This window comes from Pomacea canaliculata, linkage group LG4 (assembly GCF_003073045.1).
Source record: "Pomacea canaliculata isolate SZHN2017 linkage group LG4, ASM307304v1, whole genome shotgun sequence".
Taxonomy (NCBI): Eukaryota; Metazoa; Mollusca; class Gastropoda; order Architaenioglossa; family Ampullariidae; genus Pomacea; species Pomacea canaliculata.
In genome coordinates this window covers 33,477,588-33,621,766 of record NC_037593.1, presented here as the reverse complement: position 1 = coordinate 33,621,766, position 144,179 = coordinate 33,477,588, and the positions used below count along the sequence as shown (strand labels likewise).

The 144,179-nt window shown below is 40.8% G+C and overlaps 4 protein-coding genes across 10 annotated transcripts; 3 read left to right on the top strand and 1 right to left on the bottom strand.

The window, feature by feature from the left end:
- The first annotated feature begins 10,826 nt into the window (after window positions 1-10,826).
- Window positions 10,827-45,803, top strand: LOC112561690 (myotubularin-related protein 4-like). Of its 2 annotated transcripts, none has more exons than XM_025234307.1 (15): window positions 10,827-11,013; window positions 12,296-12,340; window positions 13,253-13,542; window positions 13,739-13,932; window positions 14,166-14,385; window positions 17,045-17,196; window positions 17,522-17,626; window positions 18,214-18,325; window positions 22,025-22,220; window positions 23,230-23,415; window positions 24,905-25,078; window positions 26,365-27,789; window positions 34,194-34,403; window positions 37,366-37,562; window positions 42,163-45,803. In XM_025234307.1, exons 2-15 carry the CDS (start codon window positions 12,332-12,334, stop codon window positions 42,335-42,337), a joined length of 3,645 nt encoding a protein of 1,214 aa, XP_025090092.1. In that variant the 5' UTR covers window positions 10,827-11,013; window positions 12,296-12,331; the 3' UTR covers window positions 42,338-45,803. The 2 variants fall into 2 exon arrangements, with proteins under 2 accessions (XP_025090092.1, XP_025090091.1); XM_025234306.1 differs by having other exon boundaries at window positions 34,173-34,403.
- A 9,017-nt stretch (window positions 45,804-54,820) lies between these two features.
- LOC112561994 (serine/threonine-protein kinase TAO1-like) lies at window positions 54,821-104,555 on the top strand. 5 transcript variants are annotated; one of them, XM_025234900.1, is made up of 21 exons: window positions 54,821-55,167; window positions 57,749-57,837; window positions 58,760-58,968; window positions 65,370-65,441; window positions 65,802-65,903; window positions 66,295-66,340; window positions 71,130-71,279; window positions 73,444-73,596; window positions 75,417-75,592; window positions 77,281-77,479; window positions 78,785-78,975; window positions 82,596-82,631; window positions 85,596-85,655; window positions 89,771-89,941; window positions 90,834-90,968; window positions 91,228-91,356; window positions 91,682-91,879; window positions 93,163-93,402; window positions 94,585-94,797; window positions 96,480-96,662; window positions 98,396-104,555. In XM_025234900.1, exons 3-21 carry the CDS (start codon window positions 58,837-58,839, stop codon window positions 98,642-98,644), a joined length of 2,835 nt encoding a protein of 944 aa, XP_025090685.1. In that variant the 5' UTR covers window positions 54,821-55,167; window positions 57,749-57,837; window positions 58,760-58,836; the 3' UTR covers window positions 98,645-104,555. The 5 variants fall into 5 exon arrangements, with proteins under 5 accessions (XP_025090685.1, XP_025090684.1, XP_025090686.1 ...); XM_025234899.1 differs by lacking the exon at window positions 57,749-57,837; XM_025234901.1 differs by lacking the exons at window positions 57,749-57,837; window positions 82,596-82,631.
- A 705-nt stretch (window positions 104,556-105,260) lies between these two features.
- On the bottom strand, window positions 105,261-132,184 carry LOC112561995 (serine/threonine-protein kinase NLK-like). 2 transcript variants are annotated; one of them, XM_025234904.1, is made up of 10 exons: window positions 131,762-132,184; window positions 124,317-124,446; window positions 122,370-122,425; window positions 122,135-122,241; window positions 121,113-121,198; window positions 119,871-120,080; window positions 118,414-118,602; window positions 117,701-117,905; window positions 115,122-115,218; window positions 105,261-112,626 (listed from the first exon to the last, which is right to left on the bottom strand). In XM_025234904.1, exons 1-10 carry the CDS (start codon window positions 131,950-131,952, stop codon window positions 112,536-112,538), a joined length of 1,362 nt encoding a protein of 453 aa, XP_025090689.1. In that variant the 5' UTR covers window positions 131,953-132,184; the 3' UTR covers window positions 105,261-112,535. The 2 variants fall into 2 exon arrangements, with proteins under 2 accessions (XP_025090689.1, XP_025090691.1); XM_025234906.1 differs by having other exon boundaries at window positions 105,261-112,454.
- A 6,002-nt stretch (window positions 132,185-138,186) lies between these two features.
- Window positions 138,187-140,800, top strand: LOC112562655. The gene is made up of 2 exons (XM_025236035.1): window positions 138,187-138,527; window positions 140,245-140,800. The coding sequence occupies exons 1-2, from the start codon at window positions 138,375-138,377 to the stop codon at window positions 140,554-140,556; spliced, it is 465 nt and encodes a 154-aa protein (XP_025091820.1). The 5' UTR covers window positions 138,187-138,374; the 3' UTR covers window positions 140,557-140,800.
- Window positions 140,801-144,179: the final 3,379 nt, after the last annotated feature.

The window sequence follows — 144,179 nt, the reverse complement described above, 5'->3', positions numbered from 1 at the left end:
AAGTACTAGATGATGAGAGAAGACACCAACAAGTACTAAGATGATGAGAAAGAAGAACAACACTAACAAGTACTAGATGATGAGAAAGAAAAACACAACAAGTACAGATGATGAGAAGAAAACACTAACAAGTACTAGATAATGAGAAAGAAAACACTAACAAGTACCAGATGATGAGAAAGAAAACACTAACAAGTACCAGATGATGAGAAGGAAAACACTAACAAGTACCAGATAATGAGAAAGAAAACACTAACAAGTACCAGATGATGAGAAAGAAAACACTAACAAGTACCAGATGATGAGAAAGAAAACACTAACAAGTACTAGATAATGAGAAAGAAAACACTAACAAGTACTAGATAATGAGAAAGAAAACACTAACAAGTACTAGATAATGAGAAAGAAAACACTAACAAGTACCAGATGATGAGAAGGAAAACACTAACAAGTACCAGATGATGAGAAGGAAGACAGCAACAAGTACCAGATGATGAGAAAGAAGACACCAACAAGTACTAGATGATGAGAAAGAAGACACCAACAAGTACTAGATGATGAGAAGGAAGACACCAACAAGTACTAGATGATGAGAAAGAAAACACTAACAAGTACTAGATAATGAGAAAGAAAACACTAACAAGTACCAGATGATGAGAAGGAAAACACTAACAAGTACTAGATAATGAGAAAGAAAACACTAACAAGTACCAGATGATGAGAAAGAAAACACTAACAAGTACCAGATGATGAGAAGGAAAACACTAACAAGTACCAGATAATGAGAAAGAAAACACTAACAAGTACCAGATGATGAGAAAGAAAACACTAACAAGTACCAGATGATGAGAAAGAAAACACTAACAAGTACTAGATAATGAGAAAGAAAACACTAACAAGTACTAGATAATGAGAAAGAAAACACTAACAAGTACTAGATAATGAGAAAGAAAACACTAACAAGTACCAGATGATGAGAAGGAAAACACTAACAAGTACCAGATGATGAGAAGGAAGACAGCAACAAGTACCAGATGATGAGAAGGAAAACACCAACAAGTACTAGATGATGAGAAGGAAGACACCAACAAGTACTAGATGATGAGAAGGAAGACACCAACAAGTACTAGATGATGACACCAACAAGTACTAGATGATGAGAAAGAAGACACCAACAAGTACTAGATGATGAGAAAGAAAACACTAACAAGTACTAGATGATGAGAAAGAAGACACCAACAAGTACTAGATGATGAAAAGGAAGACACCACCAAGTACTAGATGATGAGAAAGAAAACACCAACAAGTACTAGATGATGACACCAACCAAATACTAGATGATGAGAAAGAAAGACACCACAAGTACTAGATGAGACACAACAAGATACTAGATGATACCAAGTACTAGATGATGAGAAAGAAAGACACCAACAAGTACTAGATGATGACACCAACAAGTACTAGATGATGAGAAAGGAAGACACCAACAAGTACTAGATGATGACACCAACAAGTACTAGATGATGAGAAAGAAGACACCAACAAGTACTAGATGATGACACCACCAAGTACTAGATGATGAGAAAGAAAACACCAACAAGTACTAGATGATGACACCAACAAGTACTAGATGATGAGAAAGAAAACACCAACAAGTACTAGATGATGACACCACCAAGTACTAGATGATGAGAAAGAAAACACCAACAAGTACTAGATGATGACACCAACAAGTACTAGATGATGACACCAACAAGTACTAGATGATGAGAAAGAAAACACCAACAAGTACTAGATGATGACACCAACAAATACTAGATGATGAGAAGGAAGACACCACCAAGTACTAGATGATGAGAAGGAAGAAAACACCAACAAGTACTAGATGATGACACCAACAAGTACTAGATGATGAGAAGGAAGACACCAACAAGTACTAGATGATGAGAAGGAAGACACCAACAAGTACTAGATGATGAGAAGGAAGACACCAACAAGTACTAGATGATGACACAACAAGTACTAGATGATGAGAAAGGAAGACACCAAACAAGTACTAGATGATGAGAAGGAAGACACCAACAAGTACTAGATGATGAGAGGAAGACACCAACAAGTACTAGATGATGAGAAGGAAGACACCAACAATACTAGATGATGAGAAGGAAGACACCAACAAGTACTAGATGATGAGAAAAGACACCAACAAGTACTAGATGATGAGAAGGAAGACACCAACAAGTACTAGATGATGAGAAGAGAAGACACCAACAAAGTACTAGATGATGAGAAGAAAGAAGACACCACAAGTACTAGATGATGAGAAGGAAGACACAACAAAGTACTAGATGATGACACCACCAAGTACTAGATGATGAGAAAGAAAACACCAACAAGTACTAGATGATGACACCAACAAGTACTAGATGATGAGAAAGGAAGACACCAACAAGTACTAGATGATGAGAAGACACCAAACAAGTACTAGATGATGAGAAAGAAGACACCAACAAGTACTAGATGATGACACCACCAAGTATAGATGATGAGAAAGAAAGACACCAACAAGTACTAGATGATGAGAAGACACCAACAAGTACTAGATGATGAGAAAGAAGACACCAACAAGTACTAGATGATGACCAAGTACTAGATGATGAGAAGGAAGACACCAACAATACTAGATGATGACACCACCAAGTACTAGATGATGAGAAGAAGACACCAACAAGTACTAGATGATGAGAAGGAAGACACCAACAAGTACTAGATGATGACACCACCAAGTACTAGATGATGAGAAGGAAAACACCAACAAGTACTAGATGATGACACCACCAAGTACTAGATGATGAGAAGGAAGACACCAACAAGTACTAGATGAGAAAGAAGACACCAACAAGTACTAGATGATGAGAAGGAAGACACCAACAAGTACTAGATGAAGACACCACCAAGTACTAGATGATGAGAAGGAAGACACCAACAAGTACTAGATGATGAGAAGGAAGACACCAACAAGTACTAGATGATGAGAAGGAAGACACCAACAAGTACTAGATGATGAGAAGGAAGACACCAACAAGTACTAGATGATGAGAAGGAAGACACCAACAAGTACTAGATGATGAGAAGGAAGACACCAACAAGTACTAGATGATGACACCACCAAGTACTAGATGATGAGAAGGAAGACACCACCAAGTACTAGATGATGAGAAAGAAAACACCAACAAATACTAGATGATGAGAAAGAAAACACCAACAAGTACTAGATGATGAGAAGGAAGACACCAACAAGTACTAGATGATGACACCACCAAGTACTAGATGATGAGAAGGAAGACACCACCAAGTACTAGATGATGAGAAAGAAAACACCAACAAATACTAGATGATGAGAAAGAAAACACTAACAAGTACCAGATGATGAGAAGGAAGACACCAACAAATACTAGATGATGAGAAAGAAAACACCACCAAGTACTAGATGATGAGAAGGAAGACACCAACAACAAGAACGAGTGTGTAAATGTGAGTCGGAAAATAAAACAACAATTCTAACTTGAATAACAATAGTAAGGTTAACTTGCGTCGATCCATATCTGGGCCTTCTACGCAAGCTCATAGTGTTTTGCCCAAAAAAATCACACACACACCACACATACACACACACCACACATACACATACACCACACACACCACACACGCACCACACACATCACACACACACCACATACACACACACTACACATACACACACGCCACATACACCACACATACACACACACACACACACACACACCACACACATACACACACACACACACACACACCACACACATACACACACACCACACACACACACCACACACATACACACACACACACACATACACACACACCACACATACACACACACACACACACACCACACACACACACGCACCACACACACACACACCCACATACACACACGCCACACACACACACACACACACGCACCACACACACACACACCACACATACACACACGCCACACTCACACACCACACACACACACACCACACACACACACACACACACAACACACACACACACACACACACACACACACCACACACACACCACACACACCACACGCACACCACACGCCACACACACCACACACACACCACACACACACACCACACGCCACACACACACACCACATGCGCGCGCGCAACATAACATGCAAACATGTTGTCTACAGAATGTCCCATGGGAGGAAATATTTGTAGTCAGAAGGTGCCCCCACCTTGCACAACTCATTTGAAAAAATGTAGACGGTTATAATGCTGTCTCTGTCTCTCTCTCTCTCACGTTCTCCGTCTCTCGTTCTCTTACAAGGGGCTTGCACCGAATTTTCCCCATTTTTGCGCCAAGGCAGCGACTTGCCCCCAGTTGATGACTACTGCCCTTGATGTTGACCTGGAGGGATGTGAGTGGCTGGTCATCAGGGGACAGAAAGCAGGCTGGCCTTCACAGTCTCGCTAATGACTGACAGCAATAAAGGCCCAGCACTCGTACATCTTCATTAAACCCTTCTCTCGTTCACAAGAGCTGATCTTTCTGCTCCACAGTCTGTTGTGTGGGCGTCTGCTGAGATCATTCATTCCCTTGACAACTTTGTCACAGGACTTGCCTGACATTCTCCACACTCACATTCAGCATTAACCAAGTGCTAGCCTGTCTCCACATTTACTATACACCAAGTGCTAGCCTGTCTCCACATTTACTATACACCAAGTGCTAGCCTGTCTCCACATTTACTATACACCAAGTGCTGGCCTTACTGTCTCCACATTTAGCACACACCAAGTGCTGGCCTTACTGTCTCCACATTTACTATGCACCAAGTGCTGGCCTTACTGTCTCCACATTTAGCACACACCAAGTGCTGGCCTTACTGTCTCCACATTTAGCATACAGGAACTGAATGTATTAATGTCTCCGCCTCTGTATGTTTTAAAGTGAAACTCGGTGGAAACAGAGCATAAAGTACCTCATAAGCATATTCCCGGTGTATTTTATGATGAAGAGTCACGAGCAATATTCTATTAAATGTTTGTCGCTGAATCACACCTGCTTTGCCGAGAAGACAGCTGTGAGGAGAAATAGCCTCGGCTGCATGAGCTGAATTCCAAGAGCGAAGATACAATCCTCGGTAAAAGAAAAAATGCAAAACACAATGTTCTGTTGCTGAATGTTTTCTTCAACACTCAGGAGGTAGTTTGTAGTTATTTAGGAAATCCTAGAGATGATGGCTACACATGTCAGTGGAGGATCTTTGTTCACAGATGTGTGTCTACAGATCACATCTCTGCTTTGTTCAAATGTGTCACGTGAACTTTGCTCTACACAGTACTCAACAGTTTGCTCAAAACATTTCCCAATTGATTGTTATCCTGTACAACAGCACGAGCTGTTCAAGCCAACGACTGATGCTGAAAGGCTTAAACAAACATCAGACACCAGATGTGAACAACACGGCTTTTATCGCCAACATCTAGATGTACCACTCAAATTTTTACCAGTTGACCAGAGAACCCAAAAGTCACACTCTAAACTGTTTTGTTTAACGGTGTTCAGGCTTGTTAACTACCTGTATTATTGATGTAAACATCACAAGGAATCTCTTGTATGTACCTACAATAGCTGCATCTCATGACTGTTCGCCGTCTAAGCAGAATATGAGACAAGAGATGGAAATATTTAACCAACAGCAGTAAAGCCACCATGTGTTATAGTATACCTGACTATATAGTCTCTATATTTAACTAACTAATAGTAAGGCCACCATGTGTTATAGTATACCTGACTATATAGTCTCTATATTTAACTAACTAATAGTAAGGCCACCATGTGTTATAGTATACCTGACTATATAGTCTCTATATTTAACTAACTAATAGTAAGGCCACCATGATGGTGCTGTACAATGTGTTATAGTATACCTGACTATATAGTCTCTATATTTAACTAATAGTAAGGCCACCATGTCTTATAGTATACCTGACTATATAGTCTCTATATTTAACTAACTAATAGTAAGGCCACCATGACTTATAGTATACCTGACTATATAGTCTCTATATTTAACTAACTAATAGTAAGGCCACCATGTCTTATAGTATACCTGACTATATAGTCTCTATATTTAACTAACCAGTAGTAAAGCCACCATGTGTTATAGTATGCCTGACTATATAGTCTCTATATTTAACTGAACAGTAGTAGAGTTGTAAACGTAGTCATTGCTAATCTCTTGTACAGTTGGGACTGTAGTCATTGTTTGTAGAGTTATGACAGGACAACTATGAGTAGATGACGGGGGAGACATGAACGCTTGTTGTCAGCTGCAAGGCCTATGTGGAGGATTTGGAAGAAGTATGCATGATGTGACCTTCACCCCAAGCTGAGGGTAGACGACTTCCTGCTGGATGTCAGCTGTTGATACACGTAGCGTTCTTCTACCATATCGGCTCATACAAATAAAAAAAAATGTGACTGTCGACATTGCTGTGAACCTTAGTGTACACTTCAGACCCTTAAGAGTCCAACATTATCTTTTCATGGATTTCCAAAGGATGAGCAAATAAAAAAGCTTTGTCTGGTATAATTGGTCAAATGGAGCGTGGGTTTATCATCATGAGTTTCTTGTTCAAGCATGTGTGTGTGTTCTTTAGGACAACCACCAAAAGAAAATTGTACATAATAAAAAACCATTTTGTTACTGTGTACTGTCTCCTCTAGGAACTCTTTAGTTATACACATATATTTTACAAACTCCACACAGATGTTTTGCTATAATTGCATAGTGGCAGAGCATAGTTTTCCAGCAAAACTGCAGGTTGACCAAATACAGAAAGCTTATTTGTCAGTAGATAATTTTGTACGGTCCACGAATGATTTTAGTAATATTAACAAAGTTCCCCACCCTTATCTACACAGCCTCAGGTAAACAATCCTTGACTCGGGCATGGAGCTCGATATCGTCATTACAAATAACTATAAATAGTTCTGCGGTCACGTGATTGTATTGTGCAGTAGATGTATGTGTGATGATTGTATTGTGCAGTAGATGTATGTGTGATGATTGTACTGTGCAGTAGATGTATGTGTGATGATTGTACTGTGCAGTAGATGTATGTGTGATGATTGTACTGTGCAGTAGATGTATGTGTGATGATTGTATTGTGCAGTAGATGTATGTGTAGCCTTGGATTGTAATGAGCTGATGTTCTGTTTGCCATGTTATACTGTGCTGTGTGTTGAGGTGATGCTACACATTGTGATATGTGTTGCTGTGTTTGTTTGCTCGATGCATGTCACGTGATCAGCTTGGTTTGCGTGTCCACCATGACAGTCGATAACAGCCACATCCCCCTACCCAGGGCCGCCGAGAGCCAGCTCGGGCCCCGGGACAGACGACATCTCCGGTCCCCTTGTACTTGTTATCGTAAATTATTTTCCCAGTATATAATGTATGTTTACAATTCGAATCACAATATCTACACTTCATTCAGTAACGAAATATAGACTGCAAACAGTAGGACAAGTGCACTAGGATCTACATCACTACTTGAACATAAAGTTGTTTACATGCGAGTGGTTAGTAAATGAGGAAAAAAGATGTTAAAGGATCAGACTTTCGTAGTTAATTGTTACGAAATTGTATTCTACAGACTTGAAACTCAACTTCTGCATGTGTAATGCTTGGGTGTTCTGTCCTTAGACCTTTCTTTAAAAGAAAAAGAAAAGGAGAAGAAGAAAAAAATTCCACTGACCAATCCCTTGACAGCCGCGGGCCCGGGTACACCAGACCCCCTGTCCCCCCCCCCCCCTCTGGTCAGGCCTGATCCTCATTATTTCCTCCTACTGTTTGCTAGTGAGAGCAGTCCAGACACAAGGGAGGCTACAAGCACACGCGTGCTCTCCTGTCTTTACGAGTACTAGGGTTTTCTCCCCTGCATTACCCATGGCATCGGAGACCGAAGAAAAGCAGAACTTGCTGCGTCCGGAGTTTGGCTGCCTTTATTTAGTTGTATATATTGGCTGAGGTGATAAAACTGCCGTTTATGAAGGAATCAGTATCGGAGTAAATAAGTGATGTCTTTAAAGTCATTTAATCGTTAGCACGGCAGCACCCGACACCCAGACACCATGTCACCCTGACACCCTGACAGCTGAGAGTGGACTGGACGGACTGTGCAGGACTGTTAACTATCGCCTTTTGTCATTATTTACTCTGACCACAAGGACCTGGACCTCGATCACACCCAGGGAGTAGCACTGCTGACAACAGAGGCACCAAAGGCACTGATGGCCTGGGAACCAGTCTCACCACGGCTCGTGTCAGCAAGATTCAACGCCAAAGGAAGGAAGATCATCATCCAGTGCTATGCATCAACAAATGCAGCAGATGAAGAGGACAAAGAAGACTTCTACAGTTCCCTGCAGTCTCTGCTTGACCACACACCAAGAAGAGTTCTGAAGATCATTATGGGAGACCAAAATGCCAAAGTGGGAGATGATAACACCAACAGGGAACTCACCATGGGAAGACATGGCGTCGGCACCTGCAATGAAAACGGGGAGCTCTTCACAGACTTCTGCGCTTTGAATGACTATTTCATAGGTGGCACTGTGCTCCCACACAAGAATATACACAAGACAACTTGGACTTCCCCTGATGGCCACACGGAAAACCAGATCGACCATATAACAGTTGGTCGAAAGTAGAGAAGGAGTCTTCAAGATGTCCGAGGGAGGAGAGGTGCAGATGTTGCTTCAGAGCACCAGCTCCTAGTGGAGGTCTTCAAGATGAACTGAAGTCCTTCACTGATCCAGCAGGCAGACCACACCACAAGTTCAATACTCAATACATCAAGAACAAGGAAAGAAGGGAAATTTATAAATGTCAAGTCAAGAATAAGTATGAAGCCCTTTCAGGGCTGACAGAAGAATCAGTGGAAGAACACTGGCCAACAATCAAGAACATTTGCAGATATTTTAGGAAAGAGGGAAAGAAAACACAAGGAATGAATGACACCAGAGACCTGGGCAAAGATTGAATCAAGATCTTTCGTGGTAACGACACATCTGCCATTGACTGTATATAAAGCCTTGTTTACCACACATCTGCCATTGACTGTATATAAAGCCTTGTTTACCACACACACCTGCCATTGACTGTATATAAAGCCTTGTTTACCACACACCTGCCATTGACTGTATAAAGCCTTAATTGTTTCCACTTAGTGCTTTTGAGTCGTAAACGTCGTAACGCGAATTTCGTATTTGGTGTGCACGGCGGAAGAATTAAAAGTATTTTATATGTGTTTTTATAATTAGTGTTTTAGGATAGGTGTTGGGATAGGTGTTAGGATAGGATAAGTGCTTACAGTATGTTATTTACGTACACTATGTACGTACGTTCCGAATTACAGCGAAATTCGGTTTACGACGCAGCGTACGTAGGAACGGAACAATGTCGTAAGTCGAGGACTGCCTGTATTTACACACATACATCAGTACAGCTGGCCACGTTGTGTGAGTAGCCCCTGTATTCTCTGTATAAATATATACACACACATACATTCATCACTACAGCTGGCTCCGTATTGTAGTCCCTGTATTCTCTATATATATATACACACATACGTCACTACAGCTGGTTCTGCATTAATTGTAGCCCCTGTATAATTCTCTATATAGATATGCACACACATACATTACTACAACATGCTCCGTATTGTAGCCCCTGTATAACTCTATATATGCGCACACACACACACACGCGTACATCACCACAGCTGACCACGTTGTGTGTGTCCCTGTACTTTCTCTATAATAGCCTATATATTAATATATATATACAGCGGCGGCGTTTGGGGGTGGCAAGTGGGGCGGCCGCCCCAGGCCCCGCTCTCGAAGGGGCCCCGCGCTTCAGCCCCGAGGTCATCTGTATGACTTATTGCTAGCTGTGTTAAACAAGTTGTGACAAAAAAAATTGACTTTCAGAAAAAAACTTCTAAGTTCTAATTAAGCAAATTATTGAACCCATATCTTCACGTTAAACCTGACAATAATAACAAGCAGTTTATTAAGCTATCGTCATCATATCATTTCGCTTTAAGAAAAAACCGCTACTGTCACAAACGGTGGGAAAGGTTACCAACAATTAAAACACTAAATTCGTTATTTCGTTATTTCGCGAAATATATCCAGCCTATCTAACTGTATATAAATCAGTGCTTCCGGCATCATATCAATAGGGATGTTGATACACGTACTCCATTACCCAGGCCCCGCGTGGATGGTCAGCCCCAGGCCCCGTGTGTTCCTAACGCCGCCTCTGTATATAGTATATACACACACACGTACATCACATCAAATCAATCAAATCAAATCAGACTTTATTGTCTGTCGAGGAGACCCAAGACAGAAATTTTTCTTTTGCTCACACGGGCAGGCATACATACTCATACAGACATTTAACGCACACGTAATAACTACCATCTGTTCTTCACCTGCAGGCAAACATTACATATTGTCATCTCTCTGTCATCTATTTGGCCAGCAATCCTGTTACATCACTACAGCTGACCACGTTGTCTGTGTCCCTGTATTTTCTCTATACACACAATATATATATGTGTGTGTATTGTGGTATACGAAGTAGTGTTGTGGCGCTAACTTTCAACCTGAACATGATATTATCATTATCACGACACGTGCTGACAGTTGACCTGACATGACCTCGACCTCAGTCATCTGACACACGCCCTCCCATGACGTCACAGTCACTGTTGACATTCTGTTCGCCGCCATTTTGTGTCTGAACCGGAAAAGACGACAAGTTGCAGAATGGACACCGCGTCTGTCCTCACGGCTCAGTCTTGTCCGCATCTGTAAGCGCCACACAAATAGCCTTTACATTTAGGACTCCTGCGGTACACGTAGCCAGAGGTAAAAGGCGTTTTATGGCTCGTTGTGTGTGACATCCGGCATGACGCTAGTTCTTACGGTCGTCCATGTTGCCATGCCATGTGGGCTTGTACACTCTCAGTCCTCTCCATACCTCTCATCTTTTACACCCATCTTCCTCGTCTTCTGTAGCTGCTTGCTTGATGACAGGTTACATCAACCACGTCTGTCTCACCTGATATTAATAAATCCAGAAGAGTGGTGACCAAACGTGCCGACACAATAAGCCGGGTTGTTGCCCACCCTTGTTGATAACACTTCGATTTTATGATTAGTCAGCGTGTCAGCATTGGCACAGGCAGCCACATAGCATTTCATTTACTTCGCAGGAATGTGCACGGTCAGTGTTCAGAATAAGCCATCATTAACTCATTCGTACACCGTTTCATTTGGTAATCGCATCAAGGGGAAGGGATGCAGTCGTTTACTTGTTACCTGCGTTTTATTTGTCAGAAGTAGTGCGCGGAATACAAATAAATGTATGTCAAAAAACACAGGCGTTCAGTCACGTTAGTAGTTTTATTCATCTTGATAGTAATTACACATGTTATTACTTATGAAAGAGATTACAATAACTGTTCAGTATAATACTAGTGATATAAGGTTGCTAAATAGAATTGTTAAATCTCGGATGGCCCACCTTATTTACTATAAGTACACTGAATGTCACAAACTACGTGTCATCTTCTTGGTATAGATTGCTGGGTAAAGGGATAGGTGCTGTTTCTATGAACAGCATGCTGGCTTTGCTATAAAATGGTCAGTTTTCCATAAAATGCTGGAACAGAGCAATAACTGCAAAAGCCAGAAAAAGTATAATCATTTAAAAAGCTTGAGAAATGCTCACCTAAACCTTTTTTGTATAATTTCAGTGAATACTTATATGATTGTGTGTATGTGTATAACAAGATGTTTCAAGGTGAGAATGTATAAGTTTTTTGTGGGCATAGAACCTTAATATATTGGCTCCTCACATCATTGTGAGAAATGGCTGTCCTAGATTGTTATAACGTCTTATTATCTTTATTACAGGCATCAAATTAGAAACTTAAGGATATTGAGATAAGTAAAACTGGAAGAAAATTTCTGGATGATTAGAAATTCTGTTTATTGTGCTTGTTGCCAAAAGAAACTTCACTAGATGTAATATGTGATATATACCCTTTGTATAAACTATAATGTGTGTTTTGTATTTAGTGACAGATTTCCTGGAAAAGTAGCTGTTGGTAGATAGCTCATGCTGTAAATTTTCATTTTTCTCCAGATCTGGTATTGTGACAGAAAGTATTCTATCTACTTGATGGCCATGGTGAGTTGTTATTTTGAAAATGTTTCTTTTGTCACAAATACTATTTGTAGTTAGTAATTGTAATGCGTAATTATTGTGGCATGTTAATTTAGAAATTGTTTTAGGATCAGACATCAGATATGGTATGTAATGCACATTTTTAATTTTCATAATTAAATATTTGTTTTCTAATTGTGTCTTTATTATATGAGCTTTCAACTAGTACTTATACTGTTTGAATTTCAAGTTGAAAGAATAAGTTACATAATTATTGTCAAGATCCCAAGACATTTGACATTACAAATAATTATTTTGTTGTGTAATTAAGTTTTCCATTAATACACTGAACCTGGGGATTTCACAGTATAATACTGACCATTGTTGCATTAAAGAGCAATGACTAAAAGCAGCATGTTGAACATAGGTGAGTGACAAAATACTGCATGTCAAGATCTTATCTGGATGATAGCCAGAGCCAGCATGTCAAGGCTATGTTCTGATTATAGTTGATAGCTGACGTAATCAAGTTAAGCTGGCCTTATAGCCAATAATAGTCACTTGCAAGAAGCTTTATGTCATCACACAGAAGGGTTGACAGCACCCCCTTTTCTCTGTTTAAAACATTATCACCACAAACTGGTTTCTTTTGTCACATAAGAATATAGCTTGCTTTAACTCTTGGCACAAAATTTCAACACTTGTAATTTGTAAGACAACACTTGTAAGACATTTTCTGAACTTCCCCATGCTGCTCCAGGCAACAACTTAGCCTTACAGCCCAGGGTGGTTGAGCAAGAACCCATTAAGTATAACCGGTTAATATGCTCAGCTAGTATGACCTTCCTGAATGTGCAGGTTACTTCACTTTCTGGTCTACTTACCTGGTTGGAACAGTTGTGTGATAGCATTTAGAGCCTTTATTATGTTGCACAGGGCTCAGAAGAACCATTGAGCATAGATGTTGTGAGGAGGTCAGATCTCTTTCCTCCAGTTATCCTGGTGTCAGATGACCCAAATCTTCAAGTGCCATTTCCATGTCTGGTTGGAGAGCAGCCACGCTACATTGGCCGTTCAGCAGAAGGAGTGATAACCATCACCAACTTCCGTATAAATGTGTGCCAGCGCAAGTCTTTTGTCAACATTCCCCTAAGATTGGTGGAGTCAGTGGAGATCCGAGACATCTTTTATTTGGTGCTCTTTTGTAAAGATGCTACAACAGTCAGGTCAGTGTTGCTGGTAACAAATATACCAATAATATAATGCAGTGTCAAGCACATTGTGACATTGCCTAATGAGAGTGTTTGTCTTTGACTTTTATTCTCTTAATGTTTAACTGTTATGTTGTGTAGGTGACACTCATGTCTTCAAATGCATCTGTATGCTTGGGTTTACTTTTCTGATGTGGATTCCTCTGTTAAGGTGCTTATTCTCCACCAATGAAGACTGCCAACAGTGGTATAAACGAGTTATAGAGACGACAGCAACCCCTAAAGACCTTGGTGCTATCTTTGCTTTTGTCTTCTATGCCAAGAGCTGTGAGCACCCTGCATTAGTGTCTCCCACACAAGAAAGCAGCAGTGCCTCAGAGAGTGCAGCCCAGCTATGTGCACCATGTAAGTTGTCACTGAGCATGGCCTTTTTGGGGTCCTTACTTAGGTCCTCCCTTTCAGTTCTCCTGGGACTAGCCAGGCCTTCTTTGGGTTTTTACCCCTAGGAACCTCATAACTTGTTTCTATATTAAAAAATTTATTTTGATTGATACTATTATACTATTGATGGCCATTCAGATCTAGTATTATTTTAAAACTGTCTTTCTTCTAATGTACCATTTCCTGACTCTTTTCAGTGGATGAATCACAAGCGTATTCCTTTGGTAAAGATGTGGAGCGAATGAAATTTGACATAAGCAACAAGAAAGCATGGCGAATATTACAGATCAATGACAACTATAGTGTCTGTCGATCATATCCACGACTGCACATTGTTCCTCAGTGCATCTCAGATGAAACAATGAAAAATGTAGCCAGCTTTCGTTCCAGCAATCGCTTTCCTTCCATCGTTTGGAGGTAGGTAATGGGTGCATGTTTGTTAGATAAATCTCAAGCCATGCTGTTTAGCGTTATTTACAAACTTTCAATGTTGAGTGATGTTATCTTTATGATGTTAAAAGTGACAGTAATGGTAGTTTTGTTTTTACATCTTCATGCTGGGGTGCATTGCTTTAAGATAAATATGATTTCTTGCAATGGCAGTTACATAGTTACAGAAAATTCATTTCTTTTTTCTTAATGCAAGAATATTTATGAATATATATCAGATTTTCATCAGTAGACACTTTAATTACAACCAGTATTGATGGTACTTACAAAGGTGTTGTTAGAGTTAGACTTCTCCCATGACTGTTTAGAACTGATGCTTAGAATTTAATATTGCTACCCAGTTGTAATTTGTAGACTGTGATGCATGGCTGTAAGAAAGCATGTCTCCCTATCACTACTGCTTCCAGGTAGCACATCAGGAGTTTTCACTGAGCTTTTCATGCTTTAGAGTTGTGTTAGTTGCAGGCAGAGGCAGACAGAATGTTTCGGGGATGACTGGGGCCAATAGGAAGGAAAAGCTAATGTATGATAGATAAAAGAGATAGTGTGTCAAATGACTATATGCTTTCAATGTTGATCTGTGCATCAAGATAGCTATTTGTGACCCTCCACGACGAAATGAGTCGCGCGGAACAGTTTTGTGCTAGAGGCCTCGAAAGGTGATAGGTTAGTTTTGCATGGCAGTTGACTTTTCTTTAAAATGGATTCCTTTTTATTAACTATCAGGAAATACACTGTTATATTAAAATAGAAAGTAGAAGTGACTTTAATACCTTTTAATCGGAGAGTACCCTAACTGCGATCCGTTTCGATTTCTGCCTGAACAAAACAAATTCAAACGCTTTTCCATACTGTTTCCCATGTCATAACACCTCGTGTTATAGCCTGGCAGAAAGCCCGGAGTTCAACTTCTTTAAAGAACATTCACTCTTAAATATTACGAATCAAGCTTTTACCATTATGTATTGTCAGAGCAAAAGTTTAGGAGTAAACAAATCTGGTCAGCCATCTTGACGCTAATCTTTGAACCCGCTTTTGTCAATATGGCCGCCACCGTACATTCACACTTCAAACATTTATAACTCGCTCAATGTTAGCACTTACGAAGAGAACTTTGCTGTCACAGAAAGTTCAGAGCCTGTACTTTTTAAAAATATGCAATTCGGCAAATCTCAAATTTCCAACTTAAGACTTATTTCGTCGTGGAGGGTAACATTTTGACATTCCAACAGCTTCTTCCAAATAACAGCTGCCTATTATAGAATTCTCACGTCCAAAGACCTTTCTCTAACCCCCCGCCGCCACCACCACCACCACTTTTTTTAAAGTTCAGTTTCTTTTTTTATTTACCTTATTGCTACCTTAAAGATTTTGTTTGTACATTGAGAGTCAGGCCCTTTGAATTCCATACTGACCATGTGTAGAGGGCCGGTAGACCAGCGCTTGTTAGGCAGGAAGTTCTGATGCATGCGAGAAAAGTTACGATTGTGAAAGATCATGAAAATAAATCTGCTGATGCATGCGAGAATAGTGCTGATGCATGGGAAAGATCGCGAAAAGTTACCCACCCGAGAGGTATATAAGGGCAGAGCTGAGACGAAAGGACAGGGGAGAAAACAGAAGAGAAGGCGCAGAGACAAGCAACGGAGCCATTGCACTAGCCTGTGCAATAAAGAGTTGTGCACCTGCTGACGGTTCCTGCCTTTCTGAGTGTTGGACTGTTGTGGTCACTGTTCAACCACCCCCCACCCCCCCACCACATATAAAGAAGAACCACTCCTTACCAACTTGTGCTGTTGCCACCCTCTTCTCAAAATCCACAGCCTTGACCCTAATGATTGAAAAAGTTTGTCCTGTTTTCTGTCCAAAGCGCTTGAAAAAGTTATGATGACTCCCGAACTATTTTGTCAGCTAGAATCTACTTGTAGTCTGCTTGTCATGAGAATTATTTGACCTAGACAGAAATGCTATGAGTGGTGAATAACACACAACCTGACAAGGATCTTATCTGATTACTGTCAGTGCTGGATCTGTAAACTGTATTTGATATACTCAGTTATGACATCCTTCTCCAGTGCCTTGTCAACTTCAGTGGAACTCACTGCCCCTTTCTATTCAAACTGTGTCAGCCTTGAAAGCTTGCAAGTCCCACCTCTTTAAGAAATGCCTTTGATTATCCAGCTCACTCCTCAGTTCCTCATCTTTGTCCATGTACTTTATTCACATTGCTATAAGGGCATCGTTTTCTATGTAATTCATTCATGTTTGCCATGAAGTCATCTGTTTGTCAGTGTACTTCATTCACGTTTGCCACAATGTCATGTCTGTCAGTGTACTTCATTCAAATTGGCCATGATGTCATCTTTTTGCTATTGCTTGTATTTCTGTCTTATATCGTTAATGGCTGGTTGGTTTTGTAATCTTTTGTGCTCATTTAATACAGATAAGCATGCTCTACAACTTCAAATCTTGTTATTATTAACACGAAAAAAAGAAAAGAGATACAAATTTGTGTTCTAAGAAAACAGTGATTTATATGATTAATTTTTAGTTTCAAATTAGCAGTGATAGAGAAGTGGGTTATTGGTCTGTAAATCCTGTGACAAAATGAAGTTGTATGTTGCAGAGACCAGCGTAATGGAGCAGTTATTGTGCGCTGCAGCCAACCAGAGCTTGGGTGGCTGGGATGGAGAAATTATGAAGATGAAGCTCTGTGCCGTAGCATTCCAGAGACTTGTGCCAGAGACCCAGGTACCCTGGGATTGGAAGAAAAGCGAGGTAAAATAATCTACATTCTTTCTTTGTGATCATAGCAGGAAGAATGGAGCAGGGTCATACTTCTAAGCTCACACACATTGTATGCTTTCTTAGAATAAGCACCCAGGTCAAAAGTGGGCACCTTCTGAGAGTTTTTGGTTTTTGGGGGTTTTGGTTTGATTGTGCAATTATTGAAACCCTCATATTTGTCGACAAAAAGGTCCACCAACTACTAAATGCCCTCACTATGATAGCTCCACACAGGACTTAACAAAGACAGCAAAGATCACCTCACAGAAAGCAAACTGCTATTCACACTCAAAGTACCAGTATCTTTTTTCTACAGATAATAACAGGCCTGTGGGCGTGCCGAAGATGTTGCTGATAGACTGTCGGTCATACAGTGCTGCCATTGCCAATAGAGCAAAAGGAGGGGGCTGTGAGAGCAGTGGTGAGTCTGCCACTTGGCTAGTTATATGGCAGTAGATTAGAGATGAAGACTGAAGCATGGGGGTGTGTGTGGGTGTTGCTATACAAAAGTTTTTGGGAAGGGGTTGGGCTTCAAAATGAGGGTGGGTTTTTTTTGTAGCATATAGTTAAAATAGGTGGTATAGTTCTTCAGTTTGCCAATATGGCATTATGTGTGGGTGAGGTATGTATGTATTGTCAGAGTTGTTTGTGTTGTACTTGAGTATCTGTGTCAGAGTTGTGTGTGTGACATCTCTGTCAATTCACTGCCACTGACATATCCTCCTGTTCTAATATATGTGATGGTTGATGCTGACCACAGACTGATTTAGAAATAGTTTTATGTAGAGTACACAAATATGCAAATGCATTGCCTGATTTGTTAAAACAACCACTGCAGCAGGCACAACAGATGCTTTGGTCTTGACAGCATGCATACTATAGAAGATGATGCACAGGAGTTAATAATCTCACGTTTTATGAGAGATTTGCACAAACATGCTGATAGAAAAACATCTACTATATGGTGATGTTTAGATGATCTTGATATTCCTTTGATCTTTTGTGCAGACTACTACACCAATTGTGACATTCAGTTTATGAATCTGCCAAATATACACACCATTCGCAAGAGCTTCCAGTCCCTAAGGATTTTGTGCAGCACATACCCTGACCACGCTAAGTGAGTAGCATCACATGCTGACTATGATAAGTAAGAACAGATACCCTGACCATGCTGCACAGGACAACCAGTCCACTCTTTCACATTTGTAAGCCAGTTTTTTTTTTTTCTCTGGCCACCAGTCCACCACTCTCCAAGTTACCTTTAAGGACAGTCCTCAACATAGTCTCATGCCAGGTCACATGACTAAACCAGACTATACTAATATCTGATACTTGCAATAAATACCCTTGACATTGTATGTGGATGGTGTATTTGTAACAAGCATAAAGATTTTACAGATTTGGGGATTTCCAGTCAAGTTGAGTAATCAAGAAAGTCAAGTATTTTGCGTTGAAAAAAAAGGACATACCAGCTGGTCAGGCATCACCAGCTCCTCCACTAGGTCCACAACTTATATACAAATTCAGATTGCTGCATTTTGCAAAGAGAAGACAATATCAAGCCTGGAATTCCCTTGTCTGCAAGAATAAAAGTTTATCTTGACAGGAGTTTTGAGATCCAAATAAACAATCCACCTATGACATACTTCTGCAAGCAGTGGGAACAAACAAACAAACAAACAAACAAACAAAAAAATGCAGCAATGAAACCAGGAGGTTTCAGGAAAGTATCTTTGAAGAACGTCTCGGAGATAGCACTCATCAAATCTAAGGATCCAGCTTTTGAGAATGTACTGTTGCAGCAAGTGTGCAAGAGTGTCATAATTGCAGCCCACTCCTGTGTCATTGAAGTTGTTCCTTACCTAGAAGACACAGTTCTTAGAAGAAAGGAAAAATATTGTTCAATGGCAAGAAAAAAACAACTAGAAGAAATTAGGCAAGGGAAGATGCTGAGGTTATAGCATTATCTTTATGTTGGAATGTTATTAGCCATCAATCCATTTTTGTGTGTAGAGAAATTGGGGCACACAAAAAGCTTCAGTTGAATACTTTGTATATGGAGGGCTTATTTATGCAAGTTTTGTGTATCAACCAACAATTTTTCAGCAAAAACACATTGGCCTAGCTTCTAGGAGAGCAGAAATGTGCATTTAAGTCTTTTAGTTGAAACATTTAAAGCCACAGTTTTACCAGTTCTTTTCTCTCACCATAATGTATAATGTGTTTGTCTCTCTTGATCTGGCATTGGTTGTTTGTCAGGTGGTGTTATAATGTTAGTAAGGAAAGGTATTATGCAGCATGCCTGCCAAATTCAAGTTGAATATGACAGTATGGCTGCAGTGTCTGTTTCAAAAGAGCTTATGCAAACTGATTCTGACATAATTTTCCTGGATCCAGTTGATTCTCCCTACTACAGATTATTACAGCTAATGGTACATCTATTTTAAAAGATTGTATTCTTGACTTTGTTAGAATTATGACAATCACTCATTTAAATTACTTGATGACTTTTAATTCAAGAAATGCCAGTGAGAATATTTATGCAAATGATTGTTTTTCCAGCACCTAGTTTTAGTGCTGTTATTGAATCTGATAGCATTCTTAATGCATCTGCTGTTTCCACTATTAACACGTTTGTAATTGTTTGCTCCAGATGTATAAGGAGTTGATTGGTATATGTGATGGGAATTTTTCAGATGTTAGCACCTACAGACATACCACAGCCTTTAGTGTTTTGGGGTAAAATGAAGTAGTCAGTAAACTGAAACATTTGTTATCACTAATAGACCCAGAATTGAGTGTAAGCATATGCCTGTGGAACTGTTGCTTGGGTTGGGTAGTGATGTTTTTGATTATCGGTAAAATCCAGGTATGATGTATCTGGTGTCTGGAATGATGAACAAATTAATAACTTTACAATCTGGCCAAGTGAAGAAATGTTTTGATGATGCAGAGGAGAAGCAGTTGCTGCAATTTGAAATACTTTAAGCAAAATTATAAATAAAATTGTTATGATGATCTTAATGTAATAATGTCCTACGTAAAATTAATTCTGTGCTACTGCTTCAGTGTCTGTTTTAATTTCTTTGCTGGCACCTGCCCTGATTATTTCTCAGAACTGCTCTTCCTTTACGTCCCAGTTAGACAGCTTCGCTCCTCGTCTGATGATCGTCTCCTTACTCTTCCTGTCACCACAACAACAACATATGGCCACAGGATGTTTAGTTATTGTGCAGCCAAACAATGAAACTCTCTCCCTTTCCATACCCGCCACCTACCTACTCTTGAATCCTTTACACGTGTACTGAAAACACACCTCTTCTGTAAACATTATATACTCCTAACAACCTTTCCCATAATGCTCGTCCTTTGTCACACCATTCCTTTTGTAATATCATGTTACTCTCAGCTCTTGTTCTTGTTGTTTGGTTCCTCTTTGTGTTTTCTGTATTTGATTTTATTCTTCATTAATACTGTTATTTATTCCTTTCTAGTTAATATGTTCTTTGTTTTCCTGTCCCTCATATGCTGTCCATGTTTCATTCTTGTTCTTAGCTGCTAAGAGCATATTCCTTAGGAGTGTGAGTATGCGCTTTGCAAATTTTTTCATTTGTTATCATGTCTGTTCCCCCAATCTTCTTAATTCCACCCTCCAATCCCCCAAGAACACAGATCCTGTCACATTCTCTTGCCCATTTTAGAACTTGCAGTTTTGGTTTGATGTCTCAGTCCAGATCATATTGGTTTTTGTGGGATTGAAAGACATCTTTATGACAATGATCAACTTTGTTTGTCCCAGCAGGCAATTTGAACATGGGAAGGTCATCTAGTTACAAAGTAAAAGTTAGAAATAAAAGTAAGAATAAAGTTTGTTGCAAGGTGCAGCGTTAAAAGATGTCAACATGAAAAATATTAGCACATGAAAAAAGAAGGCAAGTGACAATTATATATAATATAAACAAACATCAAGAATAATCATGTGTGCACCTACAACATCTCACACACACACACCACTGACACTTCATCTGAGGTTGAGCAGCTGGACTGCAGATGGCACAAAGGATTTCAGGTGTCTGTTACTTTTACATGTTGGCATGGCATAGTGTTTACCTGAGCTTAATAATACAAATTCTTTCATCAGTACATGCTCAGGTATTGACAAAATGTGTGAAGCTTTCCTTAATAATTGTTGATCACAAAAAGATGCTGTATCATCAGAGAACTTAATGAGGTAGCTATTCTTCTCTGTACTTTATGATCTTAGCAGAGTTTGTTCTGTACCGCAAGGCTCCCCCTCCCCATTACCTGCATGGCGGCATCCATGAAAGGGTTATTGGGCATGATTGGGATCTCTTCTGCCTTAATCTCCATACCCTACAATGTTGAAGCTTTCTCAGAGATGACTTAATGCAATGTCTATTGTTGCTGCGTGTTTTGTGTGTCCATTTACTGTATTTACTGTTGTCAACATATTTTTATATGCTTTCCACTACACATTGTTAGCACGTAAACACCTGTAATTGCCCTTGCAGATTAATAAATCTGGAAAGGGTGGGGGTGTTCATGAGTGTGTAAGAGTGAGAATATACCTTCTGAAGTTTGTATATTTGTACTTGTTTGTTACTGCACACAAGAACATTGCACGGTCTACTTTAAATGGCAAAGGTAAAATCTGGAAGTGCACATGATGATGATTTTTATTATTAATCACCATCCTGACATAACTGAGCAAGCTGTGTGGTCAGTATGTTACGTTTGTTTGCAGACAGCCAGTTTTCTTGACAGTGATTTACTAAGCTGAGATTTCTCTCCATAGCTGGCTGTCCGGTTTAGAAGCCTGCAAGTGGCTGCAGTATGTTGGCGCCATTATTCGTGTCACACTGACTGTGGTCACAGCTATAGATGTGGAAGCAAAACCAGTTCTGATTCATTGCTCAGATGGCTGGGACCGAACCCCACAAGTCTCTGCTCTGGCACAATTGCTCCTAGACCCATTCTATCGCACCATACAGGTGAGGATTGCCCTGCCTTATGATTACAGTAACCAACTTATTACTCATCACACCACATTTGTTTTATACCATTTTTAAGAAGATCAGATCATAGGAACAGTTTCTCCCAATCTCCAGTAATTCACCTTAGTCCTTTCTGCCCAGGTATGGTGCAGGATGAAGTGCATACTTCATGTATGCATTCTGTTTTTTAAAAATCAGATAGAAAAATACCTCAAGATACTGAAGGAAGGATCTCATCTTCTCAGTCATTTATACAGTAGCACCAGTGAGTCAATAATTAGGCCGTTTGTATACAGTATATATATATATGTGTGTAGCCAGGTTCCTGCACCCATGCTGTAGCCAATGTGCTTAAAGTTGTGGAAGATATGTCAAATCATTCTCTCTCTATTACTGATATTCCAAATTATTCTTAAAGAAGTTTATCATAGAGAAATGTCTCCTTTGGCTTAACACAATAGATTTAATTTTTTATTAGTTTAATGCCGCCAGCATCTTAGAAAATAAGTAATAAAAATAAACATGCTCTGGAACAACACACACCGATCAAACGTGACCTGCCCAGAGGCAAAAATATATTCCTGAAGGATCAGATAAATGTAACTTTTGACCTGCTGTCGAATACATACATTATTGCTATGATCAGTGAGTACAGCAGTCAGTAATCTAATTTCTACACATTTCTGTCTAATACAATAAAACCTCCCAGTTAAGACTCGCTTAAAAAAAAAAGTCTTTGTAAATTTTCTATTGGCCTTGCACTGGCATGGTATCTTTATGTGCTGTACTTGTTAGAGAGAAAGAGAGTTTCTGCTGTTTGAAAGGTTCCTTCATTATTGCTATGCTATTCTCATGGCTCAATTTTTTCAAAAAAGCCTGTTTATTCTGCGGGCTTAACAAGCTGTTCAACAGTTCTTTGTTTATTATATTTGTGATAACAGTTCCTATTGCCAGAGAAGTCAGAGTTAAAACATGGCATTGTTGATGTCTTCTGTGTGCCTCACAGGGGTTCCAGTGGCTTGTAGAAAGGGAGTGGCTGGCCTTTGGTCACAAATTTGCAGATCGCTGTGGCCATACAGTTGCAGCAGATGATCCCAATGAGAGGGCACCAGTGTTCCTGCAGTGGCTTGACTGCGTTTTCCAAGTGACACAGCAGTTTCCATGTGCATTCCAGTTCAATGAAGCATTTCTGGTAAGTGAGCTATATGCTTTCAGTTTCCAAGATTGTGTGTGTGGACTGCTGTTACTTGACGTTCTAGATTTTTTTTTTTTTCATTTCCTTTATTTCCTGTATTGATTTCTTGTAGGTTATCCTTTATTTTCATATCAGTGTTTTGTAGTTTTCCTTGTTCTTTTGTATTTTTATCAGCTTCTTATAGATAGATTTTGTTATTTTAAAGATTTAATCATTTTTTTCTAATCACATTAATGGATAAGCTTTCTGTAAGCCCAATAAGTTTTCAAGTTTTAATTTTAACTTTTATTTGGCTAGTTTGAGAGGCCATGAGGTTGCCGTTACTGCCATTTTTGCATCGCCTTAAGGTAGGAACATGGTCCTACTTGTCAATCCTGTGAAAGATGAAGGTTAAAGGAGTAAACCCCTACAGACAACCCATGATGCTAACATAGCATCAGCTGGTGAAGACTTTCCACAACCAAAGTACAAGCCAGGGCTTACATGTTCGCAGCCAGGTTGTCACCCTCTCCAAGGATAGCAGTTCCAGAACAGATATTCACATCATGATTGCAATAGCAACAACAGTAATGGCTAGACTAGACATCACATGGTGCAGCCATGACATCAGGTTTACTATAAAGTACATTCTGTACATTCTGTACAAGTCCTTTGTAGTGCTGATCTTGATATGAACTTTAGACTCTGCTTGCCGATATGGAAAGGAGAATCCAGACGTACAAGAACAAGTGCCTGAGGAGGCCTCTGCGTGTCTTGTACAAAGGAAATAAAACCTAAAACTTTATGCAAAGCACAGTTGCCAAACTTGTAGGACACCAGAAACCCCTACTTTCAACAGTCAAATGACCTAGTCTGGTTTGGCCATATGACTCAGCATGACACTTTGTCAAAAACTGTCCTTCAAGGCACCTTGGAGGGTGATTGACACTGCAGTGGCCAGAATAAAAACTGGCTGACGAATGTCAAAGACTGGACTGGTTGTCCTTTACAGGACCTGATCACTACCACCCAAAAGAGGTGTGAGAGGCAAGCCTTGTCAACAGCTGTATCTATCCATGTGCTCCCTCCAATGACAGGTACCAGTCAAGGGATGAATGACTAACCCCATCAAGCAAGCCCGCATCTTCATGCTTACACTGTTTGCCATCTTGCTCAGACTTACACTAGGTGTGAGAGAAGGCAAAGGTGATGTCAGAGGACATCTTTGTCAGATTTTAAAGCAGATGGTAGTGTCCTTTTCACCGTCTCCTGACACTAAGGCAATCGAAAAGCTGATCCTCTCCTCGCTTACTGAGAAGAAGCACTGCAGTCAGCCATTAATCACTCTTTGCCTTCCTATAAGCTGGAGGAAATCATGTACCAGATAGCATCATTAGGCACTAACAGTGCCATGTTTTGGCAGTTTGATAGTTGTGGGTTCACATTTATTTCTACTTTATACAAACTTTGTAACATCCTTTTTCAAATTTTATAATTGTTTGTGCAGGTAAAACTGGTACAGCACAGCCACTCCTGTCTCTTTGGCACTTTCTTGTTCAACACTATTTGTGAGCAAGAATGTGAGACATCAACCAACCCTACTGCTTCTGTGTGGTCCTTGCTGCATCCCAGGAACCCCAAGTTTCTCAACCCATTGTATTGTCCTACCCAGGACAAACATGTGAGTGTGGAGTTTAATTAACTTCCTTCCAAAACAAAGAAAGCCCTTCAAATGTTGAAATATAGTTTAAAGTTCTCAGTCCTGTGTTTATTATGAGGCTGTGCTGGGTGGTTGTGAATGTTCATGAGATTGTGTTGGGTGGTAGTAAGTGTTCATGAGGTTGTGTTGGGCAGTGGTGAATGTTCATCAACTTGTGAAGGTGAATGTTCATGAGTTTTGTTGGGTGGTAGTGAATGTTCGAGAAGTTGTGTTCACATTAATTTTTCTGTATCAATCAGTTGTTGATAGTCTTGGGACGTTTTTTTTTTTTTTTTTTTTAATTTACATTTTCGACATTAACATTTAATTATTTCAGATCTGTGCACAACAGTAATTGACAATATGAAAGTAATAAAGCTTAGTTTAAACCATGTTTGTCATAGTTGTAAGCTCTTAAATATATGTTTCTGAAATCAGATATTTCATCAGCTAAGCAGCACTGAGCATTGATTTTAACACATACATAAATCCAGCATATCTGATGTCAGATTTTACTCTTTACTATCTTTGCAGATGTACTTGACCTTGTTACCGGGTGTACATTTTTTTTTCAAAGCCTGCAAATCATCGGGTTGTTATGTTACAAGATTCTTGGCACCTTTTTAACAAAATTTGTTTTTTAAGTATAGACATCCATTAATTATTGCAGCACGTTGTCTTGTTTTTACTTTATTTTGGGATTGGGTGGGGTATGAACCTACAAAGGATTTATTTGTTGTGCTTTTAGAGAAATTAGTATTTGAAGTATAGAGCTTGGAGAGTTTTCTGGTTGGCACTTTTCTAAGTTGATGTTCACTTTCAAAATGAGATTTTTGCAGTTCCTTGTAGTTTTTAATATCATTTTTAAAACATTTTTTCACAAAGGTGTAGACAGCCATGTTAACAGTTCTGGTCTTCTGTCCTACTTGTAGTTGCATATTATGTAGCTGATATTATGGCTTTGCCATCATTTTGTCTTTTTGTTATGATGGAGAATAGCTTTGGGGTCATGCTTTGTCACAATCCAGTCTTTTGCACAGCAAATAAAAACTTCATTCCCTCTCTTTGCGCTTGGAGAAAATATAGGTATGGCAGGTTTGTTGGCTTTTGTACATGACCATTTTTTTAAACCTACTTAGTCTTAATCCTTCTTTCTGTTTGAGAAAATGTCCTTGGGACATTCCACTCATGAGTTCTTGTAGTGCAGGTGATTATTGTCAACATTTGACAGGGCATAGATTCCACTAATATTTTATTGTTGCTCTTAGGTGCTGTATCCAGAGTATGGGATGCATCGCTTGCAGTTGTGGTCTTCAGTTTACCTGTCTAGCAACTCTCTTCAGACATCAACTGCAGATGACTTTGGTGCTACCCTGGAACAGGTGCAGACACCAGATAAAGAAACTACTCTTCCCAGGACAAGGTCATGTGAGATCCTGAATCTAGCTGCTTGTGCGTCGGACCCTACCTCTGCTCTTGGTCGGCGACTTAGTGACCCCAACGTAGCTTGTGGAGAGCACCTGGCCCTTCTCAACAAGGAAGTTGACTCTAGTGAGACTAAGTACCTAGATGACATCAGTCCTCTCAGCAATGATTTAGACAACACCAAGAAGACAGACAACTCTGAGCAAGGTTATACTGTTGACTGTAGTACTGCTAGTGCTGATAACACTGAACTGTCCAGATCCTCCAGTACAGCAGATGTCAGTGATGTCATAAGTGCCCCACTTCCAGAAGTATTGGATGTGGCCCAGAAAATGAATGGCCTAGCATGGGGTTTTCCGCTGCTAGCAGAAAGGGAAGTCAGCAGGGAAGACATGATAGCTGACCATGATGCAGAGTGTGACAGCAGTATGTGTAAAGATGAGAAACTCCATAAGCTGTACTTTGGCAGTTGTGTTTTCAATGGTGATCCAGAAAAACTTAGTCATTTAGCATGCCAAGGTGAGGCTTGTGGCAACGTACAAGAGACACTGGATCCGCTAGCAGAACAAGATAACATTTATAACAGTGTGCCTGGACTGAGTGCTGAAGCCAGTAGCGAGAACATAGCCATAGAGGGACCAGAGCTGCATGAAAATGTAGCAGACACAGCTGATGTTGCAGAGATTTTACCTGCAGCAATCACTGACTGCTTAGCGGATGGTTTACCAGCAGCTACCTCCAACCGCTCAGTGGAGAGTTCCACAGATACACTGACAGGAGAGGTTATGGAGGATGTCATTGTTTTGAAGACAAGACTGTGCCATAAGGATAATCTGTTCTGCATGAATCAGAATGGCCTTTTGTTGCTGAAAGAAGCTGATTCTGAGAAGGAGCAGGGTTTAAGGGAGGCTAGGAGAGGGGTGCAAGGAAAAGTAGACTTCAGCCTACCATCTCTACCACTGCAGGAGCAGAAGGTAGAAATGGGCTTGCAGGCACTTCACTTGCTGCAACAGAAGAGCAGTAGCATGAGCACAAGCACAACGGACATCAGTGACTCATCCATCAGCTCTGCTGTCTGTCCAGCTTCTGGTTTGGGCCTTCACGTACGTCTCAGCTGTAGTGGAGGAGTTTGCGGAATGGGTGTGGCTGGGAAACACACTCCAACCTCCTCAGAGGTTTCTCTCTCCGGGAGTTCTTTAGGACCCACACCTGTCAACTCATGCACACCCACATCTACATCCTCCCCCATGGCAGTTACTGACAGTAAGGTATGTGCATGTGCAGATAATCATAACATTTGCTTGCATTCTTCATGATGGTAAGGATTTTGAAAGCTTCAGTATAGTTCGTTGACAAAGAAATGCATACAAAGCAGTTAATATCTCACACCAACAATGTCCTTTGTGGACTGTAGAACTTTTATCATCACCATAGCCATCAGACTTTATTTAGTACTGATGTTATTCATCACCATTTATATTTGATTCTTAAACAAGCAAGACTTGCATTTAGGGATGTTGGCAATTAACCCAGTTTTTTTTTTTTTTTTTTTTTTTTGGTAGGGGAGAGAATGACATGGCGCATTTCTGTTTCCTAGATTTTCCTAGATTTTGCTTTTATTTCTCTTTATGATCTTTACTATATAAAAAAGTTTTACAGACACCCCCTCCTCTTTTTTTTGATTGGTTAGTTTAAGAAGCCACATAGTCATCTTGTCATTTTTGCTCACGCCTTTTGCGCCCAGTTTTTTTGTTACCATTTAGTAGGGAAGAGAATGACAGACTACCATTCCCCAATCTACTACACCCATAGCCAAGGGAAAATGGTCCCACTGCCTTGTGGGCAGTATTGGGAAAAATAAAGTCTAAGAAAATAAACTCCTACAGAAAATCATGGAATAGGTTGTGATTCACTTGCAGAGGAAATTGATGCCACCATGTATATGAGGACCTTGGATATTTGCCACAAAAGAAATATCATGCCAAATCGGTTGAGGCCCTGATCAACAGTGGCTGTGCACCCAACTGGCAGGATCCAGGGGATAATAGAACTGTGCAATTGGAACAAAAACAGATACCAAGTTAAGGGAAGGAGGATCCACATGTTACATCAGGGCTGCGAAATTAAACAACTTGCCCATAAGCTAGAATGGTACCGGTGAGACATTGGGGAACAGGAAGAAGTTAGATGGTCAATATTCGAGGGGACAGCATAGGACAAGGGCCATAAACTCTGGTACATTCAGGAGGACAGTAAACACAAACATGGCATGGGCTTTCTCATGCATCGGGATGTGGTCGAAGCCATCATCAGCTGTACACCAGTGTCCAGCCGGTCGATCTCCATATCTCTGCTAGGCTTCACAATGTCACCATTGTCCAAGTATATGCTTCTACTTACATGAATAAAGCCAGTGAAGTGGATGAGATTTACTAGAGAAGGTTACAAAGTACCAAAAAAAAGGACATCCTTCTTGTACCTGCAGGCTGGCATACCAAGGACAGCCCATATGTCTGCCAACAATGGACAGGAACAATAGATAAATTTGGCCTGGGTGACCAGAGCATTAAACTCCTAGAGTTTGTGCAAAAGCATCAACTCACCTTAGTCAATACCCTACTTCCCCACACAAAATCAAGGGTGGCAACTTGGCAGTCGCCAGATGGATTGGTCCACAACTAAATCAACTTCATCCTGCTGTCTAGGTGCTTCAAATCCACATGGCCGAAACAAGTAGGTATCCAGATCTTGACACAGCGACCATGTCATGGCATGAATGGTTCAACCAACATATTCACACCTAACAATTGCACGTTCTTTCAACAACAAAACAAAACGATTTCCTGAGGCTGCCAAAGCATGTTATTTTTCGATTGCCATGGGTAACAAATTGTAACATAGTCACTTCGGCAGTGGGTTCTGACACGAACATAAATCCCAACATATCCAATAGCTTTTAACTAAGTACTAAAATCAGTCTTTAATAAATTGTAGCTCTTAAATTACATAAATCAACCTCCAAATGTGAGTCCTCTATTATTATAAATATTATCCATACGCACAGTCATTCTTTAAGAATGCTCACGGTCTCTCCTCAAAATATCACTATTATATGACGATACTCACAGTTTAGCCTCAAATCACCTGAGAGTTGTCGTCCTTCCCCTGGCCATCAGACTTAATTCCAAATAACACCACGAACACTTATAATCCAGGTTTGAATCCGAGAATCCTTCCCCTGTAGGGAACACTCTTGATCACTCCGATAAACACAGCAACTGACTACGCACAGAATACCATAGGGAGATGGGGTGGAGTCACAGTCAAGGTACAGACGCCATGACATCGTGGGGCCAATGATGCTTCACTTACCTTTTAACAAACTCTTGAAAGGCAGGTTGGTCTAATTTTTCGTGGTGTTTATCCAACCGCTGCTTTGTGCTGGATCACAAAGCAATTGTAGAATGCAGTCCTGGGAGGCTATTCGTCTGTATCCAGAAGGGCTCCAATTAGCCCAGCCCAAACAAAATAACATGTAACTCGATTTTGCACTGTACAAATATTCTTAACCATATTTCTCTATTTATACAGCTTTCTCTCATACACTAGTGTTAGAAAATTTTGAGATATACCTGAGAAAATGACATGATAAGCAATAACAGAAAATGATATCATACCTTATGGAAGTGAGATTAATCCAAAGGGGTCAGTACCATGCTGCATTAAGCATCAGTCAATACTGCCATGGTAAGATCATCAATCTCATCAGCTAAGGTGAGATATAGATGCTGTGGCTCAGATGTATCTTTCTCCATCATTATTCTGGGTCTGAGTGAATTTTCTGCACAGTTCCTGCAAAAAGTGTCTGATCAAGATTCAACACATTATCCACTTTCAATTAACCCTTTCCATCCTACAGCGCTTAAAGGTTCTCCCACTCATTCTCCCTATGTATCCAACCTAGATATCATGAAGAGGTTAAAATACCAAGAAAAACATGGTGAGACGAACGGGTCCATGACAGACAATGGCTTTGTCTTAACAAGCCTTAAGTTGAAGCTGAGGATGAAGTACTGATATACTTCCTCCAAATTTGCTTTGATTTGGAGAAGCTGCAACACCCAGTTGTTGCAGAAGTCTTTAAGGCCACAGTTGGAGGAAAATTCACCATGTAGAACTTAGTGGACTGTGACGTAGACATCCTTGCTGGAAACATCAAAGATTTGCTACTGTCAACAGCTCAGGAAATGCTAGGGTGTAGATAAGAAACAACCCTAGGTGATGAACAACATTCTAGATCTTTGTGACCAAAGGAAGGCCTTGAAGAGAGAAAGGAAAAGCAAACTTAAAGCAGCTTCCAGTTACAAAGAAGTGAATGGTACCATTAGGAGTATTATGAAGGCAGCAAGGGAGGATGGAATTGAGGGCCAATGCTGGATCATAGAAGAGGAAAGTCACCGGGGATTGACCGGTGCTGAGCTGAGCCTAATCAACCACAATGTAAAACCTCCCTATTAAGACTTGCTAAAAAGGCACCAAAAACAGTCGGTCACACTAATTATTTTTAAAATAAGCGCATAAGGTAGTTGATGAAAAACAATCAACTAATGAGTGTTCGTGAACAGAAACAATGAACGAGGGTCTACTCATTTTTACCCACACACCATAACAGTATGTCTAGACATATTCACCTCGCGCCTGAGTCAAATCAACCCTACCATGATCAGATGATCCTACGTAAGACTAAATTGTCCCAATAGCGAAAATTGACGTAGGCCCAGGCTAAAGGAATGACTGAACATCTGCATATACATTTAATACAAACCTCCAAACTAAAGAATAAATGATGACAAATGCTTTTAAAATAATTAAAGAGAAAATTGTGTTTAAATGCCATTGTGAAATTTGTTCTCTAAATGTGTATTGACAAGCTTCCATTTTGTTTAGTAAGATGTTGGCTGAATTTGTTCAAACAATGCTTGGCTCTTCTGGTCATATTTAACATTAATAACTACTTATGTCATTGGTGATAGATTCTTCTTTTGGCCTGAGTCAAATTATACTTTCAGTGTAAATTCAGCTGAAGGCATTTGAGAGCCTAAACCCTGGTCGATATCATTTTGGGTGAAAATGACCGGTGACCCAATGAACAAGCAATCTTTTTCAAAATGTAGTTAATTTAATTTGTTATATCTACAGCAATGTTGGGTAAACTGGTTAGCCAGAAGCAGCCTATCTTAAAATGTGCATAATTTTTTTCAACATGTAACTTCTGCAAAAAATTGTAATAGAGCACAAACTGTAGGCCATAAGTCGCATTTGGGAGGTAGTTGTAATAGAGATGATGTTTATATAGTAAAATACCTCAATCAAAAGGGACAGATGACGAAATGAATGACCTAACTGAGGTAAGAAACTGGCTGGTTAAGTGAACCCAACAGACAAACTAAGTCCTGATTCATGAGCCAAGAAATAGGTGAAGTTACCAGACAATTTCAAAGGAAAGGATGCCATCCTTCCTTTCATAGAGGGTAAGGTGGGAAACTTTTAACCAGAACCAGAATTTTTTTTTTTAATTGGGAAAAAAATTTTTAAAAGTTTATTTCAACTGAACAATGTTCCTCAGGCAACTATTAGATGACAGTAACATTCATTTAGTTCAATCAAAAACAAAATTTCTGGAAAAGTTGTGGGGCATGAAAGGGGGGAACCAAAGGGCACCATGTCTGTCACAGTTTTCAGTTTCATTTGTAATGGTATCTGCTAATTTTACTTTAAGCATTCAATAAATGCAACTAAACAGTTGTCTACCATTAGAATGATATAGTTTACTTCTGTTCAGTTGTTTTTAGGTCTAGAGAAATTCTGTGTTTGATTCAGTTGAACTAAATAACTGAACAATATTTACTCTAGATGAGAGAAAGTTGTCTGAAGAGTTGGGGGGGGGGGGGGGGGTTGTGTAAATTGGTAAAATAATACACTGATCCAGCAAGTAAGGCTATAACTGGCAAGGCAGGGCAGCCAGCCCTGTAAACTGATGTCACATGCAGAGAAAGAACAGCATGCCTGAGATGAGAGCTTGTCTGAAGAGGACACCTTTTGATAAAATATCAGATGATACAACATTTTGTGTGTGTGCCTAAGCTTTTAGCCAAAGTTTTGGGGTAGCCAGCTTGTTCAGGAGGGCAACAGGTTGGTTAAATGTGCTGCATGAACAAGTTAAAGCTAGAACTAGCTAGAACTAAACCAAACTTCTTGCAACTTGCACCTTTCTGTAATGGTACTTGGTAGCCCAGATTAATCCTGTAGATATAACTTCATACTTACAAAGCATAAAACATTCACTTATAGATCTGTTTAAATTGTTGCTTCCAGAACTACATGTTTTGACTCTGAATGTAATTACATTGTGTTTGAACAGTCCATTGATTCTCTCTCTCACACACACACTGTGACTGCTCTTTTGGCTGATTGTAAGTCTGCAAGGCTGTAAGGCTAGGTCAAGGGAAAGTGCCTAACTAGCTGAGCACACCAGGATATCATTTGTAGTTTCTTCCGCTATGCTGTGGTCAGTTTCAGTGCTTGCCACCTTATTACTTCATGGATACCTTCCAACAGTGCGGGTTTATTTTTACTTGTAGTAGTCATCTGCCATGCGATAAAATATTTTGTTCTTACCTACATAGTATATGATTGTGTGGCCACAGAGATTAATTCAAGGATTAGTTTGCACCAACTTCATTTGTATTTTTCTTTCTGGTGTGAATCATGCAGCTGTTATCCTCCCACCAACTTAACATATCTAGATCCATTTCTAGTGTACTTTGTGAATTACGCCACTCATCATCATGAAATGTACCCTTTTTATCAAACTTGCTGCAGTCTTTGTGAAGCTCTCTTTATGTAGTTGTAATCCTCCAACCAACATATCTTTCTAACGGGCTTTACAGACAAGCTAGATCCTCTGATCAGCCACACTGGGAACTTAAAAGGGGTGTTACTTGCCTCAGTTGTTTTCCTCCCCCCAACATACCAACATCTCTTGCTAATGTGCGTTGCAGACAAGCTAGATCCTCTGATCAGCCATGCTGGGAACTTAAAGGGGTGTTACTTGCTCAGTTGGAGAGAGAGATACACAGTACCTTCATGCTGTTGTTTCCATAGACCCTTAATATCTGCAGGGTTTGAACATAGTTGGCAAATCTGGTCTACTAAGTAGTTGTTGTTCTTGTTGTTGTGTACCATGTTAAAGCAGATTGACCTCCCTCTTGTGTATGTGTGTGGGGGGGGGTGGTGGTGGTGGAGATGGTGGAAACTTTTCATGCTTTTTTATTATTGTGGCCATATGCTCCCTGAGGAGTAACAAGGAATAAACTAAACTGTTATTATTATTTAGTACTAAATATCTTCAGGAAGTGAAAAGAGTAGGACTACTGCACTCATCTGTCTATCAGGACAAGGCTAGTAAAATGGCTTCATAAAGTAAATTTGTTGGGTACATTTGCAGTATCACATCACTCATGAATGAAATAGGGTTTATTTAAAACTGAGGCAGGTATCTGTCAAACGGAAACAGTACTTAATGAAGAAGGATTATTGTATTTATATATTTCTTATTATGATTGTAACAGAGTATTTTGCCTTTTAAAAGGAGTCACCACTGTGTTGGCAGTTAAATGGTATTGGTCGACATCTGGATTGTGATGGATTGACGCGGTTTGTGGATCCCATCATAGAACGTGTGCAACAAATGGAAATGGCATACCAGCAGCGCATTGCTGACCTTGAGATGCAGCTAGGTGTCATGAGACAGAACCTCTTGCAACTTGCACCTTGCTGTAATGGTGCTGGGCGTGCCATCATAGATCCGTCAGATCTCCAGGTAGGCAAGAAATGGTTTGGCAAGAGAGAAAGAGTCTGCCAACAAGAAATCCATTTAAACAGATCCAGCACTAGTTTGTTATTTTTGTGTATGCCAAACCCCAATCAATTGGATCTATCATTAGTTTTTCACTGACCCCATCTTTATTTCTGTGAAAGAGAGATGACATTCACAGATTTATCAATAATTATACTTTATGTGTGACATTTGCAGATGCTACCATTTCTGTGAAAGAGATATGATATTCACAAATTTATCAATGTACATGTGACGTTCTTTTTTATCATTTGTTTATTCTTTTGTCAGAACTCTGAGCTAGGACAGGAATTAGTTTTGTTTCTTTCCAAGATTATTCTGTCAATATTTTGACTGGAACTGGCTGACCTATACTGGTCACCAAGGCATGAGAGGGGTGGGCAAATTGAACCGACACAGCAGCTGGCAACACTACATAGGCTTTTCTTGAGCAGTGGGGAAGTTATCCTGTATGGAAAAATCAGTTTATTCCTTTATGTTTGCTGGCCAGTTTTTCCTTGCCGCCTCTGGCATCCTCTGAAGAGTATTAGAGTATTGTACCAGGTCACATGGTCAAACTAGACAAGCTTGTTGTACTTCACTGTTTCCACAACATTTCTTCATAGCCCACCAGAGTGGCAGCCTAGCTTTGTATATATTTATTGGCTTTATGTACCATATTTCCTCAGACACTTGGTCACAAATGCCTGGATTCTATATTCTGTAACAAAAAAGTCCCATGTCTCATATCAGTAGAGCAGAACTTGTACGGTCACTGCATCATGTGGCATGTGGTCAGCGAAGCAGCTTGGACTGTGGACCAACAGGGGGACCCTGTGTACATTGCACAAGGCCACAGAAACTGAAGGAGACAGTGTAAACAGAGTACACAATGTTCGACATCTAACGTTAGGCCTGAAGGCCTCAGGGGCAAAAACTCTGACAGCTGTGCGTGCAGGTGTTTGTTTTTTTTTGTTGTTTTTTTTTTTATTGTCATCTCATTTACCAATGTCTCTCATAATCTCTTACTTGGGCATGGGGTAGTCCTGTGTTTTCTTGAGTGTATGTGTGTATGCCTGTGTTCCTTTTTTTTTTTCATTTTTATCTACATTTGATTAAACTCATTATTTGTATAGTCCATTTAGTCTTTGTTGTGGTCTACGTTCATCAAATGTTCGATAGGTACGTCATGTTCCGCCACTGGGACACACTCTGGGCCAAATAAATTATATGCCACTCTTCCCTGTCTTTCCTGTGAGGCTGGAGGAGGTGGTCCTTGCTAAATTAAAGATAGGACACACCTTTGGCACGCAAGGACACCTCTTACGAGGTGAACCGCCACCTGTTTGTCCCTGGTGTAGGGGAAGTTTTAGTGTGGTACATATTATGGTTGTTTGTGCTGAGCTCCAGAGTATCCTTCGGCAGTTTTTTACAGAAAATTGTTTGTTTTCTGTGTTCAGGTCCGTCCCATTGGCAGCAGTCTTTACGTTTTTAAGGAGGATATACTTTACTATCAGATTTAAGAAATTTTATGTCCTGATAACTGTTTTCTTTTGGTTTGTTGGTGGCCTTTTTTGGCTTCACCACTCCATTTTACCCTTTACCCACTCTTATGCATATTGTTTACTTCTTGTGTTGACATTTTAAATAATGTTATGGTTATATCACTTGGGAGGTTTTGTCCTTAAACTTTTAAAGTTAAGATTACTTTTGTTGCCGTGATATAGCCCTAGTTGCTCAGCTGGCATGGCATTAAACATAAACAGACTGATAGTTTTTGGATTTGGATTTTGGTTTGTTGGTGACATCATGGGCCACAACACTGTTTTTCACATATTACCTATCATTTTATAATTTTGTTCCTTGTGTTGGCTTGTTATAGGTTATTATATCACTTAGGGTTTTGATGTATTAACCTCTTTATGCACCATTACCTTTACTCACCATGATATGCTGGCTTGGTGTAAAACCATAACTGGGATGCTGTTAGAGCCTCCATTCTTGTGCTCAACTTTGATGGTTGTCTTGGCCTCAACCTTACAGGCCAGCTTTTCTTCCTCCTTTTTTTCAGCTGTTTGAGGTTTGCAAAAATGACAAAGCATCTGGGTCTGTGGACACTCAACCTGATGGTTTGTGGGGTACCTGACAGCAAGGATCATATTCTGCAATGGGTTTCTGCCGAACCCTAAGCTAGATTTTGATTCCGCCCCTCCATTTTGGGTGGCTTCAGTGATTCATCTGTGTGTACATGTCCATTGCTCATGTGGGCTTATGTATGGTTGATGTACTCCCAGGTGATCACTTTACTTTCCACATTTGTTTGCGTACTTGAAGATAATAGGAATTTTGCTTCTGGTCACCATAAAGCAATCTCTTTTCTATGGAAGCAGGATACTGTGGTTAGGGATGGTTTTATTAGCCTGTCAGAAAATGGGTCCACAAACATCTTTGAGGATCTTGGTGCTGCCTACGTCCAGTTGTTGCAAACCACTGACTCCATGGCATGAATAGGAGCTGATGGTTCCAGTGAAGACTCATGATTCCAGTGCTGGACTCAAAGGGTCTTGGCAGCAGGATGCTATAGACCAAACCATCAGGACACTATTAAGTTGACATCATTGTGGGGGAAAAAGAGTTTTGGTTGCAGCTCTGGGGTCTTAATCACAACTCTTTCCCCTACCCACCAATTATTTCTTTTACTGTTCTTGCCTATTATTGATGTTGGCACTCCAGTCACTAACACCACTAGGATGTCCTCAGTATTGCCTTTACAATCGTGACCATACATTTTGTTTCTGTAGCATCATCTTCATATATTGAAATGGGAGCATTTTTGAGAGAGAGAGAGTAAAGCATGCTTGCACATGTGTATGTGTGTGTGCACATGCATGTGTGTTTGGGCATTTGGTGTTGACAAGTAATCTCAAGGCTGCTGTTGGTCCTACAGGGATTTCTACATGAGTCACCTGATGGTGGAGAAATGTCATCTCTGGGCACCGTCAGCAACCCAGCATCGGATGTCAGCTGGGAACAAGTTGATGAGCGTGACAGCAAGATTACACTGTGGGTCCCTGACCATGTGGTAACACACTGTGCATCTTGTGATTGTCCTTTCTGGCTGGGTCGCCGCAAACATCACTGCAGGCATGTGTTGTCTGAAAATATTTTTACACTTACCAGCTGTAATAGCTAATTTTACAATTATTATTATTTATAATTATTATTACTACCATTAATTCGTCATTATATTGAATTTCATTACTATCAGCTTCCTAATTTAAAATGGCACAATACTGACCTATAGTGCTATTAAATCAGTAAAGCCTGCACATTTCCAGAAAGTACTGATACTAAGACGTGTCCTGCACATTGTGTACTGCTGACCCATGGATCACCTCATTTGTTTATTCAGGATTTCCTCTGAACCTTATTTTGAGATGGCGTTTGAGAAGCTTTTAAGAAGTAATGCATTGACAATTGAGCACTTCCATCTTTACCTAAGAAATGCCAGCCTTTTCAAAGAAATAATAATAAAGTTGATTTAAATAATGCTTTACCCCACCATCGAAGGCAAGCTCACAGCACTTTACAAAAAATGAAAACAGGCATAACAATGATAGTAGAAGCTGGTCTCAAAAGCATTGAGTTCATCGAGAAATCGACACTGCTGATATACAGATCTAAAATCTAAGTAGCTTCAAGGTGGTATGGCAATATGGCAATAGAAATAAAATGGCCCAGAAAAAAGAAGAAAAATGGCACAGGCTCAGAAATCAATCCATTATGTTACATTACTTTTTTTTCTTATGATTGGTTGGTCATCAGCATTGTGGTGGTCTTTAAGTTTTTATGCTTGTGACAGGGATACACACTCAGTACACACCAGGAAAAAGTGGGTCCCGCACGTGTTCTTTCTCTCAATAAATCACAAAGGTCTATCCATGGGCTTCACATTTTCTATTGTCAGGAGTTTTGAGTATCTTTAAGGAGAGGCAAGAAAAAGCTACTGTATGTTAATAGCAGCTAATAAATAACATCAGTCCCAGCATAACATACATTTTTCTCAAGTGGGCAACTGCAGCTGGTAACGCTAATGTCCCAGACCGTTGTTCCCATGCAAACAGAATAGTAAAAGATCACACATTCAAGCAAAGTCTGTGTCCGACCACACACTCCAACACACACATATACATCCCCTTAAATTCTGTCCCTTGTTTGTACCAACGCTATCAACTCGATCATCAACTGCAGCTAGTGCTGCCTAAGCAGGTACTGCAGATTAATGAAGGTGATGTCACGACTCCTATAATCCTTGACAGCGTCCTCATCAGCTGTGGAGACAGTTCAGACTGATGAGGGCGACGTGACAACTTCTATAATCCTCTCTGTTCCCGTCTTTCATTGTCCTCAAGTAATTCCTGAAATCCTTATAACTCAATGAATATGCAGTTTGAACACATGTCCACTCTTTGTTACAACAGAAAAACTTTGAATATCAGAATCTTCAGAATCAGATGTTAAGATTCCACTTCATTCTTTCACATACCGTTACAGAGATAACCATAATAATAATAATAAATACCAGTGCATATCCATTTTCTTGTCTAGGCAGGGAATCACATTCCCAGTCTCTTTCACACAGAAAATCTTTACAGCATCTTTCTACCTCAACAACTTGTTTGGGAATGCCAAAACTGAGCTCTCAACATCTACAGGGGTTCCAATGAACATTTTGTTCGGTCATGCACTCTTCTGTAAGTCATGCTCACTGTCGTGCATTCCTATCATCATACAGCCAAGGGTGACAACCCATGCTTCTGGAAACAGTTAGGAGCGATAGCCCATGGCTCTGACACTTCAGATGGTCTATTTTTCCCCAAATGTTTGTGAATCCCAAATTTTCGCATACAAGCTTTTGTTGTGCTTTTCTGCATTTGTTTATTTTTCTTTTGTCTCACTAACTAGCTTTGTAGGAGAAGGCACAGTTCTCTTCAATGAGTTTTTGTTGCTGTCTTCTAGTCCTCTCGCTAATAATAATATGAACTTATAGCACACAGCATCGCGATCAAGATAAATCCCACTCTGTGCGCAAACTAATAATGATGAAGACAACATTAGTGGCCAGTGAGGTATGTATAGACACACTGAACAACATAAAGATGAGGTACAAGAGTAGAACGTAAAGCAGTGTATGAAGGGATGTATGTACTATAAACTGTAAGATGGAGTCATTACATGACAGATAGTATTACAAGGGAGTTAAGAATAGTAATTCAGGGAGATAATATTATGTGAACAGAGAGCGTTTGAAGGTAGCCTTGTAGTCCGAGTGGTGAATCTGATGTGGAAGAGAGGTACACTGCTTAGCAGCACAGAGGGAGGACGTCCGTTGTTCGTATGTGTATGTGACTGTCTTTGTGAGAGGGAGGGAGAGAACGCGGGAGTCTGATGAGGAGTGAAGTTTTCAGGCAGGAGTGTGGACAGACAAGATTTTAGTACAGTAGTGAAGAGGGGGGGAGCCTTCAAAGAATCCATAGCATAGAGTTGAGAGCTTGTAGTCTATTGTAGCTTTAACTGGTAGCCAATGAAGAGAGTGAAGAAGTGATGAGACTTGTTCACATTTGCGAGCCCGAAAAACGACAAGCAGCTGAGTTCTAGACTTTCTGAAGCTTGTGGATGAGGTACTGTGGATAGCCAGCAAGTAGAGACTTGCAGTAGTCTACTTTAGACACAACAAATAAAAAATGGACAGAGTATGGCGATTGGAGCTGATTTTCCAGAGTTCATAGTATGCAGAACAACTGATGTGAGAAACATGTTCATCAAGAGACATGTCAGCAGACATTATGTAACCTAAGTCAGGTGTTGAAGTAACAAAAGGAACATTGGTGTCGCCTACCTGAACAGAGACAGGCAGTGAAAGGTAAACTCTGGCTCTCCTCTCTGGAAAAAAATAAAGCTTTTGTGGGATTTTTTCATCTTTCTTCTTCTCGTTCGCCTGATTACACTTGGAGACCAGCTCTAAATATGAAACTGGTGGTCTTCTGTAAAGTCTCCACTGGCCCGTACAGCTTGTTTTGCAGGGTCTCCGACTGTCTTTGAGGCACGGAGCCCGGCACTGCACCTGCCTGGCGGATCTTCACAGGGCGAGCACCATTTCTGTCATTACTTTCTCCAAGTGGCATAGGCTGTGTTGCGTGGTGGTGTGGTTATTTCAGAGTGCGCCTTGCGGCCCACCACCTCCGACTTCAGCACTCGTGGACCACTCTTTGTCTGGTCTCTACCCTTCGACCTGTCCGACTTGGGTGACCCTGCTAGGAGCTAATGCTCCTGTCGGCATAGCTCTTAGGGTCATCGAGACACGCAAGCCCCCCCGACTGCGGCAAGGTGGTGATCCAACAGGGGGATTTTTTCATCATTTAGTTTTAACTTGTTGTAGGTCATCCATAGTCTAATATCAGAAATACAATCTTGGATGGTGTGGATAGCAGTGTGTGCCTGAGAAGGAGAACAGCTGGTATACAGCTGAGTGTCGTCAGCAAAGGATTGATCAGATATAGAGTGAGATAGAATTAGAGTAGTAAGTGGCTTCAGATACATGATAAACAGCATGGGACCGAGTACACAACCCTGGGGGACTCGTGAGTGAATAGAGAGGTAGAGACACAGCCATCCACTATAACTGAGTCCTATCTGAGAGATATGACAAGAGATGTGAAAGGTTGTTCCATTTTATTTGTAACTTTGACAGCCACTTCAGCTCAGTAAGAGCTAAACACTTAAGATGAACTTCTCTGTGTGGCAACGAAAGTCTTGCATTAACAGTCTTGCTAGTAGGTAGTTATGTCAGAAGTGGAAACATTTGTAGCTGTCTTCTAGTTGTCGCTCACTATGTCGGCTATGTCGTTGAAACATTTATCGCTGCACACGCACTTGAACAAATCTTTACACAGCAGATTGAAGGGGATGTCGCTCGAGCATCGGTTCTCTCCTTCTGCAACACACATGCATTCCAGGGAATCTGCTTTTGAGCTGTACTTGTGCCTAGGCAAAGAGGCAGGGATTAGTATGTGTTAATAGGGCGTGTTATGGTGCATTGTCATATGCTGCTATACAGAAATATGAACAAAAAATATGACAAAAATATATATAATATATGGAAAAACTGACAAAAATGCTTAACTATACAAGAAAACAAAAACAGCAATCCCACCTTTTCTGCAATAAACTGTACAGTTTCCCCACCCCCCATTTTTTCTGCTTCAGTGGGAATTAAAATGAAATAAGGCAAGACAATTAGTACACTTACATCTAAAACTTGCTGCATTAAACTGAATTAAAACAGATGCACAATTAGCATGCTTATATGTAATGTCTCTAGCAGTTTGGTGTGTACCAGTGTGGTGATTGTGTGAAAGTGAGAATACATCTTATATAGAATTTCAGCAGATAGCTTGTGTACCAGTGTGATATGAATGTGAGAGAGAGGAAGAGAAAATGCATCTTATATAGAATTTCAGCAGATAGTTATATTGTGTAAAAGTGCAATGTAGCACTTTTAGTATTGATATCCAGAAGACATTTTTTTAAAAAGCAAGATAAACCTCAGAAACTTATTAATAAAGTTAATCTAACACATTCTGATTAGCATTGTCAGGATACAGTCACAGCAAAGTATGAATGGTTGAGCGTCCCAGTATGCTAATCTTATTTTTAGTCATGAAGGTGTGGTTTCTGTGTTCAGGAATTGCGGAAAGGTTTACTGTGGCCCCTGTTCCAACTACTTTGCCCCAGTACCAGCTCAGCATTTGGTGGAACCTGTTCGTTTGTGTCATAGATGTTATGGTTCTCTGCACCACCAAGGACCAGGGGCAGCCTCTGATGACAGTCGCATCGCAGCCATAGTGGTGGCCGAATAATGAATCCAGCACTGAAATTTTTAGTGTTTTCTAAGTTTACAACTAGTTGCATTATGATTACAGTCACCTGGGCAAGTGTGGTGATGGTTACTGTCATGAGTTTACTGACACAGTTACTGTTTATTAGTGTAACAATGCTTGTATGTGGAAGTTTCAGATTTATTGGTCACTCTCCAGTGTCAAGTGTAGGGAACTGTAATCATCATCTGTATGTTGACAGTAAATGCCAGTCTGTGCAGCTACAGTAGTGGTAACAGAATTTGTTTGCAAGAAAAAGATGGTTTTACGGTGCACTTTAGCTGTACCAACTGAAATTCTCGGTGGGCGGCTGGTTGACTACGTTCAGCACAAGAGTCAGTAAGAGGCAAAGCACTGTTGCAGCTGCCTTGATGAGGAGCCTACATTGCCAATGTGAAATGCAGACCCATCATTTGATCCCACTGTAACTAGCACAAGTCTGCTGATCTGTGCACTGGACTCTGGTGATATCCATCAGTTTGTACTTGGTCATCATGAGACCTCTTACTTTCAAGTATTTAGCTGATGAAGTTTGGTTTAGAGTGCTTGCATGAACAGTAGAGCTGGCACTCTTGTCAGGACAGGCACTGCTGGCAACTCCTAGAAAGGACGTGCAGCCTTCGTCAGTGCTGTCAAAATCCTTGAGGCTACCTTCTGTGTTTTTTCTTTCAATGGCTGTTACTGAAACTATAACAAGAGACAGCCTAGACCATGTGGACCATTTAAAGTGAATTGCTGTGCTACTGTTGTGCTTCACATTAACTACTGTGCATTTGTTGCTGCTGTATAGGATTTGCACATAGTATGAACGTGTCATACACAGTAGAATCCATACTTTAAAATCAGTTTCCCAATGACAAATAATCAACAACAAAATTCCATGTGTGTTGACCACAAAATTCAAATATGTATACTACGAATGTTGCAGACTGGAGAAATGAGATGGATAAAATAAAGCCAAATCTGTATTATTGAGACATCTTTTTGAGAGCATGAACAAAAAAAATTACATTAATTAGGAAGACTTTCATAGTCCAGCAATCTGTCATTTAGGTTAGCTTGCTGAAAATGTTGCTGCATATTCCACACAGGGTGCTGGAAATGTTGAGCGGGCAGGGACAATTGTTACTTCATGACACTGACTGAGACTTGAATGTTCATCCTCATATAGCTGATGGATAATGCTGGACTGCCTTCAAAACTGACAGCATGACAGACTTGTGTATCAGCTCACTTATTCAGACTCCTCTTCCTCACAGATAATTGGACTGTCTTCAATGCTGACGGCATGATAGACTTGTATATCAGACTGCCTCCAACAGTGACAGCAGGAGACACTGTGGACCATAAAACTGAGAGACAGGCAGGGGAGAAAAATCCAATAGCTTATAAACATCCTTTTAATAGACAAAGACGGACCCCCCAAAATTTCATTATCATGTGGGACAATTTCCTACATGCTAACTGCATAGGATAATTTCCTACATGTTGACTGATGAGACAATATCACACATGTTGACTTCATGGGATAATTTCAGCAAGTTCACTGACCATGACCTACATTTTCACTGATTCATGCTGCAAACTCTGTGGACTGTTTCTATAGAACAGATTTTTGGAGAAGAAAACAGTAAAGATTGTGACAAGGCTTGTGTGTTCACCATGTCAGATTTTGTGATGTAGTTTGTAGCATGTGCAAGCGAACATTTCATCCTTTGTTTTTCATCAATGTGCCTGATACCTAGCAACATATTTTGATGCAGTGAGATTACCTCTGGGAATCTGGCATATGAAAAATGATGTTTGTTAATGAGGGAGCTTCATTGACCTGTGTATTTACCTTTGTATTGACCTGTATATTACCTGTGGGAAACATAAGAGAAATGAGCTTTACCGTTACCTGTTGAAATAGGTTGATAAACACTGCTTTATTACCGAAGAGGGTGACTGGACTGTATGTGCTGAGCAAAGTAAACCCATGCTTTGCCTTCAGGATCAAGGTTAAGATGAAGCTTTCAGCAGTGCTAGGGTGTAGATGAATTGTGTGATGTGAATTTGAAAGCGCTCTTGTCAAGGAGGGTCATTCGTTTGTAGACAAAGGGTGCTAGAGATGAACAAGTGTAAGTTTACTTCATGTAGCTGTTTGGGTTATTACCAACAGCAAGAAGCATATTGCACAGCATGCATTTGTAAATGTATGTAATTTTTTTTTTCTTTTCCTTGTCCTGTATTGCATTCTTTTATTCTCTGTTTGGTCCATTTTCTTCTTGCTGTCAGTTGCATCACACCCTAACCAGTGCAGCAGCTTCGTTCTATCAGCCTATTAGCACAGCTGTTTATTGCCTTGTGCAGTGGTCTCTTGGTAGCTCTCTCGATTTGTTAGCATAACTATTTATTACTTTAAAACTGCCTCATTACTCAGAGTAGTAATTTTGTCACCCTCACGCCTTGGGCTAAACATAGCTTCACATTACCTTTCATTAGAGACTCAAAGTATCACCATTTCTGTCACTTAACACATCAGAGCTTCATGCTACCTGCTCAGCCAGATCACATTAAATTCAGCCTGATGTGGATCATGATAGATCTGCTGCCATTACCATCGGAATCCATGGTTATGCACAGTAGGGTCTGTAGCAAACTTAGATGACAGTATGTATATGCTGAATACCTAGGGCACATCTAACCTCAAGGTGCCTCATCTGTCAAGTCTGTCTCTTGTTGCATTGATTCTTTAACAGTTATTAAACTAGTTATTAACCCTTAACCCAACATCTGATGTGCATTTTCAGTATTTTCTTACTTTGTTCTTTAGGCTGTTAAAATGTTCATATATGCACAGTTTTGGAGAGAAAATGTGTCAGCAATTCATACTTTGTAGTTAACTGTCATTTTTTTTTTAAGTTATGAATTCTGTCTCATTTAGTCAGAGGTGATGCCAACTGTGCAGGTGTGAGGAAGGCAGAATATTAGCCTGTTTGGCGTAAATGAGCACTGTCTACAGGAATAGCATCAGACTGTGGTCAGAGATAGACATTAAAGATTCAAGTTGCAAGCAGCATGCTTCCTGCTTGCTTTGTGCACCAGACTGGGTGACAGTACTAGCTGCATGCATGACCTGAGGAACTAAGGGTGGGACATGATGAATTTTCTTGTCAAAAGTGCTTTGTCCAGTGTCACTGTAACTTTAGCAAATAGCATACTTCTGTTGTTGGGGGAAAAGGTAAACAAATAAGTCATGTGATAGCAGAGCTCCCATCACCACAAACTGCCATGTTTGATAACCCAGTAGCATCATGCAGTTTGACATTTATAAAAAAAATGTCATGGCTTCTCTGTTTATGCTAGTTGAGAGGGGAAATAATTTTTTGTGGTGTGTGTGATGGGCTAACTGATGAGCAGTTAATGCAATAAAACTGATAGCCATCTATTCTGTTGGCTGACAGAGGTTGTGTCCTTAGTGTCAAGTGTTAAATGAGAAACATGAAAAAAATGATTGTGTTACACAAGGTGAAGGAAGGCAAAGGTGGTCCCATAACTTTGGCTGCTGGCGAGTAATAATAATGGATATTCATCTGGATAGTGCATTGACAAAGACGGACATCACAATCAGCCCCACACGCACACACAGTGAACATTGCCAGGAACATGATCCAAGACCGAGATTGGAGTAAGGCAGCGGTTCTCAATCTTGTACTAGTGACGTCCCCCTGACCAACAAAGGTACGTGCGCGCGCCCCCCCTTAGCCAGCAATGTAAGCTAATTCCACTAATACCGGTATAAGAAACTTTAAAAAATGACCACCTTCGCGCCCCACTTGTAAGCACGTCAAGTGCCTATTCGCAATAGCCAAGTCAACTAGTGGCTGACATGCACTTCTGGCTTCAGCATCCAGCACTTGAACTATTCACGTGTCCACTTCCAGGAGACAAAAAGGTGACAACAGTTTCAGGTGCTAAATATAGTAGCAAGTCATCTGGACAGCACTCGTGCACATTTTTGCATTCTGTTCATGAACGTTTAATACCATTCAGCCACACGTGCTATTACAAGGTCTTCTAGCACCAAACGTTAACTTCTGTAGTGCTCTGGATGTAAAAGTTACCCCAGGACAGTGCGGCAGGGGTGTGTTTTGTCCCCATACTGTTCTCTGTGTATCCTAGTGAAGTCCCAACATAACTTCAGTTGTGCCCTGTTGATTAAGTTTGCAGACATTAGGGCTGTTGGTCATCTGAAGAACAAGGACTTGTTGACAAGCTATTTTCTTCAGATTAAGAAACTACATGGTTTCAAGAAAGTTTACTGTGCTCTTTGTTAATAAAATTAAAGTATTGGTCCTTGAAGTAACCATCAACCTGTCCATGCATCTTTGATTACTGGCAGTGAGACAACAGAAGCACAAAGTTTTAGGTACCTTGGCATAGGGCTAGACAACAAACAGTGCTAGGCAACAATCTTGCCAGAAAAGCACATCAGTGCCTGCTACTGTTAAGGCAATTGAGGAATGTTGCCGTCAATGGTCCTGTACTTGAACCAGTGTATCACTGAAAGCATTTTAACATTCAAGCTATCAAGCATTAGGCTTGCTTGGTGAGTGTAGTCAAGATTGCCACCAAAATCACTGGCCTTCCACATGGACCATTATGGTAATCTATACGCCAGGACTGTGAGGTTAAAAGCTGTCATTATTACCTGGGTTTTTCAAAAAGTTCTAAGCCTCACCCAGAAAGAAGAGCCAAAGCTAAACATTTTTGTTGTGGTAAAACACTACCACATGTTTCTTATGCAATTACAAAACTAATACAGATTTCTGTCTGTTTTAATTTGTGTGCTGGTGAGGCCCATAGAAAGGGGAAGGGCTGTGGGACAAATCTAAAAATGAATAAAACAGGCCCAAACAGATAAAAGTCCTACAGTATCAGCAGAAGAAGGTATGACGCACAGAATTCCTTGACATGCTACAGACACCTGCTGAGGTCGCCCCTTCCTATGTAACTGTGACGAAGTGGGCTGTGAGTTCAAGCGGGACAGGGGCAGCACAGAAGATGACCCTCAGTTATGTTGTCCAAAAACCTCAACCACTGATGATCAAGTTTCTGCCAATCACCGTCTGGTTTTGGATGACAGGCGTCTTCCTGTCCAGCAGATGGCTAAGTCCATAGGTATCAGTTCTGGTGCAGCCCAAACTGTTTGAACTGAGATCTTGGGGATGAGCAAGCGGTCTGCAAGGTGGGTCCCAAGAATGTTGATACATTTCCAGGACACTTCTGACTCACTTCCATCCACCACCACCCAAGTCAAAGGCGGAAGGCTCCACTGCCCTGTAGGTCAAAGTGTGAAAAACACAGCGCGGCAAGATGAAAGGTTTCCTCCATATGTTAGAACGGTACTGGTATGGCATTGTGGGACTGGCACAGGTCAAGGGTCATGACTTGGGGAGACAGCAAATGACATGGGACATAATCTCTGCTACAGTGGAGAGGATACCAGAGACAGAGATACATCGTGGTCATCCTCGTGATAAAGATGTAGCTGTCATTACCCAACTACTGCATGTCACTTTAAGTCGCGCAGAGCAGTTGGTACTTCAGGCCCCGGAGCAAGTTCACCTGCTACACACGGCGCCTCCCACACTCACTGGACCGCCCGGTACAGGTAAAACTGTGGTGCTGCTGCTGATGGCCATACAGCGGCTGCAATGTGGTCACCACGTCTACATGGTCAGTACCTGTAGTGAGAGTCGTGCAGCGTGCAGAATGTTGCATCACCTGCTGCTGCAGACAGTAAAGACACAGTCAGCAGGTGTATCACCCGGTCGCTGATTTTTTTTCTCCTAAAAGTCTCACTGAAGGGAAAAACTTAAGAAGCCTTAGGGAAGCGTGACGTCAGCGACCTCGGCAGACCGCGCTCAGAGAAACCCTTCTCTTCGGCAGATGGAATAACAGCAGAGATGTTGAAAGCAGATGTGAATGTGACAGCTCCCATGCTGACTGAAATCTTCAGGCAAGTTTGGGAATCAGGGCAGCTCCCTGATGTGTGGAAGACAGGGCTCATCTTCAAGTTACCCAAGAAAGGAGATCTTTGAGACTGCAATAATTGGAGGGGTATAACACTTCTTGCCCTCACCAGCAAGGTCTTCAGCAAGATTGTTTTGTCAAGACTGACGGCAACCCTTGAGAAAGACCTCCGACCACAGCAAGCAGGATTTCGCCCTGGGTGATCCTGCTCCGAACACATCTTCATTCTGCGACAGATTCTGGAGCAGAGCAACGAGTAGAACACACCGCTGTACATCAGTTTCATCGACCTGGAGAAGGATTTTGACAGTATTCACCGAGAGTCCTTATGGAAGATCCTGGGGCATTACGGAGTCCCTCCAAAACTTGTTCAGGTCGTTGCAATGCTGTACATCGATTTCAAATCCCAGGTTGTCTGTGACACGGAGCTCACAGACCCCTTCAACGTCTGTACTGGGGTGAAGCAGGGCTGCATTCTGTCGCCATTCCTCTTCATCCTGACCATGGACTGGAGAATAAAGACTTCCACCGACAATGAGAGGAGAGGGATCAGATGGACCTTGACTGATGACATTGCCCTGTTGTCGCATCGCCCCCAAGACATGCAGGAAAATGCCTTCTCAGAAACAGCTGGAAACCTTGGGTTTCAAGGGTCAGCGCAAAGAAAACGAAAAGTATGAGAGTGAACGCCAGAGTTCAAGACAGCATCCAACTAAATGCAGAAGAGATTGAGGAAGATGACAGTTTCACATATCTTGGGTCCAAAATGTCAAACACCGGGGATGCGGAGGTGGAGATTCGAGCCCGACTGGCGAAAGCCAGCCAGGCCTTCGCCTCACTCAGGAGCACATGGAAGGCAAAAAACATCAGCCAGAAGATCAAACTGAGAATCTTCAAGTCAAATGTGATCAGCACCCTCCTTTACGGATCAGAATCATGGAAGATGACCAAAACCATCAGTAACAAGCTTGATGTCTTCCAAAACAGATGCCTCAGGCGCATACTTAACATCTTTTGGCCAAATAAAATCACCAACGAAGAACTCCACCGAAGAACTGAAACCGAGTCCATCACCACGCAGGTTCAACGAAGGCGTTGGCGATGGATTGGAATGTGCTCCGCCAGCAGACAGCAGACCTTTCCACAGTCGCCCTACGATGGACTCCAGACGGCCGAAGACAACGAGGCCGCACAAAGGAAACTTGGAGAAGAACAGTCGAAAGGGAGATAAAAGGAAAGGGCTGGACATGGGGTCACCTAGAGACATGGGGTCACCTAGAGCGGGTTTCAGCCGATCGACATCGGCGGCGGACTCTGGTCGAGGCCTTATGTTCAACCTGATGCACGAAAAGGAATAGATAGATAGAAGGACGCAGACCAAATTGATCTGTTAGCTGGCACGAACAAAGAACTTCCAAATCTTACCAACAGACTGACAGACAGTTCGAACGCATGTGGAATGGAGACCAGGAGTGACAAGAGCAAAGTCATGTTCATCGGCAATGTGGAGACCTACATGAAGGCGGTACGACTCTGAGGTCACCAGCATGTGTGAGCCACCCCAGTCAGGGACAGCAGCTCCACCACTAATATCTGCACCTGGATCGCAAGAGGGACAGAGACACTGGTTTGGGCTGAACCGCTCTTTCGCACCCATCACATCAGGTTTACTAAGTGCAATGTGTTCAAAAGTGAACAGAACCGATCCTGCTTTACGGATGTGAAGTGCGGACTTTGCTTACCGAGACGGAAAGGAGAATCCAGACATTTGAAAACAAGAGCGTGAGGAGGCTGCTTCGGATCTCATACAGAGAACATAAAACAGTTGACTTAAGAAACAAGATGTTCACACTCGTAGGACACCAGCAACCTCTACAGAAACAGTCAGGAGACGTAAGCTGGTCTTCTGTGGTCACGTGACCCTCATGACAACCTGTGGAAGACTGTCCTTCAAGCCACCCTGGAGGGTTGTCAACGCTATGGTGGTAAGAGGAAGAACTGACTTACAAAGGTCAAAGACTGGACTGGTCGTCCTGTACAGGATCTGCTGACTATCGCCCACAATGGACAAGATGGCGGCCTGTCAGCTGCTAGTCTGTCCATGTCATCCCTCAAAGACAGGTGCCGGTCAAGGGACGACTGTCGGCTGACGCGCGTATGCATGTGTTTCCCTCAACGACTTGTACCAATCCAGGGACGAATGTCTGACTGATGTCCTCGATTCCTTGTGGTGATGGAGTGGGTGTCTGTTGGTGTCAAATTCTGTACAGCGGTGTGGGAAGATGCTGGGATTGAAGGGGGGAGCTCCATGATGACAGGGAACGACATCCACATTGAGGTCTTGCAGTTCTGTGTTACTGCCTGCTAACAGGTCAGCGTAGGTTGCACATCGGTCTTTCTTCAATGTAAATAGAAGTATGATGGTGGTGGCGAGCTTCGAGCATGATGTTCTCCAAGAAGATATTAAACAGCACCGGTGATAGGGTACATCCTTGACGTACACCTACTGTGGTGCTACAGTAAGCTCCTGTTTGGTTGTTCAGCAGCACTGTACTCGTTGACCTATTGTTCAGCGCCTCGACGACTTCCACGAGGTTTTATTCGATGTTGAATTTTCACATCATAAGCCATAGCCCCTCGTGCCAGACTCTTTGGCACAGGACAGTCAGGCATTTGTAGTGTCCCTCACGTAATGCTGACAATGAGAAAAGTGGTTTCTAATGCCTCAGCCCGCTAACCCCTTCGCGACATATGGGCTGGATGAATAGGCAGAGTGCTAGAATAAACAAGAACGTTAGGAAGGAAAGTGTTAAGAACGGCACTACTTGTCCAACATGCTTCACCCTAAGCATTTTTGGGGGAAATGTAGCAAATTTGACTCAGACCCAGAACATTGACCCCAACTGGAAAGGGATGCCCAGAACCGGGTCCGATGGCGGGGTGTGGTTGCGGCCCTATATGCTCCACTGGGGGCGAATAGAAGCAAGAAGAAGAACACTGACAAAGAAAGAGGCGCCTGAGTAGAGAGCGCCACACCTCATCGAGTTGAGGTGAATAGAGCCGATAGAGGAGTATAGTATCTCTATAGTATCTCTATAGCAGTGATGCCCAACCTTTTTCGGCCTGCGGGCCATATCCATTTCGGACAGCCGTGTCGCGGGCCACTTCGCCGCAAAAATACAAAAAGGAAAAAAAAAATAGAGCAGATACCATTTTTTATTAGAAACAAGTTGTACTTACCATTAATTATGTAGTAATTAGTGGGATATTTGAAGTTGTTTTCCCGAAACCAACTTCTGAATGTCCGGCCTCATCGTAGAGACACCAAGTCGGAGCACTGAATCGAAATGTTCGTCCATCGAAAAAAAGATTGAGAGACGCCCCTACGTGGTGATAAATACTTCTTCTTCTTTTTTTTAGTTTTTTTAAGGTCTTCTTTTATTACTAACATGCCGATTTCCTGCACTGTGGGCAGAAGTTTCGCGGGCCGGATATGGCCCGCGGGCCGTAGGTTGTGCATCCCTGCTCTATAGTATAGTATCTATTGACTCACTGTGAACCTTCAGGCCACCAACCTTGATGTTAACCTCGCCTAGACAAGGTAGGTAATTATTTTCTTTTGGTCTGTTTGCACTGTCCAAATGTAAGGAAACTTCAGTATGTATTTTTGAGATTTTTTTTACACTCTAATTTAGAGTGAACGACGAGTGATGGAAATCGGGTTAAGTACAGCAAGTATAATGACAAATGGAGTTACGTGTTTAAACGCATGCCTGGAGCCGGTGGGAACCCAGAGAAACTGCCGGCGGGTATTGGACTACACATGATGGTATACACTGTACAGGGTACCTCGTGATCCACACGTAATGCAAGGCGAATCTGGAGTGTCATCAATCTGGGGTGTATTGCACCCTCGAGGTTGACAAGTCAATGTTGTGGATTGTATCCTACTTAGAACTGTGTTGACATGGAGTGTCGCCAATATTTATGTTGTTGTCTACCCTCAAGTCCTGAGTCCACTGTGACAGAAAAATAGAACGTGACTTGGACAGCTTCAGGCAACCGTATGTTTGTCGAAAGAACGCCTGATTGTCGGGTGTGAGTGTGTTGGTGTAAACGTTGGTGCTTTGACAGTTCCCACCCACAGTCGTTGATGATAATATGCCGCTGTTGTGTCGCTTTAATGAAAATGTTACTTTTGAAATTGCCGCCGAGTCGTAGCTAGTGATAATGCCCGTCTCACCCTACAGAAATGTGTGATCACGGATGTGTGATACAAGTTTGTGCTATGAGACTCGCTTGAAAATCTTCATTCAGGATTCAGCAACTGGAAAAAAACATCCTTATAATATATGGTCTGTCGATGCCGCTAATTCATGCGAGTAACATAGTAACATAGACATCCCCCTGATTCTGTCTGATTTGATATTTGCCACTAATTCGTCCCTGATTTTCTCGAGTTCAGGGTGGTCAGCGGGTGTGGCCGTTAGATTGTGATAGCAGATGATCTTAAGGTTATCAAAAGGCTCGGAGGTCGCGACCAGAATGGGGTGGGGGATATTTTGTGATGGTGAGAAGACAGCTACACAACAGAGGTGGCGATATAGTTGGGGAGAGGGGAGAGACCACACGTGAAGTACCCAGGTATTGTCCAGAGTGTTCATATTCTCTTCGCTCACCATAGCCCACAGTGAACGTGGCAAGCAATACTAAGGTACTGTACACTGAGCAGTAGTCCCAACTCTGACACATGGAGGTGAATGAGATGCTATAAAGCCCCCACTTTACGTCGGGAGTGCTTTTGTGTCAGTGATACCCGTTTCGTCTCCCTTGCTATATCTGTTATCCACCTCCACAGTTGAGACAACTGTAGGAAGTACCTCTAATCGTGTAGATACAGATATAAGTATGCACGCCTTCAGGGTTGGATTAAATTGGTAAAACCATTAGACTATCCACCCCCGCCCTCCACAACAATACTTAGCCTGTATGTTAACGACCTTAAAGGTTTGTCTTGTAGATGTCGTTTGACGTATGTTTTACTAAACTTACAATTAACTTTATCCTTGTCTTCGATGCCTCGCACAAAACCTCGTCTTGGTTAATTTGTGTTTAATTAACTGTAGACTATTAAAGCCCATGATCGCTCATGTGTGTGTGTGTGATACAGAAAAATCGACTTGTTAAAAGTGTTTTATGATTTTCAGTCTGTCACGACCGATTACACACTTGGAGAATGTAGATCACGGAACAACAAGTACAGCAGAATGAGGTATTTAGTAGTGTGGTAGCGACCTGTGTGTCTTGTAAACTTGTTGGGGGAGAGAAGTGTGACAGCTGGGGTATCTATAGCGCGCGTGCCACCAGGATGACCGGAGGATGAGAGACGACAACAAAGGTGACCGACCACCATGAATGAGCACCTCTCTGGCAGGTCCCTCAGCCAAAGCCAGGAAGGTGATTACCAGATACCCCTCCCGCATTCTCAACAACACACCTGATTCCAGCTCTCTCTCTCTTCCCATTCGTTTTGCCTCTCTCTTCTTCTTCTCTACCTATTTGCCTTTTGTGACGAATCACAACTCAAGCATCGGGCCGGAAGAAGGGCAAAAAATGTACTTTTTTTGTGTTTTGTTTTTGGGGTTGTTTTTTTTTTTTTGCGCCTAAGACACTAAGTTATGATCGATGGTAGCTGAGATCTCTATGAACGGAGTACAGCTCGAAGAGCTAGGTAAACAGCTTCAAATACTTGTGAGCCACCCTCTCCAACGACGGCAGCTCCACGCATCAGGATCGCAACAGCAACACTGGCAATGGCTAGACTAGATATAGGACCTAGCATAGCCATAAGATAAGGTTCACTACCAAGTACAAGCTGTACAAATCCATGGTAGTGCCATCCTGCTCTACGGATGTGACATGCGTATTCTGCTCGCCGAGAAGGAAAAGAGAATCCATTAGAAAACAAGTGCCTGAGGAGAACCAAGGACTTTGTAGAAACAAGATGGCCACAGTCGTAGGACACCAGGAACCTCTACTTTCAACAGTCAAGTGACGTAAACCGGTCTTCTTTGGCCATGTCACCCTCACGACACCCTGTCGAAGACTGTTTTTTCAGGGTGTCTTGGACATCACGGTGGCCAGAGGAAAAAAACGGGCTTACGAAAGTCAAGACTGTCGCCCACAATATGCCTACTGTGGTGGGCCCTGTCAGCTTCCCCGCCAACCACAGGTGCCGGTCAAGGGACGACTGTCAGCTGCTGCGTATCTATGTGGTTCCCCTAACGACCGGTGCCGGTCAAGGGACGACTGTCAGCTGCTGCGTATCTATGTGGTTCCCCTAACGACCGGTGCCGGTCAAGGGACGACTGTCTGATACACAGCTGAGGTCACGCCAGAGGTTAAACACACTTGTTGGCCAATCAGAGAAGAGCCCCTGTTGGTTGCACTTGACGACTTCCGGTGACGTAATGGCCTGTGTTTCCGTGTGAGGGGCGGTCTGCACTCTAGTCTTGTCATGGCAGCTCCACAAGCAGTTTTGTGTACTCTTACTTATTATTCGCTTGAATAAGAAATATATCAGCATCTCGCCCCAAACCCCAATTCCACACTAACATCCGCGAAGAGAACCAGGAACTGTTTTTGTTGTAACTTCTCATTTCTCGCTATCTCGTGCGCATGCCCAAGGTGACGCCATTTTGCGGCCGAAAGATTTCTGGGTTTGTTCATTGACAAGCTTACTTCACACACCAGCTCCACACTAGGAGGCCAACATTGAAAGGCTCAGATGACAGGTGAGGAAGTGCTATTGTTGGCGAATACTAGATTATTAAACACCTCTTTCAAACGTGTTTGATTATTTTGAGAGTACTGCCCAGAACTTGCCCTCAGTATCTCCAGTGTCATCTTGCAGACGAACAACTGTTTAGAAGTTGTCTCATAATTGCAAAGACACAAATAAGCTTTCCGCGGCGCCTTCTCACATTAGTTATCAATTATTAAGAGTGCTTGTTAGCGGTTTTATAGCTTTCTTATATTTCACCTGCACGACGCTTCGAACATTTTTTGATTATTTTGAAGAGCTAATCAGATACAGATAGTGGCCTTGTTGTGGTCCTTGGCCTGGTGTATCATCAGCTAATGTTCTCTTGCATTGTCAGCAGTCATGAACAACATTTGGCTTTATTTAAATGTTCTCTTTTCTAATATGCCGTCTTGACAGTTTCTTAGTAAATGTTTTGAATTCGCAAACCGTGACTAAGACATCAAAATAATCTAGGGACTTTGGTGACTTTGTTTCAGTTGTTGCTGAGAAACATTATCAGAGTTAGGACAGATTTGTTAAAACTATTTTACATGACACTCCATTAATTTTGCATTAGTAGTATATCATTTTAACAATAGTGTGTCCAGAGTTATTAGCTTGTAATGCACAATGCTCTGCGGTGTTATTTGCTCTCAGTTAAACATGTTAGTAAGGGAAGCTTAGAGCGTTGGTCTAAAAGTGCAGGGGCTATTTTTCAGATGTATCAGATGTTATATTATTATGATAGCTTTTTCAAAGGAAAGTTAAGGAGGCCATGTAGCTAGAAATGACTAGACCATGCCTAATCGCTTCTCTGGTTAAATCTTGTCATCATTTGTCTACAGAAAAAACAGTTTTATCATTTCTTGACAAATGATTGCAATCATCTCAAAAAGTAGAATGCACCTTTAATTGAAAGTCTTTATAGCGCAATCTGGCATAGTGATAAAAATAGGATATTCTGTTAGATAATCACTTTTAGTTTAAAAAAAAGCACAAATCCTTTAATGATCTTGGGCTGTCTTATTAGAGAAATCTATCAGTGATGATGTTTTGGTTTGAAGAAGAAAACAACAGTAGACAACCTTTAATTATATAATTACCAGTAATATCTCCAGCAAGGAAATGTAAATGTCCAATTTTAGTTGTAAACTATCAGTGAAATAATGTTCACTTGCAAAAACTGTCAAATAGTTTGAATATCCCATCAGAATAGCAGATACAAATTACAGCCACTAAAGATCATTTGGATTTACGGTCCCAGATGTCTGAAACATGCTGCCTGCACATTAAAAAAAATGCTACGCCATCAGAGTCATTTAAAAAAACAGTATTTATCTTTACCACTTTGCCTGTAACTAAAAGATATTTCCACTGTACATTGATGGTTATTGTTATAGCTGCACATTTATTATGTGTGGCACCTTTCAAACTTGTGCATGTATGCTTATGATATTGGCCTGTGTATGCATGCAGTGAACATTTGATGTCTGTATTTATACCTTTATAAAGCACTTTTGGGGGAACAGTGTCATGTAAAACATTTTATTATTTATGGTTTATTTTAGAAATGTGTAAATCATGTAAGAATGATCCAAATCACTAACAAAAAATTTTCCAAGAGTGAAAAAATATAAAGACGGTGTTGGCTGGAGACATTACACATTTTGTAACAAAGCAGATATCGAAAGCTGTTATTTTGTCATTACTTGTTATCAGATATATTGGTGATGATACCACATAATAATAATGTCTGTATGAGTATGTATGTATGTGTGAGCAAAAGAAAAATTTCTGTCTTGGGTCTCCTCGACAGACAATAAAGTCTAATTTGATTTGATAATCACTAAATTAGTATCTAGTCATCGGGGATCATTATGATAATGTTAACATGTGGATCGATGTTAATTCTTTCTGTAGATAGTAAAACCTACAAAAAATTTTTACTAGCCAACCAGAAAGCCCCTCTATAGATACAAACACTGACAATTATTTAAATAGTTCACTGAAAAATATCAGATTTGGCAGAAGTGTTCAAATGCAATTTAAAATAAGAAGTGTTGTTAGAAGCTGTCTACGTGCAGTTTATTCGTCTATTTAATAAAACATGTTCCAAGGTCATCAGATTCATATTTGGAGTGTCTCTATCTGCTGTACCATCTATAACATATACTGACAGCATCATAGAAAGCCTAACTAGCATGTTACTGAGTCTTTGTCAAAAAATGACCATAACTCTTTATAACACTCATAATAAATTTTTGTATTAATAACAACAGCTGTATTTTAAATAAGTACATGCATAACATCAGTGTAATGGTCTGAATGCATGTGAATGATGTCACAAAGATTTTTGACATGAAAAAAAGAGTGTTAGTGAATAGAAGATGAAGAAGAATCTTTTGAGAAATAGGAAAAAAAATTAAGATATTTCTGTCATAGCACTATAGACCCAACACCATCAATATCTAAAGTAAGTTGTGCTGCACCTGCTGGGAGGAAGTGGAGACTGTTGCAGATTCATGGAAAAAAGAAAGTTATTCACTAAGGATAAACCATTGTTCTCATAGTGTTGCTGAGCCAGTGCATTCAGCCCAGATTCAGCCCTTGAGAGGGAACGAAGACTGGAAAAGTGTTATTCCGTTGGATATTAAGTGACGTGAGTGAACTTCACTTATTTCTTAACCTGGAAGACATTGTTTGGATATCTTTGGACAGAATCAGAAACCCTTTATGGAGATAAGAACATTGTGCGGAAAAGGGAAACAATAATGTTGGTGTGAAGAAATACTCCGTGCCATAAGTGCCAGCACGTGACTGGATGGATCTATGAGTTGGTGTTCCAGAGAGATTTTTTAAATGAAAATGTTAATGACTGTTAGTGATCTCACCTGGGATTTGGTTTGTCAAAGTTTCATTTATTTATTTGTTAATTGTTGTAAGAATAGTTAAAAGAAAGAACACTAAACGCTTGCAGGCCTGAGTGACGAGGCTTTGACGTAGCAATTGTGATGCTGCATAACTCAAAGACAATAACTTTGCTGCTGTTGAATTTATTTTAGTGAATGATGTCACAGTAGATGGAAGTTTATCTCCTTTAAGTATTCTAGCGTGCATGCCTTAATGTTGACTTCCTGACAGTGTTGGCAGAAACATTCAGTTTCACTTGTGTCTTTGAGAAGAACATTTTGGTTGACTATTATTATTAATGTTATTCTAAGATGCATGCCTTGGTGCTGACTTAGTGGCAGTTTTTGGCAAATGTATACCACCCATGTGCTTAGGAAGAAACATCTTGGCTGATTTTAAAAAATAATTTTGGTTGTTAAATTTAATTCCTTGAAAATTGAAATTTCCTATGTGAAATGATTAACATATGTGCCATATAATTTGATATTTATCTAATATACCATAGTGTTTGTGAAATTTTATGTCAGGTTTAGATTGAGAGGCATGCTTAACATGTGCTGGCAATAACAGATCCTATTGGGGTTTCCTCATTTGAGAACCTGACCCATTGTTTGTGAACTTCAGTATTTCTATAGCCAGGAGACTTCAACTACCTTGTCCTGTGTTCACAGAGCTTCTCCTACAAGCAGCTGTGTAATCAAGGGAAGGTGGTGGTCACCTTGCCAAGGGAGGTGATCTAGGCAGGGCCATGCCGCTGCTGCCCAGGCCAGGCAATGCCAAGGACCCACAAGTAGCTGGCCTTTTCAGCCAGGAAGATCCAGAGAGGATCTTTACAGACCTTCGAGAGATTGGCCATGGCAGTTTTGGTGCTGTCTACTTTGTGAGTAAAAGTTAATGTTGTGTACATGTCTTTTATGATCAGAAAATTTATTACAAGAGAGTCAGGAATATTTAATATCTCGATTCGGATAAGGCATGACTTTGTCTGATTTAGTCTACAGTCTTGTTTGTAACAGTCATGTTTTTGTATTATCAGTCATTTTAACCAGACACAGGGTGACATCACTCTGACACCATCGTAGGCCTATGATTTCTTTCTGACCAAATCTGTGGCATATATCGCTGCATAATTTTATTTTTAACATCTGCATGATTCTGGCAAAACCTCCATGTTCTGGCCCGCAAGATTTTATATCATGTCGAGTGTGACCCTCATGTGAGAAAAGGTTGGGCACCACTGATCTAGACTAGGAAAAAAAAAATGTCTAAAGTCTAGTTTCGACCCCAATGACCTCACCCTGTCAAAAATTGCCATTATATAGCCTTAGTTACTGGCATGGCATAAAAGTCAAATAACCATCACCCTCTTCATTCCTTATCAAAGATGTTTGAAAAAAACCTGTGCTTCATTAACTACACAACCACGTAACTGGTTCCACTGAGACTACATTTCTTTATGATTTGTTTGCCTATGATCCCTGCTTACATTTTAGTGTTGTCTGAGGCATGATGTGTCAGGTGCTTTTGACATATTAGATCATGTCCTTCTCTATTGACTGTATGGGACCTTCATTCTTTGTGGCACTCTTCTTTGATAGACTGTAGCCAGTCCCTGGTTTGATAAACACTACTTCTGTGACTTGTATGTTGATTCCCAAGGCTCAGTGCAGTACTGTATGTGCAATACATTTGTAAATATGTTAGGGCAGTTAGAGACCACATTTAAATACATGCTAACAGTATATTGATAGTAATAGGATTTATACAGCACATTTCTCAACATGGAGGCAAGCTCGGTGAACTTTACAGGAGGCAAGGGGCCATTGGTAATGATGCCATGTTATAAATATGGGCATGACAAACAGGCTAACTTAATTAAACATATACAGTGAACATTGCCAGGAACACAAAGGAAGACAGATAGGAGTAAGGTGGAGAAAGAAACAGTCATGGTAGACTGATTTGTTAAAAGTTTTAAACCCTGACCAGAAAGAGTGTAGCATCCCTACTGTGCCGATAGAAGCAAGGTATTCTACGCACACATACACAAAATCAGTCATCTTTTATACATATTTAGGCATCCCAACAGCATCACCATAGATGTTACTGCCAGCTGCATCAGGCTACATCTTAATACGGATGAAATCAACGCAGTTGAATACTTTTAGCAGTAGTGGTGGTACCAAGTACAATGTGTTTCAATATTTACACCTATCGACCTACATTAAAGACAACCATCACTGACACACCATTTTAAAGAGGGTTTTGTTTTTTTTAAAATATTCAAGTGTTGTTGTTTGCGAGAAATAATAGTTTTTATTTTCTTGTACTAAGAGATAGTTACTGTATAGAACGGAGAGATCATATCGTGAAAGTAGATCACAAGGCAGAAATAAAAAATTATTGACACAATTTATACAAAGTGGCAAACAATGCAGTATTTTATTAGAACATACATTAAACTTTATATGTTAGTTACTATTATATTTTCAGTTGTTAGAGTACAAATCCTTGTAAGACTGAATAACCTGCAACTGTCTCAAACATAGCTTTTGCTACAAAATGTCAACATGAATATCTTAGCATCTTATCACATCTTCCTGCTCTGTAGGCAAAATGCATTGGGTGAAGATGTTTATCAACATCAATTATAACTACTACTTAATAATGTTTTTGAGTTTTCATGCTAAGCAAGGTAAGTGCAACTGGTCTGAAGTCATTGGGTTGTCTAGGCCTTGTGATTTCTGGGATAGTCACAGTGTAGGGAAGTTGCCAAATATCAGGTATATGGCTGGGATTGACAAAGATCTTGCTAAGAGATATGTTTTAAAGAGTCTAAGTTGTTTGGCATGGTAATGTATAGTGCACCCAGAGATCCCACACAGGCCAAGGGCCTTCTTAATGTTTCTTCGAATGGATTTCCATTCCTAGAAAAAAGAAAATCTCAGGTTGGAACTGGGATGGAAAATAACAGCTACTGAAGAAGGGTCGGAATGAGGAATCTTAAAATTGACAAAGACAATTCATTTTATCGTCAATGATACAATGAGCCAGTAAGAATAGTTATTGCAGTTGTTTCCCTTAGGGAAACATTTAGTGAGTCTGCAGATTCATTTTCAATCAACCAGCAAAGAAGTGCTGGAAGATGCAAGAAGTCTTTAATAAAGATGACCATAAAGACTTTTCTTCAGCTTTAAAAATCAACCAGCCTGCCAATAAGTTGTGGGAATGGCAGGCTGAGACATTAAACAAAAACAGACTGCTTGTAGATGTGTCTGTATGGTGAAAGTAGTGCTTCCACTTCTTGATTACATGCTCACTTTCTCGTTATAAAAAAGAATTTTCCTGAATTTCTGCACCAGGGAGATGTGGCCCTATACTACAGAAATTGGGGATTCCACTTCTTGATTACTATTTCTTCTTCTCTCTTTCATGTTAAGAAAAAGAATTTTGATGAGTTTCTGTCAGAAGATGTTCAAATTGACTAAGACCATTGTTGGCTGTCCCTGGGTACTCTGGTTTTTCCACCCTGTGTGTTCTATATTGTGTTGTATGTTTGTATGTGTAAAAAAGCTTTGGGCCTGGTTGTGGAAATGAATCTCTAAATAAATATGAACTGTTATTTTGTTACTATTATGTAACGCATTTTGAGTCACATTTGGTGCAAGAAAAGCAGGACACACATAAACCTTCAGCAGCCAAGACCTAAAGGCTACTTGAAGCAGTGACAATACAACTTCACCAAAAGGCAAGAATCAATGCATACTGCCTAGACACAAGTAGAATCAGCCATGCTGCCAAGAAACAAGTATAAGCAACAGAGACTACCAAAATCAGCACAGACTGCCAGACACAAGCCAGATCAGCAGACTGCCAAGGAACAGGCAGAATCAGTACACACAAAGGTCTGTTCTGATCATCCCCAGGCAGACCAGCACAAACATAAGAAATAATAAGAGTGCTAGCAGTATAGAATTCTTACAGTCCATATGGAAGGAGTGCACTGTCCCCCAGCAGCCTTAAGATGCCAGCATTGTCCACATTTACAAATGAAAGTGCAATTGTCAGTCCTGTGATAACCCCAACAGAGGCATTTTTTTTTTTATAATTCATAGCAGGCAAAATCATGACAGGACTCCTGAATCGCCTTCTCATCATCTGGAGAAGGACATTCTTCCTGAAATCCAACGTAGTATCTGTGCTGGGCGTTTCACAACAGACGTGATTTTGCTACCCTTCAACTTTAGGAAGAGTGACAGGAACAGGATTGCAATTTCCATACAACCTTCATTGACCCAACCAAGGCCTTTAACATAGCAGAGATGATCTGCAAGATAATGGAGAAGTTAGAGTGCCTCCACAAGTTTGCTAGATTTGTCCAACAGTTCCACCCAAAGTCTTCGCTGTCACCGATGATGTAACTTACAGTTAGTACCCCTTGCAATCATTATCAGGAGCCCCACATCACAGTGAAGGGATGCAACCTCTCAAGGCAGATAAGCACTTCATCTACTTAAACATTTTGTGGAGAGTGCGTTACAAATGTATGCGAGCGTGTATAAACATCTAAAAACTCGCTCGCTGCACTCTTCAACCTTTTTCAAACAAAAAGGTCCGGCCAACAATCAACACCTTTAATGTTTTAAAAAATGAATGATATTGAAATGAGAGAAAACACTAAAACTGTTCTATTGCCTACTGTCTATACACACACACTATAGATGCAGAAGTCCGGCGGACGGACGAGTTATAGTCAAGATGGTATATCGTCGGTACGGTCTGTTGTCTGGCAAATTATATCCAAACGAATCCCTAGGCGGTTATGTCCTAACGTGTCCAAACGAATGAAACGTTAAAGCTGGAGATCAAAATGCTCAAAGTCCAAGGCAACACCCGCTGTATCCCTTGTGTTGGTGTAGTCACTATAGTCCTCGTCGGTAGGAAGGTGTTGTTCAGGTCTACCCTTCAGTAGATAAGTTTTAACGACTGTTATGTATAAATGCCAATGCGTCCAAGGTCTGTCCTCCACACAGATACCCGCTGTATCCTTGTGCTGGTGTAGTCGCTATACTCCTCATCAGTAGGAAGGTTCAGGTCTACCCTTCAGTAGATAAGTTTTAGTATCCGTTGTAATGTGATGCTAAAACTTCGTGAGTCTGTCCACAACACAGATCTTCCGCTGTATACCCTCCCTTACCAATATAGACATTACACTTCTCCTCAGCAGACAAGGCGATGATTCAGCTCCACCTCTTATGGGGATGAACGTTGGCTTCTGTTATCAATGTCGTGCTATGCTTCAGAGGTCTTACTCCTCAAGCTGCTCTTCTCTCACTCCCAGGGAAACATTCCAGGGTTAACTTTCCCCTCTACTTCTTTTGACCAATCAGGCCATTAGCAACTAGGTAACTAGGACGACTGCTTAGCAATCCTTCGTGGGGTCCATGCTGACCAATCATAATCTCTGTACCGTGTAGTTGGCATGGCTTCCACCTCAATTGGCCATAGTCGCCGTAGTTGCGCCTTGTCAACTTTCCCTACGTCAAAACACATCGAATGACGTGAAATAATCCGCGTGGGGATTGCGTTAGCATTCGCGTGACTGCTCTCCCCTGGTATTACAGACAACAAACAATTAGAACAAAAAAAAAATAACATTCGGTTTGAATCGCGAATCGTTAACCTGGGCAACACTTTTGCAAACATCACTGGTACAAAGTCACCAAAGCAAGTGCTGCCCATGGCAGACTTCACAGAAATGTCTAATAAAATATAGTGGTCTCAACCTTATCACCAAGCTAAAAGTCTGGGAGTGTAGTGGTCACTAAGGTCACCTCCCTTTCAGACAAGATGTCTCCATGAGCTGCCGCATTTTGGCTATTTAAAAACAAAATTATACAAAAATAACTATACATCACAAAACTGTAATTAAATATCACATTTAGCTCACTATACCACAAAGAATTTAAATTTGAAAAGCCTGGCTGTCCTGTTGTACAAAGCAAAGGAAGTAACTTGTAGAGAAGTGATTCAGCATTAAAATGAACTATTGTTTGTTCCTGCACCCTTAACAGTTTGCAAATTAAATAATAAAAGCACTGTACACGTTTGTTCAGAGTGACTTCTTAAACAAGCAAGTCACTTTCCAGGTTAATTGCAATGAGTTAACCTTATCACAGGTTGAAAGTCTGCAATAATCCCTCCCACCCTCCTGCAATCTGGACAATCTTCATCAGACAACCCAAGCATCATTTATACAAAAACTACCTTCCTCTTCTGATTCACATCTGTTAGTAGGATAGGATCCCCAGTGCTGTTGCCAAGTCCTAAAGCATGCCTCCATTCCCAGCATGCACACCCTGCTGAAATGGCAAGCTAGATGGGCTGGACATCTGCATGTTGAAGCAGTTGCTCAATAGAGAGTTGCACCAGGACAAGCACATGGAGGGCAAAAAAAAAAATCCATGCTACAAACACAACCCAGGGAGCAACTACAGCTGAGGCCAGATGTGTCACAGTAGCCAGACAGGGATGTGCTGCACATAAGGCCAGAATGTCCACTCTGATCAACTTCTCATGTATGCTGTACATGTGGGAGATTGTACCAGGCCCTGATCGACCTCATCAGCCACCTCCCAACCCATCATCACTGATACTAATCTACATGTACCTTTTTTGTGAAGTCATGATCACCAACTGACACATAAAAAGCTAACTCAGTATTAAACTCTTGTGGTCAAAATACAGTTAAACTATGAAAAATTCTTGGTGTAAAAGGTGAACATAGTAGGTGGGTGAAACACATGGAATAAATATACATGATGTCCATTATTTAATGCACATGAAGGAATATCCAATTTCTTTCCCAATTTATGGACACTTGTAGAAAAATAGCATCTGTTACATAGTGATGTCATGAAAGATGCTTGAAATTTTGTAGGTAACCACTGCTAGCAGTAATTAGCTGTATCTTAATATAGAACAACAAGAACTGTGGCAGGGGTCGAAGTTAGATGGTCCTTTTCTAACCATGTTTTAGCAATAGTTCTCATTCACTGACCAACACCTGTGGTAGTATGAAACACTTTTTTTTCTCCTCCTCACAATTACTTTTATCTTCCCTCCCACCTCATATTCCCTAGTAATCCTCTCCTTCCAGTGCGAGATTGCCTGTTAAGCACTTTTCTTTCTCAAACTGAACAACAGCAACTCTGTATCACTTACTTAATAGAAACCCAGGATGCTGACAGTTTATACTCATTAAGAAATCTGTGTGTGCAGGCCCGTAATGTACAGACCAAGGAAATCGTGGCCATCAAGAAGATGTCCTATAGTGGAAAGGGCTCCCAAGATGTGAGTTCTAGTCATATGATTTGAAGTTGAAATGAATAATCAGGGATGTTTCTTTACAGCACATCCAGATGGTATGTGCTATGTTTTAGGATTATCCTTACCTGAAAGTCATTATTCTGTCAAAATATGCACCGCTGTATTACATAAATTATTTGTTGTTATAGTTCTTGTATTTGTGTTGATTCGTGAAAATATAGTGAAAATTTGGCAGTTAAGTTCAGCTGTATGCTGGTGTATTACACAAGAAACGTAAACATCACTTATGTTGAAGACTAAGCCATGCATAGTTTGCTTTTGGTTGTTGCCATGAACAGTGTTTCCTTCTCTCTGCTTCTGTCGCGTGTGTGCATGTGCATTTAGAAATGGCAAGACATCATCAAGGAAGTGCGATTCTTGGGACAACTCAAGCACAAAAATGCTATTGAATACAAGGGGTGCTACCTGAAAGAGCATACAGCCTGGGTGAGTAATGCTGCATGTGGCCAAAATAAGGGAGATCACTTCATTAATTATTTTACTATAAATTTTATTTTGCTAAGATCTGTAACAACTAAGTTGTCCAGTTTTTGTGTGTTGAAACTCGTTCAAAGAAAGAAGTGTTATGATGCATGGTGGTTATCAAATATCAGAGTGACAACACAAAAGTATTATGTGAATTCTGTGTCTCTTTCTAATAAGATATTGAAGAATTTTACATATTCTATTGCCTGTAAGTATAAAAAGAATTATTCTTCATTGCCTGCGTCACATTCCTCCGTTGGATGCATAATTACAGCTTGAATGATGTTACTGTCTATTTTATTAAAAAGATCCAAAACTTTTTTTAGCAATATAGTGTCTTTCTATGTTTCAGCTGGTTATGGAATATTGTCTAGGTTCTGCTTCTGATATAATTGAAGGTAGGTGCACAGAGGATATAAAATCTCTTGTAGGTGTTTGCAGTGGTTAGTTTTTAACCTGTAATAGTGTCTGCAAGATAACAACCTAAGCAGCTAGAGCTCTATTTATCATTCAGCTCTGCGCTTTAAAGGAATGGAACATTTTCAACAAATAGCAGAAGAGTGGCTTTTAAATCATTGCACACACTTTACCAACAGCCTTCGTCTCCTCTACCAAAATATGCCATGCATTTCATCAAATCCATAAGCAGCCATAATTTCTGTTTCAATATGATGGTTTACCAGATGACAACAGGTGATAGGATGAAACGTCTGTTGACTGATGTAGGCCATTTTGCTAGAGTTCTCTCCTTTGACCACTTGGAATGTCTAGAGTTCTCTCCTTTGACCACTTGGAATGTGTACGCACACACCCACCCCTCAAAAACCAAGCACTGCTCAGTTTTGTTCCACCTTAAAGAGATTTTGTGGTTTAAAGAGATTTTGTGGTTTGAATAAAACACAAGTGTAATTTTTTTTTTTTTTTTTGGATTGATGCTGAGTATGGTTTGACCTGGTGGTCAATTATTTTGTTGATGGATTGGGTTGTTGGAAAAGTCATGGCGAATTTTTGCATTAGATTGCGTTAGTTCATTTTTGGAAGTACTAGAGTTGTTCACATCTATGTTATTGTATGTCTTTTGACAACTGGTAGTTGAAACAACTATTCTGAAACAATAATTGAGCAATTTAGTTAAGTTTTACAGGTATTACAAGTAGTTTAAGATGATAGACCAAACTGTGTATTTTACCCATATTTTACTTCCATAAAGGGAAGAGCATGCATCAAGCTTGCGAAAAGTTGCATAAAGTTTATGGTCACAATGCCATACGTGAACGTCAGTGCCAGTAATTGTGATCTCAAGGATGCTTCTCTGTTATGGAGGTTCACCAAGGTTGATGATGTCACATTAAAGACATTGATCCTGTCACGACCGGCCATCGGACTTGCACGTTCTTTCAAAGGATAAACACGAGATCACTTCAGGTTGGGATGTCCATTTAATATTACACACGAAAAACTTCAAACATAAATAACCATACATATGAGAACACTTACGGTTACTGTTCGCCAGGGTCACCTCATCGAACATCAAAAGGTCCGGCGTATCTCAGTCCACGATGAGCGAACAGGTTCCGTACGCACTCCCGAACACACTAATACACATATTCCATCAAGATATCTGTAGCTGGCACACACAAAGCTACACCAAGAACATACTCCAAACTGCGAGTCCGGACGCTGGGGTCGCGGAACAGCGCGGCTGGACGTCGACGGACGGAAATCCGCCCCGGACGCCCGACTCAGGATGAAACAAGCAGAGGGAGGCTCTCAGGCCTGGCTGTTGCTAGGGACTTCACTTGTACACCTTAGTGGGTCTCTCCAAAAGTTAGGATGAAACAAGCAGAGGGAGGCTTTCGGGCCTGGCCGTTGCTAGGGACGTCACTTGTACACCTTAGTGGGTCCCTCCAAAAGTTCCTTGTCTAGGCAAGGAACTTAGTTCACTGATTCCCGGTCTCTGTAACACATACAGCGAGACCATCCGTCTCGGCAGTTTCGTTGGGAATCCTAACTCACGGTTCACTCAGCCAGAGCGTGAGGTGAACTCTCGTCACTCCTTTGTTGCGAGAGGCACGGGAATTTTACTATAAGCGGGCACTGTCACATGCTCAGACACTCCCGCCAGCTACATGACTGTTATTCACCCTACCCCACTATCTGTCACACCACACATGTCCGCTACAGATCCACAAACCCATGTTATACAGCAAAAGAGATTGCAGAAGCATTGAACATTCATTATTCAAGCATTTATGACCACCTAAACAAGATGGGATACGTAAGCAGACTCGACATTTAAATTCCTCATGAACTCAAAAGATATTTGATGGCTTGTATAAACATCTGCAATATAATAAAGGGTATTTTTGAAATGCACAGTACCATGACCAAGATAGATCACACTTGCTGCGCAGACCAGTAATGAACAGATAGTGGACTGAGAGTTTTTGGAAGCGGTTGAGGTGATGAGTGGATTGTTTGAAACAAATGGTCTTGGTCCCAAAATGATGATTCACCTCAACTGATATCAAAAGCAGACATTCCTTAGAGGAAAGTTATGCTCTCGGTGTTGTGGGCTTTTATAGGTGCCACATTTCTTCAAGCTCCTACCTAGGAACTAAGCAATCAGTTTGAATGTGTACTGTCATCAGTTGAACAGCTTGAATGAATCTATCACCCAGAAACGTCCAGCATTTGTTAATCATAAAGGAGTCTTGTTCCATCACGACAATAAGAGACCACACACGTTTGATCACCAAAAAAAAAATACTGGCCCGACCTTGTGCTGTCAGACTTCCACTTGTTTCACTCTCTTTATAAGTCCTTTTGTGATATAGTGTTCATTTAATGAGGCTGTAAATCAACACCTTGTTCAGTTTTTTGCTAATAAAGGTCCTTTTGTGAACAAGAAATTATGAAGTTTTACTGAAAGATGGCAAAAGATTGTCGAATAAAAGGGGCAGTATATCATTGATTGATGTTTGTTCTTTACATAAATGCCTGCAGAAAAAGAGAAATTATGTCATGACTTTTCCGACAACCCGTCTAATCAAGTGACTTGGAAAAACTTGCGACATGAAATCGTGTTTGTACAAGTTAAGTGTCAGCGGCCCTATGCTCCTCGAGAAGTAACAAGGAATAAACTAAACTAACAAGTTAAGTGTCAAGAAGTCTTTCAGAAAATGCAGAATAATTCTCATCAAAAATCAAGACCTAAAGGGCCATATTTTACAAAAATTAATAGAAGTATAGCATTTTTAGTAGGAGAAAGAGGATGTAACAGATAAAGGTTTAAAAAGTGTGATGCTAGGATAATGGCGCTTTATACAGATGATGTCACGATTTAGCCGCGCAAGGGCTTCTGGGAATGCAACGTAGACAAATATATTCCCCACATGTACTACACCAGCGTTTGCATCGAATGCGTTGCTGTGCAGTTTATTGTTCAAAAAAACAAAACGTGAACGTGTAAAAATGCGGTTTTGATTTTTCACTTTGTTTACTGTGAAGCAGAACAGTAGTTGTAACCTATAATAATAATTACTATACAGATTTATTTACAATACTTTTCTGTCATATGCCCCTGAATGAATTGATAGGTTGACCATCAGTTTAACACCAAAAATTCTGTTCAGTCTGTTTTTGGCAAAAATACTCCCACATTTCTTTCTTTGGCCAATCTATGTGGTACATTAGCATTTCATTTGCTTTTAAATACATAAGCTACTTTGAAAATTTAACAAACAGCATCCAACAAAAACCATTTAGGAGGCAACACAACTGAGGCTTAGGGGGATAGTTCTGCTGAGAAGCATGAACTTTTTCAGTCTTTCATTAAAGCGTTCTACATGAATTCGTGCCTTGGCTACCCTCCTTGTATCCATCTCCTCTTCTGAAGACAGGCTAGCTCGCTTACCTAGAAATGCAGGGATTTTTATAGTAGCCAGTCTCGACAAAAGCAAATCCTACACTTTAAACCCTTTGTCCACAAGCAAAACATCTCCTTGTTCAATGTGTTGTAGAATGCCACATTTCTCAAATATATCAACATCACTAACACTACCCTCATACAGATCTGAGATAAAACCTGCAGCACCTTTATGGGTGACTGCAATCAGTCCTTTCATTGTGGTGTGGTGCTTGTAAGAGGAATACACATTGCCTTGCTACCCATAATACCTGGGTGTCTGACAAAAGAATTCTGTGCACTCTACAGAGCATCTGACATTTTTAAACTGTCTAAACACTCTTGGCAAAGATGTTTTAACTATATCTTTTGTTGGTAACATAGGGACATTCATAGACTTGAAGTGTAGGAACATAAACTGAATCCATGTGATAAAAATTTGCTCACTAACGATTCAGATGTGTCAAACATGCAGGCAATCATTTTCAGTGAAAGTCCTTTTCGCAGCCTCAGAAGTGTAATGAAAAGTTCCTCTTTTGGGGTAAAACGCCTAGATGGACCAGTTTTCTTCTCATTTGTCCCGTTGATAATGTGCAGTTTGGTCGCCACGTTGCACTGGAGCCTTCCTGTTACCTCCCTGTCGCTTTTGTGTTTCTTCGATCGTCTGTAAGCGATGCTACTGTTGGTTTGTCGCTCTCAGATGTTGGGCCTTTTCCACCAAGAAAATGCAGAGAGCAGACATATGTGTTCCTGGTTATTTTCTCCACATTTTGGAAATCAGATCGCCCACATAAAAACTGCCAGCGCTTTGCTTTCTCAGTCTTTAACAGTCTTGCCCTGTTGTCTTTCCCACTGGATCATTTTGTCACTGGTCTTACCAGGCTTTGGAAATGGAATAAAAAACGTCCCCTCCGGTAATCGCTCTGGATATCTGGAGTCCGATTTACATAAAGCTCAACAGCAGTGTTTGATTTCTCCTGTTTTCAGCATTGTTTCAGAGATTGATAGCAAAAATGTCGCTTTTCGTCAGTCGCCATAGCGTAAACAGAACAACGTGCAGTGTTTGTCTGCAAAGCAGTCCCATGATGCTCTGCTGCGTGACGTCACAATCTATTTTTAGTAACTCAAGAAAGCACTATTCACAAGACAAAAATCTCGTCAAACTTTTGTGAACGGCAGTTGCAGTTTTAATGTAAATGTAATTTAAGGTGTAGGTTATGGGCATGTGATCTAGTACAATTGGTTTTACTGTTTGGGACCTGTTAATTATTCTTTTACAGTCCACAAGAAGCCATTGAAGGAAGTGGAGATATCTGCAATATGCCAAGGGGCTCTGGAGGGGCTTGCATACTTGCATGACATGGGCAAGATCCACCGAGATATCAAGGCGGGCAACATTCTGCTGACAGAGGATGGCACTGTCAAATTGGGTGTGTGTTGCTACATCTTGCTTTCATGTATAGCTGTCATTGGTGGTTTTTTTTATTCAAATGCTGCACAGCTGATCTTTTTTCATGCTAATACTGCAGTTATTCACGTATTAGTGGATGTTCAATGTTTTTCTTTTTAATAAAGCTGTTTGGTTAGGGTGGAGGGTGATTTTTTTGTCTCTACATTTGTTTAGGTACATGTTTTTCAGAGGAGCTTACTAATAAAGCGTAAACCAAATTTTTAAGTTCTCGTTAAAAGTATTATTACCTGTTTTCCTGTCATCAATCCTTTTTTCTTAATTACTGTCTCATTTTTATCTATATACTTGCATGAGTCATTTGCTGTACTCTTCATTGCCCATTACAATTATATAATCCTCGAGAAAGTTCTTATATACATGCAGCTTTGTAAACTATTTGCCCTGTTGTCGTGATAAAGATGTTTTAACAGCAAAGACAGTAAAACCTTACTAAGACATTACCTATCACAACTCCCTCTTAGAAAATACCCAAAATATTTTGATATTTAAACGTCATTTGTTACTACATTGATCTTCCCAGCGGCCAGATCAGCCATTTATGTCTATTATGTTTTTCAAGGGAATCTTATTAAAAATTAAACATTTCAGAAGAGACAGTTTGTGCTTAATTGTAACATTTTGCAGACATTGAGCATTAACTTTTTGGTCTTGTGGTGTAAACCTATTTACTTGGTCTTTAGAATAAGGGTGGTCCAGTGGTGCAACGGTTAGCTCGATCCTGTTACCAATACAATGAAGGTTGGCTGTCCTGGGTTCAGCTCGTCTCAGGCATGCTGTTCTTTCTCTGTATGTGGCATCTGTGCGCAGGGCTGGCTGTGATATAGCCTTTGTTGCTGGCTCAGCATAAAACACCAATTCCCCCTGCTCTTTAGAATGCGTCACATGACATTTTCCATTGGTTACAATTTTGTATGCCAAAAACTATGGATGTATAAAGACTTTGATTTAAAATTTCTGAATTCAATAACACTTAACCCATGAAAATGGCAGATGAAGACGAAGATGGAGAAACTAATGTAGAAATCGACATTGAGACCATTTAGATACCTCTTTGCTGAATAACTGACAGAAATGTCACCAAAAATATGACTCTGCAGATTGCAGTTTTCATATTGACGTTCACAAATCTGAAATATTTTCCAGCTGCACAAAATTTTTATCCCACATCTGGTTGTGATTTTTTTTGTTTGTGTATAAGATAGAGAAACAGTATTTTGACAGTCCATCGGATATCCATAATTTTTATTTCAATCTTAAAATAACTAGTTTGTCATTTTGAACTTCAGTTAGAATTTTTTTGCCATTGGTGTCATTTGTTATGATTTTTTTCAAATTGAGCAATTTTGTATGCACCAGGATAGTAATATCGTGATGAAGATAACATGTGTTAGAGGTTAAAGTTTTGCTTTTTTTTTTTTTTTAAGGGAAACTGTTTGATTGAAATGATCTTATTCTTACAGAAAGAAATGAGGATCAAAATTGCATTGCATGGCGGTTGGGGGGGGGGGGGTGTACTTTTCATAAAGCAGGAAGAGATTTTTTTAAAACAAGGCTATAGAAATGAAAGCTCTATAGTCCTATCAGCTATCACAAAAAAGCTGTGAAGGTGGACTTGATTGGTTAGATATGGCCTTGAGGCTGTTGAGTAAAAACAAGGAACAAATTAGCAGTTACTGCATCCACCGTGTACTGCATCCACCGTAGCATTCTTCTCCCCTTCCCTCTATAAAAGTGAAAGAGAGGGGCAGATAAAGTCTTTTGTATTGTGTGTATGTAATACCTTTATTGTCTGTCAGCTGTTTCTTAATTCAGGTAACTGTTACAGAAGATGTTTTGTTGCAAGATAAGTGATATTTAATATTCAGCAACTATAGATACTTTGTATTTAAGTATATTGTGGTTGATTTGTAGTGGCTGAAGATGTCTGGACTCCTCAGTTGCAACCAATATGGCAAGTTGTGCTGATTCAGCTGTATGAACCAGTATGGTAGTAGGTTACATATTGCAAGTGTTATGAAATGGACAGTTGGGTACAATTATCTAATTGATATGGAACGAGTTAATGAGATTTGAATTGTATAATTATCAGAACAGATAATGCAGAAGATCTGCATGTTTTGCAGCGGACTTTGGGTCAGCTTCACTGGCAAGTCCAGCAAATTCATTTGTAGGAACTCCATACTGGATGGCCCCTGAGGTTATTCTGGCCATGGATGAAGGACAATATGATGGCAAGGCTGATGTGTGGTCTCTAGGCATCACTTGTATAGAGTTAGGTAGGTCTTTTGATGGTATTGATGAGGATCAAATCAGGTGAGTAGTATATAAATTCTGTCACTTCTCTATCATTGTCACATCTCAAGCACAGCATGCAGTCAGTAAACACTGTCACTTTTCTATCATTGATAGTCCACATCATGCAGAATTCTACATATTGTACGAGGGAAAAGGCAACTGCAATATGTTAAGAAGTGATCCAGCAGACATTCACCTTTTAAACATTAAACCTTAACCATATAGTTGTGACTCTATGCCAGTTTTTAGTTGCTAATTTAAACATTACTATGTGTAGAGCAGTAGTTGAACATTGGTATGCAAAAAACTTGAAGTCTCTTTGCAAGTTTCAGTCACAAAAGTGGTCAATGTGCATATAGAAAAATTGGATAAATAACTGAACTCAGAGAATTGGGGAAGGGAGCATAGTGCAAAGTAGTCATCCCTTGACCGGCACCTGTTGTTGGCAGGGGATGGACCACATGGATAGAGGCGGCAGCTAACAGGCCGCCACCCTTGTCTATTGTGGGCGATAGCAGGTCCTGTAAAGGATGACCAGTCCAGTCTTTGACCTTCGTGTCAGCTCTTCCTCTGACCACCTCCTGGTGTCCACTATCCTTGAAGATGGGGTGTTGTGCCAGGTCACATGGCCAAAGAAGACCAGCTTACGTCGCTTGACTGTTGAAAGTTGAGGTTCCTGGTGTTCTATGAGTGTGGCCATCTTGTTTCGTACAAAGTACATGTAGTTCTATATTCTTTGTATGAGATCCAGAGCAGTCTCTTCAGGCACTTGTTCGCAAATGCCTGGATTCATATGGCTATTCCAGATCCTGTCTGTAGTTGCTTGAAGTGCACCACAGCTGTGATCGAGTGGGAAGATCAGGGATTCGCTTGTGGGTTGGGGTTAGAAATATGATGTGATATTTTTGTCCAGAGATGTGATTTACATGTAATATATACGTGTGTTTTGTGAGAGAGAGGGCATTTTTAACTCCCTAGTCGTGTCGTACTTAAGAAGCTAGCTGTCCTCAAAACATGTTGCATTTTATAATAAGTATAAAAGTCACTGTGAAATACTGTGAAACAATAGCTTCATCATCTTCAAGCCACGATTACCTAAAATCTATTATTTGTTTCATTTTTAGTTACATGCATTGTTAAAAACTGCTTTTGAACTATCAACACATAACTGTACTTCACATCCAAGAGTAGAATATTCTAGATCTAATTATAGATAACCATTTACAACATTTTTTTTTTTTGAGCTGATTAAGACTTTTATCTGTATTATAATCACATTGTCTATAATTTTCTTTATAATTTTTATAATGTTTATAATTTTCTAATTGTCTTTCATTATCAACCTTTAATAAACAATTCAAGTCTCATCTTGGCTCTGAATTGTAAATATTACAGCTTGTTGTTTTGTTGTTTTTTTTTGGGTGGGGGGGGGGGGCTTTTTTTAACCTTACACATGAGATGTATTTCAAAAGATGTAATCTAAGAGAATTGATTTCTGCTGTTGAATTTACCTGGTTGTTCTCATTAAGTTTAAACAAAGTGTTAAACCTTTAAGTACAGCCACAAAATCCTAGCAAATGTGATCATCCTTAATGGAATTGTTACGTACTATCGCAATCATATTAAACTTATGTAATATGAAAATGAGTTATTCAGAGGGAGAGGTATGATGCTTAACTGTTTATCTATTGGGGGCTGGAGAAAGAAATGTTTTCAGTGTCATCTTTGTTCAGCATGTTAATTGTGTGATAGAATGTTGCTACCTTCACATATCATCCAATTGAACTTTATTTTGTTACAGCGGAGCGAAAGCCACCTCTTTTTAACATGAATGCAATGAGTGCTCTTTATCACATCGCACAAAATGATTCTCCGTCGTTGTCCGGAGGCGAGTGGTCAGATGAATTTCACAACTTTGTAAATGACTGTCTATGCAAGGTTGTAGTAGAGCGGCCATCAGCTGCCAAATGTCTGCAGGTATTTTTTCCATACTTTTTTTTTTAATAAGGTAGCTAGTTTGTGGAGGCAGTATTGATGAGTATTAATTTCATTTTATTAAACATTTTGATTAATTAATAATTTCATATTGACTGTGCTGTCACTATCAGCAGACCCATCTAACCCAGAATTCAACAGTAGCATCCAAAATATTTATTTTTCTGACATTTAGCCTTTTATCAGTTATCAGCACAAACCACATTTTCTCAGCCCCTAGAGTCACTGTTATTAGTTTTTCTGTTCCATCTCCTCTGACCTCCCCATCAACTTGTCACAACCACATGCAGACATTCGTTCTCAGTCACTTCACAACAAAAAACACCCAACAGATTTTGTTAGGGTTTTCCTGCCCAGCATAATTCTCAAATAATATATTCAAAATATGTTAATAGATTGCAGCTTCGTTAATTCACTGTAAAGGGGCATAAATGTGCAAAGAGATTTCTGAGTCATCTATACTATGATTGGAGTTTTTTACCCCCCCCGTAGCTCATGAAGTCCTTGTCCATGCTACTTTAATCTCATACTTTTCCATAGCTTAATTTAGTTATCTGCCTCTTTAAATTCATTTTTGTATTGTTTATTTGGATTTTATGAAAGATTTCCTCCTGTTACCGTGAAGTAGAGAAATTGACGTATTTGACATTTTTGTCCACTGTTTCCATAAGGCAGTTCTACAGGTTTTTATCTTGATAATTGTTGAATTACTGTTTACAAAAGTTTTCGTACTGTTTTTCAACTTGTGATGTCTGTATGTTGATGCTTATTTATGCTTGCAATTTTAAGTGTTACAAATGATAATATTCATCATGAATTTTAGAAAGATTAACATTCTTAAAGGGCAACACGAGTGCTGAGTGAAAAATCACTGGAAATATAGCATAAAACATCGCAAAAACATATTCTGGTGGTATTTTATGACAAGGAGGCATGAGAAATATTGTATCAATGTTTTTCTCTTAATGACTCCTGGATTTGTTGAGAAAATGGGAAGTAACAAAATGGAATATTTCTAAAAATTGCATCATCTGCATGAGCTGAATTAGACAAAGAAGGATGCCAGCCTCACTAATAGCAAATAGACCAGGACACAGTGTGCTGCTGCTGAACATTCTCTTGGACACTGAGATGAAGTTCCTAAAGATGATGACTACAAATGCCAGTGGATTAACTTTGTCCAGAGATCTGTATAATTCTGCTTTGTTCAAACGTGCCATGCAAACTTCATCCATTCACCGTATTCCAGAATTTGCTCAAAATGTTTCAAAAGCAGTTGTTTTCTAGTCACTAATACACTGCAGGCAAGTCTTGAACTTGAAATAAAACAAAAATATCTTTCTACAGCAATACCAACTATACACAAGCACAATCTGTAAAAAATCAACTAAAATTTTCAGTAAAAAGCTTGAACAAAGATCAAGCACCAAATATGCTAAATCAATGTTTTCTGCACTGCTCTGGTCAACAAGTAACATGATGCAGTCTCAGACATCATTATATACTCATATTTTGGGAATTATTATTTTAAAATAAACAGTTTTAAAGAAAAAATGTTGTTCTTGTGTTGCCCATTAATACCAGCTGTACTTGAAAAACAAGTATTCTGTATTCTGCCCTTCATGCTGAAAGTGTTGTCTGAACAGTTGTACCATTTGATCATCTTACAGCATCCTTTTGTGCGAAAGACTCGTCGAGTGAGTGTCCTTATGGAACTCATCATTAGGACACGGGATGCTGTACGAAAACTAGACAACTTGCAATACCGGCGTATGAAAAAGCTGATTATGAATGGGAGTGCTGCCTCTGAGGATGCCCTTCTAGAAGGTCTTCCTATCTCACCTCAGCCAGCCAGTCCTGGCTCTGGAGGTACTTTGTTTGGCAATAAAGAGCATTTGACTAGGTCAAGCTTTACTTAGCATTAACCAGAGCTTACCAGAATTAAGCAAAAAACTAAGCTCGGCAGTTAATGTGTAGCAGTCATTAGCTTGTCAAAGCCGTTAATATTAGTATGAAGTGTGTTGATGTCAGGCTTTATAGTGTGGCATTCTTTCTGTACAATAAAATTTGTTTGCAGTTTATCTAGACTGCATCTTAAAATAAACTTGTCATTTTGTGTTGGGTTAGACAAAAAATACCCAACAAAACTGACCGTATGGGGTTTGGGTTACTAGATACCTTATGGTTTCTTGCTTGTGGCAAAATTTTTGGAACCTAACAGAGACCTATTTTGATATTTTTTAGCTTAATTAGAAAATTTAATGATCACCACCTTAGCTTCAACATGCAGGAATATATATCTATTCTAAAACACTTCTGACGATAGGTTGGTCAGTTTTTCAAAATTAGTAGGAAACTAGTAGGAGCTGGTTGAATAGGTCATTAATATATAAACTTGTGAAAAAGTTTGCTAATGTAGGAATGTAGCTACTGCAGAGGTTCATTTGGCACTAATAACACTTAAGCATTTTCTTTTTCTCAGTTGCTTGTATCTTTATCTGAACCAAGCAATGTATTCAAAGTGTCAGGAGGTTAAAACAAGTGGACGTAAACCCATTAACAATCAGGTACTCATGTTTTCAGTGGTTAAAGTCAACCATGCAAAACTGTTGTCATGTGGCAGCATGGGTTTTCTTGTATAAATCATGTGTCCATGTTGACCCAGTTATTTCAGAGTGATTTGATGTTGAACTATCATTAACATGCAACTTCCCCTTTCATCATGGGAGGTACTGATGAGTTGAAGGATATGCATACTTCATGTTTCAGTGCACAGTAGTAATTTTAAAACACCACATATCTTACAAGGGGAGCAGTTGAAATTGTATTTGCCGAAGGCTACTAGTTAAGGTGACCAGACGCCCCGCATTAGGCAGGACAGTCCCACTTTTGACCTCGTGTCCCACCTGCTCATCAGGCGGGATGCCCAATGCCCGCTTTCTGGCAAGTCCATCAAATGTCCCGGTTGTCTTTAAAAATCTGATTACCGTATGCTGATTCGCATCTGGCAAAGGTCAGAGGAAAGGCCCCCCACAGCGCCCCCTCCCCACTTTTTTCGGCGTTCTTTGACGGTGACGACACCATCATCGGCACATGTCCCACTTTCACCCCCGAAACGTCTGGTCACCTTACTACTAGTATTTCAAAAAAACATTCAAGGCAATTGTGCTGCAGGTGTTGCTGATGAGGAAATCTCTGTTGATGACACATCGTCACAGGACGATGAGCAGCTTGACTCCAAATCAGGCTCACTGGCCTCACAGCATTCAACCACAGCATCTTCGCAGGCCAGCCTATCTTCTCTCAATGCTGCTCCAATGCCAGAGGACTTCCAGTTGCCTGCACCTCTAGTCCGTGACCGCAGTGTAAGTATTCTTTTGAACACCTACACATGCATGCTACTTTTTAAAATTAAAATAATTTAAATTGTTAATTATTTCTAATAGTAAGCAAGTGACGCACATATACATGCATGCACAGCACACACATTCAGTGTAGACTGCTTGGGCATAAAGAATCTATGTGCTGACTGCAAGCTTGCTGAGGAGAACAGTTATAAAAATCCTACACTTGTAGTTGTGACCATTGAGCTCATTACATTGTTTAAGACTACCTCAGTCATAAGCCTTGGGAAGAGACAACTTTACAGCTGACAATTTGAACATAAGAAATGTAAGATACATTTAACACAAGACCAGAAAGAGCTATACAGGTAGAACAAGCACAAAAGATCAGTAACATTATACAAGTCAGAACTCGGCCCAAAAAAATCTATAATAGTATACAAGACAAATCTCGCACAAAAAGATGCGTAACAGTATAGGAGAGAGAACTCGCACTAAAGGGATTTTTTTTTAAAAGCAGTTTGTGTTGTCTTTGATGTAAAAAAAATTACCACCAAAATAGAACAAAAATCAGTAGAATGGTGCAACAGAAACTTCATAACTCCTTTGTAAAATGGTGTCCTAGCATGTTTTATATATATTTATATACAAAAAACGGTGTCCTAATATGTTTAACATATTTGTATATATGAAATAAAATCTGTCCATTCAGGTCAAGTAAAACATGAAAAGTCAGTTATTTTTAAAAAGGATTTCCACTCTCTGGAGTAGGCTGCATTGGTATAAATTAAATCAAATCAAAATGAAGAACAAATCATGAAAAGTCGGGAAATTAGCTGAATATTATATTTTGCTTATAATTTTATGCATTGAAGTCTTTATTTCTAATTGAATATGTATGTTTGAAATAAACTGGAACATAACTTAAGTATAACCATAGATATGCGTGATAAAAATGAGTTAGATGACAGAGGCTATCCAATTGAGCTACTGTAGATCTGGACTCTGCCGACGTATTTATTGAGCTCTTTCTTGACTGCTTATTGATTAAGAGCAGTTTCACGTGCGTTTTATGAGACTGAGGAGACATTCAGAAAAGTGAGTTACAGAAATAGGTGCTTGAACAGAAATATTTGGTATGGATCCTATGGTAGTGGACCTGAACAGGGTGTATGGATATCTAGTGGAAAAACCTTTGGTGCCCTAGCAGCTGCTTCCTCAATATAGCAGGGCTTCTGCTTACGCAAAAAATTGCGTACAGTACGCATTAAAAGTTCGGAGGACCCCTTCAGTTTTCGTCAATGGGCAAATTTCAAATTTGGGCAAAGAACAGGGACCCCTTAAAAATCTGAAGAAGGGGTTCCTGGGACCCCAAAGAATTTAGCCTTAGCAGAAGCCCTGATATAGTATGGCCAGGCACACTGACCTACAGTCGAACCCCAGCTGTCACTATTGGCTCCACATGCCATACCCTAGCATTCTGTCTCAGCTGACTGACTAAAGACAGTGAAGGAGTTATGCCATGACATCACTTGGCAGAAGTCTTCCTTGATGAAGTTAAGGTCCAGGATTGAAGTATCTGAAGAGAAGCTAAAGGGCTGTCGTATTGTGTTGGAAGAGTGTGCCTCCAATCAGTAGGTTGTTTTCTTCACAAAAGTCTGCCAGTTGTCATTGATGGTTCCAATTCCATACTTGCCCATGACATGCTCCCTGCAGGTGTTGTCACTTCCCACCTTGGCATTGAGGTCGCCGACGATGAGCAACATATCGTGGGCTGGAATGCTTTCTGAGGCTGCCTGGAGCTGATCGTAAAAAGCATCCTTGTCTTCTGCCTCGGAGTCTTCTGTTGGTGCATAGCAAGCTAGCACTGTCAGCTTGGTGTACTTGGAATGGAATCTTGCTCTCAAAAGCCTGGGTCTATAAGGCTTCCATTCCAGCAGTGCCTTTTCAGTTTTCTTGTTAAGGAGTAGAGCCACTCCTTCAGAGTGCTGAGCGTCTGATCTTCCTGAGAACAAGATGGTATGTCCTGACGCTAGTCTCCTCTTTCCAGTGCCGGTCCATCTGACCTCACTGACTCCCAGGATGTCCAAGTTGTAGTTGTCAAACTCCTTGACTAGTTGGAGCATCCTGCCAGTCTGGTACAAGGTCTAGACGCTCCAGCACCCCACCCTCAACTTTTGCCTTGGCTTCAGTAAATCCGCTGTCGGGGCGCCAGCTCCCTCTTGGGTTTGGCTGTCGTCCGTCATAAGTCCAGTCTCCTGGCGTGCTTCATTACCTTCGCCATCCATAACGAATATTCTGGTATTGGTTTCTGTACATCTGTTGGTTTTTTTTACATGGTGGGGTTGTTAGCCTTACCACAAACTACTTTACCTCTAGGTGAGGGGTCCACCTTTCTTGCCTCTTAAGACATGACTGGCTGGATGGCAGGGACCCTATTCTCACAATGCTCGCTAGGCAAGCATACCCCGGGGTTCCACAGGGGCAAGTAACCTCTTAGATAATGCCTTATGTTGTCCAACCATCTTGCCAGGTAGGGGTGGTGCTGCAGATCTGAGCAGCAGGGGAAAGCAGAGTTACAGCTTGCACACCAACTACAACAACAGCCCTCAGGATCATGCAGTGAAATGGAGGAGGCATTGGGATGCAGAGCTACAGTCCTTCCTAAGATACAACAAGATTGACGTCATCTTTATCCAAACATCACAACTCACTAAAGCTCACAGGTTCTTCATCCAAGGCAAGCCAAATCAACCTGCAACCAACAGTCCTAACCCTCATTAGATATGGCATCCTGGCAGTGTTTGTTCTTGAAGGGAATATTAATGGCTTCATTCCAGGATGGGAAATTTTCCATAATTGATTGAAGGGGCTTCATAAGGTCTACACCTGCAGGAGATAAATGGGACATAAGACAACTGTCCCTGATGAAGAGACTTTCTGGAATCAAGTATGCAGCCAGAGGCACTATCCTCAGCAGCTCTACACTCATGAATGAGCACAGCTCTGACGCCTGGGCCATGGCTGTTAAAAGCAACACCAGCTTGCTGGAGAAAGTGCTAAGTGCAGGCATGTTAATTATCGCAGGTGGCAATTTTAAACTATTTTTCAGTAATTTATAGCTGCACCAAGGCTTCTCTGATGCGAAAGTACTAACATTCAGATTTGGGTGCAACTTGTTTTGGTGCCCGTGTTTCTTTAAGCATCGAGTTGGAATGCATAGAATAGAAAAAATACTTCCCATTCAAGCTGCTTTATTCTTAATTTTATATTATGAAATTTTTCATTGGTTTGAAAAATACCTGGTGGGATGTTATCTCCTCAGTGTCATTACACATAACAGACATCCAGTTAAAAAGCACAAATAGGATTCAGCTGCACCACACCAGCATATAGGTATGGTGCCAAGTGACCTCGTGCTACATATGCAAAACTAAAGGAGAAGGTCCCCTATTTTGCGTGGTTATGACAAGGGTTTGCAGAAGATGTAGTGGCTGTTGTCTTTTGGCTCCTACGTTTCAGATTGCTGTCTTTAACGCTTGTTTTAAAACAAAAGTATAAGGCAAGAAAGTGGATTCTAACTATTGGCCTTTGTTGCTGGTATAAATATTTCTGAGCTTGGCCTGTCTTTACTGTGACAGCCCCCGCTCTCCGTACAGCTGCACAACATGATACAGGTAAATGCATGCATGCATGCTGGCAATTTCTTCTTTGTTGATACCAGATGTTGTGGCTTCTCATCACCCACAGGCTTATTTGCAGAGCTAAGTTATACATGCAAAGTATCTTCTCATGATACAAAAGAGTGTGCGTATGTGCATGTGGGGTGCATGCATTCTTCTCTGTGAGAGAGAAGAAATCACATTGCCCTCAAGATACCTACTTAGAGCTGCAGAATCAGTGCAAAATTAACGTCCAGACATCAAAATTTGTTTATGGCTTAAGTGTATAAAGAAAATTGGTATTTAATCTAAGAGTTTGACATCTAACAATATGTGAACAGAATCCACACATACCTGTGCATAACCTTCAGTGCATATAATGAATTTGACAGTTTGTCAGTTTGTGCTGTTTGAGTTTCTAGTTCTTGACATTCTAAGTTCATCGTCATGGGGAATGTGCTAAGCAAACAGCAGTGCCTTTGTTGATTTAAAAAAAAAAAATTAAAGTGTGAGCTTGTTGGGCAGCAAGTTTTAGATACTCAGGGTAGTAAAACTAAAGGAATAATGTCTGAAAGATTTGAGATTAGTATTGGAGGGGGGGGGGATCTTCATAAAACCAGTGTACATAAGATCACAAAATATTGACCAGTAATATTGTATGAAACAGTGGAAAATAAGTATCACTGGAGCTAATTTACTGTTGTGAACAAGTTACCAAAGCAAATGAGAAGTCAGAGTAGTCAGCGGTTCTCAACCTTTTACTTATGATGCCCAATCCTGATGAACAAAGGTACGTGCGTGCACCCCCCTTAGCCAGCAATGTAAACTAATTTCACTAATACCGGTATAAGAAACCATTTGAGAACCGCGGGAGTAGGTGTTAGTAAATCAAACCACTGAGTTTGCACATTTACTTAGCGGAGTATTTAATGGAGAACAATAAATTCAAGCCACAAAACAGTAAATAAAAAGATTTTTTTCTAATATTGGAGCTCACCATCAGATAAATGAAGAGACTTGTATTCTTACGTAGCGCTCTTTCACGCACGTGTGCTCACTCTCTCTTGTTTTTTAAAAAAGTACTTAAGTGCTGTGCCGAGTGACAAGATCAAACCATGCTACTTTATACTTTCTTTGGTTTGTTGTTTTACTAATGTTTGTGTCAGTTCAGTCAAAATATGAGTGAATATGGTTCCTCCTCCTTGATCTTATTCGCCCCCGGTGGAGCATAGGGCCGCAAAGTGAATATAGTTAGGGTGTCTAAATCACAACATATGACAATTTCAAGATGTGCTTCAATGATACATAGAACTTGGCAGTCCAAAGTTTTCTTGATGATTTGCTGCCTTTGTCTCTTCATTGAGAGAGTAGAGGAGATCCTGTTGGTGCTCATTTGGTTTGAATCAAAAATAAAACTCTAACTTGGACTAATTTTTGCACTGATCTTGTGTTGCTCATATTTTCTTATCTAACTGCACTGCCCTTATGTCACTCTGATTTTGTTATCTTAATTTGGACATTTTTTTAATGTTGCTCTTATTTTCTTATTCGATTTTGGACATTAGTTTTGACATTTACCTTATGTCACTCTTATTCATCACTCTTCATCTGCAGACACTCTCATGCATACACAAATACATGTGTGCATGTACTAAAAAAAAAATTGTAAAGTGTAAATATACAAATTAACGTATGAATTGATCACGGTGAAACTTTATTACGAAAAATTACTTCAAATAGCTTGCAGGTTTAACAGCAAACTTAGTAATGAAAGTTTAGGATCCTTAAAATTTTTTGGAACTGCTTGTAGGAAGTTGATGGAAAGTTTATGACAAGTGGATGATTAATGATGAATAAGTAAAGGTGTATACAGTGGGAATTGAAAAAGTGCTATATCTGTATCATTATTTCAAAAGTCAAGCATTATGTCTGTATGTCTATTTTATTTCAGAGTAAATAATCTTTGTGATCATTATCTATTGGTGCATCATAAATTGGATGGACTTTTGTTATTTTAAAGTGTTTATTTACTTGTTGCTTAATTGTGCTTAATACTAATAGTTGTCATATTTTGTCACTCAGAAGCAGTATTTTTGTATGGACAGATAGGGGTGTGTGACTGAATGTAATGACTTGTGCAGAGTTAAGTGAGCCTTAATGTGTGTCACTTTTGTGAGTTCTCATTTAATATTCTTTGCTAAGAATGATCTTGACTTGCTGTATTATTTTCAAGACAAAGAGCACTCATGGTAAATTTCAAGGAAATTACATTTTCAAAAATTGCATTTCCAAAAGAATAAAAATTGGGGTATAGGTTTATGCAAAATGTATGAGCATTGCGATGTCTAGTTTTGAAGGCTGTGAATTTTAGTGGCCATACAAGGTGTAGAATTAAATAAACTTGATAATGTAAAACAACATTTGTGTGCGAAATAGGCTTGAAAACAGTGAAAAATCACTAGCTGTCTTTATGTGCCGTTGTCTTGCATTGATTTTAAAAAGAAAGGTACATCTAGAAAAATTCAGATGTTCCCGTGTTAAGGGATGTAACTCCATTTAAATATGGTTAAACAATGGAATTTTGTCCCTTTTTTGTTTACATAGTTTTGGAGCAAAAATGATTGATGCACGTACTTGTGCATATCAGATTGCACTCCTGTATTCTCAAGAGATGGAATGAGTTAAGAATATTGCATATGCTAGATGTCCATTAGATGGTACATTCTACAAGATGGTCAGTGCCACTGTATTGTTGTACCCACTATTTGGCATGCAGTGTGTAATGCAGTTGAGGTGCAGCTCTCTCATCTGTGTTACCTGGTTAGTTATATGCACTATACTGTTAAACCCTATTTAGATATAATAGTTGATGGTCTGTGTTGTAGAGCAAAGTGTCTAGTGTTCAGCACATGGTTTTGGCTATTATATCTTATGTGGAGTGTTTTGTACTGTATTGTCTGTTTCCCTCCATGGTCTAAGGATTGGCCATCCATCTCGCCACGCAGTGGTTCCTACAGCCCACACTCCTGGAAAGTGCAGGTATTGGCCATGCTTTCCCATGTCTCCTTCTCTTGCCTTGGTTATGATCCTTCTAGACATCTTGTTGGTATAGTGCATGTTTCTCATCCCTTCAGTGTATGAAAGTGCAGGTATTGGTCTTGCTTTCCCATGTCTCCATCTCTTGCCTTGGTTATTATTCTTCTAGACCTCTTATTGGTATAGCGCATGTTGCTCAACCCACACACTCCCGGTGTATGAATTTATGAAGGCTTCACCGGTTTTTTTCTGTAGTTTTGATGGGTGGGAGGGCAGACATGTTTTCCTGCATGCATGTTTACAACTTTAATTCAAGTATTGCAGTCTTTTCTATTTTGCATTATACATACTACTATTGGCTTGCAGAAAAGAAGAAACAGTATTCTCCTTGCTGTTGATGTTATTGCAGCTGTTAGTTTTGTGTTACCATGTTGTAACCTAATGTTGACAAGACATCAGTGGTTTACGTTCTCCAGAAACTCTTTGCTATCAGCTGCTGCTTGAATGTTGCATTTAAGCCTAATGTATTTGCTCTAATTGTAATCCATTTTTCATTTTCATTTTTCACCTGAGTTGCTGATAACTTGGAGAGTTATAAAAATGGCATACCCAGCATGCTAGCACAAGTTGTTTAGTGACATCAGTTATTATTTTTGTTCAGCTGTTTTTTTTCTTCTCTGTTGTCTCTTATTCTTTTCTCTGTCTAATTCTATCCCTTTCCCCTATTCTGCTCTGTTGCTGCCACCTGCCTTATTTTTGTCTCTTTTAAATTGTTGTTAATACTGTCACTGTCCCCCATTTGTAAACTTGTTTCTGTCTTGTGAGCTTTGTTCTAGACTGCTCTCGTTGTGGACTTGTTTCTGTCTTGTGAGATTTATCCTAGCTCTCTGCTAGCTGTGATTACTTTCCTCCTTCCTGTCCTCTTTGGTTGATGCTGTGTGTGTGTTTTGGCCTTGTTCTAGCTCTCTGCGCTTCGGGTCTGGCAAGCTCTCTCAGTTTTTTAAAATGATGCTTGGATTTCTGATGTTTAATTATTTTTTTTTTCCCTAATGTACATCAATTGTTGGTTGGCCTATTGATCTTGTTAACTATTTATGTTTTATTGTTTTAATAAGTATTATGGTTTTATATTGCAGTTCTCATTACAGTTTCATGGTTTTGAATAATTTTGGTGTAGGACATTTGTAAACAAGTGTTGCATCATATACAGTGTTTATTAGCAACATAAGACTGTTATCTGACAAATACGAGTTTTATGAAGAGCAGATCACACAAGCTAATGCTTGTAGATGTGACATATATATATGTACCATCATATTCTGGTGTTTGGCTCTTGCCTCTTTGGGCAGATGTAGCGGTGCTAGTAGCACTAGTTCCAGCAGCACATGCTGGAGAAGTTTGGTGATTCTAAACATCTAAGTGGCAAAGGTTATTGTACTGAGCTCTTGTTGGTGTACTGATGGAAGGGAGAAGGTAACAGGCACAAATAAAAGATATTGACTTGCAGGAGGCAGAAAAACATTGGATACACTCTTCCTGTGTCCTACGCCTTGTTTTCTTGTGTTAGGACCCCTTATTACCCACATTGAGAACAGTGCATGTCGTTTCTAGTTCTAGCCATAGTTTCTCTGAATGAATACAGTCAAATCTCCCTACTATGCCACCTACCGGGACCGAGCAAAAGTGGCATAGTAGCGAGAGTGGCATAGTAGAGAGTGTTCGTAAAAACGGCTTTATTTGTTCAAGTTACCCGTCAGTCCAAAGCAGGGGTGGGCAATTAATTTTCCCAAGGGGCCGCATGAGAAATTGGGATGGTTTTAGAGGGCCGGACTAATATAGTTAACTCAGTTTTACCCAATATGTATAGTATATATACTGGCGGGCGGGCCGGTCAGAGACAGAAGGCCTTTGCCAAGGTCTGGTCCAAAGCTCTCAAGAATCGTCGGCTTCGCTAGCTGTCTCCTCTCATTCTCCCCCTCACCTCTTCATCCTCCACCCCTCCCAACCACATCCGCGCACCTGCATCCTGTCGCTAGTCGACCCCCTTACACCTTCCCTCTGTCACGTGACTGTCACCCAGCCAGCGACCACCACCCCCCCCCACTGCCAGCCTCCACCCTCCCTGTGTACGTGCTATGTTCCATCCACCTAACTGCGATGTCCCACACTACCGCACAGTATAATAATCGAGCACTGCGCGGAATTTTACAACTTGTGTCTTTTAAGAGTCACAAAAAAGTGGCATAGTAGCGAGAGTCTGGGGTGGCATAGTAATTTTTTTTTTTACATTGAATTTATAGTCGGGACCGAGCAAAAGTGGCATAATACCGAGAGTGGCATAGTAGCGGGGTGGCATAGTAGGGAGATTTGACTGTATCTATCTTTTTACAGAGCTGCTTACTTCAAGCAAACCTTTAATCTGCTTTTTCTTCAGTCTTTAGGTACTCTTTGAGCCTTTTAAATAATGTTAATATAGAGCAAAAATAAGAATAATTATAACCTTATAAGAGATATTGGCATGTGTTCCGAAAGGTGTGCCATCATTTTAGGGGACATATTTGTAAAGTTAATGTGTAGTGACAAGACCATGTAATTTAAATGTTTAGTGACAGGACTTTGTGAATTTGAATGTGTATCAACAAGACTGTGTAAATAGTTAACGTTTAGTGACAAGACCCAGTAAGTGCTGACAAGTCCATGTTGATATGTAATGACAACACTATATCATTTGTCTCATCCACAAGCAGCTTTCATTCCCAGATTTATTTTCATTGCCTTGTATCTTTAAGGAGAAGTATCCATATAGACATAGTTGCAGGTCTATGATAAGTATTATAAGTATTCCACAACACTGCAGCTGGGTTATTTCAGGCCTTTTCCCAGTTGTGAGATAAGCAGCTGAGTACATGGAAGCAGGGTTGTCCCCATAGCAGTTGTACCTACAATTTGACATTCTTGTCACAGTTAAAATGTATTTTGTTGAGCCATACCTACAGTTTTACCTTGTCACACTTAAAACAGTATTTTTTAAGCCATAAGTGAACTCACAGATTTTTAAAAAATCCTGTTGTTGCCTAAGCAAGAAACATTTTGTGCCACACCTGACATCAGTAGTTAATATCTGCCATCATAAATTTCCCATTATGATTGCTCAAGCTCTTCATTGTCAGCAAGAAATATCTTGTCCCACGCATGACATCAACAGTTGATATCTGCCATCGTAAATTTAATGATAGTTCAAAAGTAAACAAAAATAATTAAATTTGATAATAATTTCCAGTTTATCCACTCCACTTCTTGTCTGCTGCTTCATTGCCCATTCTCCTTGTTCCCATTTCCTCTGCCACAACAAGCAGATCAAAATAGTGTACTTATCATCGCAGGCACTTTTGGTTTGGTTCCTCATTATTAAATGCATTATGTGTGTACAAGCACTCTCTGGGTTATGAATGAGTTATGTCCAGATGTACAGTAAATCATTAGCTTCAGATAGTGATATACTTTACCTTTCTGTCTAAAGTAGAAGGCCTTGTGGCAGCTTATTTGTAAGCACAGATGTCCCTAACTCTATGTTCATCAAGCAGGGACTGCCAATATATCTTAACATTGGTATTATAGTTGTTGTTACTCATGGTGGTGGTGTTTATCATAAGTATTTAATGTTGTGGCTCTAATAAAAAGCGACCATTGTGTTGTTATAATACTAGTTTTTCCTTACACAACTAAACTTGAGGCAGGACATCTGTAAGATGCATCATAGGTATTAGTAGTATCATGTGACATGCACCATAAATACATTTGACATTGCAGATAAATAAGCTTGTACAATCACTTGACAAGGATAGATAAATAAAAAGGTGATAGCAGTAAATTAGTTCAGTTGTTGGTATTGAATTTTGTTTCAGATTGACCCTGATATTGCAGTGCAATAGCTGCAGTTTCAAGAGATTGCTTATTCAATTTGTATATTTAGAAATTAGGATGGCTTGGTAAAAATGTACCTTTTTATTTTGACAAGTTCTTTTTTCTCATTTACAGAGACTGAAATGATATTCAGATGTGTTGGCAGACTGTCCCATATCCTATTAGGACTAAAATAATAATGCATTTGCTTGCAGCTATCAGGAGGTAGTGGCCGCAGCATGGAGGTGGCACAAAACAACTTTGCCACCATTCGTACAACATCCATCGTACGGCAAGAGATTAAGCAGCATGAGCGCTCCAATGAACTGCGCAATTTCACTGTCTATAAAAGATTGCGCAAAATGCACCAGAAAGAGCTTCAGTCAGTGGGTTCCTTTTTCATTTTGAAAATTCTTCTGATACTTTTCATCATTGTGAAATCAACTGTGCCTTTTTTTTCCCCCGTTTTTGGGTTGCATATTGATGTCACCTGTTTGTTTTGTGTATACATGGGATGACTCATATTTCGTAGGCTTTATGTATGGTCTTTAAAAGCATGTCATGCATAAGAATAGATGGCAAGAAACTGTCCAAAAAATCAGTATTAATAAAGGTCAGCCAAATCAGGCAACCGAAACCCGTGACATGCAGTAGTATGTCTTTAACTCATTTCTAGCATGTTATGTGCAGTAATGTCTGTGGCTGTTTTCTGTCTTATCTATCTCCCTATATGTGTATAAAATAGTATATCTTTTAGCACATCTGTGATCGCTTTGTAACTGTGATTCAAACACATATATATATATCTGTATCTATTCCTCTTCGTGCATCAGGTTGCACATAAGGCCTCAACCAGAGTCCGCCACCGATGTCGATCGGCTGAAACCCGCTCTAGGTGACCCCATGTCCAGCCCTTTCCCTTCATCTCCCTTTCCACTGTTCTTCTCCAAGTTTCCTTTGGGCGGCCTCGTTTATATATAGATAAATATACAAATATATATAAGTAATAACATGTCTGTGGTAGCTGCTGTAACTATGTTCCCTTATTATCTAGTATTCCTTTTGCTGCTATGTGCATACCAGTTTTTATGTCTGTCCATTCTGTGTAATAATTTCCTGCTGTGTGCATCCCCCATTCTGTATATCATTTTTTTCCTGCCATTTTAAGAGAAATAGGAGACCTTGCCTTTGTTTCTGTGTTTCGTGGTACTCGGTTTCCAGAAGAGTAAAATAAGTTTGCTTAAGATTTCATTGAGGTAAACATTGATGTTTTTGTAGATGGAGTCTCGCTTCTCAGCTGAGATGGATGAGCACAAGCAGCGCCTAGATCGGGAATATGAAAGCCTGCGAGCAAAGTTTAGCAAAGAACTTGAGCGCCTGAAACAGCAACATACCACTGAACTGGAGCGCCATGTATATCACACTTATCATATCTTGCTTTTTACATGTTTTTTTTTTTCTTCAACCATCTTGTATTTGAGCTTTCTTGATATTTTTCTGTGTCCACATGGTTCATTTCAGGCCTGTGTTTCTTGATAAATATATATAAGAGTTTGTATGTTGGTGTATTTAATGTATGCCAAGAAATAATGACAGTGAGATATACATCATTAAATCAAATCTTTAGAAACACATGACCATTTTTCTTAGATGCTTTAGTTTGTCTTGTCAGAGCAAGAATATGGTGGCTCAGGAGAAGAAGTTGGTGCGAGATACCTCACTATCCCATGAGAATGAAAAGAGGAGTCTAGCTGACCAGATGAAGAAAAACTACAAGTGTGATAAGGAGCGTATGAAGAAGGTGGGATTGTTGTCTGTGAGAGAATAACCTTAAAGATTCTCCTGTCCCTTAGCTTTGTAATATTACATTTACATATCAGCTGTAAACACGACACCAGTCCTTAATGTATAATAATATATTAAAGTAAAATGGTGCAAAGAATAAGATATTACCAAACTTCATGTCAGTAAAGGCTAGATACTACTATTTACTCCTGCATACAGTGAATTCATATTGAAAATAAAAATTGTTCTTGTAACTTATGACACAGTCACAATGAAGAAACAAGGGAACTGCAGTTACATGAGCACAGTGTATAGTCAAAAATCATATTTTCTGACCACAGGGCCTAGACACCAGCACACCCAAAAAGGAGCGCGAGGATATGATGCGTGTCTACAAGGAAACACTAGCACGACGGCAGCGAGATGCAGAGTTTAGGCTGGAGAGGCATCAGAAAGACACTATGGAGTTCAACTTGCGCCGATTTAAACGTGTTGCTGTCCTGAATCTGCACCAGTTGGAACAAAAGTTATTGAGAGAGGTGAGTCAGAATGGAGTATGTCAAGCTACCACAGCTGCCTGTTCTTATTTAATAATAATAATAAAAAGAAAAAGCGCTTGCATACTACATACCTCTGCTTGGTAGTAAGGTGCGCATTGTGCACATTGGAATCAAAAGGATACCCTTTGTCAGACTTATCGTGCAGGGAAAAAATGCAGATCACATGTGCACCTAACATGGAACATGCTTCGATCTTTGACATTACAGAAGAGATAAAACATTTACAAATGACTGCCTCTGTGTTCACAGATTTGCTGTTGGGGAACGGCAGTTTCTGTGATACTATAATGTATATTTATGACCGTGTAATAGTTATTTTCAGCTTTTTTTTTAAACTTGTATTTGCTGAGAGCAAAACTTAAAAGTGTCTAGAGCAATTGATTAAGGAGAAGCCAGGTAAATGGGAAAAAAAATCTGCACACTTTTAAGAAATGACACCCCAAAGCATATACATTTTGGTGTCTTTTCTATTCCAAACATTCACATTTCAGCTGGAAGCAGAATACTGCTGGCAGTCAAGACACTTAAGTGTTATTTGGGTCACCTATTTTACATCAGTACTGTCAGGATGATTTTTCATGAAGAGATGTAGGTGTGTGCCATTGTGTATTAACATTCTTGTTTTGTTTAAGCTAAATTGTTTTACTGTAATTTGAGATTTTCCATCCCTAGGTTTGTGCTGGAATTTGGAAACTTTAAATAAGCTTTATTATCTAAATTAAATAACAATATTTGGTCTAAGACCGATGAGCGTTTTGACTTTTTGAAAAAACACTGAGTCCAGTAACCTTATATTTGTCTCTAGAAATGACTGAGTAGTTGAGTGCATTTGTGACAAGATATGGCTTAGAAATAAGTGTTTGTATTTGTTATTTGTGCTGCTAAGCAGTGGAACTCTCTTGCACATCACATTCGCCACTCAGACTCCAAGGCTACATTCACACGCTCTGTGAAAACATATCTGTTGACAAAGTACTATCCCTGAATTACTATTTTAAACTCCCTAGCAATACTGTCTGTCATGCTAACCATCATGTAACGACTCTTACACTGTGTATAGTATCTACATACCTTCATCGTTGCTTTACATTCTACTCTTGTACCTCATCTGGTGTTGTTCACTGTGTCTATAGAACCTCAGTGTCTGTCTACTGGCTGTTATCTTGTACCTCATCTTGATGTTGTTCATTGTGTCTATATATCCACTGGCTGCTTTCTTTCATTTGTCATTATTGATCTGCGAGTGTTTATATTTGTGGCAGGAAATGACTCAGCGGCAAGCACAGTTGGAGTATGAGCACACCATGTTAGTGCGGCATCATGAGAGTACGCAGGACCTTGAGTACAAGCAACTGGCAGCTCTTCAGAAGTGCAAGGATGAGCAGTTGCACCGCCAGCACCAGACAGAGAAAGAGAACATGCGAGACTACAACTCACGTGCGGAAGCTGAGTTGCGGAAAAAACATGCCATGGAGGTTAAACAGCAACCTCGCAGTCTGAAGGTGAGCATTACATCAGAAAGGGTATTAATTCATTTATAATTAATTTGTTTGCGACAATCTTCCAAGCACCAAATAATACTATAGGAAAACTAAATTAAGGGTATTAAGGCAAATACAGTTTTAACTGTCATATGGTTGCTGTAAGCATTCAAGCAAACAAATATTTTCTTTCTTTTTGAAAGTAGAACATAAATCCAGTTCTCTGCTAGTCAATATGTAAGAGACAACAGTTGATTGCAGATTTGAACTGTCGAGTATTTGATAAATTGCATTTGTGCATGAAATTTGTTTCTTTTAATTTCATATCTTTCAAAGAAATGCTGTACAACTTTGTGTGCAAATCATTATCTTTATTGATTGTAGCATTATACAAGTATGTATTTAACCACACTGAATTGTTGATTAAACAATACAGAATGAATACATGGGACAGCCGGCTAAACCACACAGAATGCTTGCTTCTGCACGATCTAATGCTGCAAAAGCATGAAGCAGTCACAAGGTGACGCCTTTTAGCAAGATGGGAGAGCAGTGGGTTGTGTTAGTTCAGTCAATCAGTTAATCTTGATGCACTTTACAAGAGCTCATCATTTCAAGGTGATATCGAATTGTGCTGATGACCTGCAGATCCATAGAGCTGATGGGGGAAGGTGGTTTGATGAGAAGATGCTGAACATCCTGATAAGTTGACATCGGAAGGTGGGGGCTTGATGAGAGGTGCTAAACATGTGGATGATGTAGGAAGGTGGTTTGGCGAGGTGGGAAGATGCTGATCAAAACAAAACAGGGCAAGAGAGACATTAGGAATTAAGCTAATTCCTGCTTTATATAACTTTATTTCAGGGTATCAATAACCATCTTCACTAAGTTGAATTAGGGGGTAGGATTGTGGTAAAACTGTCTTTTTAGGACTTTTCAGTACAAATGTTTTTCATTAAAAGACAAACAATACTAAAATGAATTTGACAACAAAGAAGCATTTTAAATATGGTGTAGCCCTGTAGCTTAGTGCTGATGGAAGCTCACCCAGGCAAGGAATAGTTCTGTCTCTTTGGTAGAGGTAGAGAGCGGAGAGGTGTTGTAAACACAAAATACAGAGTCCTCTTATCCTTGGCCTGAAGGGACACCACTCTCTGGATAATTGTGCGCTGATGATAATCATTCATTGATATGGCTGTGCAGGCCAAGGAGATTCAGATCCGTAAGCAGTTTAATGAAGCTGTGAAAACACAGCAGCGTCAGTACAAGGCCCTGAAAGAGCACATCCTCCAGAACACTCCGAAAGCTGAGCAAAAGGCTGTAGTCAAGAAGCTAAAGGATGAGCAGATGCGAAAGTTGGCCTCCCTTGGTGATCAGTATGAGGCTTCGATAGCTGAAATGCTGCAGCAGCAGAATGTAAGGATGTTTTCATACCTTATCGCTATGTTTTCAGTTGTAGTTACCAACAGCTGTGTTTTTGTCTATACCCAGTCATGTCTATACCAAAAGCTGTATGTTTGCAGTGGTGTGCATCGTTGTCCCATTCTTGTCATTGTTTGTAGCTCCCTCATCCTTAGTCTTGTTGTGTGATTTTAGGGTTGTTTTTTTTTTTTTTTAGTAATCTACAGAATCCCATAATTATTTGACTTCTGGAAGTAAAGGCAAATGGTGATTGACAAATATTTGTGATTGTGTGATAATTATTTGACATTCATGTGTAATAGTCATGCATGATGGTGATTGTGTGATGATTATTTCAGATGTTATAGCCAAACTTGCTATGATTGCATTACATGTTCAGGGTCTTCCAGAGTGCTGCTTTTTTTCTCTCAAGTGGCTGGGCGGAATAAGGTTTGACAGTGAGCTCAGGTATTCTGAGCTGGTGGCTGGCTTCTGTGATAAAGTATTTTACCTGCTGTAATGACACACATCCATTCACAACACATCGTTAGGAATTGTGTCACTGACCCAGTTTCCCAGTGCAGCTACAATGTATATAAAGTGTACATGGATATTGGGGGAGGTGAGGGGTAGCAGACAGCAACTGGCCTACACAGAAGTAAGACTCAAAGCCCCTTCAGTCATGTCAAGCACCTGCTGCGCCAAAAAAATGAAATAGGGCTGTCTCAGGATTGCGTCTGTTAAAGAGGTATGAGAGTGATGTTTGCTTGAGTTGGCTGCATGTGTCGATGCTGTCTTGGAATTTGCTTATTAAAAAAGTACTCTTAGAGTAGAGGTGGAGCTTGCTATGGTCTTGTCAAAATTTTGTGCTGTATTGGCAGCTTGAATGCTGTTTAGCAGAATGAATGAAAACTTGGTATAAGACTTAGAAACTGTAAAAAGTGGCAAAGTGCCTTGTTGGGAGACAACAAAGTATTGCTTGCATGCTAGCAAGATATGATCAATCACAAACAGATGGAGATCTAACACTATCTACTGTTGGTGGAGGTTAAGCTGGACATCTCTCGGAGCTATGAACGAGGGACAGACATCTGTAACTCTAGCCAGTTTAAAATTAGACAGTGCTTTCATATCAGAGCTTTGACACTTACAATTATTATGATACTGTTTGCCTTTCTCAGTCATGACATGCATTAGCATGTACCCTTCAGAGTCTGTGGCCATGTTGAGCAACCATTTGCCATACCCTCACACATAGTACATCTTGGTGTTATTTGTGGTGAATGTGCATGGTTCTATTATTGATTGTGCATTTGATTTACTTTGGGTTAAGGAAGTTCCATAACGTTTCAGTCATTCAAAGAGTAAGGTATTAGACACCATATTTGTCTCCTGGCCAGTGTTTTGGTGAGGGTGCCATCTGTCCCTTGCTGCCTTTCTTTCCTGAACCCTCTGAACTGTTGTCATTCAACAGCTGGGTCAGTGGGGAATCTAATCTGTGCTACATGAGCATCCAACAGGTAGATAATGTGTATCGATAATACATACAGGTAGATAATGTGTGCTCTCATTTTCAGACATGGATGCTTGAACCATTAGGCTGTCAACTTACCCAGCTTGTTAAGGGCAGACAAAAATTGTGTATTCTTGCTCCCTGACTTATGTCTTATAATTTAAGAAATTCTCTTTTCTCATAGGTACGTCTTGATGAAAGCCAGATGGTAGAGGCCAACGAATTGCGAACACGATTGCAACAGGAAATGGAACTGCTAATGGCGTACCAGAGTAAAGTTCGTGCTCAAGCAGAGGCTCAACACAAACGAGAGCAAAAGGTGTTGGAAGAGAGGGTGTCTTTGCGTAGGGCTCTCCTAGAACAAAAGGTGAGTCACTCAGGGTACAAAGGATCTTCCTACAACAGTAGGGGATTACTCATGTCTGTGGTCTTGATACATTGACCACTTTGTCTTCAGAAATCAGTTTGTCATCTCTGTGGTCTTGATATATCGACAACAGTGTTTTCAGATGCTATTTTGAAGGGAAGGGAGGGATGCGAGATGATGAGATTGAGGTCATAAGATTCTCTCAATTTTTGTCCTGCAGGTTTCCCCAGTACCGGTTTTTTTCTAATGTGTGAAGACACATTGCATCTCACCAGTACTGTTGTTGCATTTGAAAGGCTGCTTGTATAATTAACTTCCCTTTCAAAAATAATTGTAGATATTACCTTGCTTTTAGAGGTTTAGATCGATGTTTTATTTATAGCTCGACATTGAGATTCTTGTGATGATTCTCTATTTTCCTGTTGGGAAACATCTAGTTCAGGGGTGGGCAATTAATTTTCCCAAGGGGCCACTTGAGAAATTGGGATGTTTTAGAGGGCCGGACTAATATAGTTAACTCAGTTTTACCCAATACTGTATATATTATAGTATACATACTGGCAGGCGGGCCGGTCAGAGACAGGAGGCGGGCCGCATCTGGCCCGAGGGCTGCCTCTTGCCCAGGTCTGATCTAGTTTGTTTCCTTTTCCAGCAAATTAAGCGCACAGCTTTATTCCCAACATCAGTGAAGAAAAAAATTGTTGTCCAGTCGTTGAATTTTCAACACTGCCTCATACACCAGACACTGAGCGACTGATCTAATGACTTGGATCAGACTGTTTGCTAAATATGCAAAGCCCCTAATGTGTCCTTTCTCTACTGATGACACAGTTGTGTCCCTGCACGATAGCAATGCCAGTAAAGAGTGGGAAAAATGATTAGTCATTCTGCACAGCATGTTGCTGTCGGCCTTTCCTTTGAAGGCAGCTACTGCCAGTGCTGTTAGGACTCCATCAGCTTTGTTATTTGTTATTTTTGTGCTTTGTATGTTAGAATGTTATGGATAAATGGCCGTGGAGGAGCTGTAGAACATTGATGCCTGTCTCAAGGGTGGGGCTGCAATGGATGAATAAGTTGCTGCATTCAGCCACTGGAAGTAAATATGACACATCCTTGTAACAACAAAGCTCTTAGTCGCTTTTTTCTGTAGCTTGTCAAGCTCCTTATCATCCACTTCTGGCAGGAAATATCAAATGTTAATATCAAAATGTGTTGAAATGTTTTGAGCACAGGAAGTCACACTACACAGACCTATTTCTGGCATTTACCAATCCACTCTGAATATCACTAATTTCAGCAAAGATGATTACTTCAAAACAGCAGGACATCAGTAAAATAGAGGAGGCTTTAACAGCATGTTTGTTCTCTGCTGCAGTCAAAAGACAGATTTTTGCAGGCTTTGTGAACACATTTTTTGTTTTTTCTTTTTTTCCCTCTGTTGTTAACATTATTCCCACGTCAATTTAACCTTTTATCATCTGGTAATTTGAATTTATACTTCAGTATTTTATCATCTTTCCCCAGTCTGGGTGGTTGTCTTATGTGTGTGTGTATAGCTCATTACTGTTGTTCACTCACCTGTATATGCAGGCACTATTTGTTTCTGCAGTCACACACCTTACCTCAGTTCTGTCTGGGTGCAGGTACATTAGCATGCAAACACACATAGTTATACAAGAGTGAAATATAGATACATGACAATGCTGTTTTCTGTAATTGCATCTTGTCCCCAGATGGACGATGAGAGGTCAAATTTGACACGTGAAGAACGGGACCGTTGGCGATCATTGCAAGAGCGGCAGCGGCAGGAGTTGGAGTCATTTGATATCGAGACCACTGCTATGGGACTGAACGCTGCAGATGTAGCAGCAGCCTCTCAGGAGGTCGCTGTGGATGAGGACCAACTGTCAACCCAAGGGTCTACATTGTCGCTATCAGCATCAAGTTCTACTAACTCCTTCACCTCCCACACGCCTTTATAACCACATCTTATGCTCCAGTGTCTACTCTACAACACCTGCTGGCAACACAGTCCTCTTTTGGCGTCAACAGTTGTTCACTTGTCAGATATAGAGGTTACACAAACAGCTGCCAAGGGGTGACGTGTCTGGTCAAGCAGACAGGTGGAGAGACCGTGGAGCTGCAGTGTCCTTGTGTCAGCAGGTGCCAGGAGTAGAGTTTGGTCACAGACATCTTCCCATGTACAGCACATTGGAATCGACTTGCTTAGATCGCTATGATAAAGTGATGAGGATGGTGCAGGTGTGTGCCCGTAGACTTGACTCTGGCAGCAAATACTGGGTTGATCCCTTTAAGCCAAAACAGTAGGTTATGTGCTACCTGTCACTAGGAGGTTTCCTCTTCATAGTTTATGGATACAGTTGCTGCTGCAACGTTGACTTCCTCATCTTTAGAAAGTGGAGCAATGAAAATCCCATTGGTCAGACCACACACTTTGTCATAGCACTAGATCACAAAGTCTTTTGTGATGGCTTGTGGTATTGCAGTATGTGCAAGCCCACACCCTAGGTGGTGACTAGTGGTATTGCTGTGTGTGTTTACCGCATCCTGCAAGCTGCAACAGAATTCAAAACCCCAAAATGTGAGATAAAATGGGTGAGCAAGGCTGGAAATAGCACGTGTGTAATCAGGTAGTGGGTGTGTGAGTAAAGATGTGCATAGTGTGCATTTGTGTCAACGTCAGCTTCCATGCAAGTGTTTTTGTTTATATACCTTTTATGAACACTTAATAGGTCAGAAAATGGTTCAGGGCTTTTTTTGGCATCACTACAGATGCTTTCAGTTAGATGCACACACACGCTCTTTCTCACACACTGTCAAATGCATACACATGAAAGCAGGAGACAGAAAAGTCTTGGGTGCAAAAGAGATATTGTGTGTAATTTTATTCTATCAATTGATAATGTATTGATATGCAAGGGTGTGTGTGTGGGCGCAAGTATTTGTGTGAATGTGTATGTGTGCATCAGCATGTCAGCTTTGTTGTGGTCCGTGGTAGTCATCTCCAAGTTGTCATGTTTGTTGTGGTCCACAATAGTCACCTCCTAAGCCATAATAACTACAAGGCTGGCATTGTAACAGTTAAAACACGTGCCAGATGACTGCCTGGTGGTCATGTTTCTGTCAGCACACTGGCCAACTGCTGCTGACATTCAGTCGGATGCATTGAAGTAGTGGAGTCCATACTAGAGCCCATGAAACAGTCGTGACAAGTGTACAGACGGGCCAACATGCCACCTCAAGAGGAAGGGGGATCAGTGTCAACGGAGAGTTGTGTATGTAAATGTGCATAATCAGTGGCAGTGTAACACACTGCTGATACACTAAGTGACAGCAGCAGCACCCAGGACCCTTGCTTTGTGTTGTAGTCAACAAGTTTAGGAACAGCAAATCCTGATGTGTCTGCTGTGTCATTACAAATGCTGTGATGCACTCTCTTTGTAGCATGCTGAGGTCTCTCCTCACCTCTTTTGTGCAGCTGTCTTCATTAGACACATATTGACAACTGGTTTTTGTTTTTGTAGTGATGTGAGTGATCGTGTGTGTGTCCATAGACTTGAATGTGAGCATGCTTGCAGACTGCAGGATGTAGAAGATAAGCTTTGGTCACAAGCATGCATGTGCACCCTTTTGTTTTGACTACAGTGCAGGCCATCTGCTAAGATGCTGATGACATAGCTATTGGAAGATTCTTTACCCCACCCCTTGCTGTAATCCACTCATAGCATAATCGGTCAGCTTGAATTTAGTTTGGATCATCAGGCATTTTGCGGAGGTTGAAAGTGTTTGCTATTTCACTATTGTATTTGTGGTAGGTATCAAAAGAACATCTTATTTAGACTTTGTTGGCTGTTAATTTTGTTCATTCTTCTTTTCTTTAAAAAATTTCTTGCATTTGTTCATAATAACGGTGCTATAGTCAGGACACATACATACACAGTCACTCTTTTGTGTTTGTGGTTTTTTTTTTTAGAAGTGCTATGTGTTGGCCTTGTCAGGTGCTTTATAGTCATTTTGAACAAAATAGCTGTGAGCTTGTCACTTGATCCCCTGTATCAGAATGAGTAAGCAGTTAGGGGGCATAATACATAGCATTTGTGTATTGCTTGATAACAAGAGGGTAGTGAGCATGCGATGGACAGCGGTAGTGGTGTTACATGATACTGTAGGCGTTGTACATGTCATGGCTTCTTGTACTAAATACTCACATGCTAGGCGCCTGTGGGAGCACCTACTGATCTTGGCTGATGCAAAAGTTGATGAGGTAGGCACGCTGTGTGGGGTAGCCTGAGAAATAAGATGCTGAATATACCAGTGGCACCAAGATGCCATAGTGTACCTGACAACTATTGCTCATTCATTCTACATTTCATGTTTTGGATTGGTCAACTTTGTTGACTAACCTGGGTTATTGTTTTGAACATTCCTTGTGTTCAGGTAGCCAGGTGGGTGCTCAGTCATGTTGCCTGTGGATTAGCCACTACTATGAGGAAGATCACATTCATGCTGTTTGCTTTTGCCAGTATTGTCATAGGGCAGGAACACTTTTATCTATTACACAAAGAGGCACTCCAAAGATTTTTTCCTGTTACTGGCAGAGGCTTATGCACAGTTCAGTAAATCTTAAAAACCTAGGAGCATCAATAACAAGCTCACCAAATGTGATAAATGGACTAAATAGAAGAGATAAATTGTTAAGGAATGTAATTTTTAAGCACCTTTGGGGGCAGTAAGAACTGTACGATATGCCATGTTTGAACACACAAGTTTCAAACTATTATTTTCATTGATTATATTTTGTAATTGATGTGTTTGTCTTGCTACATTCATGCTGCTGAAACTTTGCTCCCAGACTTGGTAAAAATCACCAAAAGGGCCTGACAGAAAATTAAATTCAGTGAAAATTTTATTAATCTGTTTCAAAACAACATGGTCCTATGTTTTAGATTTCAAAAGGATAAAGATGTGGAATTTAAGTTAAAAAAAAAAGAAAAGAGAAGACACACCTGCCACCATGTCGTGATCCCCACACCTCGTCGTCCAGGTTGAAGACAAAGAACCTCATTTTCAACAGGCTTGGTCTCATTTCTTAGAAGTAACCTACACAGGGGGTGGGGGGAGTCTTTAAGTTTTTATAACTACCTCTATGTGCCTTATTAAGTTCTATTAAATTCCAATATAGGCCGTCATTATAATTTAGGGGCACTTGCTTTTTTAGTTTCAGAGTGCATGCCTCTCATACTTTTAGTTCTTATGATTTGTGGCAATACTCAACCAGAATGGCATATGAAACATATATGCCGTTCACTGTTTTAGGTACAGTTTTGGAAACGTTTTAGAGAATCAATGAAAGAGATCAGATGCAAAAGTTATTGTAACTAGAATTTCTTCAGCGATTCAATTACATCAGTTTTAGAAGTATTTCATTACAGTGTAGGTGAGCTATAGTCACCAGCTTGAAACACCAACAGCATGAGTAGCAGTAAGCAGCCCAAAATATAGAGGAATGTGGGATTGGACAACAACAGCCTGCAAAAGTAGTCTCAAATTCTACAAATCTTTTAATGCACAAATTTATTTAAGAGCAGAAGCTAGAGGAAGAGTTCTGTAATCAGTGCCACTCTAGTTTTATAGCCTTTGGTTATCCCATGCACATTGTCTGGCATTCAGAGTTGGTACAAGCAGCCAACATGACTTTCTATAAAGCATCAACTAAGACAACACCAGCACCAAAGCACGGGGAACTTTTGTTTTGTTTGTACTAAGTGTGTGAATTAAGAACACGAGCATCATACATAACACCAGCACCATATTCAAGCAGAGCTAGCCTTTTTATTTGTTCTCAGGTGAATTTTATCTAAGACATAATAAAAGGACCACACTAAAGCACAGAAATACATTTTTATTTCATTTGTTCTCAAGCATATTTTAAGATGTGACTAGTTAAAACAGCCAAAAACTGGATGAAGTGTTATGCAGAGGTTTGGTGTACTTAATACAAGTGTGGATAGGATCTCTTGTGTGGGCCATTGAGCAGTATTGACTGTATATTTGTGTTGAGGCTTAAAGTCAAGGATATTCTAACATTGAAGTCTTACAGAAGTACAATCTGTAATGCTAGTGAATGTGTGACATGAACAGGTATATCTATATTTGTCTTATCTTATCTACTGCTTGTAGCAATCATCGGACACTGCCTCATCCCTCACACAGGCAGTTCAGTTGCACGACAGTTAGCGTCTGTACAGTGAAGGTTGGCTGTCCAGGGTTCAGCTCTCATCTCAGGCTCGCTGTTCTTTTTCTGCATGTAGCATCAGTTTACAGGGCTGGCTGCCTTGCCGTGACATGGTCTTAGTTGGTGGCTCACTGTAAAACACTAATTCCATCCTCCCTCTCAATCCCATGTTTGGTGCAGGAGAAAGAGTTAGCAACAGCCAGGCATCTAATATACAAGTGTATGAGTGGAGAACATACACATCTAGCACTGTTTGTACTTTAGTGTACTGTGTTTACAGCTGTACCTACCTACCACCTTAAACAACTGCTAAACATGTTAATTTTCTATGAAAATATAGAAGCAAATGTTAGGCGAATGTTGGAGGTTTTTTCCTTTGGCGATCCTTATTTGGCATCTTCAGAAACAAGTTTACAGGAGCCTGGCTTTTCTCTGTGTATAAGGGTCACCAGCAGTGTAGAGAATACACAAGTCCCAGTAACTCTTACTTGTCAGCAGGATGGTGGCTGGTGATGTTCTAGCTTCTACATCCACATAGAAAGTCACTGGACGTCTATGGCATGTGATGTTTTTGTACATTAGTCACCCACATTATTGAGTGACAAGTCTGCAGGTTAGCTTGCCTGTGTGATGGTGACTCGGCATGCATAGCTGGACCATACACCTTGCTGGCATTCCCTTGTCTTGTTCTTCATGCCATTATCACAACATCTAGAGAAGGGTTAAAAGGTATGGTAGTGATGTACCATCTGCTACTAGCTTTGAATGACCCTGGTGCTCACCACTATGTCAGTTCTGTGACATTGTCGCATACTCATTTACTGTTGTCACTGTGATTTCTTGTTGCCTCAAGACTGCGGATGTGCGCATGCTTGAGTAAACAGGCCCGGATAATGTTCATTGAGACAACCCTGCAAAAAGTGTGCACAAGTAAATAAGGGGCGGGGGACAGACAGACAAAGAGATTGGCTATTAGCTGCTGCAAGTAAAACCTCAAATAGGATTGCAATTTGGTGTTTGACATGTAGCTGTTGATCTGGTATTGACTGAAGTCCTCTGTGGGCCCTGTACCAGACCCAACAACTTTTTAAAATACATAGTTAGACTTGTCTATGTGGAAATGAAAGACTGAACCTGGCTATTGTCATTTTCTTATTTTTTTTTTTACAGAAGTGAACCTTCAAGGTTACATTTAAAGTATCTTTATGCGTGCATTTGGAAGGAGCGTCCACATAATTAACCTCAGTTGGTGAGAGCATAATCTCTCGGGGAGCATGTGGAAAGTCATTTTACAAGACCAGGCTGGCCCTTAACCTGTATCGAGGCCTGCAGACAATTGGACTAACACATTGTTTACCTCCCAGTAATCCAGGCATGCAGACAGTTGGAGTGTAACATGTTGTTTACCTGCCAGTTACCAAACAGATGGAATTCTCTTGCTTTGTAATCATACAGACAGCACCTTTAGCCTTGCATCCATAAGTTTCCACTGGCAGGTGACTGGGCACTCTTGTGAATTGTATGCGTGGAGGTGATGTGTGGCTGTGCTATTATTTTGGTCGGCAGTTATAATCTATTTAACAGTGCAGACCCATGTATTTTCAGCATATGTCGAATAAATAAAATTTAACTCGAGACTTGCCTGCTACATGACTTGAATAGACTTTCTTCTCATAAGGATACATTTGGCCATCGTGTTTTTGAAGACAATTCATTTAGTGGACAGCAGATGCAGTGCTAAAGAATGAATTATCACCAAGAGTTGTGCTATGACCTCGGCACTGATGATGGCAAAGCAGCACAGCTAGTGGTATCTGTACACACAGCATCCAGTACAGATCAAGACGACAGTTGAAATGCAAGGAAAGACTTTGAGGCTGTCAAATGCTGGGCTCATGTAGGTCCACTGTGACAAGCAGCCCAGGTATAAGAACTCGTTGACTGCAGACTAACACTGCACCAACTTGTGTGTTGCCAGTTTAATGATGTATTAACGATGCACTGGGCGTGTAAATGAGAAACTTCAGCACTCCAAGCAAAAGACATGCGATAGTGAGGTCAGTAGCTATGTCTCCCTCCAATTTTGCTGATGGGAAAATAGCCTCAAACAAATGGTTAAATGGTTGGATGCTGTTTGCTCAGTTCATTTGCTAGTTCTGCACAACAGTTGATCTTTCTTGTACAAGATGTTTGTGGTTGTGAACTTGCAGTGTCCCACAATAACCATGGAACCTGCTTCATTGCAAGTCCCTACATAATGCAAGCAGCAACTGTACAACAAAATCCCAGATGACTGTTTGCCAGAAATGCACACAGACCATCAAATATAAAAGACACGACAGTTATTGTCATTAACGTTTATTGCAGACTGTGCCACACTGTATATTTCCACATCAAGGACTTGGGTTGAGATTTGATGCAAAATGAGCATAAGACATGCACAAAGAGCTAGTGCTGCAGAGAACATGGGGACATGTAGCCGTGAGTGAAACAAGTAAACACAAACCCATAAATAGCCCACCCTCCGCCTTTTTTTTTTGTTTTTGAGTACAGTACCTGAGAAGTAATCTACTGCCACAGTCAGTGGCAGCAGACATGGCAAGGGTCACGGGCACTATGTCATGACTCTAATTTAAGCGCACAGATGACAGGTCAATGGTGGCTTTATTTTCTGTTGGTGGCACACCAGCCGCACAGGACCAGTATGCAAGGTAGTGAGAAAGAAACTTATAGCATGTCAACCACAACCCCTGAGACTGCTGACCATGAGCAAGACAGGTGACAGTGGTGGTGTACAAAGCTTGTGATGTAGATATGAGATAGTGTACAAAGGTTGGATGTAGGTATGTGTGTGTGCTGAGGATGCCAGACAAGCATTTATTGTGCCAAACACTCCTTGTGGACACTATAGATAGAATGGTGTAAGCGACCAAGTCACTTCTGGTCAACCAGTTTAGCCATGGCCAGGACTGATCTACAGCAGGCTTGGGAGACTTGCATATGGAGAATGGCAATGTCAATAACTGCAAGTCTAACACAGAACATCAGGGAATGTCAAGCCTTGGTGGAGGATAAAAACACTGGGACCCAAGTAGGCATTGGATGAAGGGAGTGCAGAATGTCCAGGAATGTTACATTTTGGCACGTCAGCATGTGTGTGTGCGCGCTACAAGACAATATTACAACAATAAACAGAATTGTAGGTATTGTTGACTCAGTAGTTAGTAGCAGCAGAATAGGAAACCAAATGTGAACATCAAGAAACAAATCAAAGTTGATGGTAACGGTCACCAGTGGAAATTAGGGATGGGGTGGATTGTTGCATTTTATTCCATCAGGTCAATCTAGCCCTGTAAACATGTGCTACATGTTTTGCCTTTCGAATAACGAGATTACCACCTCTGTTTATAGGATCTAGTGTTATCTCTTTATTCTCCAAAGGCACAACAGGTGTCACCAAGACCTTGAGGATTGTATGTTCAGGGTTTAGATCCTGTTTCTAGCCTGGCCTGTATGTTTTCTCTCTAGTCATACTTCTGGAGTAATTCTTATGTAATCCTGTTTACAGGGCTAGATACTGACTACTTACTGACAGAATAAAGCACAACCATCCCAGTCTGATTTCCACTGAACTAGATACTATAAATAGGGAAGTGTAAACACCAGGCAACCAATGAGGTGATCAACACTGGATACTACGAAGGGACACTCAACACTAGATACTATGAGGGTGACACAACTGAAATGGAGATCAATGGATGGTCTGCTTATAAAATCTAAAATTTGGGGTTTGAAGGCCGGAATGGAGCACTCTACTGGTCTAGGGATGTGTGAATGACTGCAACTGAATGGTAGTGCTTACATAGACTAAAGTCTAGTAGTGCAAAGCCTTTGTAGGTGTTACAACAAAGCTTCTAGGAGGTGGGACTCCCTGAAGTAGGACCTGACATAAGCAGGTAGGAGGTTACATATGTATTGTAGTAAAAAAAAAAAAACTGGTGCATGCACCATGCACCCTATTCTTAATCCTCCTTTCATCCAATAACATATTGACACCCTCAATACAAATATTGTGATGCTCCAGAGCAATTTGTGTTGATTCATGTACAAATTCTTGTGACTTGACACTTGAGTAATGAAAGTCACCAAGCCTCAATCCCTGCTTATCAGTGGATCAATATGATGGATACATTTCTAGTAAGATTTCAGCAGGACTGCACAAACTCTTGTGTAAAGTGATGCAATAGCACAGGTGCTACAGATGGATATAGACAAACTCCAGCAGCCAGGATGTGGATATGTAATACCAACGTCAAGATGCTGTAAGTGGGTGTGACATCAACTTCTATCAGTATGACAATACAGAGGACACTCAACTGCTGCTATATGGACATCACCAGTCACACCGCTGTTGCATACAGGCATGAACTCTCAAGTACAACTGGTGTATACAAAGCAAAGCCTTATTTGAGGATGTAAAAGGGACGAAAACAGTTGGGCACAATTTGGTGTGGACAATGCACTCACTGCATTAGGAGTACAGAGAATTGTGAAGAAATAATGAGAGAATAACTCAGTTACTCATTTTCCCAAAGCCTCAAAATGCTTACACATATTCAATCGCAGAACACAGTGTGCATTATTTACATACCTTGCTACACTCGTTAGACACCAGGAACCTCTACTTTCAACAGTCAAATGTCACAAGCTTGTCTTCTTTGGCCATGTGACCTGGCACGACACCCTGTCAAAGACTGTCCTTCAAGGCACCTTGGAGGGTGGTCAGAGGAAGAAGTGACTTACGAACAACAATGACTGGACTGGTCGTCCGGTACAGAACCTGCTATCGCCCACAATAGGCAAGAGTGGCGAGCCCTGTCTGCTGCTAGTCTATCCATGTCATCCCCCAAATGGCAGGTGCCGGTCAAGGGACGACCGAGAGACTGATTTACATAAATGTATATATAGAGAAAGAGAGCTACACACTTTTCCTAACACTAGCCCCAAACAGAGCAGAAATCTGGCCTCACTTGTGCTTCCAAGTGAGAGCTCATTGTTACAAGCACTAACCCTCAAGTAGAGCAAAAAAACCAGTTGTACCTGTGAGCAAGTCGGAGCAAATACAGCAGGAACTGTGCCTATGAATGAGAAAATACAGCAAACACCAGTTAATTGTACATAGGTGTTATAAGCTGCCCAAAACTTCAGCATAATGAGGAAAGCTAAATGTAGACTGGAATCTCACAAACTCACCCAACAAGGAAAATGCAATAGTCATTTATCCTAATAACTAGGTAAGCATTGAAACTTTAAAGTGACGGTTTAGCTTCTGTGTGAGGCAATGGCAGACGCAAGGGCTGCAGCTAGTCACAAGTGCTGGACAAAACAGGAATTACAAACATGGAGAGTTGCTCACCCTGATGTTTGGTTACCCAGCTCAGCCATCACAAGCTGTAAATGCTTATGTGGACAGGAGGTGAGGTGGAGGGAGAGAGGAGGAATTGGTGTCTTAAGCACATGCCACACACAGAAAGAACAGTGTGCCTGAGACAAGAACTGAACCCTGAAATCCAATCTTCATTATATTGGTGACAGGCGCTAACCACTGAGCCACCAGACCAACTGCTTCGATGGACAGCTACAACTTATTAGAAACATGAACCCTACAGAAGATCTATAAACAAGTAGGGTCAGTAAACAATTTGCAGCCTCTTACAGAAAAATATGAAGATGCCAGGTGGTTTTCTTTTGCTTTTTGTTTTGATGTTTTATTTTGCTCATGTGGTCTGAGATGTTTTGCTGGTCAGGGTGAAAGATACAACATGCAGTTCCTACCTACGTGGATAACTGACACAGCATGTAGAGCCCCCACTCTCCTAAATAGCTCCCCACCCCTAGGCTATTGGATAATTGAGAGTTAAGTGGATAAATGAGAGTATGCAGACAGAAGTATGCTAGATGACAAGAGTAGTGAGGTACAACTGCTACCTTGCAACTGTATCCAGCCCCAACACAAACAGCCACAAGAGGTCTGGCCTTGTGATAGCTGTGCCAAGCAAGAATGAAATGAGAAATGTGCCAGGATGAGTGTGGGGTGCAAGCTTGATAAAAGTATGAAAATGTTGATATAAATACCTTGCTACAAATTTGACAAAAACTGCTCCCTGATTGCAAATATGGAGGACAGTGGGGAGGAGGACAGATGAGGCACTACGGACATGGACACACATGTGAACCCACAGACGCCCATGTGCACACAGAGACACACACACATATGAATGCTGTACAATGAGGCAAATCTCACAAAGCTTGAGCTCAGTGAGGCTGCTACAAATATTGTGCCCTCCCTGCTGACACTGGTGCTGCATAGATAAAATGTCATACTGGAATGGTCATCACTGGCCCATTGAGATCTTCTCATGATGATGCATGATAGCAATAACCCATTTTTTATGGCAGCTATGGACAATTATGTAAGGATGGTGAAGGAAGAAGACTCATGTTAAGTCTGGTGACTTGTCGCCATAGTCTGTACAGTTAACAAAGTCTGGTGACGACGTCATAGTCAGTTAACAAGGTCTGGTAACTTGCCTCCATAGTGTGTGGTGTTCAATTCTGAATCACAAATGCAGCAGCAAAATCATTTTCAGTGATGGAATTTATCATGGCCTACAAAGTCATAGCTGGCATACAAATCATCTGTCTTCAGATACCACTACTGCAATTACAAATCATCTGTCATCAGGTACCACAACTGGAATTATACCTGGCCGGCTAGCTGACAAAAATTAGTACAATGCCCGGCCAACAGTGAGCGAAAAGGATGCAATGAGGTACAATATTTGTCAACACCATCGGCACATTGCTAAGTAATTACATTTATTAGCTACTCTACTTCCAGCAATTATACATTCACAACTGACACCCTGCTAACAGCTTAACTTAGTAAACCATGCACAACACATTGCTCAAAAGTCCTACTATGGTATGCCACACACAACAGATTGCTAACATTCCTAAAGTGGTATGTCACACACAACACACAGTCCTAACTTCAAACAATTTCTAACCTGACAAGCCATACAAAAGCATAATACTAGTTTGAATTTAGTAAGCTTGACATCGGCTGATATTCTGCATGACACAAGAAGTTAACAAATCTAACTGTACAAGCCATGTGACACATCTAAAGACATATTCACACATTTTAACTGTACAAGCCATGTGACACATCTAAAGTCATATTCACACATTTTTCTCAATTTTACATAGCAGCACATATCAGACACACACACACAGTCTTTGTTATAGATGGCAACTATCTTTATATCCACATTATCAAATGTTCTTACATGTAAAACCCATTCTCCAACAGTAAGCCCCATAAACACCGAACTGTGTGAGCCAAAATTAAAAGACGACAACAATGTCAGATGCGGGTCATATAGGACTGTCATACAAGACTATCATATAGGACTCAATGTCAGATGCATGCCATATAGGACTATCATACAGGGCTATCATATACAATTATCATACCGCTCTGCAGGAGACACAGGAAATAAGTTACCATTTAGACAATACACTGCAGTGGTCATCTTGGCCAGTCAACAAAATGTTGTATCTATTCTCATTGGATTTTATTAAAGATGGCTCTTTCACTCTCACCTCCACCACCCCCTCTCATACCCTTCTCATAACCTTCCCCCTCCAGCAGGGACTAAACTGTATAAGTCTGATCAACAATGAGTTGATTACACTTCTCTATTGCATGACATAAACTACCAGCACAAGATCCCTTTCTGAGACTTCCTCTCCATTTTGTTTGGCTCCCAGTCACAAAAAATAGGCTGGCATGCATTTCCACCTCCATTTTGGCGGCAAGACTACTTTCACAACTAAGAATTGCTTAAGCACTCCAAAATGCCTACAGAAATGACACTCAGCACTGATGTTTATTGCCTGCACGTCACGGCTTGTGCACCAGCAGCCATACAGTGTGCTGCTCTCACTCACTGTGCCATGTCCTGCTCGCTAACCAGTCATGATGATGGTCTTTAAAATGACAGATCACACATCCAGACATTTTGTCACACATTGTGATCATGGTGACCTCTTTAGAGCATTAGGTACAGGTCACCAACATATTTTCCCCTCTTTACTGGGGAGGAGAGGGAATTGGTGTTTTACGCCGTGCCAGCAACTAAGACCATATCACGGCAAAGCAGCCAGCCCTGTAAACAGATGCCACGTGCAGAGAAAGAACAGCGTGCCCGAGATGAGAGCTGAACCCAGGGCAGCCAACCTTCACTGTATTGGTGACAGGCACTAACCGTTGCACCACCAGACTGCCCCCACCTCTTCACTGGCATTGCATATAGTACAGATTTCTTGAAACAGCTTGTTAAATATTTAAATATTAAAATTATCATTTAGGTTGCATTAAGACAAGATTTTTATGAAACTTGATAAGAGAGCAGTAAATAGTCGATATGAAGATGACAAACGTTACCCGCTATACTAAAGCTTGTCCCCAGCTGAAGGGTGTGCAAGTGGCAGATAGGAGAAAGGAAGGGGTTAAGAGTGCTCTCTCTTGAAATTGCTCATGGCTAAAGACTTGCAAAGTTGTGAATGTTTTGACATTCATTACAAACCATAACATGCACAATGTAGTTACCAGAAGTAATCCAGAAGCTGATTACCCCCAGTCAGTGACATCGCTGGGCTCGAACCACCCAGAGTACACAGGAGCTCGAAAGGTTTCTTTTTTTTTTTTTTTTTTTCGCTTTGTTCCCAATATTCCTCCTTTCCTAGAATCCTCACATTGCTGACATTTTTCACCATGTTATGTCACCACCACACACACTGTCAAAAATATCTGCGATGGCCATGGCGACGAAAGGTGACAAGGACTTGCTAGTTGTGTCAGCTACCTCCTGTATCAATCAGCTCATCTACTGCAGTTAAAAATAAGCATTTAAAAATTGTGCAGCCCATTTTCTGGTAGTTTATGACATTTCTACCCACTTCTCTGGTCATAACAAGACATCAACCCCACCTTGTCAAAGACCCAAAGAAGTCTACAAGAGTTCACTGTTCGTCTGTTAAATTGGCAAACCAAGCATATCATCAGCTTTGACACAAGTCTATTTCCACAGTATGTGATTTGTCCTGCACTCTTTACCTGCTGCTTTCTTCAAAATTAGATGCAACCTCTCACCTCTGACCCCAATAGCACCTCCTGTTGACTCTTGTCCTGTGCCTGTGTGGTTTTGCTGGTCTTGATCCTCATCACAGTCAGCATTCAACACCTCAACTTTTCCCCCAATCTCTTTTGCTAACTGCACTGGCTCAAAGTCTGCTTTGTCTCTCTCCATTCTTGCTACAACCGGTGACCAACATCAGACTACAGAGGGCGCCAGATGCCAGTGCTGACACGTGCCAGCACCAAGGAGGCAAGAGGAAGAGGCCAAGCCAGTCCTCACTGCCATACGTGCGGAGAAGGCGGCAATTCCGATGGCATGGCTACCTGCGAGCTGCAAAAAGTGCAGACCAACTTGGTAAGTGGTGAAGATCAAGAGTAGTGAAGTTCAAGGTCACAGGTTGACAAGGTGAAGTCAGACGCCGAAAGGTAGGTGAGGGCCCAAGGGGGCCGCGATCTGGCTAGTGGAGTGATGAGAAAGTCTATGTGACTTACGGCCCCTGACACTGCAAGAGTAATGCAGGAAAGACATGTGATGAGCATGGCCATGTGACGGCCGGCCTGCTGCTTCAGCAAGACGACCAACATGCTTCACAAAATTTATTTTGCTCTTTTTCTGCTTTCATGTAATTCAAATTTTCTTTTTTGGTTAATGTAATCTTTTGATTAAAAAATGCCTCTTGGTTATATATAGTAGTGATATATTTAGGCTGAGTACCTTGCTTTTGGACTGAAGAGTTGCTGAGGCTGTAACTAGGAAATCATGAAAGAAGATCTTAAAGTGCAAATGTCAGGGAAGTCGAAAGCACACAGGCAACATGTAACTTTTGAATACAAAATATAGAAATCATAGGCCACAAACACAGCAAGCCAGGACAATGAAAGACTGCATACAGACAACAGCAGGTACACACACTGAAAAAAGACCAACAGCTGGTACATACGCACTGCACTCGTCTGATGAATGCCCTACTTCCTCCCCATGAAGAACATGAATTCACATACACATGCCGCCAAATTTAAATCCTCAAGCTTCACACACAAAAAACTTTCAAGTTGCTAAGAGGTCTACATAAGAGAAGTTGTAAGAAATTTCGGATAATTCTCTTAATTGTAGTTATTTGAAACCATTGATTGCTACATTACATATTTTAATCTATGCGTAAAAATTATCTAGTGAACAATCTGCTGAAAGTTGTCATTAACAGCATTTTCTACATAAAACATCTGCAGCAACACACTAAACCCCACCAGAAAATTACCAATCTATCTGGTCTTTTCCCCCCAACAAAAACACATACCTTAAAAAAAAAAAATTCCATTTATATGACACAATGCTGAATTTAACACATCAACCTGTGTTATCAATTAAATAAACACATCATTCTGTGTTACAGCTGCTCTTATGATAGCAACTGCAGTTTTTTCCAACAAAGATGCCTGGGAAATCATGCAAGTGGCAGATCATTTGGCAGATCCTTTTGGACTGGGGAAGACAGGCAAAGGAACCATGAGTATTTACAAGCATTCATTCTAGAAAGCATGTCCATACAGTCGAACCCCAGAGGCCCAGGCATAAAAATTGCAGGTTAAAAAACGTCAGCCTCAAACTGCATTGCTGTACTAAACAAAGGAATCCTGAGCAGCTTAAAACATTTATTTTATTCAGTGGTTAACTATAAAAATTACTGTTTTATTATTGTGGAATAATAAAATTACTATTGGATTAAGCTGACCCATTTGATCACTATGCAGGTGCTATAAAGGTATTAGGGACATATAGGATTCAGGAGGCATGCTGCCTATGTGTGGACAGTCCATGTCTACATGTTTACATTATTCTGTTGTGTCTAACAAGTAAAACACACTGAAAAAAAGACCATGATGTCTGACTAAAATGTTCACCACGCTGCCAAAATGTTTTAAAAAGTAAAGGGAGTTCCACAAACTGAAGTGTGTACAGTGCTAGCCGTCAGCCGGGGCAAGAATGCTATCAAACTGACTAGTTTCCCAAGGGACTAAGTGGTCAGGTACCATTCAACAGGCATCGACTGGGGGAGTGTTGTGTCACATCAAACTGTGTTGTCAGTCCTGATTTCAGCACTCTCATCACTCTAACCTCTTTACATATTGTTTCGTCATCAAAGAAAACTCCTCCTCTTTAAGCATTTATCCATATAATTGTTTAGATGAAAGATTTTGAAACATACAAACATGCCATCTGTACCCACCTGCACTCCAAACAAAATGAAAGGCATGAGGATGTAGCAGCTTACAAACCCAGCACACTCTGACAACACTGTATACACATACATCGCTATGGCAACAGTGTACACCTATGTACACATACATCGCAGCAACAATTTGTATGTATATATACACAACAATATTGTGCACACATACACCACAGCAACAATGTATGTATACACCACAGCAACAATGTATACACCACAGCAACAATTGTACATATACATAAAGACAAATGTATGTATGCATATGCATGTACACACATCACAGCAACAATGTGCACAACTGTGCACACATACACATTCAGCAACACTCTGTAGACATAAATGATGGCAACAATATGTAGGGTTACACCATGGCAACAATATATGTACACACCCATAGCAATAGGTACACATATACATTTGTATACATATACCCCACAGCAACAATGTGTACACATATGCCATAGCAAGTCTAGTTGTCATCAACAATGTGTGTACACATACAAGTATGATTGTCATTCTGTATAATGTGTACACATACACAAGTCTGATTGTGATTGTATAAATGTGTACACATACACAAGTCTGGTTGTCGTTCTGTATAATGTGTACACATACAAGTCTGATTGTGATTGTATAAATGTGTACACATACACAAGTCTGGTTGTCGTTCTGTATAAATGTGTACACATGCACCCTCCCTCAAACACCAGCTGAGAAAAAGAATTTGCACCACAATTAGTATCACAACTGAAACATGGCAGACCAACCTTTGGAAAGTTTTGTAGGCCAGAGAGTTAGGATTGAGGCACAATGGCACTCGCTTGCTGCGCTGAAGTTGGTCTACAATGAACTTGTGGATTTTCTCTGTCAGTAAGACATCATTACAACAATAAGCAGCTTTAGACAACGAATATCAATATTTCATAGTAATAATTAAAATATCTCTATGACTGACACCATACTGCAGTCACAGAGATTGCCAATTGACAAGGTCTTACTTAAGGCAAGACATGGTTCTGAAATTTGATGAAAATCTTAATTTCTGGCCATTGTGAGATTGTGGCTATCCCTCCTCAAAGTGATTTAAATTACCAGAGCCACTGATTTTATAGTTTTGATAGGCTATAAAAAAACAAACTTAGAACAACTGATTCCACCATCAAAATCACTAGTGATTCTGAGACCAGTGCTTTGACAGATTAAACAAAAACAAAACAAAACAAAACAAAAACAAAAACCAAAGCTTTGAATACTGCTGGCAGTGTCAGTGATGGTCTGGACCAGCCATGGAGACTGTGTGTTCATGCACAAAGCTTCTGAGTGATATACCTTGCCCAGTATGTTGGGAGGTGTGGCTTTCCAGTGTTTGAATAGGTGAGAATTTAGGCTTCGCTTCATATACAAAGTTAGCACTGGCGATGAGAGGATATATCACTCTCTATGGCAGGGGTGGAGAACCTTTTTCAGGCTGGGGCTATTTTAATATTTATAACATCATTTGTGGGCCATACAAAACTGTCTACTTAAAGATTAGCTTGCTTTATTTAGGCAAGTAGTTTTGCCTCAAGGTGTTATCAATTTTGTAACATATAGTTTCATCCTGCCTGGCACTGCTGTCTTCTGAGTCAACACAATCTGCCTTTTCGTAACTAGGTGCCCGAAAACTATGCTCTGCCACTATGAAGCATGGCAAAAAAAAAAACTGTTCGGAATATGTAAAGTATATGTTTAAAAATTCCTAGAGAGACAGAGTTTATATTAACAATACCTTTTTCCCCCTAATGCACAATTTGCTACGTATGGTTGTGCAGTGAAAATGCATTTTACTACAGTGGAACCTTGATTATCTGGCCTTCTTTTAACCATGTATTCGATTATCTGGGATTGCAAAAAGGAAAACTGCTACACATTACAAGACTGCCAAGCACAGTCAACTGCGGGATTGCCAGGAGAAAGCGATGATAATGCAGTTGAGGACTAACTTTCAGAAAAGAGAGTTTCACTTGCAGAAGCAGTAAATTGTTGCAAAACATTGCTAGACTTTCTTGAGCAGAAAGCAGATTCAAATTTTAGTGACTCCTAACACTTCACAAACTCTGCACGTCAATAAAATTGAAGCACTGAAAGAACACAAAGCAGTGTCTCCTGTCTGATTTTTTTCAGGAAAACTTCATAAACACCACAAGGTAAGAATTTCACTGTCCAGCACCTATTCTAGCATTTGAAAATTTTTAGATTTTTAATTATCTGTGATTTTCTATTATCCAGATGACAGGCACCAATCATTAAACTGGATAACCAAGGTTCCACTGTACTACTAATCATTGCAACTATTTAGTACATTCACACCTCCTCCTGATGGAGGGTGCATGGCATTTACAAAGTGTCTACACATACACTATATACTCAGATATGTTTGCACAAATAAACTCATAAACCCAAACGAATTATTACCAGCCAAAGCTTTTTTGTTTGCTTATCTTTTGGAAATCCATGAAAAGATCATGTTGGACACTTGTAGGCATGAAGATACACACCAATGTTTTAAGTATGAGCTTAAGAACACTATGCCTATCTAAGTCGACATCAAACTGGAAGTGATTTACCCTCAGCTTGAGGTGAAGGTCACATGCATGCAAAATATATAAATGAACTTGAATGTAAAGTTGTGTGAAGCCAGGGTTTGTAAAATGAAAGATTGATTTTCCTACTAGGACCCTCACAGCTGCAACCCAAGTTTGGTGGAATGAGTCTTAATATTAAGATGTACCTCTTTGTTTCACCTGGCCATCTCAAAAGAATTTTGAGTTTACTTACAACAGAAAAAAGGCTGTAAGCTTTTAAAATTGGTTGCTTGGGTGCCATTTTGGCATAGTTTCCATGTCTACCACTGGCATGATGTGTAAAAACATTTGTGGAATTTTCAATCGAAGAGAAACTAAATATCAAAAGAATAAAAATATGTAAATCTTTAATTTTCAAACCATGTCTTGCCTCAAGACAGCTTTAGATAAATAATCTGACTAAACAGTGTGCCCTTTCACAAACTACTGCTACATCAAGGATAAAAAAAAAACTTAATTAACAATCAGCAGCACAAATGATAACCAATACTTATTCTTGTATCAGCCATCAGCCAGATCAGACAACTGCAGGCCCGTAAGTTTATATGCAAGAAAGGTCATCTCCCCTTACACCCCAACTCTTCATTCACTTCAAAATACAGGAACTAATTATCTCAATGCATTTCATATGGAGCAATGTGATCAACAGCTTAGCTACTCCATTATCTCCCCTGAGACAAGGTGCACTTACAATATCAGCCGACATAAAGCAAACATCTCACCTTTGACACGATTGACTGAAGTCAGGTGGTCCTCAAAATCATAACTGAATGGTGCTGGACAGACTGGTTCAAAGTCAGAGACAAAGTTTCGTGCAGAGCCATTGCCAGGAACAACACAACATTTGCACATGCAGGAATGGAAGCGAAGACGCCCTTCATCCAGATATGGGTGAGTGAGAGCATCAGAAGCAGTGATTCGCTTGTCCTGATATTGGAAGAAAAAAAAGAGCAATCTCACTTGAAAGCACACAGGTACGGACACACACACATTGGGAGAGAGATTCTTCAATAATTCACCATGCTAAAACAATAAAGCTGATTGAGACATCCCTCCAGCAATGCTTTAATAATTCACTGTGAAAACTATAACCAAGTTTAGCAGTTCCCTCCCCCTGGACTGTAATTCATTAACAAAGAGACAGATGGTGGCAGCACAGTATCCAGCCATGATACAGCTTTAGCTCTAGCCCAGCCACAATATAGCTTTACATCTAGACCAGCCATGACATAATATAGCTCTAGCTTAGCTATGATACGTGATATAGCACTAGCTCTACCCCAGCTATGATATAGAGCTAGCTCTAACTCAACCATGATACATGATGAAGATCTAACCATGCCATAATATATGATATAGCTCCAGCTCTAACCCAGCCATGATGATGAAAGTTAGAGTTAGAGACTAGGGTTAGCTACAACAGGGAACCACTCACAGGGTTAAAGACAAGCATTCGGGTCAGCAGATGGACAGCTTCATGAGTTGCTTGAGAGGAAAGACTGTACATGGTGGCTGTCTGACATTTCTTGAAAGGACGATTTAGTACATGGGCTCGTGCCCCCTCACATGCCGTACGCATGTCCTCTTCTGCAGGAGTGCCCAGGAGGTCAACAATCAGATCCAGCTACACAACAATGCAGTACAAATGAAGGTCAACAGATTGTATATGGCAATATACAGTCATAAAATTACTTACAGAGAATGGCAGCATAACTTTACAGTGGTACAGTCACATGGACACAATCATAAAATCATAGAAAATGGCAGCATAACTTTACAGTGGATACGGTTATAAAGTCACTTACAGAGACTTTTAGCTTCAAGTAAGCAGAGGTAACCACATGACCATAGCCAGACACACTACGAGCAAAGGTCAACCATTAATAGCCTTGATGAAGATACTTGTCAAACATTTCTAGAGGATCTCTGAGGATCTGAGTTAAATAGGTACCCTTGCCCACAGGAGGTAAATCTGTTGGTGCTTGTGTAATGTAAAACATGGGTAAAAACTTTTGGGTAAAGTAATGGACAGATTTATCCAGTCCCTACAATAACCAATACAGGCAGAGCTGGTCACATAGGATTGTTTAAGGGAATAAATATGAATAAATGAAATACTGTTTAGTCCGTGTGCGGACTTTTTGCCGACGGACGTTTCACCGACTGACGTTTCGGAGCCGGACGTTTTGTCGACCGGACGTTTCGCCGCTGGACGTTTCGGAGTCGGACGTTTTGCCGACCGGCGTTTCGCCGCATTATGTCAGAGAGAGAGAGAGCTTACTTACTTCTCAAAGAATGAAAGTAACTACTAGATTACACAATAATTCTTTATTTCAAACAAATTTTACACACAGACTTCACAGACAGTTCACTTTGATTGTCACAGATTATGCGCAACAGCTTTGAGAAAAAACATTGATGCAATGGCGAGAGAAATGTGTGAGCTAACGGTTGACATGAGGAGGGATAGTGAGAGAGAGTTCACTGATACATTGATACAATGGCGAGAGAAATGTGTGAGCTAACGGTTCACATGAGGAGGGATAGTGAGAGAGAGTTCACTGATACATTGATACAATGGCGAGAGAAATGTGTGAGCTAAGGGGCGTCACACACTTGACTTCGGCTAAAAGTCCCGCGTGAAATGCCGAAATGAAGTGCCCCGCGCCGAAACGTCCGGCGGCGAAACGCCGGTAGGCAAAATGTCCGACTCCGAAACGTCCAGCGGCGAAACGTCCAGTCGGCAAAACGTCCGGCTCCGAAACGTCTGGCGGCGAAACGTCCGTCGGCGAAAAGTCCGTGTACCGTTTAGTCACTTTAGGTATGTACCCAGGCTAAGGTTTAGGCCTGTACACTGTGAACACAAACCTGCAGGAAAATATGAACACAAACCTGCTGTACAGGAGCCTGGGCTTGAAAAAGGATACGACGACTGAGCAGCTCAGCAAAGATGCAGCCAACAGACCAGATGTCCACAGCTGATGTGTAATGGCTTGCACCCATCAGTATTTCTGGTGCCCGGTAGTACTGGGTGACCACTTCCTGTGTCATGTGCACATCCTCATCTGGTTCTTCTATACGAGCCAGGCCAAAGTCACAGATCTGCACAAAGCAATAACGTTCACCTTTAACAGGTATATCTAGGCCCAAAGATCTAAAAAAAAAAAAAAAAGAGAGAGAGAGAAATGCGTCATGCACATATCTTTGTCCAGTTTATGTCTAAAAACGCAAGGGGAGTTTTTGCCTTAGAGGTACCTTGATCAAAATGTATTTAAGACCATTTCTTGCTAACATAATGGTTGTTCCTTTGTTAGTTTGATGATCAAGGAATTAATTTCCACAAAAAAGTGAAACTGCACAAAACTAACCCTAATTACCTTTCCTGCCCTCTGCTACCAAACTCTTGTGTGAAAATTAAGACTCATTTTGTGGTGACAAGTAACATATGGTGCAAAAACCTAAAAAAAAAAAACCTCCACCAACCTCGAGTTTATGGCAAATTCTGGGTTGCACAGATCTTTAAATCTGCCATTGTGCAAGACTGCAGGATGGTGAATTTTTTTGTTGACATAGATATAAAAAAGTGAAAGAATGATAAAACTGACAGATAGTTCAAGGGAAAGAGAGAGAGATGGAAGTGTTCAAAAGCTATGTCTAGATGTTGTTTAATATACTGGACAGTTTGTGATATTGTTTAGGTTGGAACCAATTTTACAAGTCATTCCTAACAGGGATGGGATATAGTTTGGATATTTAGATATATTTATCTTTTGTTCTTGACTGTGTTCATCCTTACACCTGGAGTTTTCACACAATGTGTTTGGCATAAGTTTCAAATGTACTTCGAACAAAGATGTAAGTTGAATACTGGTAGAAATTTATACTTTATGTTGTCCTGTGCAGTCTTTCTGTTGAAACTAATATAACAACGTGGACAGCCAACCAGGCATTGCTTCATGTTGAAAAAAAATGTGGTTGTGTCACAAGTCAGTGGATTTAGTATGACCTTTGCATGTATGCGGAAAATCCATCAGTCATGTTGATACTGATAGACCTTACATCTTGTGAAGATAAAGATGCCTCTTACTTTCAAAAGCAGCTACTGTGGCAGTGAAAAGAAAAAGACAATCTCACCTTAAGGCAGCAATTACTGTTGACCAACAGGTTGCCTGGCTTAATGTCACGGTGTAACACGCGGGCTGAGTGAAGATACTTGAGACCTATTCACAGATATATCAAGTTTCATTTCCTAAACATGAACATTCTATATACTCATATATAATACTATATAAGAACATCCTATACACTAATTCGTAAAACTATATACTGACATTCTATGTACTAGTATGTAATAATTATTATACTAATATATCATACTACTAACACCATTATACTAATCTAGCAGATATACGGATAAAAATAGCATCTCCACACCCATCAAATGTCAAATATAATTTTTGGACATGTCACATAGGTTTGGAAGTGCATATCATTTAAAGGCCAGCATGAGCACTCAGCAAAAATCATTGGAAATAGAGCATAAAGTATCACAAAAACATATTCTGATGGTATTTTATGATGAGAAGGAATGAGAAATATGTCTTCTCTTAATCATGCTTGAATCTGTTGAGAAAAAAAAAACAAGAAGTGACGAAAGGGTAGCATTTATAAAAATAGCATCATCTGCATGAGCTAAATTAAAAGAGGAAAGAAAAATGCAATCCATCATAAAAGACAGAGAGAGCAGGAAACCAGGTGCTGATGCACTTAGATGGCTTTAGGTTGTACTCATTGTCATTTCCTAAAGATACTGGCTACAAACACCAGTGGATTAACTTTGTTCGGAGATCTGTATATGCAGATCATTGCCTTGTTCAAACTTCATCCCCACACAGCACATTTCAACAGCAAAAGCACATTCTATCTTTAAAAAAATTAGCATGATCAATTTCCCTGACCTTTGATGAATTTCTTAGCATGCTGACTATCCCGGTACTGAAAATCGTTTTTCAAAATATCCTGACCTGTACGGACCCTACAAAGTAGATGGCTGAGAGGGTTGCAGGGATCAACAAAAAGAGAGGAAAAGCAAAGAGGAATGAGTGAGAGAAAGGAAGACTAGGAGAACTCCAGAGAGACATAAATGATGGAATCACCTCTGAGTATCTGGTATAGGAAGACTTTGACATGATCAGAGGTCAGAGGTTGAGGTGAGACGATGATCTTGTGAAGGTCACTCTGCATAAGCTCAGTTACAACATAGCTTGTCACAGGTCAAGGTCCTTTACACAAGCAGCCAGTAACCATGTAGTAACAGTTATTTCATAGCAACCGGTGGGTGCTTTGCATTATATGATTACAACTACAATCTTAATACATGATCAAGGATACATTTCTGAATATAAGTCTGCATTTGTGGGTTGTATGATGTCCAGTGCTGACAAAACCTGAAAAGTAACATAAACACCACTCAACTGACAGTGCAAACTAAAGATGTGAACATTACACAGAATTCCTGCAGCACAGTGTGTGTAATGCACACAGTATGCAAGATTAGCCCAAATACCTACTAGCTCACAAACATGTTACTTGACATTAAACCCAAGTCATTGTGACCGCACTGACACACCACGGTCGATGGTTTACCTGGTGTAAAAAATCACACTGAATACGTGTGAAGTGCTTTTATTATTTTTCTTATTCATGAACAGTTAACGATACAGGTACAGTAAATGGCTCATTTTAAAGCTGAATCGTTTCTCAACAAGTTACTTCCATTGATTTGTATGACAGGACATCCAGTCTTTTTAATTTAATTCCTTTGTGGTATAGTGAGTAAAATGTGACAGACCATGTGGGTCAATGTTTCACCTGTTTTCTGTCAGCTTGATGCTGTGAAATTATCAAAATTACTGTGTATCTGTGATTTTCATGATTCTGGTTAATCGTCATTTATATTAGGACGAATACAGTTCACTTGTGTGAATTAATAGCTAGAAATTTTTATAAACACCTGTGGCCCTACTTCAGAAATAGGCATTTGAACGCCAGTTTTGGGTAAGCTGATACAGTCAAATCTCGCTACTATGCCACCTACCGGGACCGAGCAAAAGTGGCATAGTAGCGAGAGTGGCATAGTAGAGAGGGTTCGTAGAAACGGCTTTATTTGTTCAAGTTACCCGTCAGTCCAAAGCAGGGGTGGGCAATTAATTTTCCCAAGGGGCCGCATGAGAAATTGGGATGGTTTTAGAGGGCCGGACTAATATAGTTAACTCAGTTTTATCCAATACTGTATGTATAGTATATATACTGGTGGGCGGGCCGGTCAGAGATAGGAGGCCTTTGCCCAGGTCTGGTCCAAAGCTCTCAAGAATCATCGGCTTCGCTAGCTGTCTCCTCTCATTCTCCCCCTCACCTCTTCATCCTCCACCCCTCCCAACCACATCCGCGCACCTGCATCCTGTCGCTAGTCGACCCCCTCACACCTTCCCTCTGTCACGTGGCTGTCACCCAGCCAGCGACCACCACCCCCCCACATTGCCAGCCTCCACCCTCCCTGTGTGCGTGCTATGTTCCATCCCACCTAACTGCGATGTCCCACACTACCATACAGTATAGTAATCGAGCACTGCGCGGAATTTCACAACTTGTGTCTTTTAACAGTCACAAAAAAGTGGCATAGTAGGGAGAGTCTGGGGTGGCATAGTAATTTTTTTTTTACATTGAATTTATAGTCGGGACCGAGCAAAAGTGGCATAATACCGAGAGTGGCATAGTAGAGGGGTGGCATAGTAGGGAGATTTGACTGTATAAGTGAATTTTTAAAAAACTAAAGTATACTACTTCCAACAGATAAACAGTTAATTTCTGCCAAATGTAATTATTCAAACTAAAATTATATTTTTATGAAGTTATTTACTATGATTTTTTTTTTAAATGGGCAGAAATGTGGCAACTAAGGGAGACATCTTTTCTAAAAGGAAGATGAGCTTATTGAGTAAATACCTGACTAGTTTATAAACATGGTACCAGACGTTAATACCTGACTAGTTTATAAATATGGTATTAGACGTTAATAACTGTCTAGTTTATAAACATGGTACCAGACGTTTATAAACAAACACTGTACTAGACGTTAATACCTGACTAGTTTATAAAAATGGTACTAGATGTTAAACCATTACTAGTTTAGACATTATACCTTACTAGTTTATAAATATTACTAGATAATAAACATAAGACTTCACTCAGTCCACCAGACATTTCCAGTACACAACAAAGTCAGGACAAAATGGGGATCACTCTAAGATTAATTTCAGACACTGAATTGCAACTTACATTCTCATGCCGGAAGAAACACAGCATGCGGAGTTCACGATACACACGCTTGCAGGAAATGAGGTTCTGAAAGACATTCGGCATCTTCTTCAGCGCCACCCTCTTGCCATCACGGGGGTCTGTGACTGCCCTGTTACAACAACACAGACTGACAACTCCAAGAGCATACCATATATTATTGAATAGCAATACTGACAAAATGGACAATAAATAAACAACAGACTAAAACCAGATAGTTTAAAACTATAATCAAATTATCCACAGAAACAATTAGTCCAAACCATGACACGCTGCATGTGTCAGTCAGGGGGTAACATCCAAGTGTCCGATGCATGCCCCCGAATGATGACATGACATAAGCCAACCTCCAAGTGATGTCATAAGCAAGCCAAAACTATGCCAACCTCCCATCCCCCAAGTGGTGACAGGACCCAAGCTAAAGGGAGTCAGGGGATCAGCAGTGAAGATGGACAGCCCCAAGTCTAGTGAGCACACAGACTTTGGTGCTAGAGAATTCCTTTAAACTGTAAGCAGCATGCACTGCAAATACACTATGCAAGCTGTGGTGCTAATTACCACTTAAAATGCAAATCATCTGAAACAAAAACTGTAAGCACCTTAAATGTGTTGAGTATTCTATGTGCCAGCACTGAACCATGTTGGGACCACAAACATGAAGACACTAGTTCCGACATATAACAGACTGGTCTTTGTAAAGTGTGGCGAGTCTGGCTTTCACTGAGGTACAACACTGTATAGGCTCTGTGAGTAGTTTTATTATTATTAATACTATTATTAAACTGCCTGTAGTGTGAGTACAGGAGAGACAGGTACTTTCTAACACAAGCTCCAAAGCCATCAGGTGCATGTAGGGTGCACTGGCACTCTCCAGTGGTATCACCCCTCACCATCTCTTAGCACCAATTTGCTGCAAGTAACAATTTATTGACATCTAGTATCTAGTCATTCTATCTCCTATATTCTTTTTGTGTGCATGTATGTGCCTGCACGTGCTGTAGCGCACACACACCCTGATAGTAATTAGTAGGAAAGTTCTGCACTTGGTGACCTGTTCTGACAAAGAGGAAGGAGGCCTAAGCTCACTGCCTGCCAGTGAAAGAGGATGTAGAGCAGGGGTCTCAAACTCATATTAGCATGTGGGCCGCAGTGGAAAGTAACAGCCAGTCAGCGGGCCGCACCACGAAAAGAAAATGTTTTTTCATTAAATTTTACGAACACTACTGTCACTGCAGTTAAATATTAAAATAACGTTTTTATAATTATTAATTACATTAATTAATTGCTTGTGAACGGGGGTAATTTTCACCGCGGGAGTTAATCACCAAGCACAACATACATATACACCGCGGACGTGGCCGCGGGCTGCACAAAAATGTTTCGCGGGCCGCATACGGCCCGCGGGCCGCGTGTTTGAGACCCCTGATGTAGAGTGTGCTCTAAAGTCTTCTGAACTCACTGCCTGGGAGTGCCTAAAGAGTGAGCCTGAAGGAAGGACACTGAAAGAGAAATTTTATTAGGGAATGATAACTGACAAGGTGTTCAGCCCCTGTACACAAATGAGCACATAAGAAATGTATATAAATAAACCCATAAACTATGTATAAATATATAAAATTCATGATATGTAAAAGACTGGGTCAAATATATGGATAGTATTTTGTTTTGAATACTTTGGGTTTTTTCCAACATTTGTATGACCCCAGCCACTGACCTTGAACTGTCATTTTTATCAACTGCTGTATTTGCGTGTGCGGACATTTTGCCGACCGGCATTTCGCCGCATTATGTCAGAGAGAGAGAGAGCTTACTTACTTCTCAAAGAATGAAAGTAACTACTAGATTACACAATAATTGTTTATTTCAAACAAATTTTACACACAGACTTCACAGACAGTTCACTTTGATTGTCACAGATTATGCGCAACAGCTTTGAGAAAAAAACATTGATACAATGGCGAGAGAACTGTGTGAGCTAACGGTTGACATGAGGAGGGATAGTGAGAGAGAGTTCACTGATACATTGATACAATGGCAAGAGAAATGTGTAAGCTAAGGGGCGTCACACACTTGACTTCGGCTAAAGGTCCCGCGTGAAATGCCGAAATGAAGTGCCCCGCGCCGAAACGTCCAGCGGTGAAACGCCGGTCGGCAAAACGTCCGTGTACCTGTATTTGTTCCCTCTCCTCACAAGGGTATTTCACTCTCCCCATCTTCACTTATCAAAGACACACACGACAGGATAGTCTTTACTTGACATCTCACAAACACACTCTCACACATTTGACAGCATATTCTCTAGTACTAATTGAATGCACATCATCTTCACTTGACATTATACATACACACCTGACAACATATACTCTAGTACTGAGTGTACATGATCCTCACCTGTCACAAACATGCTTGAAAATATATACTTCAATTCTAATAGGTAGTTCTGCCTATTACATGGGCAAATACAAGTCACAGGACTACAACAAGTTCTGAAAACTGAATGAGTGAAATGAGGAACAACTGCTCTGAAGATTGTGCAAAAAAAAAAAAAGAAAAGAAAAAAATAGAACCTGGACATGTACTATGTTCTCACAAATTGCATACTTATCACACCTAGTCCTCTTCGTATTTAAGGTCATACATAAGGCACCCACTACAGGCCCCATCTTTGTCTGTCAGCAAGTTTAGCCATGCCATTCCAGCTAGTTTCTGGTCTTTTAGTTGTGTCTCTACTGACTTTATCACGACAAGATCATATTTTAGAAAAGTAACCAGCCCTGTGGAACATGGTGCATATGACTATTCCATCAAAAATAAGGTGACTAAATACCATTAGTTTTCCGTCTGACCACAAGAAGATCCTAACAGTGTCAGGTCATATACGTACAGGCCATGTGCTAATGTCAAGATGTTATCCCTGCAATAGTAAATAACACACAAACATATACAAGAGCAGATACCCACTGAGCTCACAAACCTGATATGTCATATCTCTCAACATGCCTGAAAGACAAGTTCCCCACTGAGAACACACACCTGATGTGAACACTCTCTCAGCATGCTCACTCTGCACAAAAGAGCAGGTAGCCCTAGAGGAGACTGGGAAGGGATGGGCACATTGTGCGACAACCATCAACCAACAGATTCAGCAGACAACCCAGCCAATCTCCCAGGATGCAAATGAAGTGGAGGGAGGAGAGCGCTCCATTCCTTCCCTAGTCATCTCCCCTTGTGCACTGCCTCTGCTGAGGTACCAGGTGTGTGCTGCCTTCTGTAGGTGTTAAAATTAGATTCCACAGTGGAACCTCTCATGCTCACATGCCTTCCACTGACACACTGCCTTCTGTACCATATTAAAATTAGATTCCATAGTGGAACCTCTTGCAGGCAATCTATTTGTTCCCCATAATATCTGACCATCCCATTTCTCTTGTAGGTAAACCCAAATTTTCTTGGACTCAGTGATGCTTCCCTGCTGGTCCTGTCAGCCATTTTTGTCTTGCCCCATCCTTCTCATTTTAGCACCAAAATGGGAAACAAGTTAAATCCGCCATGCCCCTTCCGATAAACCATGTTCACCCAACATACAACTGTTATTTTAACACTGGACTGAGAAACAAGTTAAATCACCCACCCCACCTCCAATAAACCATGTTCATATCACACACAACTGCCATTGTCTAATGTTTAGAAATGCTGCCCATCTTCTTGTAGGTTTCAACAGATGCTTATTGTAGACTTGACTCGTCATCCACATTATTGCAAATTGTCCTACCAGATAGATAAAGGTAGTCTTAAGGCCTCGGGCTTGTGGGCAACCATCACTACCTTAACTTCCCACAGCCTTCATTTGTTACTCTACAGCATGTGCCAATATCTCCATCACTACCTTACCTTCCCACAACCTTCAGATATTGCTCTCCAGCTGATGTAACTGGAGGAAGCATGCATCCTCTAACAGCTGGTATGCATACCTTAGGGTTTGGGCACACATACTGTAACCATTAGGCAATGCACTCCCCCATACCATCGGGTGTACCTGGCAATACCCTCCCCCCAATATCATGTAAAACAACTGATGTACCTGGCCATTTTAGTTAGCCTTATTGCACTTCCTTCACTTGAGGTAGATTATAAATGGCATCAATTTAACAGGAGATACTTATTTTACACGCCTCTGCTGCCAGACAAAATGAACACTGATCTTCAGCACTGGCCTTAAAGGTAATGCACCTAATGCGGACATGAACACTTTACTTTAAGGGTGTAGTCACATGACTGCTCCTAAAGCAAAGCAGGGAAGAGGGTCTGATGTGCCGCCCATGGCAACAACTCTCCCTCAAACTGACAACAATACAGATTTTTTAAAAACATAATATGACAAAAGACTACACTAATCTGACTTTCATCCATGTCTGCAAGCTGTGGATGTACTGTACTGATGCTATGATGCCCTTTAGTTTTGTTGTGTGGCACCATGGAGAGCTGCTGACAGAACTTGTCACCAAGGTATGACTTCTGCTTCAGGCAGCACTTACTATGCCTGCTCTTGTGTATTATTCTCAAACTCTTAATACTACTTAGTATGATGACTCTTGACATGATGATAGGTGGCTATTTTTGGTGTTCAGCATCTTTAGTACCTTTACTTGCAACAGCAACAACATTCAGATATCAGCCACAAAGGCCCAGTTCAGCAGGTGCCTTGTCATCTAGCACCATCTTGCTAGAAAAGCCCAACCAGTTGTGAAAAGCACCGCTTAGTGACAAAGGTAGTTGCTTGAAAATCCTAATCATATACAAAATTCCTTATTTTGCTGGGGTTTGGCTATGATTTGGTCAACAGTTTGGACCTCCTCCAACAATAACCAACCTGGTCAGTAAGCTATAACCAACTGTGCTTTATAAAACTTTAATGGGAAAAAGTGAAAAGTGCCCAATATTTCACAGCCCAGACCGTGGGCTTCTCATAATGTGTGGAAACAGATCAGACACCACACACCACAGAAGAAAAAAAAAAGAGAGAGAGAGACATGCAGGTTTAACCATTCATGTGTAAAATAGCTTGAGCAAGATGATTCAACCAAGTTAGTAGGTGCCTGTTTCCAGGTCTTCTATGATGAGCTAACAATAACAATGCAATTCTCTGTAAAGTAGGCTAGTTTTCAATTCATTTTTCATCAAATTAGAAGCTACAATTTTTTCCTACAAAATAACTTGTAACAAGTTAACTTATTAGGAAAAGGTTATCACACTGTACATTAGGTCTAATGAAAACTTCATACCAATAGAGGTATTTCATTAAAACATTGAAGAGAGCGTACAATTTACTGTAAATTTTGGTTTAAAGGGAGGTTCACGGTATTACATACCACACAACCCATGTACACTGTACTTTTGTTGTTTCAGTTTTTCTAGCATTGCTATTTGGACAATCCACCACAGAATGCTTTTGAGACAGGCATTGAACTGATACCCCTCATAGTTCATCATTCATTCCTGAAGTAACACCAGCTGACCACTCACTATGCCAGCCTGCAGGTACTGGTCATCAAGGGTAAATGGATGGATGCAGTGGCTGACAAAGCTTGCAACTCAAGTTTGTCTTGAATGGCAGTAAGCACAGTCTGTTCTTTCATGTTGGCAATTTCTCTGTCTAAATCAACATAGGCCACTTTCCAAGAGACTGCTCTTATACAGTGTCATGTCAGGTCACATAACCAATCCAGCTTGCACCCACTTCAACATTTCTTGGAGGGAATCTTGGTAATTTACCAAGGTAGCAACTGCTCTTACTTTAGATGCAGAAAATTTCAAAGGCATGCATTCATTTTATCGGCATCAACAAGGAACTTCATCCATGTGACAATAAATACAAGACAGGAACAATGAGGGACCAGTATTGTTGGTACTTGCTAGCAAACAACACTGCTGTACTAGTTACATCAAGAAAATAGCTTGAAGATTTTGCTTCAGTTTTACTACAAGAAGGAAACTTACACTAACTGCTTGCACCAGAGTAATTTTAATCTTTCAAGCAGCATCCCATGGTATAAATGCAGCCAAAGCTGCACAAGAGAGCCCACTAAAATGGAAACATTTGTATCAAGTCAAAATGCTTCCCATTTTCTGAATGTTCATAAAAAGTAAATGAGCTCACATTAAGCCAATGGTTTTAATCAAACATGTGCAGCAGACTGATCAGACAGAGCCAGTAAATTATATTTGTACTAACACCGAGTTTAAAATGTGCTTTCACATCTGTATAGCTGCTTCACAACTGATGCATATTTCTTTTCTTTGCACACGGTGTATCAGAATCTTCACTGTGTACTGGAACAAAGTTGTTCTCAGTCTGATTTTTAGATTAGCTTACAATCAACTGGTAATATCATGTATATTGGTGAGTAAGCACAAGATTTTGGAAACACCTCATTTGGACTGACATACAAAATTCATTGCATGTCAGATGTGACTCCTACCTGCTCCAAAAATTGTGCCCTCTGTTGGAGAACCTGTTTCATTTTTCAAAAAAAGAATACTTGATCCAGAACTACAGCAGATAAAGCCATACTTTTCCTTTCATAATAAAAATAATGTACAGCATAGCTGTAGTAGCTTGTGCAACTGACCTGCTGGCCATGTAATTTCATTATCCAGATGGTATAATGGACCCGATTTGCCACCCTTGCTGAAAATCTATTTGCTCAAATCTACAGAAATGATAGCATTAATTGAATTTTTTTTTAAATACCTATTGAGTTTGAAATTGGCGGCGGTACCAGGGTCTGATACTGAAATAGTAGTGATGTAAACTCATTATAGAAGGCCTAGCATGTAATTTGAGAGGCAATTGAATCTGTAATTATATTTGACCCCAACTAATGGTTGGATGCTGTAACCACACAAAAATCCTCTTTTGACATCACATGCTCCCAGGGCTTTTAGCCAGTAAACTGTTTCATTGGGTTGAAAACAAAGAAGGCCCCATGGTCGCTGACACAAACAAGTAAATCATGTTATCATTTGACATAATGCCTGCTTAGAAACTTTCTTTGCTAGCCGGCTTGTTGGTCTTATATGGCTGGAGCTAGCTGATTAAATGTCAAAACAGTCTTTGGACGCTGAAGGCTCCACAGGCTTCGTCCATGCCAGGGTCAACAAAGGAAACGGCAGACGACAGAGCTTGACCTCGCCTGACTACACCATTGTTATCATCACAACAACAACAAAAAAGTGAAAACAATGCAATCGCCTGGAGTTTGAATGAAATATTTTCGCTTTTTTTTATAAAAGCACGATAACTTAACATGCTAGAGGGCTGAAAAGTTCGGAGAGAACACGTCAGCTAACAAGAAAAAAAGTGTGCCCAGGCACGAGCACAGCACCCCATCACCGGGCAAGCAAACAATGGAATTCCATGTACTTACCATACAACACCGAACGCTCCATATCCGATGGGTCTGTCGGGTTGTCCGTCAGAGGAGGCGACTACTGGGTAGTATGGGACCACTGCTGCTGCCAGGATGGCCTGTTGGGATGGGGTTGACGTGGTTGAAGCGCTGACACCGTGAAAAGCCATCGTCTGTCGGCCGTGCCGATGACCCACAAGCGCCATCATACTCCACAACCTCCACAGTGACCAAAGGAAAAATTATCGGAAAATGCAGCTTCCACCGTCTTCTTGCATGTTTGGTGCGGTGGTGCGGACTCCTGTACCGGTGATGAGGGAGTAGGTGAAGTTTGTGAGGTGAAGGTGGTGTGAGGAAGGAGGAGAAGGCGAGAGAAGTGCGAGGTTGTGTGTGGCACTGACTCACACGAGGCGAGTGCAGCACACAAAGGACGTCACGTGACCACGCCTTGCTACCTTCCCGGCATGCACCGGCGTCTGCTAGTTCCCTTCACTGCGGCCGTCAGCCTCAAGCTTGGCTTTGTGTACAGTGTCGGGCGATCACAGCCTTTCCGTATACTTACTGTTGTGCAATTATTGGAGTCTTGAAGGTTTCTTAAATATTTTGAGCAGTTGTTTCTTTCCGATTGTAAGGTCCACATTTGGGTACATCATAGGAGGCTCGTCAGTGATTGGCCAGCGGCCTGTAGGCCACGCCCCCTATGTCATTGTTCGTCAATCAGCGCCACATGATGTGAGCAGCCGACACGACCCACCTGTATAGTACTTACATACATCTATATAATATTTCACGACCCACCTGTATAGTACTTACATACATCTATATAATACTTCACGAGCCACCTGTATAGTACTTACATACATCTATATAATACTTCACGAGCCACATGTATAGTACTTACATACATCTATATAATACTTCACGAGCCACCTGTATAGTACTTACATACATCTATATAATACTTCACGATCGAGCCACCTGTATAGTACTTACATACATCTATATAATACTTCACGAGCCACATGTATAGTACTTACATCTATATAATACTTCACGAGCCACCTGTATAGTACTTACATACATCTATATAATACTTCACGAGCCACCTGTATAGTACTTACATACATCTATATAATACTTCACGAGCCACCTGTATAGTACTTACATACATCTATATAATACTTCACGAGCCACCTGTATAGTACTTACATCTATATAATACTTCACGACCCACCTGTAAAGTACTTATACATCTATATAATACTTCACAGTACACAGCCCACACGACCCACCTGTATAGTACTTACATCTATATAATATTTCACGACCCACCTGTATAGTACTTACATACATCTATATAATACTTCACGAGCCACCTGTATAGTACTTACATACATCTATATAATACTTCACGAGCCACCTGTATAGTACTTACATCTATATAATACTTCACGACCCACCTGTAAAGTACTTATACATCTATATAATACTTCACAGTACACAGCCCACACGACCCACCTGTATAGTACTTACATCTATATAATATTTCACGACCCACCTGTATAGTACTTACATACATCTATATAATACTTCACGAGCCACCTGTATAGTACTTACATACATCTATATAATACTTCACGAGCCACATGTATAGTACTTACATCTATATAATACTTCACGAGCCACCTGTATAGTACTTACATACATCTATATAATACTTCACGACCCACCTGTATAGTACTTACATACATCTATATAATACTTCACGAGCTACCTGTATAGTACTTACATCTATATAATACTTCACGACCCACCTGTAAAGTACTTACATACATCTATATAATACTTCACAGTACACAGCCCACACGACCCACCTGTATAGTACTTACATCTATATAATATTTCACGACCCACCTGTATAGTACTTACCCCCCGAGATAGGTATACGACACTCAGGACTACTACGACCACTTCTCTGAGTGCGAGGAAGCCGTGTTCAAGTTGAGCTACCTCACCCACTACTCGAGTTTGTCGCTGTCGTCTGTAGTTGTCTACCCAACGCCGGTCCACCTCATCTCTGCCATCCCAAGATGTCCCACTGGTCTCGTCTCAGCTCGTGCAACCTTGTCTCTCATTGGTGTGACGTGCGGACGTTCCCAGTGCTGATGTGGCGTCATTGTGTGACGTGCGGACGTTACCTGTGCTGATGTGGCGTCATTGTGTGACGTGCGGACGTTACCTGTGCTGATGTGGCGTCATTGGTGTGACGTGCGGACGTTACCTGTGCTGATGTGGCGTCATTGGTGTGACGTGCGGACGTTACCTGTGCTGATGTGGCGTCATTGGTGTGACGTGCGGACGTTACCTGTGCTGATGTGGCGTCATTGTGTGACGTGTGGATGTTCCATGTGCTGTCTGTCGGTGATGTGGCTCCAGTGGTGTCATTGGTGTGACGTGCGATGACTTGTGACTGTCGGCGATGTGGTAGCAGTGGTGTTATTTTCGCTAACCCAATAGTTGTAAAGCGAGAATAACTTTTTTTCCCCAGGGCGAAATGGGGAACTGGAAGAAAAGTGTTTTGTTTCCATAGTTACAACGTTATGCCCAGACCCCGCGAATATTTCTCTGTTTACCCCCAGTCATCTTGGCCACCGCTGTATAACGTCGACTCCAGACCCCAGACCCCAGACCTCTGTTTACCCGCAGTCATCATGGCCACCGCTGTATAACGTCGACCCCAGACCCCAGACCTCTGTTTACCCCCAGTCATCTTGGCCACCGCTGTATAACGTCGACCCCAGACCCCAGACCTCTGTTTACCCGCAGTCATCTTGGCCACGGCTGTATAACGTCGGCGCGAGGAGTAAAACAGCATCTGAGGACTGGACATTGTTTTATAACTTTGGAGACCAGACGCTTGTCCTGTCGCTCCACATATGTTGCCCTCGTAACTTCCTCCCTGTGGGTGCTGGGGCTGTGGGTGGGGTGTGTATGGGGGAGGGAGGACGTTGGATGGTCTGTTCATGAATCTATAATCATCAGACTTTCATTGTTCAAAATTATCGCAGCCACTGAAGGGAAGTCTGCTCCTTGCAGCAAAGGTCGCACAGCAAAGCGCGGGCCTTTTTGTGAATCGGTGAGCCATTCACCACCAGTGAGTGAACTCAAGTGACCTCAAGTGAGAAAACTTATTATCTTGACTTTTCTCGCTGCAAGTATGGCTCCACGATGTTTGCGAGAGAGCATTTTATTTCTAGCGACTATCAGGCGGTGGTTTCGTCATTGTATTAAAATAATTAAAACATCAAGGAATAATTCTTGAGAAACATATTGTCTTTGTTTGAATCATTTCACGATAAACATATTATCTTTCTTTGAAATGGACCGTCACAAACACGTGTCTGCTGGGATGTTTCGTGACGTATATTTTGTGTGGAACGTTCCATGATCATCTCAATTTTGTTTCCCTTTGAACAGCACTTCCAACACTGTCCTGAGTAATTATTATTTCCAGAATCGTTTCATGACAATCGATTATAGATTCTTCCAATATCGCTATGGTCTATAATATTTGTTTACTTTTTTTGTTTGCGAGGGAGGGGGGGTCAATCACAAGCTCCTGTCTCGCATGCGCGGCCTAACGGCTCTGTCAACTTCCGGTGAGGTGTCACATTTGTGTAGACTGGTTTTTTTGGTGACATTGATCGCTGTCATCCGTATCGTGACATAATTAGCATTCACCTTTATTGATTTTCAGTTACATTTGTAACCTTTGTCACCTACATAATTGTGTCGGTTGGCAGCAGGAAACTGTAGAGAGTATCTAATGGGCGACCACTCAGTCACATATTTGCACATCATTCATGAGAGTTATCCTTGTCTTCTTCACGTTGGACATCGTGATTCTCAGATTTGAAAACTTGTAACCAGCATGACACGCACACACAATCCTATGTTCTCAGGTGTGCAGTGCAGTGTGTGACCAACGTGCCGGATGGCAAGAGAAAGACAAAGGAGCGAAGCAGGTGGCTGAAGGTCCATCTTAGCCACGTGGTACGGACCCTGGAGCACGCGCGCCACAGACGTGGTACAAGCACGGAGTTATATATATACACATACATGACCTGTAACTCTGTGATAGAAGCACGGAGTTATATACACACACATATACATGACCTGTAACTCTGTGATAGAAGCACGGAGTTATATACACACACACATACATGACCTGTAGCTCTGTGATAGAAGCACGGAGTTATATACACACACACACATACATGACCTGTAGCTCTGTGATAGAAGCACGTGACACGCACGCTGTGCTGACCCCAGCAGCAGGTGACCATAAGGACAACTCGCCACGCAGACACCTGAAGAGTTGTTAGATGTGGAGCCGTGCAGCAAGCAAGATAATGATGGTCATCCCGAGAGTCTCTCAGGCTGTGGGTTTTCTCTTTCTTCTGATGAAGCTGACGCGTGGCACGGCCATAGCAACTGCCTACCTCGTGGTAAGAGGGAGAGCGACGGGAGGGGATGAACAGCGAGAGAACGATATATAGCTACCTCATAGAGTCATGGTTGTAAAGGAGAGGAGGATGTGAGAGAAAGCGAAATAACTACCTCATAGTTGGCGGTAAAGGAGAGAACGATATAGCTACCTCATGGTTGTAAAGGAGAGGGGGATGTGAGAGAAAGCGAAATAACTACCTCATAGTTGGCGGTAAAAGAGAGGGGGAATGTGAGAGAACGATATATAACTACCTCAAAGTTGGTGGTAAGGGAACGAACGAACGAATTCTTTATTTAGCTAACCCTCTGGGGTTTGAGGAAGGAAATAAAACAGCATCATCAATATTTACAATAGCGTTATCTATGCATACTAATATTTCTTTATGTATTCATTTCATTCCTGGCTTTAAATACTTGATACAGATATCGAGAGATTTGTTTGATGTTTGTTTCACATTTATCTATAAAGACTCGTGTGATTCCATCTGCGCCCTGTTCATATGGTATTGTGGAGTTTAAAACATTAACTTTCCGTCTGTAACTGTCATAAGCAGGACAATCAAACACGTGCACTTCATCTTCAGTCTCATACTTGCATCGGGGGCAGATCAACTGTCTGGGAAATACATCATTATTGTAGCGATATTGGTGCACATTGATGGGGGATATTCCACATCTCAACTTAATACATGTAAATGCTTTTCTGAAACAATGTATTCTTCATATATTTACTTATCTTTCAGGCTGTACATAGCTCTTAAAACTAGAATACAGCTCAAGTCCTTCACGTGTGCATATATCATTGTATCAGTCTTGTTGGAAACAATCTATAAACCTTTGTCTGAAGGTTCTCAAAAACATGTTCTTGTTACCGACACTTTGAGGAAGCCAAACAAATCCAAAGGAAGTTCTTTTACAAAGAAAGCCCAAGTACCTTTACCGTTTTCTTGTAAACAATTTAACATATTGTAAGCTTTTGTGGGGAGTCTAGCATTCATATAAATAAGATAAAGTCAGTACTTACTACATCTAACTTTTGTAGTCACCAATATTGGACACCGTCCCCGGTGACCATAGATCACTCTGTTTAGTGTTTGGAGACCCCCCGATATAGTGTACGGCTATGATCACGGCAACCCGATATGGTGTACGGCTATGATCACGGCAACCCGATATGGTGTACGGCTATCATCACGGCAACCCGATATAGTGTACGGCTATCATCACGGCAACCCGATATGGTGTACGGCTATCATCACGGCAACCCGATATAGTGTACGGCTATCATCACGGCAACCCGATATGGTGTACGGCTATCATCACGGTAACCGATACTAAAATTGTGAAAGAAACTGCAGCATGTATGAAGATGAAGAAGGCAGGTGCCTTTATTTGTGTTTACAAAACAAATTGTATATTCATTAACAACTTTCTGCTGTATGTGCACTCTGTGTGTGTGTGTGTGTTTGTGTGTTTGTGTTTGTAATTTTGTGTGTGTGTTTTTGTGTGTGTGTTTATGTGTGTGTTTGTGTGTGTCTGTGTGTGTTTGAGTCTGTTTGTGTGTATGTTTGTGTTTGTGTCTGTTTGTGTGTGTGTTTGCATGTGTGCATTTGTGTCTGTTTGTGTGTGTTTATGGTGTGTGTTTATATGTATGTGTGTGTGTTTGTGTATGTGTGTTTGTGTATGTGTGTGTGTGTGTGTTTGTGTATGTGTGTTTGTGTATGTGTGTGTTTATGGTGTGTGTTTGTGTATGTGTGTGTGTTTGTGTATATGTATGTATGTGTATGTGTGTTTGTGTATGTGTGTGTGTGTTTATATGTATGCGTGTGTGTGTGTGTGCAGACTATCAGCATGTGAGGCTACGACAAGCAGTACCCAGGAGTGGCGCGGCTACGGCAAGACAAAGCTTTGTAGTATCCTTGGCGTAAGACAGATGTAAGAACTTAGTATATCTGACGTCAGACACAGCACTGTGGTATATCTGACGTCAGACACAGCACTGTAGTGTGTGTGACGTCAGACACAGCACTGTGGTATATCTGACGTCAGACACAGCACTGTAGTGTGTGTGACGTCAGACACAGCACTGTAGTTTGTGTGACGTCAGACAGACCGCTGTAGTATGCAGGCTACAGAGAGCAGGTCCAAGCCTCATGATCACAGCCTTAACCACGTGACACGTCCTACCATCACAATGTTGCAGCTACAGAAGAACTGGGAGGGTGCGGCCGCCCCCTACTTGCTACTACAGAATGAGGAGGGCGAAGTCTTCTACGTAAGTGCCGCGTAGTCCCACGTAACGGATTCTTCCTATGGAAGTAAGATGACGTAAGGCACAGTGTACGTTAAGTATATTGTCAGTTGTAGTGATGGAAGCAGAAAGTCTCTACACTGTCATGACCACACAAACAGAAAGTCTCTACACTGTCATGACCACACAAACAGAAAGTCTCTACACTGTCATCACCACACAAGTGATAGCCTGTCTCTATACTGTCATGACTACACAAGCAGAAAGTTATACACTGTCATGACCACACAAGTTTTTTTTTTTGTTTTTTTGTTTGTTTTTTTTTTTGTCGTTCGCCTCTTTCACACTTGGCGACCAGCTCTTGATATGAAATTGGTGGTCTTCTGTAGAGTCTCCACTGGCCCGTACAGCTTGTTGTGCAGGGTCTCCGACTGTGGCCACATCTCTTTCCTCAGGGTACGGAGATTCCTACAGTCCTGTAGGATGTGTTCTACAGTCTGGTCTGCCTCTCCACATGAGCATCTCGGGGACGGCACTAGGTGCAACTTCCTGTGTAGGTGATGAAGCAGCCTGTTGTGCCCGGTCCTGAGGCGGAAGATAGCGACCTGGTCCGGTCTGGACAGCTGATTCACCCAAGTCGGACAGGTCGAAGGGTAGAGACCAGACAAAGAGTGGTCCATGAGTGCTGAAGTCGGAAATAACCCTGAAATAACCACACCACCACGCAACACAGCCTATGCCACTTGGAGAAAGTAATGACCACACAAGTGATAGCCTGTCTCTACACTGTCATGACCACACAAGTGATAGCCTGTCTCTACACTGTCATGACCACACAAGTGATAGCCTGTCTCTACACTGTCATGACCACACAAGTGATAGCCTGTCTCTACACTGTCATGACTACACAAGCAGAAAGTCTCTACGCTGTCATGACCACACAAGTGATAGCCTGTCTCTACACTGTCATCACCACACAAGTGATAGCCTGTCTCTACACTGTCATGACCACACAAGTGATAGCCTGTCTCTACACTCTCATGACTACACAAGCAGAAAGTCTCTACGCTGTCATGACCACACAAGTGATAGCCTGTCTCTACACTGTCATCACCACACAAGTGATAGCCTGTCTCTACACTGTCATGACCACACAAGTGATAGCCTGTCTCTACACTCTCATGACTACACAAGCAGAAAGTCTCTACACTGTCATCACCACACAAGCTGACAGCCTCTCTACACTGTCATTACCATAAATCACATACAAAGTGTCCCCTAGACTTTCTACCTGTTTTTTCTACCAAAACCACCAGAGTGTACCCTGACAGTGTGGCCGTACCCAGAATGGACGTCTGACGAGTTTGAGTTGTTGAGGTAGCATCCGACCTTCACGTGTCCAACTAACAGAATCCAGTCTACTCAAGTTCACACGAGTCTCTACCTGCTCACAGCAGGACTTGTAGAACATCTACACACCAGCTTACACACCTACTGCTAACATTGACAAACTGATCACGTGACGCATGTAATCCATTAATTAGCTCATTCACACATCAACCCAATGTTGGTACATTTTCTAATGTTTATTTTTGATGATTGTAATGCCTTGGTTTGAATTAATTACAGGGGTTCAACTGCTTCTACTAAGATGGAGGGGTAGATGTAAAAAGCTTCACCTGTGATTATGTTGTCAGCCTCGTCAGTGACGTTTCTCGTTTGTTATCTGTCATCACCACAGAAACTGCTGCTGGGTCATCTCAGCTACACGCAGCTCGTCCACCTTCTGCGGGACCTTGGCTTTGACCCAAAATCGCCAGCGGGAGGAGAAGTGCAGGTGAGAGAGCCCGCTAGGGGGCTGGTGGCGACACCTGGCGCAGTGAGCGTGCAGCAGTTGGTGTCGGGGGAGTGGAGGTGGTCCCAGTACGGGGCACCGCTGCAGCCCCCTGTCCCCGCCTGGCAGGTGCTACCGTTTCATCGAGTCTTGGGACCGTTGAGAGCCCCCCGTCTGTCCACCAACGGCCGTCAGCACAGCCACAAGGTGGAGCTGTAGAGACTTCATCTAGCGCCCCTCTCCTCCCTCTCTGACAGCCCCCCACCCCGTCTGTCCACTAACGGCCGTCAGCACAGCCACAAGGTGGAGCTCTCCTCCTGTTACCACTACTCCCTCGTTCTTCCCTTCATCATCATCTTCTTCAAGCTCGCTCTCTACTCACTCTTTCACGTCTGAGAGCTGGTGTTGTGTTTGTGTGGTGACGTCTGAGAGCTGGTGTAGTGTTTGTGTGGTGACGTCTGAGAGCTGGTGTAGTGTTTGTGTGGTGACGTCTGAGAGCTGGTGTTGTGTTTGTGTGGTGACGTCTGAGAGCTGGTGTAGTGTTTGTGTGGTGACGTCTGAGAGCTGGTGTAGTGTTTGTGTGGTGACGTCTGAGAGCTGGTGTTGTGTTTGTGTGGTGACGTCTGAGAGCTGGTGTAGTGTTTGTGTGGTGACGTCTGAGAGCTGGTGTAGTGTTTGTGTGGTGACGTCTGAGAGCTGGTGTTGTGTTTGTGTGGTGACGTCTGAGAGCTGGTGTAGTGTTTGTGTGGTGACGTCTAAAAGGACAGTGTTTGTGTGGTGACGTCTGAGAGCTAGTGTAATGTAGCTTTGTAATACAGCTGTAGGCAATCAATTTACGAAAGAAATTCTTTTCCCGCTTCACTGTCCAGTGATGACATTCCAGTCTGTTACACCATGAAGAAACTGAGTTATTGCCAATCTGGCCTGTAAATTTGTTTGAGTATACACTGTATGTCATGTATTTATGCAGTGCAGCTGTGTGCAGTAGTATATGTCATGTATTTATGCGGTGCAGCTGTGTGCAGTAGTATATGTCATGTATTTATGCGGTGCAGCTGTGTGCAGTAGTATATGTCATGTATTTATGCGGTGCAGCTGTGTGCAGTAGTATATGTCATGTATTTATGCGGTGCAGCTGTGTGCAGTAGTATATGTCATGTATTTATGCGGTGCAGCTGTGTGCAGTAGTATATGTCATGTATTTATGCAGTGCAGCTGTGTGCAATAGTATATGTCATGTATTATGCAATGCAGCTGCAGGCTATAGTATATGTCATGTATTTATGCGGTGTAGCTGTGTGCAATAGTATATAATATGTAAATGTAATATGAAATATGTAATATTTCGGTGTTACCGATGTAATATTTCTGTTACCTGTGTAATGTTTCTATACTCACTGTAAGTGGTGTTTGTTGTCAGTCACTGTGTGGCTCGCTGTCCTGTACACATCCCTATCCCTCCTGATTAGTGCCACTACACCCCTAGTGACAACTTCCTACCCCTAACCCTAACCCTTGTTACTAGTGCCACTACCATGTTTAACGACACACTTGTTGATAAAGGAATTCCTGTGATGAATGACTGACCAAAGCAGATGAAAGCCTAGGGGCCAACAGGTCAGTCCTGCCCCCGAGGAATGAGAACAACGCTTGTGGACGTCAGTCGTTACAGGAGACCACGTGTACCAACTCTCCCCTACACCTTGTTGCTTGGCAACATGTAGTCAGTGTTACTCTTGCAATAAATCCTCATCTCATTTCTAGACTTGAGTGTCATGTCGAAACTTGAATGACTGTTACAGGTTTTAGAATCCGTTCCGATACAATTCTCTATTTCAATCTGCTTTTTGTATGATTGTACGACTGGGTGCACTTGAATGACACGCGCATTTTACCATTTCAGTTTATTTCATTTATGTTTTAAATTTTCGAATCTCGATATAATGCTACAATTTACAATTAAATACCAAACAGGATCATTAAAAATAAACATTTTCTATCAAATTCTGCTAGTTTTAACCTGTGCAAGACCGTAGACCACGACACGCATATTTTACTACTTACAATTATTTTATCTATTTTTTGGGGACCAGTTCACAAACGCTTGTTATTGAAAACTAACATTCTGATCAGAAATACTTCTGCCGTTACGGCATCTTATTACCTTTGTTCTGTACATAATGATAGTGAAAGTAGCAGTAAAGCTGGTTAATCATTCTCATAACCCGTGAAGTAAAAATGTGAGGTCCATGCCAGCCATGTACATATCCCTCGTTTCCACTGCAATTTTTACTCCCACACTAACTAAACAAACAAGGCATGAACACCAGTTATTAGGCTATCTACACTGAAACAGTGCTACATTACTTAACAAGGGAAAAGTGTCCAGTCCTCCAGAAGTAGCTGTTTTAAAGCCAGCAGTATGTGGACACTGTAAACTGGCTAGAAACCATCAATCCACTCAATACAAGACTCACCACAGCAATCAGCAAACCCCTGCTCACAATTTTGCTTTGAACTGCAATTGGATGCCCCTACCTTGTGAGGATTGACATGACACTGCTTCACAATGTCATGAGGTACTTAATATTAATTTAACCCTGTTTTGAATGATTAAAAATTTTCTTGGTCTCAAAGTCCACCTTTAAGATGTAAATTCACACTTAAAATGTAAACCCTGTAATTGCACGGGGCTATTCCACAGTTTAATGATTGAATTCTGCCTTCCTGTCTCTCTTTACTCAAGAAAAAAATAGACTAATGGATTGTAAAAAATATTTTGATTCTTACCCTGAATTGTTTGTAAAATACAAGTGTGGTACTTCTGTCCCTCTTCCCCTTTTATGCCGGTATAATTAGAAGACTGAGACTGAGGGGCTACGAATACGATGGTTCCACACTTATTCATAGGAAATACTGCAGCTGAGTTCAGGGACAACCTCTGACCTTAGGGCTGTGTACAGCGGTGACACTACTGGGAACTAAGATTTGACCACCTGTAGTTTTGTACTTACTGTTGTGACTCATGGTCGCGAATATTTAACTTTTTTAATTACTTATTATATTTTTGGTTCAGTGGGTGTATTACGATTTATTTGTCAAATTGTAATGTTCGTTTGTTAGTGACGTAGGAAGGTGGCGGATGGGTGGAACCTACTTTGTCTTCGGTCTTGCCTGATGCAGGGCTTCTGCTTACGCACAAAATTGCGTACAGTACGCTTTAAAAGTTCGGAGGACCCCTTCAATTTTCGTCAATGGGGTCCCATTCAAATTTGGGCGAAGAACAGGGACCCCTTAAAAATCTGAAGAAGGAGTCCCTGGGACCCCAAAGAATTTAGCCTTAGCAGAAGCCCTGCTGATGTGTTATTGTTGCTTCCCTAGGCTTCGCTGTCAACTTTAATTTGACGGGTGCCTGGCTACGACAGTTTGGATATGATGCTCTTGCCATCCTGGTGACCTCGGTTTTGGTTCTGTTGTGCGGGAGATGATCAGTGGTGACCGTTCTTTACAGTTTCATTTTCACCTTCGATCAGTGGAATTGTGTGACATAGTTCTGCTTCAGATAGATCGTATGGTCTATGTGAATCTCTGTGATATACCGATTTGAGAGTGAATTTTCTACGAGTGCGGTGCCTACAGGCAGCAGTTGTGACTCTGTGGTCTTCTTACACTTTATCAACATTTATTTTATTTTTTTTTTTTGTGCTTCAGTACCCAGTCCGCTGCGTTTCTACGTCATTGTACATTGTTGTCACTGATGACATCACCACATGACGGAGTAGAGACCGAACTATAACACTGAACCACTTCATGCTGAGCTTTTGAACTTTGTATATCCAACA

Excerpts from the sequence above, each read along its gene's own strand:
- LOC112561994 (XM_025234899.1), top strand. The coding sequence starts at position 58,837 with ATGCCGCTGCTGCCCAGGCCAGGCAATGCCAAGGACCCACAAGTAGCT. Across the intron at positions 82,632-85,595 it reads AGCTGCACAACATGATACAG|GATTGGCCATCCATCTCGCC; the intron begins GTAAATGCATGC and ends CCATGGTCTAAG. Across the intron at positions 91,880-93,162 it reads AACAAAAGTTATTGAGAGAG|GAAATGACTCAGCGGCAAGC; the intron begins GTGAGTCAGAAT and ends TATTTGTGGCAG.
- LOC112562655 (XM_025236035.1), top strand. The coding sequence starts at position 138,375 with ATGCAGGCTACAGAGAGCAGGTCCAAGCCTCATGATCACAGCCTTAAC. Across the intron at positions 138,528-140,244 it reads AGGAGGGCGAAGTCTTCTAC|AAACTGCTGCTGGGTCATCT; the intron begins GTAAGTGCCGCG and ends TCATCACCACAG.
- LOC112561690 (XM_025234306.1), top strand. Across the intron at positions 13,543-13,738 it reads AAAGATGCTACAACAGTCAG|GTGCTTATTCTCCACCAATG; the intron begins GTCAGTGTTGCT and ends TCCTCTGTTAAG. Across the intron at positions 34,404-37,365 it reads TAGATCCGTCAGATCTCCAG|GGATTTCTACATGAGTCACC; the intron begins GTAGGCAAGAAA and ends TTGGTCCTACAG.
- LOC112561995 (XM_025234904.1), bottom strand. The coding sequence starts at position 131,952 with ATGATGGCGCTTGTGGGTCATCGGCACGGCCGACAGACGATGGCTTTT. Across the intron at positions 122,426-124,316 it reads GTTTCTTCCGGCATGAGAAT|GTTTTGTCAGCACTGGACAT; the intron begins GTAAGTTGCAAT and ends GTTACTTTTCAG. Across the intron at positions 120,081-121,112 it reads ACAGTAATTGCTGCCTTAAG|ATCTGTGACTTTGGCCTGGC; the intron begins GTGAGATTGTCT and ends TGCTTTGTGCAG.